Source organism: Catharus ustulatus, chromosome 15 (genome assembly GCF_009819885.2).
Source record: "Catharus ustulatus isolate bCatUst1 chromosome 15, bCatUst1.pri.v2, whole genome shotgun sequence".
Classification (NCBI taxonomy): domain Eukaryota; kingdom Metazoa; phylum Chordata; class Aves; order Passeriformes; family Turdidae; genus Catharus; species Catharus ustulatus.
In genome coordinates, this window is record NC_046235.1 from 9,331,175 (window position 1) to 9,474,938 (window position 143,764).

General features: G+C 44.5%; 4 protein-coding genes across 9 annotated transcripts in view; 2 read left to right on the forward strand and 2 right to left on the reverse strand.

Moving 5' to 3' along the window:
- Positions 1-1,320: 1,320 nt before the first annotated feature.
- On the forward strand, positions 1,321-74,659 carry TCF7 (transcription factor 7). 5 transcript variants are annotated; one of them, XM_033073111.2, is made up of 12 exons: positions 1,321-1,662; positions 1,768-1,834; positions 2,193-2,302; positions 50,446-50,578; positions 53,605-53,695; positions 58,228-58,314; positions 59,969-60,079; positions 60,298-60,460; positions 60,680-60,787; positions 63,363-63,411; positions 64,969-65,041; positions 68,528-74,659. In XM_033073111.2, the coding sequence occupies exons 1-12, from the start codon at positions 1,471-1,473 to the stop codon at positions 68,811-68,813; spliced, it is 1,470 nt and encodes a 489-aa protein (XP_032929002.1). In that variant the 5' UTR covers positions 1,321-1,470; the 3' UTR covers positions 68,814-74,659. The 5 variants fall into 5 exon arrangements, with proteins under 5 accessions (XP_032929002.1, XP_032929003.1, XP_032929006.1 ...); XM_033073112.2 differs by having other exon boundaries at positions 2,196-2,302; XM_033073115.1 differs by lacking the exon at positions 64,969-65,041 and having other exon boundaries at positions 1,322-1,662; positions 68,528-68,694.
- SKP1 (S-phase kinase associated protein 1) lies at positions 73,974-83,263 on the reverse strand. Of its 2 annotated transcripts, none has more exons than XM_033073121.1 (6): positions 83,159-83,263; positions 80,442-80,538; positions 78,120-78,193; positions 76,749-76,892; positions 75,962-76,102; positions 73,974-75,213 (listed from the first exon to the last, which is right to left on the reverse strand). In XM_033073121.1, the coding sequence occupies exons 2-6, from the start codon at positions 80,536-80,538 to the stop codon at positions 75,178-75,180; spliced, it is 492 nt and encodes a 163-aa protein (XP_032929012.1). In that variant the 5' UTR covers positions 83,159-83,263; the 3' UTR covers positions 73,974-75,177. The 2 variants fall into 2 exon arrangements, with proteins under 2 accessions (XP_032929012.1, XP_032929011.1); XM_033073120.2 differs by lacking the exon at positions 83,159-83,263 and adding an exon at positions 82,800-82,823.
- A 10,288-nt stretch (positions 83,264-93,551) lies between these two features.
- On the reverse strand, positions 93,552-108,661 carry PPP2CA (protein phosphatase 2 catalytic subunit alpha). The gene is made up of 7 exons (XM_033073117.2): positions 108,358-108,661; positions 97,300-97,509; positions 96,614-96,787; positions 96,349-96,438; positions 95,905-96,066; positions 95,048-95,166; positions 93,552-94,294 (listed from the first exon to the last, which is right to left on the reverse strand). The coding sequence occupies exons 1-7, from the start codon at positions 108,457-108,459 to the stop codon at positions 94,222-94,224; spliced, it is 930 nt and encodes a 309-aa protein (XP_032929008.1). The 5' UTR covers positions 108,460-108,661; the 3' UTR covers positions 93,552-94,221.
- Positions 108,662-140,452: 31,791 nt separating this feature from the next.
- The window catches only part of UBE2B (ubiquitin conjugating enzyme E2 B), an 8,406-nt gene continuing 5,094 nt past the window's right edge, over positions 140,453-143,764 (forward strand). The window contains exons 1-2 of the mRNA XM_033073371.2: positions 140,453-140,570; positions 143,567-143,647. Of these exons, the coding sequence (XP_032929262.1) occupies positions 140,527-140,570; positions 143,567-143,647 (125 nt within the window). The 5' untranslated portion in view covers positions 140,453-140,526. The remainder of the gene's footprint in view (positions 140,571-143,566; positions 143,648-143,764) is intronic.

Genomic DNA, 143,764 nt, shown 5'->3' on the forward strand with positions numbered 1-143,764 from the left:
AGTCATAGGTGAATGTGAGCATGCAGCTGTGTTTGTGTGCACAGATGTGTGTGTACAGATGTCTGTGTGCGCCAGATGTGTAGCTATGCATGCCGATGTGTGCAGTTACATGTTCTTTTGTGCTGATGTATCTGGGGCTCTGTGTGGATCCCACTGCTGTGTGCTGCTGTGAGTGCTCGTGTGTGCCAGATGTGCAGCTGTGCACGCTGTGTGTGCACAGAGGTGTGTGTGTGCTGTACAAATACATGCCTGTAGAGACATGTGTGGGACAGTGCAGACCCTGACACATGCTGATATGTGTGCATACACACGTACGTGTAGGTGTGAGATGTGCACCGACGTGCAGCTCAGCTCTGGGCATGCAGGAGTGGGTGCAGGCGAGCTTGGGCCATGGTGCGTGTGCAGATGTGTGTGCACGGACGTGTGTGCAGGAATCTGGATGGGCACAGATGTGGACGGGACGTGGGTGCTCAGATGTGTGTGCAAGCATGTCCATGTGCGCAGGCGTGTGTGCACACAGGTGGGCACAGGTGCGTGTGCAGATGTGCGAGCAGAGATGCGTGTGCACACCCGTGTGCATCTCAGATGCGCACACACAGCCGGGGCAGCAGCAAGCCCCCGGTGCTGCCCACCCTCGGGCCACCCTGCAGCGCTCCAGCCCGCAGCCCAGCCGGGAAGGGGTCACCCCGCCACAGCGCGGTCTGGGGGACGGCGTCGGGCTGGCTGTGCCTTGAATGCAGGGACTTGGCGTCGCAGCGTGTGTGCGGTGTGTGCGTGCATGTCAGTGTGCGTACCCATGTCCGTCTCGGCGTGCTCATACGCGTGTGCGTGCCTCTGTCTGGCTCTGTGTCCGTGTGTGTCCCCGCGTGTGCCCGCCCCCGGCCCCGCCCCGGCGCTGCCAATCACCCGGCGGCCGCTTTGATGTCGAAGCGCTCGCCCGCCGCGCCGCCGCGCTCGCAGTCGGACCGGGCGCTCCGTGCTCCGCCAGCCGCCGGCGCCCGCTGCTCCAGCCAAACTTCCTGGGGCTCGGAGGGCGGGGGGGCGGCGGCGGCACGGGGGGGGCCCGTGGAGCCTGGCATCCCGCGACGCCTGCCCGCCCGCAGCCTGCCGAGCCCCCCGCGAGCCGCCGGAGCGGGGAGGGAAGGAGGGGGGGGCGCGAAGAAAAGAGTGACGAGGGAAAAGCAATTCTAATTTTTTTTTCTTTTTTAAAGGAAGGATTTAAAGGGAATTTGGAAAGGGGGACCGCAATTAAAGGGGAAAAAAAGTTTAAAAGTTAAAAGGAAAGGAGGAAAAAAACTTTAAAAAGAAAAAATTCAAGAGGGAGCTTTTTTTAGTTTTTATTTTTTTTAAGAGGAGGGGAAAAAAAAATTGACGGAGGGAAAAAAATAATAATTGCGAAGGGCTTGATCCGGGAGAACAATACTCGCCGGGAAAGTTGCTGCGCGGCGGGGAGGGAGCGGCGGGAGGAAAATGCCGCAGCTGGGCAGCGGCGGCGGGGACGACCTGGGCGCCACGGACGAGATGCTGGCCTTCAAGGACGAGGGCGAGCAGGAGGAGAAGATCCCTGAGAACGCCTTCACCGAGCGCGACCTGGCCGACCTCAAGTCCTCGCTGGTGAACGAGTCCGAAGGCAGCGGCAGCCCGGCCGCCGCCGATCCCGAGGTGAGCCGGGCCGGGCCGGCCCCACACGGCGGCTCCGCGCCCCCCGCCCCGCCGCGGCCCCCGCCCCACGCCCCCGCGCTGCCCCTCTCTCTCCTCCCCGTGCAGGCCCTCCGGCGAGTGCAGGATTCGCAGAGGGTGTACCAGGAGAAGCTCCCGGACCACATGGATGATGGTTAGTCACAGCAACCTCCGCGTGTTTCTGTGTGTCCCCCTCTCCCCATTCCCGGTTCCCGCTAGTCTTCCCCCCCCCGGTTCCCCAGCCCATCACCCTGACACCCCTGGGAGTGAGGGATGCCAGCCTGGTCACCACAGCCCCCAGCGGGAAAGCTACTCCTGACAGCACCGAGGCTTCCCGGTGTCCCACTGTGGGAGTCCGCACCCATGGGGGACCCTGGCGCTCCCCAACACCTTCTCTGAGGAGTGTGGGACAAAAAGGTTTCCACAACATACTGTAACCTCTTTGGGGACCCCTTACGGGCGGAGGAGTCACCTGTCATAGGACGAATTTTGACAGGAAGCTTTGATTTCAGCAGGTATGAAACATCAGGACCCGGGAATGTATAAAGGATCTGCCTATTCTGGTTACCCTTTCCTGATGCTCTCAGATCCGTATCTGCCCAATGGATCTATGTCACCTCTGGTGAGTTCCTCCTCTCCTCATGGAGAAGTTTTGTGGCCTCTCTCACTGCTGAAGTATGTTGCAGGTGTTGTGCAGGCACCTACACATGCTTTTTTCCTGACAAATTGGAGCCCAGTTTCTGAAATACCTGGACACTGTCCTCTCCGAGCTGAAAGGAGAAGCACTGTGGGGAAGGGGGAAGAGATGCTCGGCCGGAAGCGCCTGCTTCAGTCTGAATTTGCTGGAGGAGCTGCTTTTCCAGTCTCCTTATCCTCTAGATTTGGCTTTACTCTTCCAGCAGTCAAATCCTAGTATCTCACGGAAGAATGTCCCTTCCTTTTTCTGGGACACAAAAGGAAGGAGCAGCTCCTGGTCTTTGTGTTTGTGTTCAGGGATATGTCCCGCAGCTGAGTTTGAGTCTGTAAAACAGCCAGGTTCTGGCATGCTATGTGTTAGGGCTCTGTTGTGGATGATGGCCCAGAAAATGGATCTTGTGCTTCTAAAATGGCAATAGAGGTTTTTAGGAAAAGGCTGTGTGCTGCTGGAGGACTGTTCCCTTCTTTTTCTTGTAAAGTTTTTCCCTTTCAGTTTAAATCAGCTTTAGTAATTCTGTATGTTCTTATGTTTCTAAGTTTTGCTATCTGAATGGTTAAAGTCTTCTGTACGTAAGCTGTCTTTTCCCATCACCGTCTTGATCAGAACTTCAGAAAATAATGTCCTGACATTGCAGCAGACAGTTGATGCTTGCAGCTGGGACTGCTGCATTTGTTTCACACATTGTTCTGCATTAGCCATCCGCAAGTGAGGACAGAAAGTAATTTGGTTTATTTCAGGTTCAGGTTTTAACTTCTAAAGGGATAGCGTTTAAAAGAATATGTAAACCTGTTCTTAATTCCAGTCATTTATTCACAAGAGGGATAGGATGTAAAACTATTGTTATGAAAAATTGATGGACTATGGAATATGAAACTCAGAATTATTTGTGGAAATCAGTGCGCTGCCCTCACACCTGACCCAGCTGGCCTGGGTAGCAGGAGAGAGGTCCCTGCAAGGAGCCTGCCTGTACCCTAAACAGCTTTTCCCAGGGGATTCAGTTTTCCTAGCTGCAGACTGCTAGAACTTTGCTGAAGTTTGCAGATATCAAGAATCTATCCCTAAGTTTTTAAGTCTTCCTTCAGTTTACAGCAAGAGAAGATGTGTTTGCAGGGCAGGGCCAACTTACGTTGTTGTAAGCAAAATAAGCATTTCTTCTGGTGCTTCCCACCTTATCCAGATACCAGGTATCCCCCTCATTGCCCAAAATATTAAGCTCTTCCCTTCCTTATCAACTTTAAATGATTTAAAATTTGTCTTAGGTAAACACACTTAATTTGCTGCATGAAATAGAGTCTGGGTAAGTCCAGAGTTACCTTAGTCCAGCATCTTTTTGCTATGGTGGAGTATTTCTTTTAATCTTAAACTCTTCCTAGATGAGCAATAGACTATTTATTATCAGCTACGCTATAAACTAGGTTGTGTTTTAGGAATCACCTTTTTCCCTTGATAACAAAATAAAATCCAAGCAGTTGCTGTCAGAGCAGCAGACAAGAGCAAGTAGACTGTGCAGAACTCGAAGGGGAAAAGACACAAGTAGCAGAGAAGGAAAAATCCCATCCCCTTGAGAACCACCAAAATCATCCAGTGCCTCAAATACCTTCCTTTAGGCTTGTTTGGATCCTACCATGGTTTATGAAGAGCTGATTTGATGTTTTCAGTTAAAAATCTGTTACCTAGCAGACAGGGGAAGATTTCTTCCTCACATGAAGGCTGGTCTTGCAGTTTTGCAACTTATTGCAATGACTATTTCAATATATTATTCTGGGTAATTTTGTCATATTTCTATTGGCTGTGCAAAGATTATCATGGTAAATTATGGATTGCTCTCATATAGATTTATTGCTGCTGTGTACATTATATAAATTGTGGGCTCTAATCCGGTGGCTGCTTCCAATAATTGAGGCGGTCAGATCTGTGACTGAAGATTGCAGATACTTAACCATCCATAAAAGTGTGTTTAATTAACACTTTAGCACAAGTAGAGTCGGGGAAGAGGGTTGTGTGAGTGAATAGGATTACGTATCACAGTCATGCATGCACTTGATAGTGGAGATTGTATTTTGGTTAATGAGGCTTCCTGGAAACAGTTGTTTGCAAGTAGGATTAATTTCAGAATCTTAAAATCAATTAAAAAATAAACCGGGAGTAAGTGCTTTGGCAAACTGTCAGGGCTTTACATTGAAAACAATAATCTACCTGATTGAAAATAGAGTATAACTCCCTGAAAGATACAGAGCAGCCGACACCAAGGCTAGGGCTAAACCCCTGCCCTGCAATGCTCTGTAAAACCGCATTGTTTTCAGTGGGCTCCCCATGAACCCTGTGAGAGAGCTGCAAGTAGCTCTGGACTGGCTCCAGCACCTGCCTGGCTGGGTGTGTTGCTACCAGCAGTACTGGGGTGCTGCTTTCCTATTTTCTTTCTGATTTTGTCAGCAGCACTACTTTTGCTTTGTTTCCCTCAAGGGTTTGTAGCCACTAACTGTTATGCTGCTCACCCGAGCATCCTGCTCAGGTCCCCACATCTCCCAGCCAAAATTTCCTCTTTTTATCAAAACACACCCTCGTGTTATTTGTGTGTTCTGCTGCTGCTCCAGAGTGATGCTCTGAAGATGTCTGGGTACCTGACCTCAGCAGCCAGGCCAAGCCCCTGGAGGGCCAGCAGCAGAGGGGTGGGGCAGGAGCTTCCCGCAGCAGGGTGGCCCTCCTTGGCTGAAGGTGGGATAATTCAGCTGGAGTGCTGCTGGCTTGGGCAGGCACAGGTTTCCTGGACTGGCAGTAGAGCTGCTGCTGGGCGCATGGGCAGAATGAAGGTGCTTCTGGAGCTGAGGACGAGGCAGAGGGCTGAGCCCAGATGTCCCTTGTTCTTGGAGCTGTGAATCCCATCAGCTGCCAGGCCAGGGAGGGCACACTCAATCAAGGTTGTTTAGGAGCATCTTGGCATAGCCTGTGTGTGCATCTGAAATCCTGACACTCTGCAAGGCCCCAGGAGAGCCATCTCTCACCTGGCTCTCACGTGTTGTGTGTGTGGTTGTTCAAGGCTCCACTTTATCACATCTTATGCAAAGTCCAGCTTTTCCTAGAGTGAAACATATAGGACTTACTGGTTAAAAATCTGCAAGAAACTTCCAAAGAATATGAACAAGTTGAGGAACTGTTTTTCTAAATTAAATATAAAATCATAAAACTATATCCTTTTTTAAATAGTACAAATGACTTTAAATCAAATTAAGGTACATCCTTAGTAAGAACAACAGCCTTTTAGGTGGTTACAAACATTAGAGGTCAGACATGGTCAAACATGTTAACACTTTGATCAGATTAAAATATTTTTCTTGCTACAGTTGTATAATTGAGTTTAGACCTGAGGGGGTTTTCTGAACATTGTTATATCTTGTACTATGTGGTAGTTAAATGGTAAAAGGAGCTCTTATAAGTTCCTTTAAGTTCTTTTTGTAAATAGGTTTATAAAACAGAATGAGCCATTCTGCCCTGTATATAGGGCACGAGGTCTCCCTGCTCCCGTTGATGGGAGAGGTGATGGGAGCTCCTCACACCTTCTGTGCGCTCCAGATGTGTTTGGTGAGTATGTGAGGAGTGTAAAAGCAAAATTTAAATGTTCTGTATGTAAAGCTGAGGCACTGGACTTTCTGTCTGGGTGAGAAACAGAAGCGCATGAGCCTATTTTTCTTTGGAAAACAGACACTACCTCATTTTCTTAATTATTAAGTTGTCAAACCAGAGTTTACATGGGCGCAGAAGAGTGGGGGTATCTCCCCAAGCCCTGCACAGCTGAAGTTCCCAAATAAGACAGCAGGACTCGCAATAATGTTGCTTTTCAGAGCCTGGTCCCCATGGTCCGCTGGGCTCCTTGAGCTTGTTCCGAGGGTATGAAGTGTCCCCTTGAGCAGGGCAAGATGAAAGTGCAGTTACTGCTGCCCTGGAGCCACAGGGCTCAAATGTCTAACAAGGTCAAAAAACATGGAGCTACAGTCTAGGGCTGCTCTTCACTGGACAGAAGTTGAAGCAGCAGCAGCTGAGCCCCGGCAAATGGCTGCTTCTGCTGTATCCTCTTCCCCAAGGCTGCTCCATCCCTTTGCAGGAGGAGACTGTGGCCCCACAGCAGCTGGCGGAAGGAAATCTGCAGCTCAGCTGCTTCTCTGCCTTTCTGTCCTGACTTGCACTGTCAGGGTAATAGTTCAGTATTGCTTTTTCCTGTGTTGAGTTCTGATCTTGTTGAAACCAGTGGGAAAACTCCCCAGAGTCACTGTGTGATGGGGATTTGTCGCTGTGAGAGGACTGCTGCATCCCGTCCCTCTCCAGATGTGTGTGAAGGGAGGAAGGAGGGCAGCTGAAAGCCAACAGTAGCTCTCTGTGTTCCAAGCAGTGGCTGCTGCTGTGGGAGAGCAGCATCCCAGCCATGTTCCCTGGCAGCAGGGCTTACATTGTGGGACCTTACCAGGATGGTTCCCTGTCCCCATGAATTGTTACATTCCCGGCAGAAAGTGTTAGGAGTGTGGTGGCTATTGATGGACCTCCTGGCAGACAGACACATGAATAATTTGTTCCCTCTTGATGAAAGTAAATCCGCTTCTTTTAGCTCTTCTACCTAGCTTGAAATAAGATAATGGTGAAAATAAGATTTTATGTTAAAGCACAGTTTTGGATACTTGGATGTACCAAGGCATAGGGCTTACGAGGTCATTTATTGCATGTCTGATTCAGTCTTGGTTTCCCCCAAGGAAAATTCTTGTGTTAATTTCTGAGTTCATATCACACCCTCAATTTTGAAGCAGAACTTCCCTTTGAAATAAATTAGAGTTCTACTTGAGAAGCAGTGACATGATACAGCACTGGATGTGTGTGGTCTAATATAACCTTAATTTTAAAATTGTTTGGAATGAAAAAAAGAGAAAGCAAAATGTCACTGGGAAACAAAAGCAAGTTTTATGTAAATCTGTGCTTGTGAATAAGTGTGCACATGATTCAGACAGTTCAACAATATCTGGTCTCCCACTGGGATTCCTTCACAGGCTACCCTGGAACTGGCTTCCCAGGCATGGGATGCTTTGTTGGCTAGGAGTTGCTATGAGATATGTATCATAAAGGCACTGTTCTGCAAATTTCCAACCATTGCTGTTTATGAAATTTTATGGGCTTGACTGGTTGAGAATCTGGAGAGAAAAGCAGAAACTTAACATAAACTCAAGTTCCCGAAACTCATCCATGTTAATGATTAGTGGTTTTGAAATTTTAGCTGTGAAGAGCTAAGTGGTTTGGGTTTGAGTGGCACATGGCATGTCCAAGATGAAAGGTGCAGAGCTGGTCTGATATCCAAAGCTGTAACTGAGAGAAGTGGGGAGCAGGAAGGGCTCTGCAATGTGCTCACTCATGTGTTGCCTCACAGCTTGTGGTCCCTCTCATGCCATGACTGTGTTGGTACCATTAAATTCCTGCATTGGGGTGAAAACCCTGGCTGATCCATGCAGTGAGGTGTGCTGGCATTTGTTCTACCGGGGTACCCGGTCAGGTAACACCGCGTATGTTCCTGTGACTAAACAGACATTGCTGGCTCCAGAGGGATGACTCTCTTGCCTGCTGTCAGAGATCTTCTGCATAGGACCAGATCCTAATCACAGGCTGAACCCTCTCTATCTGTAGCGTGATCTGCAAGGGAAGCAGGATTTTGGGATATGGGTTGGTGAGAGCTGCACACCTAAGATGGCAATCTGGTGTGGACTGTGTGTGTCTGTGTGTACATGGCATGGTGGTTATGGGCAGAGCAGAGACTAATGCTGAGAAACATCAACAGTTTTGAGGAAGCATCTACAGCTTGCCATTAATTTCACATCTGCAGTTCTTTGTCTGCCTTTTGACCATGATTCATCAAGACCAAATTTAGTCTTTGTTTCCTATGGGTTGGCCTTTGAGTCCCCTTTGCAATTCACCACAGAGAAGGTGAGGAGCATCTCAGGGAGAGGCTGTGCTAGACAGAGTGGGTTTGGGTGAACAATAGTCAGGCACGTGCTGCTCTTCACTTACTGAAATATCCTGCACCATGTGTGAGTCACAATTTCCTCAACAAATCTTTAAGGATTATCTTCCCTGTCTGTTCCATTGATTTGAAGAGGGACTAGGTAGCAGAACTGTCTTCTTAAAGACACGGCTACTGTGGGAGCTCCTCTTTATCCCACTCCTCTGAGGCTTTGGCCACAGCTGCTGCAACTCCCTCTCCTGTTTGCTGCTCATTTTATCTAAACACTGAATGGTTTGAGTTGAAAGGGACCTTAAAGATCATCACATTCCAACCCCTTGCAAGGGACAGGGATACCAGCCACTAGACCAGGTTGCTCAGGGCCCTTGGTTTCCCATGCCTTTGCTATTCCACCTCACTGCTCGGGGAGATGGCTTATGTCAGCATCTCTGCCAACTTGATGTACACATGCTCTTACCTCATTGTTTACCAATGGTGGGTGGAGGGCACAGCAATAGGAGAGTAGGTACAAGTTGCTTCCTGAACTCTTTGCAGAGCCACTGCAGCAGGGACAACTCAACCTAAACAAATCCCAGGCTGCTTCCAAGCAGGGACATGTGTCCCCTGTCTAGGCTCTTTCTTGTGCTGTTCTTTGAATCCCTCTTTAAAAAAATAGGCTATAACAGGATACTTGCTCATTAGTCTCTCTGTCTGAAGGATGAAACAAAGATTTGGTAGGTGAACAGGTGACTCAGAGGGTTGGATGCAGGATACACAGCTGTTCGCTTCCTAGTCTCTAGTCTTAATCCAGCTGAATCAGTAAAGACCAGGTGCCTGTTCTGTCTGCTGCCTTGACCAGTGGTCTGCCCGAGAGGGCACAGCTCCCTCCGTGCCCCAGAGCGGGTGTTTCATGGGGTGAATGTCCAAACAGCCTGGAAAGTCTGGACCGAACCCTCTGTGAGCATCAACCAAGGTCTCATTCTCACCATGAGACTGCCAGTTCAGCACATGCTGATGGCTCACAAACCCACTGACTTTGTTTCATGAAGGAAGGGTTTGCAGCACCATGTGCCTCTAAGGCTTGACTACAACAGGGTCTTTTTCTTGGTCTCAGTTATCTTGGACAAAGAGCTCTTACCTTCACTTCCTTACAGAGCAACTTAGCACTGCTCTGTCACTGGGTTTTGCCTTTGAGTCTTTATAATTTAGGATCATAAAGTCATTTGTGCTGGAATGGCCATCTAAGATCATTGAGTCTAATCTTTAACCCAGCACTGACAAGGCTACCACTAACACACGTCCCCAAGTCCCACATCTACGCATCTTCTAAATCTCTTCAGGAATAGTGACTCCATCACTTCCCTGAACAGCCTCTGCCAGGGCTTATCAGCTTCTTCAGTGAAGAAATTTTCCCTACCATCCAATCTGTATGTCCCCCTGGTGCGACTTGAGGCCATCACCTTGTCCTAGTGCTTCTTACTTGGGCGAAAAGACTGAAGCCCCGCCCCTAAATCTGGCTCTACCTTCCTTTCAGGTAGTTTTAGACAGTAAGGACGTCCCCCCTCAGCATCCCTTTCTCCAGGCTGAGCCCTCCCCATCTCCCTCCCATCAGACTTGTACTCCAGACCCTTCATCAGCTCCATTGCCCTTCTCTGGACATGCTATTTGTGACCATTGCCAATAAAGATGAGAATTCTTCATTGGCAGTGGTCTTCCACTACCACCCCCTCTGTGAAGTGGCTTCATGGAGAAAGTAGGACACTTGGTCAGTAAAAGGGTTAGTAAAAACATGATGAAATCATCTGTTCCCATCCAGAGCATCCTGCTGGCTGGAGGTCCTGGGCAAGAGGTCGCCAAAGTGTCTTTAAACCACTGCTCCTCTCCTGTTCTCCACCTCTGTGCTAAACAAAGCTCAGCTGCCGTGAAAAGAATCTGTTTCATTGTGTTTCACAGGGTCCCAAAATTAGTATTTTGTGAAAGAAAACAATAAACTCAACAATGCTGTGGTAAGTTTTTGAAACCAAAGTAAAACTGGATACTAGAATCTAGAGCACTTTTCCCCTCCGGTTATAACAACTTTGCATTTGATTAAATGATAGGCAAAAAAAAGGCTCAACAGTATCTCCTTTGTTCCATTGAAAAATCTGGAACTGTAATATACAAAGTACACATCTGCCTTGAAGAGCTACATAGTAATCACAGACTGACCAAAAAAATACTTACTTTTTGATTTTTTGTTTTTGTTTTTTTAAGTGATTCAGTTGTCTGCTCTATGTTGAATTTGTTTTCTGCTGTGGTTTGCTCTGAGGAGCAGCATACATGAGCACAAACTGAGGTTCTACTCTGATGGGGCCCACACAAAAGTAAAATGTAAAAGCTCAAGGTCATAAAGTGTGTTTGACTGGGCACAAGGGGGCTGTGATTATAAAGGCACTTGGGAAAAGACTTTAAGCTGATGGGAAGAGACTCTTTTCAGCAAAATGCTCAAAAAGAATCAGAAATGTGGAATTTTTATTGGGACACTGAGGATATGGCACTGCAGAGATTGCTTTCATGTTAAGGAAATAAGCCGTTGTAAGATCTACCACATGAAAATTTGTTGTTCTTAGCATGGAAAGGCTGATGAGGTGATTCTCGTTACCTGCTGCTGCCCTGGAATTACTGGTATGGGAGCTGGGATAGTGAGGAAGAGTTGTTGTCTTTGGATTCTAAGTGGGAGACACAGCACAACCCCTGACACCACCAAACCCCAGGTCAAAAACTTTGAACTTTGGCGTCCTGATATAACTTACACACCGTGGCATTGCCAGATTTTGAATCTCGCCATCCAAAAAATTATATGGTTTTAGAAATCCAAGTGATGTTTTGTAAGATTGCATCATGCTGTGCTGCATATTCCTTGGAGTGCTTAGATAAATTAAATAAATGGATAAAATAAATATGCATATTGACCCAAAATTGAAACCAGAATCAATAACATAAGAAACAAAATTTTAAAAAATTAAATAGACATCCAAACCTTTTTGTTTGACTTTCTCTGATACAAACCAATTTCTCCAGGACTGTACACCATATGAAACACATTATAAATGCTCTTGTAAAATCCACATCATTATACCACATGAAAGGTCAGGTCCTAAAAATAGCCATTCAGAGAGGATGCAGGCTAGTAGCAATTTCATGATCATGAAATAGTTGTGTTGACATCTCTATGCATGCACACCCACAGAAGATTTTGACTTTTGAATATTAGCACCATTGTGCTTTATGGAATTTTACATCTCATCACATGGATAGTGCTTTATCCAGGAACATTCATTTCTGATCTTATTCCCATTTTTCTTACCCTGATTTTATTGAGAAAATGGGTACACTATTTTTTTTTCTTTAGACTTTATGTGAAACTCTTTCCTTGCTATCAGTTTGACAGTAGTTGGCAATAGCAGTTGTATTTCCATGTCTCCCAGAAGGGAAATGTATGTTTTTTTCCTTCAATAGATACACACATCCCTGGTATTTTGGGGAACTAACTGTTAAAATGTAAACCTAGAGCATTAGATAACTACAAAAGAAGCTGCCACATCTATGCCGCCTTTGTATCTGGTGTAGCATTCAAAAGAAAGTAAATGAAATCTGCAGTAATTACACGGTAATGTATTCACAACAAAAAAATTCTTCCTTGTCCCAGCGATCAGAACTTGGCTTTTGTTTTGGAATATGAAAGGCTGCAGCCTCCTGCCTTCAGCGTGTTCGCAGCAAAGCCCTGGCTGGGATCAGCTGCCATAGCTCTGGGATAGACAACAGAGTCCTGCCAGCTGATATCGCTTGAGATCTTTTTGAAGAGCTCATCAGATTTGGTTTTATTGCTGTTGTGTTTCGGTTTTCGCTTGTTATTTGTTTGAAAGCATTACTATAGGGATAGTTTTCTGAAAAATGTTGGAATCTTCAGTGCTGATCTCTTGTTTGCATTTTTCTTTTATAAGTAATATGACAGCGCTGGAGATGCACACCTTCACTTAAGGGTGGCTGAAGTCTGTGATTTAAGCCTGTCCTGGATTTTAAGTGTGTGGCCCTTCTAAAACCACTTGGAAACGGTCTATATCCTCAAAATAAGTTTGCTTCTGGAACTGAAGCAAAATCTGTGGAGAGGGTGAGTGAAATAACAGGGTGTTGAAGAAAATGACATTGCTTCTGAAATAGTTGGCATGAAAATCGTGAAGTCTGAAGTTTCATTCAAATCAGATGTAGCTCTGCTTGTTGTGGGGCAGGACGCAAACTCATCCAGCAATGCAACTCCAAGAGATTTACAGGGAGACAGACATGCAGTTTTTCCAGGTTGTTTTAGCTGCAGGGCAGCACTTGTCCAGGGCAGGGGGCTCTCCAGTTTTTGCCTTGGTCAGTTGATTTCTTGCAGGCTGTTAACAATTGTGAAGAATCAAATGCTGTAAAATGACATCACAGAAATGGGTTTCCTGTTGCTAATTTAGCCCTCTAGAGCAGCTGGACTGTGGGACATAGGAACACCTTGACAAGACAATGGTTTTATAGTGTAAATGCATTAATTCCTACATGAAGTCATCAGTAATTGAAGGATCTCTCTAACTGAGGGCTGAGAAATTTTGGCTCCTTTGGCATCCTGCTCTTTATAATGCAACAGTGGCATTTAGGAAAAGCTGAAAGGTATTAATACTTCTGGCTTGAAGCTGGTGTCATGCTTAAACTCTTTTCTCTTTTCCATAATTAATTGGGTGGCTGAAAATGGGGTTGTATCTGGCAACGCCAGTTTTTTACTATTCTGGTGAGCTCAGGTTTTTCTGCTAGGAGCACAATTCAGGTAAAAACACCAAATGTTCCTGACTGAGACTTCTGACATTACTTGAATGCAAGAGAAAATTTAATTTCTTGACTCAAGAGTACAGAAAATTACTTGATATGTTAGTGCCAATTGTTTGGCTATTGACACGTACTGGAACTAGTATATAACTACATGCATGTATTCAAACTTCGCAAAATAGAATGTTTTCAAATTACAGTGCACTATTTGTAAAGATCTAGCACATGGATCTGCTTTTAAGTGCATAGTGATGGATGAGGGAGGCTGCAGTGACTCCCTGAAAGACCAACTCCCATATCCAGAAGCATCATTCTTCATCCAAATTTCCTACTGAAACCAGTGGTAAATGCCTGACTGCGGGGTGGGCGCGTTGCTGTTTCCATGGGTAGGAGCTGTCTGTCTCCTGCCTGTGCCCAGGAACTGGTTTGATATGGGAGCCAAGCGATCCTCTTACCAGAGAGCACCAGGTGCTGTGGCAGATGGTGTAAACAGCCAAATAAACAGACATGAGTAGCACCAGTTGTTTATGTGCTAGCACAGGATGTTCTCAAAATCAGGTAAGAAGTGAGGCATATTACCAAGTTTTATAGCAGAGGAACCGGATAGTCTTGCAACTGCCGTGCATGGCCACAGCAGAGGAAGCATGATTTTATCCCAGCTTCAGCTGCCAATCCCACAGGAGCTTGGGAGCTTGTTTTTCTGTGACTCAGTTTCCCTCAGGAGCATTGTGGAGCTTTATCGTTTCATGTGTAAGCGATGTTTGGAGAGCACGGCAATGTTGATACTGAAACAAAACATAAAAATCCCACAGAGGTTGCTCCAAAAGGGGGTGTTTCAGAAACAATCAGAGAAGGACTAGCCTAAAAGAGTGAGTTGTGCTGCCTATTAGACCACTTACTTCAAGATATTAAACAAATTGCAATTTCATAATCTTTTAGGAAGTTGCAGGTGACCCTAAGATCCCAACTCCTTCAAGGCAACGGGCATCTTGATTTAGAAACAAATCACCTTTTCAGCCTAAATGATAATTTCATGGAGTGGCATTAGCTGGATGGCAATGATGATGGCATGGTCCAGCACATTGTCTGAAATACACGATACACGAATCCTTGTTACTAAACCAGGAACAAATGTCAATTTATTTACCCACTTGTGATATGGTGATGAGAACAACCTGCAGGATCACACAGTGTAGCTTTTGGACATATGTACCAAACCTCTGGATGCATAATTCAAATTCTTTGTCATGAAGAATCAGTCTATTTATTTTGGAACCTTCTATACTTAAACAGTAATCTCTAGGAAATCATTTAACAGTAGTTTGCTGCCAGTTTGTCAGTTAATGGCTTGAGGCAAAGTCTGAAGTGGATGAAAACTTTTCCAGGGAGATGCTGCTGTCGCATGGGGTGCAGAAAGGTTTTAGCAGAATGCAAGAGAGGAGGCGATCAGATGAGTTCAGTCCAGCTTTTAAAATCATGAGGAAACTTGGCACAACAGGGCAAAGATGGCTCTTGCAAGTACATAATGTGTAGAATGTGAAAGCCATCAGTTGTACCCATGTCAACTTCTAAGCCTAAATTTTCCTTACTGGAGGCTCCAGGTGTGAGTGTGTGGAGACCAAAACCACATGTGTTTGTGGTGGCTGGGGCTCTGCCTCACTCCCTACTTCTTTGCATCCTGGGCATTTCTGCATCTCTGTATCCTGGGTATCTCTGTGTCTCTGCATACTGGGCATCTCTGAATATGTATCCTGGACATCTTTGCATTCTGGGCATCTCTGCATCTCACCATCCTGGGCATCTGCATCTCTGCATCCAGGCATATCCACATCCTTAGCTATCTGCCCATCCCGGGTGCAGAGGCAGCCAAGCAGGAAAGCTGGGGCATAGACCCCCAGCTCAGTTGGGGTGCTGCAGCGTGTGTGCCAGGGCAGCAGAGTCCTTCAGCTCTCAGATGTTACTGCTTTTCTCTAAAAGTCTAGCAGTGAGTTTCAGTTAGGTAATGAGTTATCTGATTTCCCTTTAATCTGGGCAGCATTGCTCCGGCACGATAACCTCGAATTGCTGTTTATCTCACGATCAGTGCTGCAGGAAGAAAATTGGCAAGAATGGGTGAAAATTCACTGGAAAAGGAGCTGAGAAAAGTTGCCCTGGTCTACACCAAATCCCTCCTTTTTGCAGCAGGTGCGGGTGAGAAATAATTGCCCCGGGTTGAAACTCTCCAAAGAGGCCGCAAAATCCAGCTGAAGTTAAGTGCCACTTCCCTGCAGCATTATCTCCCACTCGGTGCTGTCTGCCCACAAAGGATGGTAGGGTGTAGGAACTGGCAGGGGATTAATGGCAGCCTGGTTCATAAAAAACTCCACTGCCAGAAGGACGTGGGACCAGACAGAAGTAAAGAGGGGCTGGTTCTCTCTGCAGATGCCCCCAAGTGCTATTTGTCTGAGAGCAGATTTTCCCACAGATCTTTGGCCTTCATATTATTTGAAGAACCCCCTCTGCAGCTGCAATCCTTCCCTCCCCCGAGGGAAAAACAGGGTGGTAACTTTGTGAACTGAATGGTGTGGAGGTTTAGGAGTACTGCCATGGGAGGGGAAGATTTGGCTCATTAGCGTGGAACATTGTGTTGCCAGGAACAGAGTTTTGGGGCAGAACTAATAACATGGAAGCAGATGCAGTCAGCTTTTATTAAACTGGTTTGTAGATGACTTTAAATAGGCAACAGTTGTATCTGGGGCTTTCCTTGCAAGAGGCAGATGGGAGACCCCAGCAGAAGCAGAGCCTGGCTTAGAGGCTGGATAAAAAGTACAGAGGAGCTAACTAAATTTCTCCGTGTTAGGAAACGTTTGTCCCAAGTATATTTTTAAAAGAAGGAAAAATAAAAGCACAACTGAAGACTTTGTGATTGTGTTACAATCTTTAAACTTTTAGAATTCACATGTCTCACTTTGAGGAAGGAGCAGCTGTAGGGCCGCAGTGTTCATAGTGTGAAGGATCCAGTGTGGTCTCAGCTCTGCTGTATCCTGATCCACCATCTTCTCTAGCCATGGACTCAGTTACCGCCACATCTGAACATACATTAACTGCTTGACAGTGTGTTAGAGGCAGGCATGGATAAATTAATTTCCAAGCCAAGTTTTGAAGCACTTCTCTCTTGAACCACCCTTTCCGTAACACCAATTAACTCCGTAGTGCTAATCAGCATCAGCAATGGTCGGGTGCCATTTCCTGACACATGGCATTCCACAGCCACCAGTAACGATGGGTTGAACTCACCCTAATTGCCTTATCCAAGTACACAGGTTGGAATGACCATCAGCCAAATGCAAAGTGCCCATCCTAGCCAGCTCCCAGATCTCATTGAGACCGTTGATGCCTCTGAGGGGTCACCACAAAGGCCATCCATCCTCGGCCAGGTGCAGCAATGACTATTGCTGTGTGTCCTTACGGTGTCCTCCTGGTCCTTCACCACCTCTCTGCAGCTGGACTAACTGCCTTGCTTTCATGAGAGTGTTGGGAATGGTCGGTCTCCATCAGTGCAGCCAACCTTGCAGATCTCTGCAGAGGTGCCTGTTGGATTTCTGGCATCTCCATAGATGTCTGTCAGCTCCTTCTACGCCAACTCCAGCCACCATCTCATAGAGCACAGAGAGCCATCCAGAAATCCTTTTCCTGCTCCACGCATCCAAGAGCAGCCTGGCATACACATCACGTCTTCCTCGCTGTGCTCCGCACAGCCTCATTGTCCCAGTCTGGCTGGATAAGACAAGAAGAATCCATTTAGATGCTGTACTCCATCCTGCCTTGGTTGTGCAATACTTTTTTTCCCAGGCAGTTTCTAATCTAGAGATTTTCTGGGATCTGTACATGGCATTAAGGGAAGTCTCCTCATCACCTCAGGTTCTGTCTTTCGGTACCAAGTGTTTAAGACATAATTCCAGGCGTCCAGGGCTTGCTTTCCCTTTGTGTCTCCTTCGCTGTTGCTTTCATTTGCTAACATGTTGAACTTCAAAGTCTATTCTTTCTCATTCCTAATTTTTAAGGAAAAAATGGTCTGAACCCCATTTGCATTTCCTCCCTGAGGATACTGGCAATCCTTAATCCTATATATTAAAGAATCTCAGTTTTCCCAGCAGCCCTTTATTCTGGGACTACTCTTGCACTCTGTTTTCTCCTTGAAATGCTCTCCTGTGGTTCAAAATTGCTCTTCACGGTGCCCCTGACCACTGTCACTTGCTGTTACGAGCTATTTGCACGGATGTTTGATCACTTTTTAAGCCCTTTTCCCTTCCCATCCTGTCCCTTGCAGGTAATTTGTGAAGGTTTCATGCCCATGGCAGTAGATGCCTGTTTGCTCTCAGAGGTTGCAGCCTGGACCATGTGCTCTGCAACCGGCAATATCCAGGACCTGCTGGAATAACTATTTATGAAGCCAAGAGATAGCAGGATGAAAGTAAATAGGGTACTATTTTATTCAGGAAATTTTTTAATTTCACACTGATGGTCTCCATATTCTGGTTGAGTCCCAGTGACCACTGGCATTTACCTGTTCCAGAGGCAATTGCCATCTGTGCTTCTCCTACTGTGATGCAGGAGGGTACAGGGACCCTCTGTCTCTCAGTCCCTTGTCCCTCTTCCTGCTTTCGCTCAGGGACCACCTGTGTTCCTCAGCTCCTGGGAGCTGTGGGAAGTAGGTAGAACACTGACTGCACTGGCCATGCAGATCCAGGGATTTAGATCACGCAAAGTGTTCTCTCCTACAAGCCATTCTCAGCAATGTGCTCGGGTAATTAGCATGTTCATAAACACTTTGTAATCTTGTGATCATGGCTTGCAGATTAGCTCTTTTGCCAGCTTTGCGATTTCTTTGCCAGTTTTAGTTTTAATTGCAAATCCATTACTGCCAGCTCCCTTGCATATTGTAGCAATAGGCAAATTAAAACACTTGGACACAGTTGGGCGGGTTTCAGTTAAGAAATTAATTGTTACTGCCAACCAGTGCTTTTTAATGTGAGGGTGGCATTTGAGTTTGTTTTTGAGAGCTTAATCCCCAAGACTTTTTTCCCTTCTCATCCCCCCTCCCCAGACTACATTGCCCTGTCAAGCAGCTCCCCAGATGGCACGAAGCAAATGCTTGCCTCTTTGATCTCCTAGTCAAGAAATTTGGAAGTCGTTCTGAATTTATGAGAATCCTGTCTGAAATAAATCTGTCTGTGCACAGGGCCACAGTAAGGCAACCCGGAGCTGCAGGCACAGCTCACCTGAACCTCCCAGGGAAGCACAGGATTATATCCCACAGGAGCATCTTGTGATGCTACAGCGATAAAGAAAAACTTCATGCATATTGCTGAACATGAAAAAGTCTAGACAATCTACAATTTACTAGTTGGGGTAATTGGCTAAACGCTTAATCCGCCCTAATAATCCAGTAATGGTATTGTTGGCAGGACATTGATGTAAATATCACTCAGCAGTGCTGGCAGCTGCTGTCTCCTGTGATTGCTGCCATTCCCAATGCCTTTTCCACAGTTGTTAGAGCTGATGGGGAATTTTCAGAGTTCTGCGAACTTCTTGTCTTTTTCAAAAACTGTCTGGGCTCTGTGCTTGTTTTTCACTCTGTTTGTTGAATAAGCAGCATTTTTCACTAGGTTAGAATTTTCACTGACCCATTCCTCAAGAATATCTTTGTTTCTTCATGTACTTTTTTTGTCATGTATTCCTCCCATAGCTCTCTCCAACCTCTTGATGCTGCTGTCACAGTTTGCCATTGCCCTTCAATACAAACAACATCTGGTCCTGCAGCGGACCTGGGCCAGCACTGCAAGCCACCTACCACCTGTGTCCCCACCAAACCTCATGGCATTCACTGAGACTTTGGTGGCATCACTCTGCACAAGCCCTGACGTGCCACCAGCGTGGCTGGGGCTGCAAACACTGATGGGACACTGTGGAGGTCAATGGGCTGAGCAGGGTTCTAGAAATCCATCACCCTCCCTGTTTGCAGGGGTGTTTTTAATGCAGTTCTATATGCCCCGTGGGGACAATGAAGGGGATTGTAGCACTACAGATGCAGGGAAGAATGGACAGACTTAGTCCATCCTCCAAACATGAGTCTCCCACCACTGCAGTGCTTGTCCCCACATGGTACCTTCCATGGCCTGTTGATATGTTAGAGCATGGCTGGGCTTACATCTTTGTTTAATTGTGCATTAAGCTGGTGTCTGAAAACACCTGTCCCATTCTTGTTACTTTTTTCTCTTTAACTCATTCCCTCCATTTGCCTTGGTAAACGTGGTTGTTTTCAGCTGCCTTTATAGCTGAAGGATTCTACCCCTGTAAACCTGCGCAGCACAAATGGATCCTGCCTAACTGGAGTCACAGAATCACAGAATGGTTTGGGTCAGAAAGGACTTTAAAGACCTTCTCATTCCATCCTTCCTGCCATGGGGAGGGATGCCACTCAAGAGATTAAGTTGCTCGGGGCCCCATCCAACTGCTCTGTACAACTCCTCTGCCTTCAGAGAGATTGGGGTTGTGTAATGGACTGAAGCAAAACCAGCCTGGGAATTTCTTTTCTGCAGCAACATTGACTCCATGCTGCCAGCTGAAGTACTAAAAACCCTATATGTACTAATATATAAACTTATTTTGGTCACTGACCCAGCTGAGATGGCTGTGAATCCTTGACAACAATCTTAAAGCAGCCTGTAATGGTTTTTTGAACATTGCTTTTCTTTTTTCTGCTCGGAAAACAATAGAAGCAGCACGGTTCCGCTGCAAACAAAACCTGAACATGCTCTAACTTACATGTGAAATATCAAGGAGCGCTTATTCAGTACACATCACCGCCCTTCCGTTTCACAGCAAACACCTTGTCACAGCCCAGAGACCTTGGGAAAACTACATATAGTGTATTCAGGCAAATGTCACCCTGGTAATTATCCCATAGCTCTGGCTCCACAATGTTGTGGCTAACAAATCCAGCTTTAATTGTTCATGATCTCTATTGGAGCAGACATCAGGTTCGAGTTCAGTCAGTACAGAGTCAGGAGGAATAAACACAAACCTACAGTAAGATCAAAGTAGCAGAGAGGTGCACATGTGCTAATAATAATAGCTTATGAAAGCTCATATTTTCCTTCAACAACATCCTGCCATTTATGTATCAGCTTTGAAAAGGGTAAAAAAAAATTCAGTGTAATTTACTTCAGCAGAAAAATAGATAAGGCAGATATTTGATTGCAGCAGCTCATGTGTGGTTTGCTGCGAGGATTGTACATTCATTGCGTCTTCCAGTGCATGTGTGAAGGGAAGGTGCAGAGGCTGAGCTGGCTGTGACCAAAGTACCATCATTATCTGATTTTTACATACAGCTGGTGACAATGTGATGCAAAAGGGAGGATGAGGTAAACAGTCTCAAAGTCGGTAACCGCATCCACACCTGGTGCACCTCGACAAAATGTCTGTAAACAGTCTGGAGAGAGTGAGGTTACCGCGAGGCTGAGGACAGCTAACGGCTCCAGGAGGTGCAGGGAGAGGCACACCGAGGTTTGGGGATGATCTTTTGATTGGGGTGGAATTGCCCAGGGGATTCAAAAGAGGATTTTGCCCTTCCATGGCCATAGGCAGCTTTGCAGGTTGGCTTTCCCGGCAGTGTGTGGGACAAGCAGAGTGTGGCCGGGGTGACTGTACCCAGGAGACTCTCACTGAGCAGGGTCAGGCAGCCGTGATTTCACCTCCACGCAGTGTAACCTACTTAGGAAGGTCAGCCCTCAAAACTGGGCACAACGCTGACCATTTCCTCTGTCCTCTTAAATCAAATTTTTGCTATCAGCTTTTTTTAATCTAGCGCAGTGGCTTAAGCTTCCATTGGGGGTTTGTCCTGCCTGGCACTGAGATGCCTGGTGGCCTGTAGGGGACTGGGACACAAGGAACTGCAGGAGCAGAGCCTTGGTGGGTGATGTGCCTGTCAGGAAAGAGTTCCGGTGTATTGAGAGTCTGTCTTTCACGTTGCATGCTGTGGTTGTTGATGTTCGGTTATGCCTGTAGTTTTCTCTGCAAGCAGGAAAGGGTTTGGGGTTTTGGTGAAGGGAGGAAGGCTGACAATAAAAGGTGACAAAATGTCCCACTGAGTGCTGAAGACAGGCTGGCTGAGGAAGGAGAAGGTTGTTTAGAAAAAGAACCGAAGAGAACAAACAGGAGCAGGTATGGAACAGTCACACTTTCTGCTCTTTCTGCACAGGCTCCTTGGGCAGAGTGGGACGATGGCCGTGGGGTGACAGTAGCAGAGAGCAATCCTTGCACTGGGAAGGTGGTTTTCAGGCTGTGAAACTGAGCTGGAGTCTATTCAGAGTCTGCAGTGGCTGAGTCGCAGCAAACAGGGACTCGTTAAGAAACTGGAGCAAATAATAATGATCCATATGTTTAATGCAGCTGAAAGGCGTACTTCAAAGATACTGTGATCCTAAAAAAGCCCAAGTATAGAGGGGAATATACTTGATCACAGCTTCCAAGTTTTGATGGTAGCATTGTAAGTAGGTCAGCAAACGGTAATATTTAAATTAACTCCTCTTTCTGGCAACTAGATGGGAATGTAGGTCTAGAAGTGGGTAAATGTTGATTCCCTTCTCAGCTCTGCCACTTTGACAATTCACTTCATCTCCTGGTGCCTAAGGGAAATACACACCTTTGGGCTCTGCCCAGTAATCATCAACCAAATGCTTCCCCACCTATCTATAGGGTTTTAGAATATGTGATTGAAAAGAGCAAAGTGTTACTAACATTGAATTAATGTCTGCCATTACAATATATAATGGAGTATTTCTGCACACACCCCATTTCCTCCTGCTCAAATGTTTTGTCAGACAAGTCCAAGTGTTTACCAGCTTCATAGCTGGCCTAAAAAGAGCCAGTGAGAGCTGGAGCTGCTGGTTGCTAGTGGAGTTGCTGGGCTTGTTTGATGGCAGGATAGCTGGGGTGCAGAAACTGGCAGCAGAGCTGTCAGCACGCAGCCACAGACCCAGTTTGTGGCAACAAGGTTGGGGTGGCCGGGGTGCCCCCTCAACAGACAACCCAGAGGTGTAGATGTATCTCCTGTGATGCCTGCACACTGTGGCACTGTATCAGAAGGCCAGGTACCCTCTGCCACAGCGTGCATGGTGGGGTGCAAATCCATACCTCCTGCCAGGGATGGAGAGGGCCAGGCTGGTCTGAAAATAGGGAGTGTCCTACTGGAGCACCTCACTTCTCTTTTCTGGAAAGCCACAGTCCTCCCACCACCTGCACCTCATCAATTGATGGCAGCATTTGCACTTACTTGGGCAGCACTAATTGCTTTAATTTCTACCTCCTCTAAATATATTGATTTTCTCTGTGCTAGTAACAGCTGCTTATTTATTGACCCACAGCAGTATTTAAGGATTCCCACCCCTGGAAATGTTCAAAGTCAGTTTGGATGGGGCTTGGAGTAATCTTGTCTTGTGGAAGGTGTCCCTGCCCATGGCAGGAGAGTTTGAACAAGAGTTTTAAGGTTCCTTCCAATCCAAACCATACATTCTATAATTCTAGGATATCTAACCCAGCTCTTTCAGAGCAGCGTTGCTCCTTTTCGGTCGTGTTCTCATCCCATCAGGCAGACCTTCCCTGCCTGCCTTGGGTTTGCCCACCACCGTGCACAACCCTGCCTTCTTTCTCATTTTCATGCCCTGCACAAACATTTCCCTTCTTTTCTAAAATATCATAGCACATGGTGTGGGTTACTGTCTAGACTGCATCACTTGAACCAAATGTATTCACTAATATGATGTTAGAGCTCACTAAGAGTAACAAAGAAAGTACATTTCTTTGTTCACTCTTTAATTGTTTGTTCATTAGCTTGCTTGCTGATTCATAAAATATGAAAAGCTATAATAGGGTATCTAGTCAGTAGTGCAAACTAGCTAGTTTCTAATGTACATAAATAAATTATGCATTTACAGTGGGCCTTTACTATAAGGGCTGTGCAGAAATGCTTTATCTCTCCACACAAAATGACAAGTAAAGGCAGAAGCTGGGAGTGCTCTATCCTACACTTGCAGAACACGCTAGTAGCAAAAATTATCTCTTTGCTGGTGGGTAATTTGTTTTCTTTAGCTCTGAAGGTGGAGTATGACAATGTAGCTAGGGCTGCATGTTCAGCTGGTGAATTGGCAGGGCCATGCTCTGTGTACTGTCAGCGGCTGGGAAAGCCCTGAAGCTTTTGTTGTCCTGGGGCTCTGCGTTTTCCTCCAGTTTGTCTGATGCACTGTTGTGCTCTCTCTCCAGCAGCAGGTCTTCCTACTTTTTGGCTATTCTTGTTGCTTAGGAATTATTCCCAAAAAACAGCCATGTCCTCAGATTCCTAGGAAACTTCCAGATGTTGCATGCCCATGTGCAAAACTCCCAGAAGGGTGTAAGATCATTTTAGGGTGTTTTTTCTATGGATTTTTGTGGTAGAGAGTGTAATTCTCTAATAAAGATCAGAGATAGAATTCTTCACTCCTTTCTAGACCATGATCAGTGTGCTCATGACTAAATGAATCATTCTTTAAAAGTTGTGTAGGTTTCTAGATAAAATTCTTCAGGCAGCTGCTTAATATCTGCGTATTACATTGGTTTAATCCCTTCTCAGTTCTGTAATTCTCTTAAATAAGGAATCCAGGCTATCGGAGTCCAAAAGAGAGAGTACCAAAATCATAGAATCACAGAATGGTTTGAGCTGGAAGGGACCTTAAAGACCATCTCATTCCAAGTCCCTGCCATGGGCGGGGACACCTTCCACTAGACCAAGTTGTTCCAAGCCGAATCCAACTTCCTTGAATACTTCCAGGGAAGGGGCATCCACAGTTTCTCTGGGCAATTGCTGCCAGTGCCAAACAGCACAGCAAACTTATTCAAAACTTGAGTCTGATTTGTATGGGTATCAAAGATTTATGGCCATGAATGCCTTGTTTTGCTAAATTCATGGTTACTGCCTCTTCCATGGGCAGCGTTCCCAAAGTCTTTGCTGGGTGTTAGGCTTGGACCTGCAGATGCTCACGTAGGGAAATGATTTCACATATATGGATAGTCTTGTCAAAACCAGCCTAACAATTGGTGCATAAAATTATTTGTATATATTTGTACTTGCAAGTGTTGGATTTATACATGCAAGATCAAGGGCTTGTGAATTTTTATTTTTTTTTTGCTACATTAAAGCTTAGCTGACTGTGTACCCAGAGGTCCTGTTGAGTTTCTATAAAAACCACTTGTATGCCTTTCTTGAGAAGACCTAGGTATTTACAAAATTTTCAAATTTATTATGAAGGCTATTTCATCAGGTCAGCTCACTGTAGGGTGCCACATTTCCATTGATGTGTTACTAGCTATGAAGGCCCAAAAATGTCTGTTTTTGACAGAATGAAATACACTTTTTTTTTTCTCAACCTCTTTCAATAGCATTGATTAAACAGAGATTAGGGTGATGTGGGGTTTGTATCTTCAGTTATTTTACCTCAGTACTATACCATTGCTTTAACTGACTTTACCACAAAGCCTCTCAAACTTCCTTTTTTTTTGCTAAATTAGTTTGTGAATTCTCTGCTTCCTCACATGTTCAACACCTCCACCTCTGACAGATGTGGAAAAAGCCTTTTATCATTACCAGATTTTATCATGTCCAGAATGTTCCCAGGCAGTGACCTTGGTGCATCCCATTGCTGTGATGGGACATGGTTTTCCAGACATTGCAGACTGGCTCTTGGGAGGGGACCTCATCCACAGACAGAGTGGTGAAAGCTAAATCCCAGCCCCAAAGACATTTTAGGACCTTTGTGGTATCAAAAGGGAGCATTTTTCTTAAATGTTTTGAATTTGAGAATCCTAAGGCATGATTCATGTGGTCTGGGAGCTGGCAGGGCTTGTGGTACATTCTCCAGATGCACCAGGAGCCTTGTAGCTGCTGTGCTCTGAGTGTGGGCACTTAGATCGTCACACCAAGTAAAATCTTGTTTTAGAAAATTGGGGTCACCTTTGCCCCCCAGTTTGACTCCATCTGCATTTCACGTGAGGCTTTTCTTGCTTGATCACTCATGGATTTCTGTCATTCTGTCAGTATTGAGCTTCAACAATTAAAGTGAATTAGTTCTCCTTAATCAACCCACAAATCAATATTCTCTAGCCTATGAAGGAAAAATACAGAAGTGGTAAAATCTCATGTCCTGCTGTTGGAGCCAGCCAGGCTGCTGTGAAGGCCTGCAAGCAACTCTCGACAGCATCATTCAGAAAGTCTTGCATCTTCATCTCAATCTGCTTGAATTTCTTCATTTACTTCTTGGAATCATTGGCCGCACTTGGCTTCCTACCTTTTTGTTTTGCCACGTGTGTAATGCTACCCGTGTCTCTTTGCAGATGACCTGATTAGGTGAGAGAAAATGAGTTATGCTTATTTCTGTGCTTTAGGTGGGTTTTTTTTTTCATGAGCACTGCCCTAGCTAAACAAGCAACATGATTCTTTAATGTTTTCTTTAATCCTGACTTTAATACATTCTCCCTAGTTCACTTGAGTTCCATGTGCACGCAGCTTTCTTCAACATACATTTTTTTCTTCATTGTTGAAGAAAAAGTATCTTGCTAAAGAGGTAGACAGTTCTAGATCAGCATCCCTTTTATAGGTTGCCAACTCTCACCAGCCATGGTGATGGGGACCTCAGCCCCAGTGACCAGCTGCCATTAGGCCTAGAGTTAGGGTTGAGTGAGGGAAGTAGCCTACAACTCTTTGGACACTTGGCCTGGAAAACTCATACCAAGAGGATCATAGCAAAGCCACAGCACTGCTGGCCTCCACACCTTTCAGATTATGCATGAGGGTGAGCATCTCAGCTGCAGCCCTAAGCTTGCTGAAAGTTGGGAAAAAAAAGAAAATTCTGAAATGAAGCGAAAACAAATAAATGGAATAAAATGAAAAGAAGTGCAGTGAAATGAGCCAAAGCTTAATGAAGTTATTTTCATTGAAATCTTGAGATTTCATTTCTTTTCATTAAATGAAGAATTTTTATTTCATGAAAAGAAATGAAATGAGAAATTGAGGAATGAAGTGAAATGGAAAGTCGGGAAAGAAAATACAATTAAATGTATTTTCTGTCAGTTCAATTCTCTGCCTATTCCTTGGTGTTAGGGGCAATGGTGGGGCTGAGATTCTCTGAGATCTGTGAGATTCTCTGGCCAGTTCTGCCCATCAGAGTTTTACTCTGTAGGCCACCACACAATTCCTTGAAGAAGACAACTTCCATTCTCTGCCTGGTCCTGTCTGATTTCAGGACAACAACTGTAAGGCAAAATACTGTACTGCAGATACCAAGAGTTTTAAAGTCGTCAAACAAGCTTGCATTTAAAAGGAAGAATTGCTAAATTCAACACATATAATTGACCTATAATTTGAAGTAATAGCTTTGCAGGAGTGTCTGCATAGAATCTGACCTATATATTCCTTAGAATTGGTCACCATATAGAGGAAGGAGAGAGCTTGACCCAGCCTGACATTCAGATCCCAGAGAAAGGTTGCATGACTAACATTAAAAAATGAGCCATATAATTTCAGTCTCGGAATTGCATCATGAACTCACAGGCTGACAACCATGGAGCCCAATATGGGCATTTTTTGGAGTCACTTCCTGATGCTCATCCACCTTTAAGACAAAAGAATTAATTACTTTCTTTTGGAAAGCAGCTCTCCTCTTAAGACCTTTGCCATGTTAAGAACACCCCTTCTGCAGCTGAGGAGGATTTCAGAAGTACCTTTGACTCACACTTGCCAGGTGGTGGTGATCCGGCCTTTTTCAAAATGCCTCTACATAAAATTATCCCAATCCCACAAACCACTCAGTATTATTTCATTGATGTTCTGCTGGCAAAGAGGCCTCTAAGGCTTTAGAGACTTGAATTGGAGGCAGGTGCTTTTTTTATCCTCCAGCTTTCCAAGAAAATCTAGTGGTGCTGTGGGATTTCTCCAGTCCTCAAAGGAATTCCCTCCTTGGGGGAAGATAGAGGTTGGAGTGGCAGTGTGGGTATTTGAATCTTCCTGGGGCAGAGGGCTGCGTCTCCAGTGCATCCTTCTCCTGCATCCCTGTGCTACCTGGGTGCTGAGTCCTCACTCCCTGGGAACATCTCTGGGCCACCCTGTCATCTCCGTTTTCCCATTCCTGGCTCACTGACAGCAGACAGATTACACATGGAGGGAGGAGAGGCAGCACTAGAGTGAGTGCCTGTGAAAAAGGAAATTAACCCAACAACCCCAGTGTCCTAGGTACCAAACTCCCAAGGGAGCCCATGCCTCAGGACAGCAGCATCCTTGGGTACCATGCTGGGGCTCCATTATTGCCATAGCACCACCTGTTGCCCTGCCTTGTAGCTCAGCATATTCTTGATCAGCTTTAAAGAAAGGACTGTTCTATATCAACTGTGTAAATCTCTGTTTCACATGAGTGGAAATGTCCTGACTTACATATGCAGCACAAGTGGCTGTTGGGTTCATCACTTCAGCTGTACCATGTTAAGGTGCTATTTAGGGTGACTCACTGGGGTGCACTGCTCTGCCCCTTGGGGCATTTGGTTAAGACAACACATTCTGGGAGCACTGGATAGGGAGAGAACAGAAAAAGAGCAAAGTGTTGCTACTCTGATACGTTTTTTAAAACTCACTTTCTTAAATGATGAGCAGAGCATGCCAAGAGCTGCTATGTGTTGATCTCTGCTTTCCTACTCCCTTAGCAGGCTCACAGAGATTTGGATTTTCCTTTGTGACAAGGATGGGTGGAATGAACTGAAAAGGAGGGAGTCAGCTCTGCTGCCTGATGGAGAGAGCATGGGTGAAGTGTTGTCCTCTAGTGCTAGGGCCACCCACAGCAATGGAGATCCAAGCAGCTGCTGGGTCACCTAAAAACATGCCCAGAGAGAGGGAGTGGAGAAGCTTGAGCTGCTGTAATCACAGGTGGGAGTGGAAATGTCTGGAACTGATCCATCAAAGAGCAGTGGCCACTCCTTGGAAATGCTGGGAATGACTCCTGTCCCCTCGCAGCAGATGCGTGCTGATCTGGTCTTTGACAGTACTTTATTTTTCAGTCTGGCTGATATACTCAGTAACATGTTTAGAAAGAAATTTATATAAACATCTCTCTTCAAATGTTTCATTTCCAAGCCACCACACATGGATTTACTTGTGAATAATGGATGAGTCAGCAGGGTATAATGCTCATTACTCACAGTGACTGTGCAGGGAGGTACTTGGAGCAATGGTGAGGGCTGGGTGAATCCCAGATTCATCCTGTCCCTGGATGCTGGGCATTGTTGCCTGGAGCTGCCACACTGCTGATGCTGCAGAAGCTGGAATGAGGAATTCAGCTTGTTTTCTCCTAATTTTTTAGTTCATTTCTGTTGAGGTAAACTAAGCCTGTGACATGTAATGGAGTACAAGCCAACAATGAAGTCTAATTTCTGCATCTTCTGTCTTCCTCTGCTGTTTGTAGAAGGGAGGTAACAAGTGACGTTGGACAGCCATAAACTTTTAAATGAGGATTACATTACCTACAAAGAATGCAGGCAAGCAAGATTCAGTGGCGCAACTTTCCAAAGAAAAACCTGTCAGCCAGTGCTAATGAGAGTATCTGGTCATTCACAACTGGATTATTCTTCTTTTCTCTCAGTGAAATGTTTCTGTTTAAAGCACCTGCTAAAAAGGAAGCCATATAATGAAGTGTCTGGGTGGTAAAAAGTGTTCTTAAGAGACCTGGGTTTGCTTCCCATTCTTTAGGTAATGTATAAAGCAATGAAAAGGCTCCCATAACATGGGAAACCAGGAACAGGAATAAGGAATTAGGATCTGGAGCACCTGAGATACTCAGCCTGCGAAATCTCATGCTGCTGGTTGGATGGAAGAGAAGAGCAATAATTGAAGCAGAGAGACTGAATAGAATAAATTAATGTCATCCTGGATAGTGATTATCCCTGCTCCTGTGCCTGAGAACACCTGTATCACAGGGAGTCACAAGAGGAGGGTGGTGAAGGATTAGCTTCTCCTCCTGCTCAGAATACAGTTTAGACCAACCCTGGCCAGACCAGAAAGACAACATGGCATGGAAATCAAAACACAGGCTCCTATTTCTCTAATGGTGTATACAGGATACAGTGGGGCCAACATGAGGTTTTTTTTGTTTGTGGTCAAGAATTTAACTTTCTTTTTTCTAACATCAGACACTTTGGGGGTGAGGGTTTCAAGTGAAACAGGATTCAGCTCATACAGAAGTTGCATGTTTGCAAATACAGTGATGTGAGTTTAAATCCTGTGTGGTTTACCATGGAAAATACAGACACAGTGTTTTTCACCTGAACTTGGCTACACACAGACTGAAGACAGAGGAGACCGTGTAGCTTAAAGCAGTGAAGAATTTCAGATGTGAAACTAAAATTAACTTCCTCGTTGTGCACACAAATGCAGATAAACGCACACACCCACCCAGACTGCTGTAGAGTGATGTCCTCGTGCCATTTTGGCTTGCAGAGCTGTCAGGTTGTAGTAAGCAGCTATGTCTGTGTCAGCAGAAGCTGAGCAGAGCTCCAGCCTCCTGAGCCATGGCAGGAAGATTCTGTGCTGGGAAGGATGCTGTGCTGGGAGGGAGTCAACACTCACAGATGTGACCTCAGCAATATTCCATGCATACCTGGACACACATTTAACCTCTGTTTAGTCCTGTGGATGCAGGCACTGGCACAGGTGGTCCAGAGAAGCTGTGGATGCCCCATCCCTGGAAGTGTTCAAGGCCAGGTTGGACAGAGCTTGCAGTAACCTGGTCTAGGGGAAGTGTCCCTGCCCATGGCAGGGGTTGGAACTGGCTGAGCTTCAGGGTCTCTTCCAACCCAAACCTTTCTAGGATTCTACAAATCTTTGTAAACAAGTTGAAGTCTTTCTTTTATTTGTAAGAGCATGAAAATCTTCCTTGCTTTTGCTCATACAAACCCAGTATGTTTCAGCATCTCATATGGATAGCACATCTTTCCAGCTTGGAGGTGGCAGAGTATGGCCCTTCCACTGGAGCTGAGGGAGACGGGAAGAATTACTTGTGCACAGAACTCATTTAGGCTGCCCCTGCTCTGCTTCCAGGCAGGCTAAGGATTATGATGCAGGTAGCAACACCCAAAAATATAAAGAGGCTTGGGAGTCCTTTCATACCTTGTTTCTTTGCAGCACAGTTACATCTGCTGCCTGTTTTCCAGTGACTTGTGCCTGTGAATGGAAAGCTAGGATGTGAAACTTCATGGTTTTATTTGTTTGCTACTCAAAAAGTCAGGGGGAAAGTACACAACATTTATAATGCATCATCTGAAATGGATCATTTCCACCTTTGGACTGGGAAAAGAAAAGAGACCTCCCAGTACAGATCTATGCAAAGGACACTTGTATGTGTTTATCATCATGCATTAATGGGGTGGGTGAGGGAACTGCTTTCCACATCCATAATTCCTTTTACTTTTGATTTCCCCTGCAGTGTTGAAGGTTTACAGTCTGTAACACAAAACATGTGGGTTTCACAGATCAGTCAGCCTGTCCTGTAGGAAAGAGATTTTGGGTGTAGTTTCTCATTCTCATTTACTCCTCATATTCTTCATTAGTACTAAGGTCCAGAATGAGCTAGCTGTAGAACACCAGCTGGGAAGGGAAAGCCGAGATGTAATCATCTTTTACATGGCAACAATTTTGTGAGGATTTGGCTTGAATGTCCAGTTTAGCAAAAAATCATAATCTGTTTTTTGAGTTAGACATGTGTTAGGGTGAAGGTTTGGGCTGGTGGAGACCTAAAGCTGGAAGTGAGCTGGGGAATGAGGAGAGAGCAATGACCTGCATGGGGGTTAGGGCTGTTGGGAGACACTGGATAGGAGGGGAGAATTTTAGGACTAAGATTTGGCTGAGAAATGCTCTGAGACAGTGTAACTGCTTGTGGACTCATGATTTGGACATGACACACTGTTCAATTGACACCTACCAACGAGCTTTACCTATTGCCTTGAGCCTTGGCCATCAGTGCCTTGCTAGCTGTGGTTGGAAGCATGGTCCAGGGGCACTCAGCAGTTCTCAGATTGTTTTAGTGATGCCTGTACAATCTCAGTGGGTTCTCCTGGTTCAAACCCTAATCCTACATTCAATGCCAGCCCAGCCATAGAAACCTTCCCAGTTCTGAGACTAAATGAAATGGCTGCAGATGTGGCAGCAGAGTCCACCATATAATCTGCTGGATTCAAACTCTAACCCTCAACCTCAGCCTCTTAATATGTGACTCCTGGTGACCCCAGATTTCAAAGGAGTCACTTACCATGAGCGTTCCGTTTTGGCGCTGTCTCCCCCAAATCCCTTTATTATCCTAGCCCATCAGTGTCTTTTGAACCTTACAAAGTCATGCAGCCTGCACCAGTTCCAGAAGCTTCATGTCTTCTCCCCATACTTTGATCGTCTGCCTCCACTGAATCTTCTCATGACCCAAATTTGTCTGTTCTTCCTGACCTGACCTATGATCCTAACACATACTTCAGCCTCAGTGCCATTGTTTTCCCCTTGCCTAATCCTAACCCTCACTCAAGTCATAAAGATGGAAGCTATATACAACCTGCTTTAAATCCAGAATGCTTTTTTTGGATAGAAAATACAATGAGATCCAGCGTCCCATGAGTTGGGGCTCAGCTTGGGATGGAGGTTAACATTGTTCCCCAAACAAACTTCAGGATTTAGTTTAGGCTCATGATTACAGGAGCCGTGAGCTAGGAAAAAATGGGAAAGTGATGACACTGTGGCATGTCTCCAGTCACTAGTGCCAGTTTCACAAGTGAGTAGGTCAGGAGTGTGATGTCCCAGATTTCCCTGCTGGCTCTCACATGGATAAAGCAAACATTGGTACCATAGGTACATGGTCTGACAAAAGTCTTCCTTGGAAAAAATAGACTTCAAGGAAGAGTATCTGATGTCATCACAGAGAGATGACTGGGCTGGAACAGTTTCCTTAATTAACCTGTAAATAAAATGTTTGATGGACTGCAGCTCCACAGTGCTGCAAGAATCTATTTCTGAGGAAATTATTCTGAATTCCAGAAGAGATCAAGATACTTTGACTGAGAAGGGACTGTATCCAATAATAACTCTCAAGTTCACACATAAGTCTTTGATCTCTTCTGTTTCATGACTCCACATTGCTTTTGAAAGACAGCTGAAACTTCAACCCCCACAGTAAATTTCAGCTTTTTTTTTTGTTTCATCCTGTTTACAACAAACACGGGTAGGTGGCAGGTCCTAGTGGTTTGATGAGTGTGAGGGAATGACCTTCCCTTCATTGCAGTGAGAGAGAGGAATAGAATAGAAAAGAATAGAATAGAATAGAATAGAATAGAATAGAATAGAATAGAATAGAATAGAATAGAATAGAATAGAATAGAATAGAATAGAATAGAAATTTCAGTTGAAAGGAGTGTGACAGATACTCCTGCTTTACATATAACAACAGGACTTGGAATTTGTGTGATCAACAGTTCAAAAGCTATCAGAAGAAAAGCTCCAGGCTGTTTGCATGCTTGCTGACAACTGAATGTAGAGCAACATGAGGCCAAAGTCCATCCCAAAAGTCCATCCCATCCTCCTGTGTTGCAGACCACCCCTGTCAAAGCTGTGAGAGGATGAACTGCTCCATTCCAGCCCCATGCTGAGTGACAGTCACCCGGTGGCACAGGGACAGCTGGCCATCTGTGCACCTCTCTGGGGAGGAGCACTCAGCTGTGAGCACATCCTTTCTCATTTGATGCATCACATGTGAAAGAGTGAGGCTGGAATTCCAAGCTGGCCCCACTGTGCAGGTGGCCACAGGGGAGCAAAGCCACATATCTGAAAGTTAGTTCAGTGAAGCAGGCACAGGTTTTTCCATTGATTTCCATTCAGACTTCCAAAGCTACTTTTTCTTTTCTCTACATTTTATAAAGCACTGCATACACCTACTTTCAGCTATAAATAAGACATAATCGTGTGCATTTAACACTTATTAAAATTCTTTTTAAATTTATATGCAAACGAGGAGCAGCCACAGGCTCCTGGCAGGTTGCCGATAAAGCCCTTTGTTCTGCAAAGATTCTACACTACTGATGAGGCAGATAAATTTGTCGTCAGTGCCATAGTCTTGTCTTTGCTCTGAATCTTTTTTATAACTATGGAAGGTGTAGGTTGAGAAATGCTGGTTTGATTAGCTGGGCTTGTGGTTGGTCCCTTTTCATGCCAAAATCATTTAAGTGTTCCAGACATGGCATACACCCATGGAATCTACAAATATATCTCTCCCCAGTGCGTCATAATTCCTGGGGTAGTAAGTGATGAATCATCAGGATCTAATGTGAAGATAAGCTAATTAGCATTAATCAGAGCTCCTGCCCGAGGTGGGAAAATGCTAGGTGAGCAGTCTGTTAGCTGCCTTCTGACTTATTTAATTATTTTATTTTCATTTCTTTCGATTTTACAAATCAGACTCTTCAAAGCTTCCAAGCTCATGGACTGGTACTCTTTGGTGACATGGAAAATGTAACAGCTTTTCATGTCCCTCAGTCTCCATCCTGTTCTGATCTCATCCATCATCTTACTCCTTGGATTGCTTGGAAGTCCACAGGCTGTGGCTGGGTTGTGCAGTGGCATGGGGTGGCTGCTGGGCTTAGAGGTTTCTCCCTGCAAGGAATGTCCCTGTAGCCTCCTCCTAACTAAAATTAAGTGACTAGCTCCAGAATTTAAATAGACTCTTACCTTGTTTCAATATGATAGAACAGAGATCCCATCAGTTGTAGTAAGTGGAGGTGAGAAGTATTTCCCTTACGTGGAGTAGTTGTGGTGTTAGGCTGTGTTCCCTTCTTTCTACTTGGGGCAAAAACTTTTTCTTTGAAATATTTAAAATTATTTTGCAGCATTTTTCTTCTAGTAATGTACCTTCTAAAAAAAATCCCAAGCAGCAGGGATGACTGTAAATACTTCCCAATGAGTCTTTACCCTGGTTGGTGCAGGGCTGCTGCAGAGTTCAAGTCTGTGATGCAGGAATATGAGGAATTCAGTCTCAGCAGAAAAATACCATCAAACACCACCACTCCATGAGTGCTAGTCCATTTGTTTATGGATTGTTTACAGCAAATTTTTTTATCTATTGGCACCTGCAGTATGCTTCTGCATTTTGAAATGTATTGGCTTTGGTGGTGTGTCTCCTCACACCTCGGGTTTGGTAGTGGGAATCCTGGTACAAAAAAAACCAAGATTCTGAATTATCCATTAGCATAAAGATAAATAGCTTTCAGTGAGACACATGAGGAATTAATTTAAAGATGCTTATTATTTTAAAGGGTACCCAATGTGCAGCATGGCACCTCAGGGAACATGGGACTATCCTGCAGCCCTGGTGGCCCACAGTCCACCATGGTCACAGAACACAAAATAGTTTGGGTAGGAAGGGACCTTAAAAATTATCTCATTCCAGCTCTCCTGCTATGGGCAAAAACGCCTTCCACTAGACCAGGTTGCTCCAAGCCCTGTCCACCTGGCACTGACATCCATCTGATGTGGCACAGTCTCTCCTCCGTGGAACAGTTTGTGGTCTCTATGGGAAGCAGCAGCCAGCACAGTGGCAGCCCTGCTGGGATGTGGGAAATGTGTGTCAGCCGACCCCCAGGGCAAGGAAAAGGGAAATACTTGCAGTTTGCAGGACTCAGAGTCCTGCAGTACTCCAGTCGTGTGGTCTTTTGCTGTAGTGGCCAATGCATTTATTCACCACCCAGACAGAACTGAAGTTATCTTTCCTTGAAACTGCTGGAGATCTGCCATGGGAAATGCCTTTCTTTGATCTGAATTTTGCCATGATCCCATAACTTATAATTACACTAGCTCTACCATTCCAGTGAAACCCGCCCTTTCCTTTTTTACCCGTGGCACATGAGATTATTAGAGAAACCACTGAGACTTGTCAGAGCAACATTGTGCTCCATGGTCTGCTGGGGTGGGTTTTACCTCTTGAGTTTGCTCAGATGTAGCAGAATTATTCCTTTTCACCTAAATACTGTTCCATAGCTCTGTACTGAGTTGGAGGAAAAAAATTCTATAACAAAACCAAAAGTGCAGGAAGTTACAGCTGCTTCTTTTATTATGGTGAATAAAGTCACCTAGGCCAGTTGAGAAGGTCTGTAGCCACCAGCAGATGTCATTGCAACCAGCACTGTGTGGTACATGTCAGGTGAGAACAGAGGCACTGCAGTTATTCAGATAATATCCAATGGGGAATGAAAATAAAAAAATAAATCATGTAATTGCTGATTGCCAGGTAGCTCATTCGTAGATCACTGGTAGCTCATTTGTAGTAGGTAGAGTAGACATAGGGATTAAATCCCACACTACAATTTGTTTTCTGCTGAATAATTAAGATTAGTCCCAAGCACAAATTATAGTAATTTAAAATGCTAATACTTTTTTTTAAATGGAACATGCAAGTGGATTTTGTTTAGTGGGGGTAGTTGGGTCCTGATAACCTAATGAGCCTGAGGATTAATGAGGAGAGCTGGTAAGGGGCAGATCTGCCCCATGCTCCAGTGCTGCCTGCCATGCTGGGCCCTTGGAGGAGACTGGAGCTCAGTAGCCCATGGGGCTGGGGGCTGTGCCAGGGGCCTGGGGGTTGATTACAGCAGTGACTTGGTGCTGTTGTCTTGGCTTCCCTCCTTTGTTTTCTCTGCCGTGTCTCCAGGACCTGGTAATCTGTGCACATCTCTGCTACAGAGCTCTAGTGGAAGGGGTCTCTACCCATAGCAGGGAGATTGAAACTGGGTGAGCTTTGAGGTCCCTTCCCACCCAAATCATCACAAGATCATATGATTCTGTGATTCCTTGGTGCAGGAGGAGAGCTTTAGCATGCATGTTTATGTGTGTGTTTGCCTGGACATTCATGTATGTGCAGAGTTTTATGGCTGATCTCCTCCAACACAACAGCCAAGTATTTATCTTGAGAGAAACTCTGACTCTTCCTACTTCTACAGTCACTGATGAGGCTGCATCTGAAATTCTGTTTTGTGTTGAGTTTTGGGCCTCTCACTCCAAGGCAGATAGGGACATGCTGAAGAGTTTGCAGAGAAGGGCAGTGGAGCTGGGGAAGGGTTTGGAGCACAAGTCTGATGAGGAGAGGGGCTAGGAGGGCTCATCCTGGACAAAAGGAGGCACATTCTTGCTCTCTGCAACTCCCTGGTAGGAGGGTGAAGCCAGGTAGGGATCCATCTCTTCTCCTAATAAACAAGTGATAGGACAAGAGGAAGCAGCCTCAAGTTGTGGCAGGGAAGGTTTAGATTTAATATTGGGAAAAAATATCTGCCAAAATGGTTGTCAAGTCCTGGAAGAGGCTGCCCAAGGCACTCGAGGTAGAGTCACCATCCCTGGAGGGATTTAACAAACATGTAAATGTAGCACTTGGGGACATGGTTTATTTGTGGCCTTGGCAGTGGTGGCTTGACATACGGACTCAATCATTTTAGAAGACTTTTCCAACCTAAATGATTCTGTGATTCAAGACCCAAATGAACACCTGCCAGCACTGGAGATAATGTCGTGTTTTTTGCCTTAGATTAGAGTAATCAGTGGGAAAACTTTGTTGACTTTGGCATGCATTGTATCTTATTTTCAATTCCATGAGTCTAAATTGTTAATCTTTTGCTAAAAGTGTTTGGAGATGCCCCAGACACTTCAGCTGGGGACATACAGAGTCACCTGTTCTGAGATGGTGTTTCCTTATGTATCCGATCATCTGGGCTCAACTCAGCTTGGGGATTTATTTCTTCAGAAAGTCCCAAGTTGCTTTATATCCTGAAATAGAGGAGAGAGCCAGCCAAAGGATAAAAGGGAAGATGTTATATTAAACATGTGTTTTGAAAGAAATTGCTTTGTCTGTGTAGCACCTCACTTAAACCCAAGAGGTACAAAAAAGTGTAATTCTCTGTAATCCATAGGATTTTTACTTTTTGCGTTCTAAGGAGTTTAGATGATGACCAGAAGATAGATGAGCTTATTTTTTAGTTGCAAACTTCACTGGGAAAAATGTAAATCCTTACCCAATAGTAATAATGTTTTGGTTTTTTTCAGCAATGTACCATCCATGGGTAATGAAGAGAACTTCTACTATAAAAAAGGCAATACTAATATAGGATTTAATCATGTGACAATATCCTGAGGCAAGAACTCTTTTGCCTGTGTATCACTGTGTTGGTGGCAAGATAAGCTTTTCGTTCCCACATTCTCTCGAAAGCAGATGTGGTACACAAGGACTTCCAGCTCAAACCCTAAATAATAGCTTTAAAATGTCACTATAGGCATGTGGAGGTTGTATGCATACAGGTGTGGTAGATGTTTTAGGTTTTTTAATATAATCAGTGTTTTCTGTAGCCTCAATTCCATCGTTCCACAAATACAGCTGTCAGTTACTGTAATAGATCAGAGACCATGACAAATAAGTTTTTAAAAAGTCTGTGTTACAAAATGACCTGCAGTTAAATAGCTGAACTCTGGCACTGGGTTGAGTTAATTATCTGGTTGGGAAAAAATCTGTGCCAGAAGCTTCATGTTATCATCCATTCTCCCTTCTTCTTGAAATCTTTTTCTTCTTCTTTTCATCTAAATGTGTGTAAATGCTGGGGCAGTTGTGGATCTATTTGCATTTCATAGAAGCAGCTGGCATTTTGGTGGCATCATGGTGGCATCACAGAGGACTCCTGGTGCAAGCAGACCTGTGCACCAGTGACATGCTGGGATGTGCTGGGATGCAGCGGCTGCCTGCACATCAGCCACCCTGGTCCCTGCCTCCTGTGAGACTGACTCCATACACACCCTTCTGTTTGCTCAGTTCTGCTTTGTTTAACTTTTCTGGAAAACCTTTCCATGGAGTGCCATGTCACAGCTGACTGCAGGGCACGGCGAGCTCCCAGGGCAAGCTGTGTTGGAAAACAAGTCTAACCTCAGCCCACAGAGTTGGTACTTTAATATTTTTGCTCTTCACCACCTTTGTGAAACGGTGATATCTCACACTGGGGTGCTGGGAGCAGACTCTTCCCTGGAGCTGCTTTCCCCAGTCAGGCCACCAGGACCCTCTCCATGGTCAGCCTGAGGGTACAAACCAGCAGTAGATTGCTCTTGCAAATGTCACCAGAGATGAGAATCAGAGCATGAAAATACAAAGAAAGGTTTGGGATGAACATGGCTTATATCTGGGTCTTCTGCCTCCTGGAAAGGTGAGTGCATCAACCAGGACTCTGTCTTCTCCCAGCAAAACTGTGGTGAAGTTTGGTGTTCCCCATGAAGAGTTGTGGATTTTCTGAGAAAAGTAAATAATGTGGCTTAAAATTCCTGGACCAGGTGATAAGCTCCCCAATAAGAACTGCATCATTAGGACCCTACTAAGCCCTCTCAGGTTTGCACCTGTCGCTGCCTGTGTTCCCATAAACCCCGAACTCAGGGCAAAACCAAGTAGAAAGCAAAAGGTTTCATCAATTATTTTTCTCATCAAAACCATTCGAAATTTTGACTTTCTTATTTTTTCAATGTGAAGCCTTTGATCAGTCCTGCCGTGTAAATGTGTGATTAGCTGGGGTTAAAATGAAATCCAAGGCTGGGAACGTTTTGTGTAGTCTCTGGTTTCGAAGTGACAATTTTTCACATCCAACCTAACCAAGTTATCCCTGGGCCATGGCTGACAGTCGCTTTCATAAACGCATAGCCAAAAACTGATGGGACTGCTTGATAAAAATATGCTGAGAAGCCAACCTAGCCATAGCAGGATTTATTTATTATTTTTATTTTGGCATTAAAAGTTTGCTGCATTTATTAATAGGCCGAGTCATAATCCCCCATTATGGCACCTCCTGGCACTGTATTTGGCTGTATTTGGTAAATGAGACTTTCATCCAGGCCTTGAAGTTTTGAAAGCAGCTCTTTCCAAGCTGCTTTCCATACTGAGACACAAAGATGAAAATAATCTCATGACCATCCACTTCTGTAGTAAAATCTTTTGCAATTAAATCTATGAATCTCAATACCTGAAAAACAGGATTTGATGACACATGACAAGAGCTGAGTTAAATATGTATGACTTAGTACTGGCATGGTGGGTAATCTTTATCTTCATGCGTGTGGAGAAGATGAAATCAAGGCATGGGGTGGGGATGCACCGTACCAGGGTTACCTCATATATTCCCACCTCTTACCTGAACTTCAATTCTGAAAATGAGCCCCAGAAGTATTTCTGAATAGACTATTTTAAAAAACATTGAAAAAGATATGTAAAGATGCTTTGTTTGGAGTGAGGATTTGCTGTGTTGCTTAGTGCATCATGTCTCTCTTGATTTGCTGGTCCTCATTACCTTGTTTGTTGTGAGAAATTAGGAGATTGAGGCAGCAAAGCTGCATGTTTCCCTTCAGTCTGAGTCCAGCTCACAGGATCAGACCTCTGCATCCTAAATTTCATCCAGGAGCCTCTGCCCCATGCTGCTGAGGCTGCCAGGATTAGCTGTCAAGCATTTAAACAGCTCCTTGTTTTACATCTCATAGGAGGTAACATTTAAGGAACTTCTAGAAGTCAAGTGGCAGGACAAGATTAATTAGGATTCTTTTCTAATCCTAATTACAATGATATTTGCTTCCCACGATAGGAGTTGTTCATTATCATATGTATAAGTTTGTTTCTTTAGTCTGTCTGCTTCCCTCCCCCCAACAAAAAGAGGTTAAATAATATTTAATACATTTTTGCAGTCATTAAAAAAACTCAACTCTTTTTAATCTGGTAAAAACATCAGATGGGCAGAGGAGAAACCCATTCAATTCCCTATTAATTTCCCTTGCTCTCTAATTATATGCAAATCCACCAAGCCTGGGTTTTAATTCAGCTGCTTGCATTAAGAGATCAGAGGAAGATTCAAAATGGGAAAGCAGTGTTTGACGTGTCATTGGGGGGTCGTACAAATTTGACTGGAAGATAAATTCCATATTTTAATTAAAATGTTTATTCCACTCTGCACAATAATGCTTGCTTGCTTTCAGAGGAAAAAAAGGGTATTAAGCATTAAAGGAACTAATTCCTCCTATCAAGAAAATTAGGATTTCTCTCAGGCAGACACAGGGTATCATCCAGGATTAGCAGCTGTAGCATTCTTTGTAAACATGTCACCCTTGAAAGTGAGCAACAAGGAAAGCTGCTATCGCCTTACTGCTGCAGGGTGTCCACAGAGCATCACTTTGGCTCCAGAGGGGATTATCTTCCTTCCATGGCCCCCACAGAGCCATTTATCATGGAAACTGGGAGCTAAATGTGAGTCAGATTAGGATAATGTGACAGCGGGCAGCTCGTGTCTCCCCGGATCACCAGGGGAATTCAGGGGTCCCTGTGGGGAGGGCTGCCCCTCACCACATCCCTCACCCATCAGGCTTCACTGGCTGGCAAAACCAGTGACATCTGTCCCCACACTGGGCTGGAATGATGCTGTAGAGGGGTCTGGGAGAGACCCGGAGGAGGGCTCAGAGCATCTGTGGTTAATTCATTCCTGGCCATCCATGTTGGCAATGTGCTTGACATTTGTATAAATTTGAAGGGATTTCACTACAGTGAGAAATGTGCACTCAATAATTATATATTACATATTATCCCTGGTTGTTTCCCTTGTCTGTTACTGGATTGTGGCATGGGCTTGGCCGTGGCCACCTTTGACGTGGTAAAACACCTTCCCTTGGTGTAATCTGACTTTGTGAGAGTGCATGGTCTTGGGCGCTGGATGCCATGAGGAAGCTGCCTCTGGACAAGTCAGCAGCATTACAGTACTATTTTTATTTTTATTATTCCTGTTACTACTATTATTTTTTCCCAGCATTGTCAGCAATTTGGGGATTTCAGATGAGCTGAGAAACTTGGGTTTGTTGTCTGTTTCTTCTAACCAGTGATGTTGTCAGATAATGAGATCTCCCCTGAAGCTGAGCTGTGAGACTAGCAGATTTAAAAAAGAGGAGAGGAGAGGAGAGGAGAGGAGAGGAGAGGAGAGGAGAGGAGAGGAGAGGAGAGGAGAGGAGAGGAGAGGAGAGGAGAGGAGAGGAGAGGAGAGGAGAGGAGAGGAGAGGAGAGGAGAGGAGAGGAGAGGAGAGGAGAGGAGAGGAGAGGAGAGGAGAGGAGAGGAGAGGAGAGGAGAGGAGAGGAGAGGAGAGGAGAAAGGTGGGGAGAAAAATAGGGACTACAGTGCTTGTCAGGAGGGGCTGATAACTGTCTTTTCCCAAGCCTGTAGACAAGGGGCAAACATCCTGTGATAAGTCTCCTGTCCAGGCCCCAGTGTGACAGGGGTTACCACAACAGGATGGTGACACCCACGGTGGCCTTGCACCCTGGCACTGCTGTGACGTGGAGGGGCAGGTTTCACCCCTCTGATGTTTGGTTAATCGAAACGTCTTAAATCACATCAGTGTTTTTGAGGGGTTGTGTTTTGTAAACTCCCCCACACTCTTTCAAGTACATGGGCTGGTTTTGTATTTGTTATAAATGGAAACAAAAACACAGCCAGCAGCCAGGACCTCTCTCCTCATGCCCAGGGATTCTATAAGCAAATATTTGCCTCCAGAAAATTGCACAGCACTGGCACCTGGAGGGTTCTTGTTGCTGGCAGATGGCCCCAGAAATCTTGCAGGTTTTTCCATCTGATGCTGCAAGCACATCCTTGGTGAGGAAAGATCTTACAATCACAGAATAAAAGGGACCTTAAAGACCATCTCGTCCCACCTCCACTGCCATGGGCAGGGACAGCATCCACTAGAGCATGTTGCTGCAAGCTCCATCCAACCTGGCCTGGAACATTTCTGGGGTATGGGGCAGCCACAATTTCTACAGGAAACTGGTGCCAGTGCCTCACCATGCTCAGAGGGAATAATTTCTTCCCTGTATCTAGGGATGTGACAACCAGATGCCAAAGACATTTCAGTTCAGATCCAGTTCGCAACTGGGACAGGGGTTTGCAAATGGTTTCTCAAAGGAGGTGAAAATCCTTGAAACTTGCAGCAACAGGGATCACAACATGGCTGTCACAGTGCAGACCCTCCGTGTTTCACCAAACCTTTGCACTCTGAGGTTTGGCTTGACCTGGTGCTGCCAGACACATGGAGGACAACACCCCTGGTCCTTCAGAAATGGTGTCTCAAGCCTGACCACAGGGCAAGCCTTGCCTCTGTGACACATTTTTGTTTTGCTTCCCTCCCTTGCCCTCTTGGACATTTTCCTAATTCTGGGTACTGGACAACCGCTGGCCTTTAAGAAGTGGAGTGAAATAAAGGAGGTCAGATACTATCAGCCTCTACAGGTCAAACGGGAGCCTTCGCATTCACAGCCTCGAGCATTACCGGTAACTCCAGGGTTTGCAGGTTTTGATTCAAATTCTCAGAACCACAGGACGTGATGGGGACAGAGATATTTTTTTTTTCTCTGTAGCCCAGAACATGAGAGAGCCAATAACCAGGGATGGATGTTGCAGAGCAAGGTGGGGGGTTGATGCAGCCCCAGAATTAAATTGCCCTGTTTTTTGGGAGAGACCAGCAGGGGTTTGGTGCTGCAGTGTAGCCGCTGGGTTTTATTGCCCCAGCATTTTGGTTCCATGAAGCCAAATGTCACCACTGCCTTTTGTGGCAGTGGCACCTTGGGAGTGGAGGGGGTTGCTCTCCCCTCATGAGCAGATGCTTTGAGCGTCACAGCAGGAGTGTTTCCCAAGCGAGACAAGCAGTGCATGAGGGCATTTTCTGCAGGTTTGAGGAGGCATCTGGAGTGAGGTGGCTCTTCTGCTGAATGGAGCTGTAAACATTGGGTCCAGTCTAAATTTAATTTTAAAATTTCATTTCTTGGGGGTTCCACCTCTCTGGTGTGGGATGTAACTGCCTCCGCACTTGCCCCCTGTTACCCTAAGAGAGCAGCCTCTGGGAGGGACTTTTCATCTTTATTTTTCCATGCCTTTTTTTTTTTTTTTTTTTTTTAGGAAGAACCACCTACATCTTTCTCTTATAAGATAAATACTTGAGAAGTGAAACAGCTCTTCCTGTGCCCGTAAATGGTGAAAAACTCAGCTTATTTCCCCTGCAGAGTTTTACTGAAAAATAATAACCATTATTGCTCAAAATCAGAAAGCAGCAGCAGCACAGAAGGTCACTGAGAAATTCTGGAAGGTTTTTAAGTTCTTTCCCTGTATTTCCCCCATTGCTTTAAGTGTTCAAGGCCAGGTTGGATGGGACCCTGAGCAACATGGTCTAATGGGGTGGTCTGTGGCAGGGAGTTGTAACTGTATTATCTCTAAGGTACCTTCTAACCCAAACTGTTCTGTGATTTCATAATTTGTCTGCATCGTGTCTGGAGCTTGGTCACCCCTCTAAGTGCTGGGACACAGATGGTGTAAAATGTCAGGAAACTTGTTTTCTGATGCACATCCCAGTCACAGGGGAATCCGGATCAGGGGAGCTGAGTTTGGCCACGAAGGCAAGCACATCCCCTGGAAGGTGCAAAGAAGATCAGGGCTACCCAGGTGCCTCATCAGCATTTTCAAAGCAGAGCTGGATTTTAAAGAAGCTGAAAGAAATCACGGGGAAAGGGAAGAGTTGAGGAAATTAATGTTCCATCAGAGCAGAAAATGTAGCATGCACAGATTAAAAAGAGTGGGGACAATGTTTAGATAAAAACCTGAGCAAAGACAATATTTGCTTGTATGTGTTATATGCCTCGTAAACCAATCAGCTCCTTGTTGCAATTCATATGCAGAATGAATGCAAGAATTAGTAACTGCAAATTGTTCCTTTCCTCTCCATCTGCATGCTGCTCATAAGCACATCAGGGCCAGGCAGAGGTGGGGTGCACAGGGCAGTGAGTCTCTTCTGGTCTTGGGGATGAGGTCTCTGGAGGAAACCTTGGTGGTGCTGAGGGTAAGAACCAGATCCAACTCTCTGTGCCACAGCCACGTTGGTTGACCTGGGCAGTGGCCAGGAAGATGCTGCTGCTGCTACTGCAGCCAAAATTTGGCTCTGCTGGAGGGGTGCACGGCTGGATGAGGGCAGTGCGTGAGCAGGGGTGACTTTAACTTTCCCTATTTCCTTTCCTCTGCGGCAGCGGGCTAGGGCGCTGGGACTGCAGCAAAAGTGAGAAAAGAGAAAAAAGTGTGCTGAGATGAGAAATGAGTCAACGCTGCCTTTGCCTGCAGGCTGCTGAAGGCTCCTGCTCCAGTGCATGCAGTCAGTGTCAAAAACAGTCTGCAGTGGGTACTTGGGGTGATCTTTTATCACAGCATCTCCTGGTGTAACACCACGGGGAAATGAGGGGCAAATGTGTCTGCTGACAAGGTCTGGGACCCTGAGCTGGGAAGTGTTACCAGAACTTAGAGTGTGCAGAGCTGGCTTTGAGTCATGGGCTCTGGGTCCCTGGTACCCCAAGTGACAGTATTCCCCTGGGAGTCCTGCTGAAAGCCCTCCTGGCATCTGATGCTGTGGGATGTGCCTAATAATGTCCTGAATCATATCATAGAATCAGAGATGGTTTGGGTTGCAAGGAACCTTAGAGACCATCCAGTTCTAACCCACCTGCCATGGGCAGAGACACCTTCCACTAGACCACGTTGCCCAGGGCCTCATCCAAGGTGGACTAATGTCCCTGATACATCCCTAATCATTTGCTAATTTGGATTGATTGTAGGAGAAAGTGCAAAAGGCACAGTGTCCCCAGTCACAGGTAGCTTCCCCAGCAGTACTGCATGCAGCCTGACCTTATATCTTTCTTTCTGTGGCACGATGACTAATTTTGCAGTGAAGAGGAATTAATTCCTCATTGAATCAGCAACAGCAAACCTTGGTATGTTTTGCTTTTCATAGCTGATGCGTCGACTCATCTCACTCTCTCTGAGAAGTGACGTCAAAGCAAACACATATGGGGCAACTCAGGGCTGGACTGCAGCCTGCAGCTCCTGTGCTGCACCAGGGCACCCACGCAGGGCAGGGAAGCACGGAGATCCACTTGCAGCTCAGCCCAGCATCTGAGCTGAGAACAGATTTGGGGTATGCTCCCAGCAGCCAGACACAGCACAGACAGCGACACAGGGCTCTGAGACTGCCAAAACCCCCTCTGTCATGGTGGTGATGGCCACCAGCATGGCACAGCTGCCAGCCCCAGCTCCCTTCCCTTGGCCAGACCCCTCCCTACACACAGGCCACTGCTGGGCTGGCCCACAGCTCTTCATTTCTCTGTCTTTGGGGCTGGCAGTGTGGGAAAATTTGAAAGTGATGTGAGTAATTTCACCTGACTGCGGCGAGGCTCCCCAGCGAGGCTGGAAACCACAGCGCTCGCCCTGGCCACCAGCTCCTGCACTCAGGCACTCTGTGCTGTGGGGCTTGGATCCTGCTCCCTCCAGGGTGCTCCTAGTCTTCCTTCTTCACAGCCAGGGTCATGGGGGCACGTGGCTCCAAGAGGGCTTATGGGACTTTCCTCTCCCTGCAGGCTCCTGTGCATCCATGGACAAGCAGTGGCTCTCACAGTGCAGGGCTTTCCAGCCGTTTCGGCTCTCAGGATGTTGGCTGATGTTCTGGGGGCTGTGGTTTGTGCAAGGCAGGCAGCACCTGGTTATCCTTCATGGGGAGCACAGCATCTGTTGAAGTCACATCCCCAAGAAAATTTAACAGCATGAAACGTAACATTTTTCACTATTGGAAGGGGCAGTAGAGTGAAACTGCTTTATTTTAGTTCTGAATTGTCTTCTACCAGAACATTAGTTAAAGTCATTCCCATCCATTAAAGCAGTGGTGGAGCCCAGCACTGGTGGGATGTTGGGATCCTCAGCAGCCCCCTAGGCTTCGTGGTGTAACCACTGGTGCTTTTAATAGCTGTGTTCAGTTGTAGCAAGGAATACTTTTAACAGGTCACAAAACATCCTCTTTTGTTTTTTCATTTTTTTCTTTTCCTAAACTGATCCAAGCAGAAAAAAAAAATCTTTTCTTTTTCTACAATATTTTCAGAGTTAAAAAAGAGTTTTACCAGCCATGGAAATTTTTTAGTTTGATCATTTCATTCAAATTTTGACATTTGACCTTCTGTGCTACATTTTTATAAGGTTGACTTTAAACTTTAACAGAAAAATCTTCCATCAAACCTGCAAAGTAAAACTACTCATTTTTAGCATGTCATGACTAAATAGATAAGTCTTTAAAAATGAATTAAAGTACTTGCTAAGACCAGGTGCTTTCCAGAAAATGTTTGATTATAATCTCGCACTATTCTCTAGTGAAAACCCCACATTTTGTTTAAAACTCCCTCATTTATAGTTCTGATCAACCAGCAGCTACCTATGGCCAGACGTTGTGTGATGGAGAATGGGAGCAAAGGCAAAGGATGTTGAGCCTGATCAGGCACCTTGGAGCCAAAATACACTGGAACTCCAATGGTGAGGGTGATCCTTATATGCAAGATCCACTGGATTTGCATGTGGTCAGACGAAAATGAGTTTTTTCTCTGGCTTTGAGATCCCATCACAATCACCCACAGGTGTGGGTGGGGAGATCTAATTTTCCCTTGCCAACAATTAATCTTTCTTAATAATTAATGCTACTGTATTTTCTCTTTGCTCTTCCAATTACCTGTAGTTATTAAAGTCACAACTTAACTTCAAGGAGGGATCTTCTTCCCTCAGTAGCGTTGAGTTTTTGGGTCATTTTCAGGGAGGTTGGTGTGATGGTTGGTACTGGAAGGGCAATGCACTGCAGCATCAATGACACAGCCCAGCACACAGGGGAGAAGGGGGCAGTGCTCACACAGGAGTTGGGCACTCAGCAGAGCTGCAATTTAGCAAATTTGAGATGGGGGATAAAGCCCTCCAGGCTTGCAAACCCCATCCTGCTGCTCCATCCCCTCTGGAAATACCATTCTGCAGTTGCTGTAAATGTGTCTCTTCATTTCTGTACGAGGTCGTGGCTGCACAGCTCATTCCCTGACCTGTCCTCAAAGGGCTGTGCTGGAAGAGTTGAGGCAAAGCTGTCCTTGGAGCCCCTTCACATCCCCCTATGGCTGCTGAAGGACAGGAGGTGACAAATTGGTGTTGGGGACATGATGCTTGGCACCAGCAGTGTTATTTTTGGTGGGTGGGTAGTGAGCAGCTCTGTTACTGCAGCTTTGGGCTGTGTTGAAACTCAGGAGACAAAATACAATGCTTTACCAAACCACAGCATACTCCTGTGATGTCCTGACCAGCAGCACCCGATGTCCTCCCAGGAGACCTTCTGAGAGAACACCAAACCACTGCCCCTGTGTCAATTCAATCCTCTTGGGAGAAAACACATCAGGTTAATTTTACAGCATAAAACACTGTTAGCTGCTAAGTCCTGGCCTTGAAAAGCCTCTTCAAGGTTCATGTGTTGCAGCTGATTTGCAGGAACATAATCTAGACTTTGCAAAAAAGGGGAATTGATCCTGTTTCTCTGGCATATGGATTTCTATAAGCCAGGTATGGTTTCACAGTACAGCTAGGGAAGACCAGGAGCTGCAGTCATGGCTATGGGCCACAACCATTGGCAGCAGCAATCTTTGAACCAGGATCAAGATGGAGTTTTCTCAATTTCTCCATATTTTTGTGCAGCATTTCCTTCTTCCCTTAATTTTGGGAAGTGGGTTCCTGTAACAAATTCTCTAATGGATGAAGTGGAAAGGGGGATAAATAGTCCCTTGCAGAATTTATCCTTGTCTCCTTGCTGGTCATCCTTCCCCACCAAATCTTTTGTGGCTTTAGAGAGTAGAGAAGGTTTTGAGTGAGGCAAGGGCAAATGTAGAAGGATCATGTGGAAGGCAATTCTTACTGGTGCATCTGGACTGATGGAAAAACTGAGTAATTGAGCTGCAAATCTTGTTGTACCACCAGGTTACCTCTGAACCATTGAATTTCAGAATGTTTGGAAGGGACCTTAAAAATCATCTCCTTCCAATCCCCTGCCGTGGGCAGGGACACCTTCCACTAGACCAGCTCTAAGCCCAGTCCAACCTGGCCTTGAACACTTCCATGTTCTGCTTTGGTGGGAAGGAGGACCACATGTACTCCCTGCTTTTCCCTGAGGAGTTTTCCTGCAGGTCAGCATCAGAACAATTCATCTGCCTTTGGAGTGGTCTGTGTCTTCTGTCATTGCTTTGAAAGCTGTTCACAGTCATCAGGCAGCAAAGCTGACTGGTAAATGAATCTGTGCTTTGGATCAGGCGTGAGGCAAATGGGAAAGAAAGATCTGCCCTACTTTGAACAGAAGAAATGCTTGAGTTGAGGTTTTCAAAACAGCTCAACATTGAGCTTATTCTGCTCCAGTGTCATTTTAGAATGCACACGTAGAAGTGCATATCCCTCATTTAGGCTTTGTGGCTCTTAAATAAGTTAAACCATAGCTAATTTTAGAAATATCACTGAAAAGCGCTTCTTCATCTTGTTTGATGGCTAAGAATAGAAAGAGCTCAGAGCTCCAAACATGTGTTTAGCTAAGCAGGAACCAGCCCAGTGCTGCTCTTGATGGGAAAACCACATAACCCATGGCCCTGCTGCAAGACAGCAACACCAGTACCACACCAGTTTGTGCTGGGAAGGGGGATTGCATTCCCAGTACCCCATTGTAAGGGGTACTGTTGTAGAAAAAATACCGACACCTGTTTAGTATCAGGAATTAAGAGTTTTCATTCATTCTCAAATGCAGACCTGCGTGCTTCTTGGGTTTTATATGCCTGAGCAAACCTCTGTGGGAAAAGCAGATGTAAAGCAGTGTCTCCATCTGTGTGTTTTCTTTTCCACTTCATGGGTTTCCTCCTCAGAGCAGGGATGCAAAACACAGGACTTGCCCAGGGCTCCCAGTTCACTTGGAGCAGCCGGGATAGGTCCAGGACAGGTTGATCAGAGTCGCCGTCTGTGTCTGTGCCTCCTTCACCAAAGCCAGCCAGAGCTTTGTGCTCATTCTGTGTGAGAAAAATCATTACCAAAGTGAAAGGCGCCAGTGAATTGAGTCCAGGAATCCTAAATGACTTGTCAGAAGTCACACATCAAATCATCTGTAGACATCCCAGTGAGACTGGTGAAAACTAGCTGGCATGCCCAGTTCCTAGACCCTGGAGAGCTTTCTGACCTGTTCTGTTCTCAGACTCACCCTGGTTCGGAGTGTTGTTAGTCCTGTTTCTTTTTGTGGATTTATCTGGGACAAATCCTAACATTCCAGCACCAAGATGAAGTCAGTTTGGATTTAAAGGCAGCCAAGGGCAAAACTGGACCTGTAGGAAACAGCACGAGACGCATAGATGGCAGAGTGTGTGTGTCTGTGTCTGTGTGTATGTTCCTTACAGCTGTGCCGCTCTTCCAAACAGGTTCCCCTCTCTCTGCTCCAACATGCAGGAGAACTTCCTGTTGTGTTCACCAAAAAGGGCCTTTTCCAAGGTGCTGGGCTCCAACAGCCATGCTGTGTGTAACCAGGAGTAGCTACATGGGAAGACAGATTTTTCTTTGCTTACTTTTCCTGGATTTTTTGCATCTCCAGCATTACCTCAGCTCCCTCTGGTCCTTCTCCAGCACTGGAGCTCAGTCCAACAAGGATTTCAGCCCAAGGGCTCACTGGTGACCATGTCCTGTTTTCACAGGCATAGCCCTCAGCATTTAATGGTAGCCTTGACAGTGTTGGGTTAATGGTTGGACTTGATGTTTTCCATAAACTCTTTTCCAGCCTAAATGATTCTGTGATCCTGTGCCTGTCCTTGCATGACAGCCCTGATTAATAAAGCCCAAACATGACTTTGACAGTGAATATGAAGGATTCACTGTGAAAGTCCAGATTTAGACCCTGTAGTCCAGGACAGAGAACAAGAATTTTGCATTGGGTAACACACTTGGAGCATTCGGCCTAGAATAAAAGATACTGGAAAGGAATGGAAAAAAATTTCTGATCTTTGAAAACTTTATGCTAGTTTGATCTGTTTTCCACTTATCCAAGAAGTCATCTCCAGCTATTTTCCCTGCTTGGTTTATGGATTTTTTTGCAGGACACTGCAGTGTTTATTCAGTAATTTGTTTATTGTTTGTGTAGTGTTTTTAGTTATTCCCAGCCTTGCTGGCAACAGCAGGACTGCAGAGGGCACTGGCCCTCCTTGCTGCTGGATCCTGATGACATCTGAGTCCTGTCCATCATTGTGTCTTGCAGTCCAACAAAGTTCCTGTTGTGCAGCCGTCGCACGGAGTGCACCCTCTCACCCCGCTCATGCCGTACAGCAACGACCATTTCAGCCATGGCTCCCACTCGCCCCACTTGCCTGCTGACATCAACCAGAAACAAGGTAATGGCAGGTGTGTGCTGGGAAGGGCAACAAGAGCTGGAGACCACTGAGGCTGGCACCTTCCTGGTACCAAATCAATAAGAAAAATCAGGACCTTTGGTCAGCTAGGACGTTGCTTAGGAGTCGGAAGTTGTTTACCTTATTAGCAATGCTTTGTGGTCTGGCCATGAGCAGTTTGATACCAAAAGTGCCAGGCCTTCTGATGAGTGTGCTCAGTTCTCTGTACAAGCTGTCCTGTACCTTGAGACCAGACCAGAGCCTGCAAGATAATGCACAAGAGTCAACCAGAAAATGGAAAGTAATCTTTCCTTTGACTCATACCTAAACTCTTGTCAGGTTGTCATTTTGAGAAAATAAATGCTTGAAACAGGAAATATTTTGACTAAACAGGATCAGTGTCTGATAGGTGACTGGATTGACATATGTGTTCCTGTAGCCACATGTTATGTGGTTGTCACCTGGTTTGGCTTCTTGTATTCCCGTGTGAGTCCAAGCTATGTCAATTGTTTCATGAGGCTGTGGAGGAAAGTACAGTATGTTGAGGTTAAACCTCCAAATTAAATTGTAAATACAGGTATGTGTTGAGGAATTCACCCCAGTCTATCATTCCATCATTCTTCGTGGGTTCCTGGCAAACTGAGTGTAAAATCAAACTTTTCTCAACCTTACATTAGTGCAGAACATCTGTTCAGATTACCCAGGCTTTTACACAAACCTGGGCTTGAGTTCATGAGAAAGCAAGCAAACTGCCAGTTTTTGCATTCATTAAGGAGGTCGGTGTCCATCAGAGCGCAGAAACCAGTGCCAGGACAGAGGCACAAAACCAACCACTGTGATTTGGGCAAAGGCCTCCACCCATGAGTGATCCAAACGGTCCTAGAGAGATCATTGATAAAACAATGGGTTATTGAGGATGCTCGTGGCTGGAGGACCCAACCAATAATAATCCCTGAATAAACCCTGGTCTGAACCTGGAGGCCACACTCTGCACTCATCAGGGATGCTGATGGGTAGGATTTAGCTCTGGTGTAAGAGATATCCGGGCACATTCTGGTTGTCTTACAGGCAGCACACTGCTTGTCAGCCATCAGAGCATGATAAACTCAGCAGAAAATTAGGAAGAGATAACAAAATAAACCTACTAAAAGCTTAGGTAATGGCTGAGTTTGAGTCTGAAAGAAAGTGTGCACGAAGGCAACCTGGCACACCTTCCCCCACGCTGCCTTTGCTGTACCTGGCAGAGCTCTGCCTCTCCAGAAGCTGCTTGCCATGAGCTGCTCCTGGGACTCGCTGTCAGCCTGGGGAACCTTAAGTGATTCAAGAGCAGCTCACACAAGGGCAGAGTTGGTTCTGTCACTCTATGGAGGCTACGACTGGCACTGAAACAGTCCGTGAGCATTCACCTCTGCAGTGGGTGAGTCATTCTAGGACACTGTCCTTGTGCTGCCCACCTGCGCCCTCAGTTCAGGCGCTGTCCAGTCTCCCCTTCCCGTGTAGCCTGTACTTCTACAGATACAAAGAGTGTCCCAGAAAGCCCCCCATGTGCTATTCAAGGAAAGGTTCAGCCCATCATCCTCAGCTGGGTCTTGCTTTTGTGGTGCAGCTGTGATCATACATGCCCCATCCCTACGATGCTGGGACAAGGGTTTTGTTCTGTGTGCATCCTGGATGTGCCCCATCTCTGTTTTCATCACTGAACTAGCTCCCATTATCACCCAGCGTAAGTGCTTGAGAGTCATTCTCATACTGATTCTCCCAGCATCCCTTAAAAGTTTCTCACAGTAGCCCAAGGACACACAGACGAGGAAATACAAGCAGGAATTCTGAGTCAGTGGCTGGTGCCCCAACCACTGGGCCAGCAGGAATAACTTGTGCTCTGATTTACACAACTCATATTGTTGGGGGTGCAAATCTGTGGATGTTCCATCAGCTGCCTTGTGCAGACCTGGTTTTGTTTGACCCTCCATGGGGCCACTGACTCCCACTTGAAGCAAATCTCATACTAGGTTATATATTCCTGTCAGGTCAGTTATATATTTATTTATTTTACCTGGCTCCTAATAAAATGCTTAGAATTGGTTGGTGTAATTCCTAATTAATAAGGTATCATCCATACATCTAGGAGAAGAATCCAGTTGTAACTGCTTGCAACTCATCACCAGTTTAGTCCATGTAGTTATCATCCAAGACAGGCACTTGACAATCCCTGTTCCCAGTTTTGTCTGGGGCTTGATAGCAGCCATCACTACCCCACGCTGTGCCAGAGCTCAGCCCCAACACTCCTTCAGTTTCCCAGTCCAGGGGTCAGCTGCTGGCTGTTTTTGTCAGCAGCACCATGGTTGTCTGAGTCCCACCCGCAGCCCCAGGCACCACAGGATGTTTTGCAGCCCAGATAGGAACGAAGCAATGCTGCAGCTGTGTCCCCCGGCCATGCTGCCCATGCCAGTGGCTTTGAAGATCACACAGGGATTCCCCATGCAAAGGGTGAATTCCCAGCTGGCACCATACCCACCTCCGCAGTTCCTTGGCACCCACAGAGCTGCAGAGTAATTGTTTTGAATCAAATTGCTTAAAATGAAGTTGGAAGTAATGCCTGCTGGAACATCCCTGCTGCCTGCTCACAGGGGGTCCTGCAGATGACTGATGGAGAGGGAGCATAGGAATAGCTTTAACCATCCACTGAGCACACTCCTGAGTGGGCTCTCTGGGAAAGGCAGAGGAATGCCTGGAGTTAGCCAAATCCTTAACAAAGCACAGCGCTGCTTGGGCTCAGGTTGGCATGGAGCAGCTAAGATGCATGTGCAGGAGCACATTCCCCTTATGTTTGTGGGTTTGCAGCAACATGGATGACCCCACATCCCCACAGAGAGAACCACAGGAAACACCATCCTGCCAATTGCAGATAGCTATTTAATGTAGCTGTCCACAAGTGACCATAGAGGAAGCAGCAAGGGGATTGGGAATGATCTGAATCAGCCAGGCAGTGCAGTGCCAGATTCAACTCGTCTCCTTCTCCCTTCCTCCAGGAGTGCACCGTCCTTCCCAGACCTCAGACATCCCTGGTTTCTACCCCCTGCCCCCCAGTGGAGTCGGCCAGATCACGCCGTCGATGGGATGGTGAGTGAGGAGGGCTCAGCCCCGCACAGCCCCAGCCCCGCTGGACGCGTGGGATGGGGATGGGTCACTGAGCCAACCACTGCTGCTGCTCTCCGTGGCTCCCACGGTGCCTTCCCCCAGCTTCACCCCTCCTGTGTGCTGTGTCAAGAGGGAGGAGAATTTAGCCCTGTCTTGGAGGTGGGAGCAGACCCGTGGAGAGACTGAAGGCTTCATTCTGGCTGACACATCCCTGGAGAGGGGTTACAGCCTGCTCAATTCAAAACTGCCTCCTGCTTTACATCTGTCTGTGTGGATTAGGAAACCCAGAGAGACCTTCCTACCCAGCCCTCATAGCATCATAGCAAATCATAGCCATCATAGCAAAAGTCTCTCTTATGAGTAGGAGGTAATTTTCTCCCTCACTGGACTTTTCGGCACAAACAGTGCTTTCCCTGAGCATGCCACCAGTAGGGAGTAATCCCGTGGGATGCTCCATCTGCCAGGCCATGGTGTTTCTTGGGATCTGACACACAAGGAAAAAGCAAATCATGGCAGAGACCTGCCAGGAAGCAACCCCGGTACCCACAGCCTGGCCACAGGTCAGCCAGTTGGTAAGCACTGCCCCAGCAGGCATGGGAAAGGAGAGACCATGAGCTGCAGCACTCCCAAAATGTACCCCCTGCATGGGCCAGCCCTGCAGAGCATCCTGCAAAGCACAGCCTGTTGGTAAACCTGCCCCAGGGACACAAGTTAAAAATACACCAGTGTGTTCTCTGTGGTCATTGCCACTGGCTTTTTCCCCCATGACTGTGAGTACACTGAGAGAGTAGGTCTGGCAGGTGCTGCCATGTGGGCATCATCACTCCTCAGATTAATATTTAATCCCTGGTGATGAGGTAGAGACGTTGCAGAGGCTGCCAGGGAGACTGATGGCTGCGGGTAACAATTCAGGGTTGCTGGGATGAGGAGAAATTGCAGGGCAGGTGATCACAGGCACAGTGGCCAGATTCCCCCAGTGCTGGTGGATAAAACCCTGGCAAAGCTGGGAGGAGAGTTTCAGGTATAAGAACCTATTGCAGAGTGGCAATGGAGAAGTTTCTTAAAGCACAAAGTAAAATGTTAGCTTTTGGTTTGTTTTGTTTATGAATTTCATTTTCCAGACATTAAACCACAAGAAAACAGAGGATGAGGTCTTTGATACAGAGTCTGGCTTCAAAGAGATTACATTTTGCCTTCTGTGCTAAATCTGCTACTCTTGGGTGATGATTTAACTCCTCACATGATGTAATTCATCCTCAGGAAAAACAAGGACTGGAGTGACTGTGGAAGAAATAGTTGGAGCAGGGAGAAAGGAGCCTGTTTGTCAAATGGAAGGCCCACTCCTGGGTTAGGATGATGTCGTTCAGACAGCCCTGGGCCCATGAAGGGAGAACAGTCTGGTTTTTTATGGAGATTTTGTGGGGCAGTTGGTGGTAGAGAGAGCTTTCATGGCTGAGAGCTGCTCCAGCATCCGTGGGGTTTGGCATCCTCCTGCAGCCTCATTAGATGCCTTCATTAATGACTAATAGAGCAGATATGGTAAAGCAACAAATGCTCTCTGACATGCAGAGAGCAGCACCTTGAGGCACATTTGTCTAGCAGACGTTTTGCTCATTCTTTTCCTTGGTCACAATGTATGGAAAGAGCCCCAGATCCACTTGTGGAGTGTCCAGTCCTCAGCTGAGGCTCAGCACACTGCTGTGGGTGGGTGCAGAAGCACTGAAGCCTGGCAGGTCCATGGCAGCATCCCCCCATGCCAGCAGCAAGCAGCAGGGGCTGTGTGCCAGGAATGGATGTGATGGGGATGGTCATGCCAGGGATGCATCCCAGAGACGCTGTGGCTGCCCCATCTTTGGAAGTGTTCAAGGCCAGGTTGGATGGGATCTCGAGCACCCTGGTCTAGGAGAAGGTCTTCCTGCCCACAGCAGGGGATTGGAACTGGATGATCTTTAACGTTCCTCCCTACCCAAACCATTACAGGATTCTATGGTTGTGCTGGTCCACCAAGTCAGCTGCCAGACCAGGGCAGTTACACACGGGAAGCAACTTTTCCTCCACAAGAGAATGGGATCCACTTTTCCTGCTCCTGGCAGGCAGGAGCTGGGCAGAAACTGGTTTTGTTCTCACCGAGCGCTTCAGGAGGAGGAGCTGCAATCACTGTCTCTGTAATTAAACTGGGATGACAGTCAGATAAAAGCTTCCAAGAGTCCAGTCAAGTGAGTTTTGCTTATGGGAGCCTGGCAGTTAACATTAGCCAGGAACCTGCAAAGCACAAAGGGCCAGGCGCAGTGGTGCAGTGGCAGCCTCTCCTCCACCATCCCACAGCTTTTTCCTGAGCCACCCTCCCATCACCAGGTGATCCTCTGGAAACAGGCTGAGAAAGAAGAAGTTTCCTAGGAGGCCTCAGAGCCCCTTCCTGCACCTAAAAGGATCTTATTAAAAAGAAGGAGAGGGACTTTTTATATGGGCAGATAGTGATAGGACAAAAGGGAGTAGTTTTGAACTAAAAGAGGAGAGTTAGGTCAGATGTTAAGAAGTTTTTTACACAGGGCGTGGTGAGGCCCTGGCACAGGTTGCCCAGAGATACTGCAGCTGTCCCATCCCTGACCATTCATGGTCAGGTTGGATAGGGCTTGGAGCAGCTGGATCTAGTGGAAGGTGTCCCTGCCCATGGCAGGAGCTTGGAATGAGATGAACTTTAAGGTCCCTTCCAACCCAAACCATTAATTCCATGATATGGGCTATAATCATGCACTCCCAACCATCAGGGACTGATTTTGCAGTTGCTTTAATTTGCATGTCAGAAGGACTTGGGATGAAGCTGCAAGTGCCCAACTCCATTCCTGTCCCAATATCCCAGCCTCTGGAGTAACACAGGTCACTTCTGGATTAGCTCCAAGTGTTTTCTCGGCCCTGGGGCAGCCGCCTCCAACTTCAAAGGTTGTTTCAGTTTCCTGGTGCACAGCAGTGTTTGGCTGTTGGTGTGTTTATACCTGCCAACATCAGAGGGGTCGGAGAGGGCTTCTGCCTGCCAGGGTGTAAACAGCCCTGGCTGCCTTTCCTGCAGACAGATCCCACCAATTTCAGTCAAGCCAATACACAGCAGCAGGAACAGGAGCCTCCTTCCTGCCCAGCGCAGCTCAGGGGTCTGACTGCTGCCACGCTGCATTATTTCTCTTCAGGGCAGAAGCTTGTCTTTAGCCCCGAAAAATCCCAGGCATCCTGGAGCTTGGGTCCTTCACAGTGCACCACACTTAATGATAATGGACTTTTAGTGGATTTTTTCATCATTAGAACTGAAAATAGCTGGTCCTGGGTTTAGGTACAGCTCTGTGCAGCCTAGCCAGAGGAATGTGAGTACCAGCAACTTGAAAGCACCCCATGGTGCCCCATCCCTGAAAGTGTTCAAGGCTGGGTTGGGATCGGGCTTGGAGCAACCTGGTCTAGTGGAAGATGTCCCTGCTCATGGCAGGGTGGGTTGGAATGAGATGAGCTTTAAGGTCCCTTCCAACCATTTTGTGATTTTAAGGTCTTTTCCAAGATAAAACATTCTGTAATTCTATGATCTCAGTTTCCAGATGCAGTTTTAGGCTGGAAGCATCTTTTGGCAGGTTTGCAGAACAAGCCAAGGTATTTTTGAGCTATTTCCATATGAAAATGTGGGGGTTCCCTTGCTGGGAACAACAAGGAACTTCCTGCATAGTTATTTTACTATCTCAAAAATAATTTCCAGCCCCAGGTCTGATACATGCCTGGTCCCCAGTATGAAAAAACTTTCAAAATAAATGCAAGACTGAGCTTTTGGCTTCTTTAAAACTGATGGGTGTGCTTAAAAGAATGTGCTGGAGAAATCAGAGCATCCTAAAGCACAAAAGCAGGGTAGGTACCTTCTCTCCAGACTCCAGGAGTCTCCTGTACTTGGGGCATCACAGCGTCACAGAGTAGATAAAGCTGGAAGTGACCAGTGGATCATCTCCCTGCTCAAGCAAAATTCTTCCAGAGCACACAACACAGGATTGTGTCCAGACAATCCTGGGATATCTCCAGTAAGGGAGGCTCCACACTCTCTGGGCAATTCCTATTCCAGTGCTTGGTCACTGCACAGTAATGAAGTTTTCCTCATATTTGTCCTCCTGGCTTATGCACCACACAGAAAATCTGAGCAGGCTTTATTTTTTTTTTGGTCACACTGTGCTCTTTTGAGCAACTTCGGTGCAATAGCAACATCTGATTTTTCATCATGCCTCTGCACTTTGCATTGTTACCAGGTAAACTCAAAGCTGCAGTGTTAGTACCAGGGGCAGAAGGGGATCAGAATTGGATCCAACTTTTGTAGGAAGGCACAGGTTCTCTCAAAATAGCATCCAAAGCCCACGCTGCCCCTCAAGCCTAAGGGACACTGAGTGTCCATCCAACCAGGGCCGTAAGTGCTCTGAGTCCCGTTAGCAAAGGGTATCTTTAGGAAATACCACGTAGCTGTGGATACTTTATAGACTCTTTCTTCCTGATCCCAGGCAGAGCCAGTCTGTCTATCCGCTCCCGTCATGTGGATTTAGACAGCCGTATTCGTCAGCGCTTTCTGCTGGGGCTTCTTTCTCCAGGTGAGTATGAGCTGTGTGAGACAGGGCAGCTCAGCTGGTCACGCAGCTTGCAGTTTGTGCAGCAGGAGCTTGCAGCAGACCACAGCCACCCAGGGACAGCCATGGGAAGAGAAGCAGTGTCTGGTCCAAAGGGTGCGCAGGGAAATATTGAGGATGAAGGATGCACAATGGTTGGGTTTTATTCAGCAGAACTCTAAAGTGAGTCAAAAACTCCAGCCTTCAGCTCAGCGTTGGGAAAATGGGGTGGAATCCACTGCTCAGGATTTTGCTCCTGTGTCACTAACCCTAATCCTGAATATGTCCCTTCTGTCACCACTGCTTCTACAGAGATGGATCTGGTTGACTTGGTCTCAGCTTTAAAAGCAGGACAGGAGAGGACAGTGATTTGCTGCCCTCCCATTGGCACAAGTCAGTTCTGTGAGATATAAATACAGTTTCTGCCGTCGAGTGAGCAAAATGCATCCCCTGTGGATGGGAATCACAGAGCCCAGCTCTTCCAGGCGTGATACGCTGCTGGGCAAAGCCCTCGTGGCTCTGTAGGGATTCCAGGGCCACACCAGCTTTTGCTTCTGCTTCATGTTGTCCTAAAAGGCTGTTAGTAGAGATTTCCCACAGGAAAACCATGCAAACCCTTGCTCATGCAAGCCTTTAGCCACACAGAAACCTGGATCCATGCAACCCTTGATCCATACAACACTTGATCCATGCATCCCTTGATCCATGGAGCCCCTTAGCCTTGCAGAAGAGGGAAGGGAGTGTTGCCAGCCCTCCTTTCTCACAAGGTATCACCCATGCACAGCCTCAAAAGTGAAGCAAAGAGGAGCTAACGGTTCCCTGTGAAGCCCCAGCAGCCTCCCTGAGCTCCTGCCTGCAGGATTTTGCAGAACTGCTGCAGCCGAGAAAGTACACCTGGTCAGATAAGGATCAGACTGTGCTGGTGGATTAAATTAAACAGCTTTTCTTTTCGTGCCAGCATATCTAATGAACAGTTCATCTCCCATGGGCAATTCTGCCATCTTAAGCTGCAGTCATAAAGTGGCAAGCTTGGCAAAGCTGACTTTGCTGGCTTTATCCTCCAAACTCTGGAGAGAGCTAATGAAGTCTGAGAGCTAATGAGACCTCTCATGATCTCAGCCCATGTTGTGGAGAGCATTGCTTAGGCGAGGCGTACCTCCTAGAGTTGCAGTAGGGTTCATGTTCAGACTTAGTCTATTTCTGTTAAAAGAAAGGTGTGGGGTGGTCCTAATCTCTCCCATCCAAACCCCAGGTTGAGTTTGTTGTTCTGTTCTGCAGTGCTAATGAGATACTGCAACAGCAGAGATTTGAGTAGCTAAAACTGCTGAGTGAAAGCACCCTTGATCTCAGCCAGGCTGGCTCCTGCTGCAGGTGGGTTCCCTCTCATGGCACTGGATCCTGTCCATCCTCATGCCTATGGCTTAACCAGCCATGCTACAAGGGTGACCTGGGAGTGGTGGGCACTGCCTGCCCCCCCACCAGCCTGGCAGCATCTGCCTGCTTTCCATGTCCTCGCTTTCCGTCTGCTTCCGCCACGTCAGAGTGCACTCCGAGGGATGCCACCCTGGCTGCCTGGCACCCGCAGTGTCCCCAGCCCAGCGCAGCCCTCCTGGCATGGCTCACCCACTCTCTGTTGCAGGTTCACTCACCCGCTGATGCTGGGCTCTGGCATGCACACCACGGGCATCCCGCACCCCGCCATCGTGCCCCACTCTGGCAAGCAGGAGATGGAGCACTACGACCGAAACATGTGAGTGAGAAGTGCTGGCTCAGCAGTATCAGCACCTCAGCACCCATTTCATTTGTCTCTCTCAGTGCTCAAGTGGGGGAAGGATGGATAAACACTGAGCTGTCCATCTGTGGAGCAAATCTCGGGCCCACCCCCACCTGCTCATGCTGTTGGGTTATTTTGGGGTCAAGTCTTCTGGTGGCTCTGATGCTGACAGCCCCTCCTTTTGTCCCACCAAGGAAACCTCAACCAGAACCAAAGAGAGAGAAGGAAGCCAAGAAGCCCACTATTAAGAAGCCCCTGAATGCTTTCATGTTGTATATGAAAGAAATGCGGGCGAAAGTCATCGCCGAGTGCACCCTGAAAGAGAGTGCTGCCATCAACCAGATCTTGGGAAGGAGGGTAAGAGCTCACAGGGCCCAGTGTCATCACCTAGTGGCACATCCCTGTCTCTTGCAGCTGCTCTTAAGTACATAACAAGCATCTGCTTCAAGTCTGGGTGCTCTTAACCCATGAACAGTGGGGGCCAGATGTGCCCTGGGGCGAGGTGGGCATGGTGGGGGAGTGGGACTGCTGGGAGGGGACTGCAGGGCCGCGCTTCACTGCTGTTTGTCCTTGCAGTGGCATGCGCTGTCCCGAGAGGAACAAGCCAAGTACTATGAACTGGCTCGCAAGGAACGGCAGCTCCACATGCAGCTCTACCCCGGCTGGTCTGCCAGAGACAACTATGTGAGTCCCCCCATGCTCGGAACCCCACCCTATGGCATGGCCCAGAGTGGCCTGAGGGGCTGGCTGGTGTTTACCAAACATCTGGTCCTGGCAATGCCATTCCATGGCAGCACAAGAGCCAGAGAAATTCACATTTCAGGAGTATTTTGAATGCCCTCTTGGCTTATTGCCTGTCTAAAAGATGAATGATATCCCAGCAACCACAAGCATTTATTTGCATATTGACCAAGCAAATGCAAATAGAAAGGAAGAGGATATTTTAGGTGCTGTGGATATATCTTTGGAAATACAATTTTATGGAAGCAAACTGCACTGTGCATCTTGGACAGCAGCTGAGGTATCTGTGTGGGTGGTAAGGCCCTGACACAGAGAAGCTGTGGATGCCCCATCCCCCATCCCTGGAGGTGTTCAAGGCCGAGTTGGACAGGGCTTGGAGCAGTCAGGTCTAGTGGAAAGTGTCCCTGCTCATGTCAGGGGGTTGGAACAGAATGTGTTTGAGGTTCCTTTCAGCCCCAATAATTCTATGATTCTGTGATTTTAAATAGTGGCTCTTTTTGTAGGAGGTCTTTTCTTGTGACTTTCACAACTCTTTTGATATTACATGCCTAACAAGCTCATTAGTGAACTGAAGCAAAGCACACATAAGTCTTCAGATGTCCAGCCACACATCTCCATCAGTTCCCTCACAGACACTTTCTTACCCTGGGAATTGTACAGTGAGTGCCCATCCTTCCCACACTGACTCCAGCCCTCAGAATGACAGAACTCCCAAGGGCAAGAAAACACCTGTAAACAGACCCAAACCACCCCAAACTGCCCCCCAAAACAGAGGGCAGAGACGATGCAGAAAAAGCAGAGGTGATGGGAAGCCTCTGGCCCACATTTTGATGGGCACACATCTGGAGGGCATCAGTATTGCTGAGAGCATGGCACCACCTTCCTCGAGACCAAGCACATCCCCCATGGAAATCCCAGTCCTGTATCATTTTCATCTGGTTCCTTGGGGAGCCAAGGGCTGGTTCCTTTCTCCAGAAGATAGATGGTGGGCTCCAAAAGTGCATATTGGGCCTCTCAGCACTGTACACCAGCTAGTTTGGGTGTTGTAGTTCTTGGAAGAAATGCTTTTCTCTCCAAATTTGAGCAGGGATGAGAAGGAGGAGGAGGAGGAGGAGGGGGAATGTAGGTCACTTGTGCAGCACATGATGCGGATATCAGGCAGGAAATACAGTTGCTCCCCCACTGTAGAAAAAGCTTACCACAGCTCTGAGCTTTCCACCTTCACTCAAACCACAAGAAGTCATATAAGAAGTCACAGGTCAAAGGCAGCCCTAGGAGCTGCCTGTGCCACACAGCCAGATTTGCTCCCATGCTGCTGTGCCCTCATTAATCAGCTCATTAGGGGAGGAGGGGAGGTGCTGCATCTTGTGAATCAGAAGGCAGTTTGGGGATAAAATAGGACTTTTCTGTTAGTGAAAGAAGAATGAGGGATGGGACCAGAATTGCAAAAGCACTGAAATAGATTAGTATTGTTTAAAAATAAGTTTCTGGGGATTTCCTGAAACTTTCTTTCCTATTTGGAATCAGGGAATATCAAGAACCAGTTTTCGTTTGGGTATAAGGCACCACATTAAAGCATCTTTTGGAAATAGGGAAGGTTCTAAAATGGACCAAGTGCTTTCTAGAAACATAAGGAGGAGGAATAAGAATATGACAGAAGCATTAGCTATTGATCATACTCTCTCCACTGCATGCAACAAATCTTGTTTAATTCTATTAATCTCATTAAACCTATTAATTAAATTATCAATTCATTAATTAAAGCAGTAATGAGTGGGATCCCCAGGTGAGATGCATCAGAGTGGACTGAGGAGTTCTGGCAAGAGCTGGCAGAGGTGCTGAGCAGTGCAGGCACAGGCACTGACTTTATTACAGCTGGTTTACATCCACTAACATTTTCCCTCACACTCTCTGCATACTTTCTGACACAGCCTGCAGCATAAATCCAGGTCTTAGCTGCATTTGCAGCATAGTCCTGAACTCATAAACCAGAGCATGGAGCAGTGTGTAAGGAAGAAGTTGGAATAGACGTGGGGGTAGGAGTGGGGCCATGGCTGCCATGGCCTCTTGAGTTTATTGCAGTTTCTAAATATGCACAGATCTCATGCAAAGTGCTGAGCCAAAATGCGTGTGATGCTTGATCTGGAGGTATTGGAAATGAGGGCTAATGCCCAAGATTCTGGGCATAAGCCCAGAGGGAATTTGTGCTGCACAGAAACCATAGCAAGTACGCAAAAACACATTTGGGTTTCACTTTGAGAGTTCCACCTGGGTTTCTTCTTAGGGATATTGGAATAGGATGAGGGGACAGGAAGGGGATACCCTCACAGATGAACCTGAGTAGTCCCTCTGCAGCCTTTTCCAGTTCATCTCCTCCTGGAATGCAGCACTGTGGCTCTTACTGCATCTTACCTGGGAGGCAGCAGCCATCCCCAGCACCAAGTCCAGCCCCAAAACCCCTGTACAGCCCCCTCAGTTTTCTGGAGCACAGGTAACAGCCTTTCCTTTGATTTCCTAGGGGAAGAAGAAGAGACGAACACGGGAAAAGCAGCAAGATTCCAACTCAGGTAAGTGAGTGCAGCCTGGCAGCCATTCCTGCTTTCCTACTCAGATGGGAGAATCCAAAGCAGTTGTTGGGTTTTACCGTGTTTTCTTTTATTCTCCTGATCTTGACTAGAGAAATACACATTCATTATTTTTTAAGGCCATGGTAAATTAACATTTCTATGACTTTTTAATATACATGTTTGATTCAGAATATGGGTAGTCTGTGAAAATTGAAAAGTTTGGATTTTGGCAGATCTATAATAACTTCATATAAACTATCACTAAACTTAACTGTTGAAAACACCCAAGGTGAATGTCGCCATCAGACCTACATATGTTATTAACTAAAGAAAACTCCTCTCAAATGCATCCATATTGTGTGTGGGATGAAATGTAGTGGCAGGACTGAAAATCATTCATGGTACTGTTCCAAGTTTGGTTGTCATTTCAAAGTAATGTATAGTTGAAGCAAAGTCATACTAAACCCCACCTCCATGTACCACCCTGCCGATTAGAAAAGGTCCTTTCAACAGATTTCAGCTGGTCACAGACACATTCCCATCATCCAAGGCTATTCATATGCTGATTTCAGAAGTATTTGTGCCATACCAGGAATAAATATTATCTCTACCAATAAATATTCATTAAAAAGGGAATCATTATCAAGAGATGTGTCCCAGTAATACCTTCAGTTTAATTAACACTGTTGATCTCATTCAGTGCTGAGTCTGATAAGAGGAATATAGGCTTTTAGGCCTTTACATAGAGTGCCTTGTATATTTTTATATCCATATATATGTCTTGTCTGTGTGATACAAAAATTATAATTTTGCCTGTTGCAGATTGAAAACCAACTACTGGGTGTACACAACGAGACATTGATGGTGGTTGAGAGGCTGAATCCAGCACACAAATGTGCTGTGTGCTGTTCCAATCTCATTTACAACACCAGAGAAAAACATGATGTGCCTGAAAGCAAACAGGACTTCACCCTAATGAGTCCCTTAATTATACAGTAAAAGAGCAATGTTTTAGGAAAGGCCATGGAGAACAGCTTTTCCATTAAAACTGGAAGGGGTGTGATGGGGGGCGGAGTGGAATACCTGGGCCTAGGTCTCCTTGGTGCTAACTCTGCTTTCAGCCTGCTTCTGCAACATTTCCTCCTCTTTTCTCCGTGCGCAGTCCAAGCTCCCTGGCAGCCTGCGTAGTTGCTGCTGGAAGGGCAGGGAGCTGGTAAGGATGCAGATACAGGAGTGAGGCATCCGTCCAGGATTTGGCAGTTTTTTCAGACTTAAGAAATTTGAAGAGCTGTGAATTTCCCTGTAATTTCCCACATTTTTCAAAACTGTTTCCCAAGCCACCTCCAGCTGCCAGCAGTGATCACTGATATTTGCCTAAGGATCACTTTTTTCCAGGTGGTGCCAGTGCCATTCTGTAGCAGAAAATAATGGGATTGTAGTCTGTTAGTGGTGTGTTAAAGTGGCTAAAATGATGTTGCCTCTTTTCTTCCTCGTGCTCCTCCTCCTCTTTGTGCCTCTGCCTTGCCCATTCTCCGCCGCGCATGCTTCTGTGTTCAGATCCTGCTTCTCCTAAGAAATGCAGAGCTCGCTTTGGCCTCAACCAACAAACGGACTGGTGCGGCCCGTGCAGGTGTGTATCGGCATTTCCTCGCTGCTGGGTGTTCCTGGGACAGTGGGTTCAGCTCCAGGTGTCTTTCTGCAGCCATCTGGCACCAGCAGGGGCTGCTCAGTCCAGGCAGGGATGGGGTGTGCTCTGGGCATTCTCAGGAGTATCCTGAGCTGCAAGGGACTGGCTGTACTCTGGGTTTTTTATCCCTTCTGGGGCAGTGTTGGTTTAGTGCTGTATGTATTCCTCAGCTGATAGACTTTCCTGGTCTTAAAAGCTTAGTTCCAGGCTGTAGACCTCTGTGACCCTGACATGAGGCTTTTTTTATTCCATTAGTGCTTTCCAATCACATTAGTGGCACCCTAGGGCCTGCAGTGAGGATTTGATGCGGCTTTTTTTTCCTGTTTATGCTGGGCTAACCATGTATTTCAGGATCCAGCTCTTCTGAGCCTTAAATTTTGCAGAACCCACTGTGAGTGGGGTGGGACAGCCTTGAGTAGCAAAACAGAGCAGTGCTGTGTTCCTTGGGCTCTCAGAGATGGATTTGGCCAGGCAATAGTAAAGTTCACATCAACCAAGTGCTGCTTGGCTCAGAGGGGCTGCAAAGGCAGGCAGGCAGAGAAAACTGAGAGCTTCTGGATCTGGGTGCTGGAGCACAGAGAGACTCCATCTTGGAAAGAGGTCTGCAATTCACAGTTTTACACCAGTGCATTGAGAAAAAGGGTGTTCACTTCAGCTTGAAGTGACTAAAACCATTTCGTCAACCCAAATCTGGTCCAGACCTTGCTGCACCCCAAGCTCCAGTCCCTGTGTCTGAGCCCCATGTGAACTCCCCTCCTGCACCTCAGTATGCCACAACAGTAGAGCTCCCTGTTTGCTTTTTACTCCCTGGGTAGTGTCATCAAGGACCATTTTTTAATTGATTAAGAATCCAGACAGAGCTCCCTTAGTATCTTGTTAATACTTGAATGTCCAGAGGGGGTTGCTGGAGCACCCCGTGTCCCCTGCAGCTGTGCCACCATGCTGAATGCCCTCTTCTCTTCCATGGACACTTCTTCCACCTTCCCTCTGCCTCCATTTCAGCTGTGAACTCAGCTTCTCCTCTGCACGGCTTCCCAATTAACACAGGCTGCTGAAGTGCCCAGACCTTGGCATGCTCTTCCTGTGTACCTTGTGTAGTCAAGCCCTGGTCAGCCAGAGCTGCTCTGCAATTCCCATACTAACATGCTGCTGCCACTCAGGGGCTCCTGGCCAATGTGCTCTGCTCACCCATGGAGAACAACTTCCCCAGGAGGATTTCCACTCCACAGGAGAGGTTAACTGGTTAAGACTGGGTGTTCCTGCTCTAGAGCTTTCACACTCCTCCCCCGTACCCTGGGTAAACACTCCCGCGTGCTGTAGTTTCCAAAGGAAGAAAGATAAGTTCCCTTAGAGAGAATAAACCCCTTTAGATGTGTGACAGCTGCCTCAGCATAACCCATGGACTGGGTCATTAGCAGCAGTCTGTGGTATCACATCTGCTTTTTTCCCCCTGTTACTTTAAATCAAAAAATCAATGGGCACATTCCTGTAATCTTAAACATGTCATTGAAACTCTATCCTGCAGCTACTCCCAAGATGTCTGTGGGAAACACAACTCCTCCTCAGGCTTGTCTCTAGGGAATTACTGCCCATGGAAAATACCCTTGAGTTAAATACTCAGTTCAGCTGAGCTGTTTCCTATCGCATGAATTGGGTCAGCAGGGCTGATGATGGTACTGGCAGTAGTAAGAGCACTGCTCTTGTTCACATTCAGTGCAAGTCATGTTTAATGCCGGACTAGTTAATACACATTCTCACACTGTCTGGTTTTTCATTAGGAAGATCAAAGAAAGGCATGTGCCCACATTAGCGAGTTCTCCATTTGATCCATTTTCCTGAAATGAGACAGCCAAGGCTGGGAGCCAGGTGGGAGATGTTCTTTTACCTGTTTTAGCTGTAAAGGCTCCAGCAGAGGAATTGTCCCTTCGATACTACTAAGGTGACATTTTGAGAGCTCTTTTGTTTGAGGATTTATACTGAGGTGCTCAAGGACCCAAGGCAGGTGACATGAGGGATCTGTCACATGGGGAGAAGGAAAATCAGCTCAACAAAAAGTGAACGCAGGACAGTATGATGGACTGACTCTGGACAACCAGGGGTAGTTAAAACAATCTGGATGTACAAGGTGACACTTGGAACTTGGGATAAATACTGAGCAGAATTGTAACAGGATGTGAAGGAATCATGGCCAAACCCAGCTACAGCAAGAATTATATGACCTGTATTTTTGATACCCCCAAATCATAACATCACACAAGTGGGGAACTTGTGTGTTTCTTCCAGGAGGGATGAAGAGAGGCTAGTCTCTTCTCCCTAAGGCAGGACCTTTCCAGTTCCAGCACATTTTTTCTAGAAGAGCAGGGCTGGGGGAGGAGAGCTGTCCCCCTTTGGGTCAGTAAAGCCATCCCCAGCTGATGAGCTCTATCACACTCCACAAAATAGAAACTTGGAACTGAGTCTGTCACCACTGCACAACCATTCATACCCTTCTGCCAAATCTTTCTCCCTAATGTCTGCCCACATTGCATTTTGCACCTATATTCCACTTCCCAAGGGAGAGCTCAAATCAAGGGGAGGTCACAGCAAACATTTCCTCTCCAGGAGCCCCGTGGGCTGGAGTGTGATTGGTAGCTCTGTCAGGTCTGATTTTCCCTTAGCTCAGTGAGCAGGTTAAAGGTGATCTGCTCTCTGAAGGCCTCAGGACTGTTCCAACTTTACAAAGCAGACACCCTCAAGATACTGTGCACAAGGCTTGGAAAGTGCTGGGAAATGGGCTCTTGGAACCTTCAGATTTTGGGATGAGAAAAGCTGAGACTGGTGTGAAGGGCAGTGTCTCAGCAGAGCAAAAACCTGGCACTGCTAAGCACAGTGGTGCTGATGTGCCCTGTGACACCAGTGCACACAAATGTCTGCAGGCCCTGCGTGGGTTCTGTGGCAGGTGGGGGCTCATGGGGGGAATGCTTTAGACCTGAACTCATGAGAGCCAGGCACCCACACAGAATTCGAGTATTTGGGGTGGTGGCTGGTGAGTAATGACCGCACAAGTTGGACTTTTATTATTATTTTTATTTTTTTTTTAATTGTTTGGGGTGTTTATTATTAGTTTTTTATTATTTTAAAATTTTACTGTTTCACTTTTTTATTATTATTTTCATTACATGGCTTTGATAATTATTATTTTGAGGTTGTTTTGTTTTTTTTTTCTGCCGTTTTCATTTTTATTACTGCATTTTGATTTGTATCCTGTTTGATGCCCTCATCCTCCTCCTCTGCCGGTGCTGCCGAGCCCCGGCCCGCGGGCGCCGCCTGGCGGTGTCCCCGCAGCGCTGCAGCGCCGCCAGCCCGGCCCCGCGGGAGGGAGGGCACGGCGGATCCGCGGCGTGCCGGGACTCTTCCCTTACTCACAGAGACCTCTCTCCCCTGTTCCAGGAGGAAAAAGAAGTGCATTCGGTACCTACAAGGAGAAGGACGCTGTGCCAGCCCAGTTTCTTCCGATGGAAGTGCTATAGACTCCCCTCTCTCCCCACCGGACGCGCTCCGATGCACCCCCTCCGCCTTCCCGTCAGAGCAGCTCGCAGCCCCCGCCGACCCCGAGCACCGCGACCAGCCCGACCCCTGCCCCGTGTCCGCACACCTCCCGCCCGCCTCCGGCCCCTCCCGCCCAGGCGCCCGGCGCTCCCCCCCCGCCTACAGCCGCGCCTCCTCGGGGACATAGTCCCTCGCCAGCCGGTGGCCACCCCGGGCACTCCGCTCGCCCACGTGGTTCCACTGCCTCTGCACGAGGACAAGAGGTCCAGCCAAATCCCCATATCACTATAAAACAGATGAAGTTTGGCCACAGGATGACTTGAGGATGACGGAAAACTCATTGGGTTGGGTTTTTTTTTTGGAGGGGTGGAGTCATTAAGATAGAAAAGCAATTTCAAAAAAAAAAAAAAGGTAAAAAAAATAAGTACTTGCCAAAATTTAAAGTGCTTATGAGTAAACAAGCCTTTTCTCCCTCCCCTGTGATGCTTTTTTTTTGTTTGTTTCTTTGGGATTTTGTTTTGGTTTCTTTTTTACTGCATTATCTCCAAGTGTGGCACTGAGCAGAGCCATGTCCCCTGCTTGTAGGTGGTAGGTGCTGTCAGTTTAACCCTGGCTTCCACTCCCTGCCCTCCGAGCTGTTTGAAAGCGTAGTCACTCACAGATCTCTCATAGCCGTTACACCACGGAGCTGAAAAAGCTGGAATAGGAGCATTTTTTAAAAGCCCGATATGTCTGAAAAGGAAACATAGTGATGCCAACGTTGTGATCTGACCAGGAAAAAGAGAAATACTTAAACTAATGAGGTGAATTTTTTGAACTTCTTGCTTGAGAACAGGAGGATGGTGTTTGCAGGTAACACGTCTCTGTGCAGACACGTCCCATTTCCTGGTTGTACAGCAACACCAAGGGAGCACCAGCCAGGCAAAGGAGCATGGACTGGCTGCTGGAAGGGCTGATGGTTGCTCAGGTCAAGTGCAGGGTCTGCCTGGCTGTTAGGAATTACCCTCTGCACATGTGGATGGTAAGAAATCGCACCAGATAGACCAGCCAAAGCCTCAGAAATCAGTCTGTTGGTTTTGTAGGCTCTGATGGAACTCTGCACCTCCACAACGGAGAGCAGGGCAGGGCCTGGGGGGAGGCAGCAGCCCCAGCAGGCTGGCCAGGGCCCAGGATCACACCAGCCCAGGGCTGAGGAGCACCCTGGCCTTTCCCTGAGCAGAGGGGGGAGGTGTGAGCTCTGCTGTCCTGGGGCAGTGTGGCTGCAGAGTAGCACTCACCGCCCTGCTCTGGGCTGCAGGCATCTATCTGTACATACCCTCGTTGAGATAAGAACCCTCTTTTTAATGATTCAGGGTAGAGCTTTTAAAAAAACCTTATTCTAGCTTTTTCTGAAAGATTCTCCCTCCACCCAATGACGATGCCAAATGTTAATGTGTTCTCTCCAGCTTTAAAATGTTTACCAGTTTCTGGCATTGTATTTATATTTCAAGTTTGATAAACAAAACACAGTGGATGGATTATGATCTTCATGAACTGATGTAAATCCCAAATAATTCCAAGTTCTGGATTTACTTCAGGTTTACAGTCTTCTCAGAGACCACAGTCTAGTCCAGTGCAGACTTTTTTTCCTGTTTGAAAGAAATCTATTCCAGACTGCTGAAGAGAAAATTGACACCACACAGAGGTAGAGGGAGCACTATTTTTTTCCTACTTGATACATGGGTTTTGGAGTACTGAATACAAATTATGTAGTAATATTATTGTAGAACTGCAAGAAATTTAAGATGACCTTTATAATGTACAAACTATTTTTATATTTTTTTCTTAATGCAAAAACACAAACCATAATTTTTTACATTGGATTAAATGTAACTTTTTAACCAAGTGTATGCCTCAAAGATTTAAAATTTTAAAAAAACCCAGATCTAACTAGTGTGTAGACCAGCTTTGGGTTTAGTCCCTTTATTTAGATAGTTTTGCTTATAGTAGTGTAGATTTTTTATTTCTGGTTTTAGTTTAGAAGAGCTAAACCTATTTCTTTATTCCTCTCCTGTGTACATGTAACTTCAGAAGCTCTTACAGAAAGCTATGTGCACAAACCTGACAAGTTTGCAAAGGGTCATTTTGAAGTTTAAATCATTTTAACCCTTGGAGAAGTAGCATTACCTGATCCAATGTCAACTGTACACTTGTGTACTAACTGCACTCAAAGGGTTAATTACATAGCACTAGATCAATATGCAATCTGCTCATTTTAAATTATTTTAGCAAGCTTAGCCAACAGCATGGTCCAGTGCTGAACAGAGGAACGCAGTAGATTTGCCAGACCTAACATTGTTTCTTTAATAATTTGATTTTCAAACAAACAAACAAAAAAAAACAGCTTTAAAAAATGGCTGTGTCTCAGGTCATGATTTATCACTCTCAGACCCTCTGCTGTCATGTGCTGTGAAAGTGTCACCTACTGGAAACACCGCAGATGACAGACCAGCCACCAAGCCTCTGTACCCCGTACTGGGTGTAAGGCTGGTGTAACTTAACACCTGATTGGTATTGGGTGACAGATGGAACTTAGCAGTAAAGCAAAGGCAGGTAGAAAAGAAAAAGGAGAGGTGTCTAAATTAACCACCAGAGGAAATTTCAGGGAAAGTCCTGATCAGTATTAAAACTGGCTGAGGCACCCCAAACCAGCCCTCATTCATTTCATGCCCTGGGACTTTCACCCACTTATTTCAAGGCTCCTCTGGCCCCTCCGCAGTGTTGTGAGTCCCTGGCTCGAGCAGCAAAAGGCTCATCTGCATTACAGTCTCCACTCAGCATTGTTACTCCAGCTGATTCCTGCAAAAGCTCCTTGGTGACACATAACACCCCCTCTTCCAGGAGCCTTTTCCTGTGCCCTAGTGGCACCAAAGGGTTTTCAGAGCCCCAGAGCTGGAGCAGTCACATCCACTGCCTCGTTCAGCCTGCATTCTGCTCTATACATACAGGTTTATGGTCAGACCTTACTGGGCTTCCATCTACTACAGGATAAACTCAGAATATAAACTTCTGATATACAACTCAGTTTATACTGGGGTAACTGAGAAAAATCTCATTCTTTTTATTCCAGAACACAGAAGAGACACCTTTAGGCTGCCCCTTTCCAAGACAAAACAGTAGGACTAACTTCTGTTCCATGGCCCAACGGCTGATAACTAATGCCAAAACAAAATTATTCTTTCTTGTTAATACCAAAAAAGTGTCTTTAGAATTGCCATATGACGTATTGCTATTTTGTGTTAATACTCTTTTTTTGTAATAGAAGTAAGACATTGCTCTGAAGTTTTTATCTCAACAAGTTGTTTTACATCAGTTTTAATTCTTCCTGAAATACATATTTGAATTGCTGGAATCAGTCTGAATGTAGAAGTCATGGAAGTACCACTTCATTAAAACAAGTAAAACTACTGTATGGATGTAGTAGGGATAAATGTTTTGCAGCTGTACCTTCATTTGTCCAATGACTATCCATCATTTGTTGTCATTTTTTTACTTCACTGAGTTTGTATTTTTTGGCTTTTATGTTCAAAGTATGTTTATAGCTTTATAAATAAAGTAATTGCCAGACTGGCTGTTCAAAAGAGGCCACTGGAAGTTATAATGCTATCAAATTCTTAAGTAACTTTTTCTTAACATTCAAGAGGATTCCTGCTTGCTTTCGTTTTTTCCCTTCAGCATGTGTATGTTTGAATAGTTTTTAGAATAACTGCCAGTAACCTTCAGTGGGTAAGACTGAAATAGTAAGTCAAGGGCACAAAGAAAATACTTTTTTCTACAATTCCTACTGACACCCAGCTTTCCCTCTCCCTACCCCCCACACTTAATCCCTTTATCCAAAGAGAAGCATGATACCTGATAACACATTGACTTCAAAAAAAAAAAAGTTAGGGAAGGACCATACAAGTTAAACAGCAACAGAGAGTTTAAACATTGGGAAATCAGTCTCTCCTGCTTTCCAGAATTTCAGAGTACACAGCCAGTGCCTGTTACAGCAGCAAGGAGCAGGTTCAGCTGAAGCATGGAATACAGACAGCCCAAACTCTCAGCACTGCCCCAATATCCTTCTCTGCAGTTGAGCACTAGTATTACTGGAGTGGGTAGGACAATTGAGAGATACAGGGAAAAAAAAAAAAAAACAAAAAAGAGTCTTTTCCTGCTGACATCCCTGCCAGGCAGTTACAGTACTTGAATCTGGATGAAATCTGAGTCGATACTACAGGGGAATTTCAATTAGAGAAAGTTATGCAATCCTAACTACCAAAACTAGTGAGAGTATTACAAATCTGCCAAAGCTACACAATGCCTTGAGCACACAGACCAGCCTTCCCCTATACCTCCACAAGTGGCTCGGTGCCAACAGCCAAGTGTCACAACCTGGGGCTTCAGCAGAGGCTCCACCACACCATATCTGACCAACACAGCTCAGGCTTTGGGCCAGCTGCTCTCACAATTACCAAGTTTTAGCCCAGGTGTGGTTATGTAGGCACAGCATAGTTGGAGCAGTGCAATGAGGAAGATAACTGTCTTTGTCTTTCCCCCACCCTAAAAAGCAGCATGAGGCATTGTGCAAGGTAGTGGCTGCTGACAAACTTTGACACCGTGCTCACAACAAGCACCTTTGGGTGCCAAAATTCCATTTTGGGAATTTACACAGGCTGCTGCCACCAAACACAATTACACCAGGCTTCTGTATTAGCCACAGCAGCCTGAGGAACAAGTGTACTCTGCAACACTGCACACAGATCTGGATTTATTTCTTGTAAGAATTCAGCATAAGCTGAACATTAACTATGAACATAGCCACAGAAATGACATCATATTTTCCTCTAGTAGCGCTTTTAAACTGAGGTGCATTGTTTGCAATACAGGCTGCTGGAAAGGCTTCAGCGTATCAAAGTGTAGCAGTAGAATATTTTATGCCCACTCAAAGTGTCTAATACACCCAATATAATGCACAGCAGCACAAAGGCAGGCCCCACAATCTCCTGAGCAACCAGATGTGAGGAGCAGTTGTATCCAAATCATGGAGGCTTTAGAGCAAATTCTGAATGCTTTCATAATGGTCACATTCAAAATTGAGATAATCTTGGTAAGCTATACAAAAAAAAAAAAAACACCTCTCTGGATATTTAGCTATCACCCAACTTCATCTCAAAGCTGCCCATTGTGTCTAGTACCCTGCATTAGTAATTTTAAAAAAGTTTACATCTGTTCAATTAACCACTGCCTCAGTGCTATTATTTCTACACTCAGTAATAAGCAACAGTAAAATTGTCTAGTTTCAAATAACTAGAATCATTTGCAAACACAAGTTTAGAAGCCCTTTATTAATTCAGAAGTGAAACACCAATATTTCAAGTGAGATAAGTATGTTTATTAAGGTTCCTTCTACTCTAAGGTTTATACAGAGAATGGAATGCAATACAAGCTAAGAGCACACCTCAAAGATCTACCACACAACCATCCCCTACTCCCTATAAGGGAACTGTAAAAAAAAAAAAAAAATAAAGATCAGAAAACCAGTTACTGTTTAACTAGTTGCAAGTGGCTTTGTCCAAAGAAAAGCTTGATATTGCATTAGCTTTGTATGCAATAATTAAGTCTCTACAAGCTGAAGTAGCACATACAGAGGCTAAGATTTCCTGTGGACACATGAAACCATATTTCCTAGAGCTACATCACAAGGGTCTTTAAAACTGCCTTAAAACCAGCCACTAATAGTATGCACAGGTCAATAATATTAACTTTGGTAATGTCAGTCATTTTTGGTCAAATCTGGATTCCACTTTAAACAGTAACATGTATAAAAACACACCCATCCTGTGCATAAAGCAACACACTTTATTTGCTATCACCTAGAGGCAGGTCTTCAAGACATGGCTGAAGTATTCAAATTTAACTGTCAGGAGCTTTAGTTCTAAATCGCATTTTCACTAGTCTATAAGGCAAGACTAAAAGGACAAGAAAGTGGTCAATTTTTTTTTTTAAATGCAAGATAAGAACCATCTTGAAAATTATATAGCTTTAAGTAACACTTAGCTTTTCTCCACAATGTTTTTGTAAGAAATCAAATAACTTCATTATCTAGTTCCCCAAGACACATTCTGGTTTGCTTTTCTTTCTGAAGTTATCAATACCCTGTAAATACATGTGTTTTGCTCTTCTTCAGGAAGAAGTCATAGATGTTTTTATTTACAACAATCCTTAGCACTGTAATGGACTTCAACAATTTAAAAGTGTAATGAAAATGATAACCTTAAGTGCTACTTCCCATACAGAATCCACACTTAGTTCTGTTTTATTCATTGCAAAGTAAAAAGACATCCAATTACACTAGTAAAAACTCAGATCTAGATCTGTACTCAAAAACACTACACATGCAAAGGGAACAACATCCTGCTAACACAACTTCATTTGCTGCTGCATTTGTCTAATATTAACAATTATGAACAGGGCAGTGCAACTAGTATTTGGAACAATCCTTACAGTGTTTGAGTGTCAGGCACAATACTTCATTTCTCTTCACACCACTGGTTCTCTTTGCGCACCTGGTAGAACAGTTTAACTGTTAGTATGTTGCAGTGAAATTCTAAGCCCTGGTTGTAAATACCCATAAGCATTCAGGATTATTTACTGCAATGAGACAAACCTGGAGCAGCTTTAATTTTTCACACAGATATTGCAATTATAAAGTCCATCTTCCAAACTGGCCTGGTTTTTAATCTAAGTCAGGTTTTTCATGCCTAGGTTTGATCAAATCTGAAATTTTCCAACCAACTAAAGCAAATGGAGTATCTTAAGTCTAAGCTGTTTGTTTCATGACATAGCATTGAAAAATACCCAAGGCTATAAACTGATTGCATTGTATTGAAACCAGGCATCTTGTTTTGCTTTTCCCCAACTCTGTCGTTTTTCAGTTGGTTTGTTAGTGAAGTTCTAAGATCAATGAGTTTGTCACTTAGAGACCCCAAACTCACCTTTCCAGTCACGTGCAGCAGTACATCTTCAGCATTCCTACTACAGCCCCAAACCAGCAAACTAAGACTGCCAGAAACAATCCTACATGCTTTCTTATTAGACATGTTGGAACTAGAAAAATCAATACACTTTTTTGGGCTGCAAGCATGGTAGAGACCAAAAAGTTTTCTTCTAGTAGCACCCAATTATGAGGGGTTGATGCTTTAGTTTACATTAACTGGAAGCAAGTCTGCTGCATCACAAATTGAGTTATGAAGCCCCACACTGTAATTCAGCACAAACAGCCAGCTAAATTATAATTAAACCTAGCTCAAGTACCTGTGCTTCTTCCTCTTCAGTGAAGTCATTCTTAATATTGAATGTCTTGCGAATTTCTTCTGGAGTTTTCCCCTTGATCATGTTTGCCACTGTCTTGCATGTGACATCCAGCAAACCTTTAATGTCCAAGTAATTTGCAGCCTGTAAAAGTTTTCAGATATAAAGCCTCCATATCAACACTGTCTCTGAAGATACACTACAGAAGTTTAATTTTACTGAAATTTTAGAATACTGTATGCAAACAGATTATCTTCACTTTGATAAGATTCTAGCCAGAACCTTCAAGGTACAGTACTTAAAACTTGCTTGTCAAACAGAAGGTAGTCATTTGTACCATGAAAAACACTGTTCCTGCTCTGCCTTCTACAAATGGCTTTCAGAAGTCTGCCAACATCCCAGATCTTCAGTGTTACAGTACTGTTAACTAGCCAAGGCAGACAATGTTCACTTACAGGTCCATACAAATTTAACAAAGTTAGATTTTCATTTTTATGCAGATCTCCAGAATTCTGTAACTAGTAATAAGCCCTCAACTTGGACTTGAGAGCCACAAAAATAAAAGACATTGCTATTCAGAAAAGTATATTGATTGGTGAGTAAGTATAGATTAATGGCAGCATTAGGCTAGCAAGCATTCCATCTCAGCAATTTCAGCACCACCTGCCCTCCCCACAATCCCCCCTTCCACTGAAGAAGTAACTCAAGAAGCATAAAGGCTTTATTTCTCAAGTGCATAGCAGAGCTTCACTTCAGAGGCACAGCCTTTGCACTTCTTGAGGACACTCACCAGGATAAGTTCAAAAAGTGTTCCTTGGTCTACTTTCAGAAACTCTTGATCCCACACAGGGATGTCATCTGTTCTCTTTTCTTTGTTCTCATCATCCTCAGGAGGAGGTGGATCATCCTTGTGATGGGTGCACCACTGAATCACCTAATAATGGTTTTGATATCACAGTTTTATCCAAGTGATTTTCCTATTAAACTCCAACTATAACCTAATTTGGGAAGAAATGTACCTTTTTCTCTAGACTGATATTAAATTCCTGTATGAACATGCTCAAATCCCCAATGTTTTCATTTTTAGAACAATTGATCCCCGATCCCAGAATACAACAGTTTTCAGAAATCCCAACTGATTTAGTACCTGTTACTTAATCTTAAAAGCCAGCTGCTGGTGCTATAAAGTTATTAGTCTCTGTGCTAACATACATGGGCTGTACAAAGAAAACCTAAACCTAAGTTTGCTCTATTTAATCTCTTTGCAGAAACATACTTTGTATTAAGCAGACCTCTACACAGGGGAAGAGGGCAGAGTGATAATAGCTACCAGCAGGTCACATTCACCCCAGTAGAAAGTTCAGCCAGCAAGATTGGTGTTGGTTTGGGGGTGTTTTTTTTGTTGTTGTTTGTTTATTTTTGTTTGGGTTTTTTTGGGGGGTGGTCAGTTTGGGAACATGCAATCTCATGACCCAAATAAAAGGAGCAGGGATCTACTGCAAGCAATGTCTGTTCCATTTCACCAACCCAAGAGACTTCACCAGTTTAAGTTATGGGTCTGTCCACTAGGAAATAATTCCTAACCCTATAGTTACCCCAAAACAAGCACAATAGTTTAGTGCTTATTTGGGCACTACTTTTTCTGTTTGAAAGCATAAAGAATCTTGGACACCACATGACCATACTTTTCTCCCTGGACCCCATGACCAGGTCTGTTAACAAATTCAATACCACCAAGTGCACACAATGTCTCTTAAGCACTGTCACTGCCACTCAGACACAGCAACTCCCACTGCACATCACTCTCACCACTGCTGGTGCATAATCCCTTCTCCAAACATCTGCATCTCATGATGAGCCACCTCAGCTCACAGAATCCAATTAAAATCAGTGCTTTAACACCACAAAATGCCAATGTGCACAGATGCCCACTGGAAGCCTGTCTGGCTTCTGGTTGCTGTTCCAGGTCACCCCTATACATACTACTGTGCCATTACCAGCCTGCCAGCCTCCACCCACATGCCCGTGTTCATGCACCCTGATTTGGTTAAGCTTGTAGCACATGAAAAATATTTTTAACTAATTGTTCACAATATCCAACTCCAAGATAAACTTCACATTTCTTTACTGTCATGCAGCACAACCACTTTCATCATCTTACCTTTTTTAAAATGGCTGCATTAACATTTGGAAGAGGGACTGGGTCATCATCACCTTCATCATCCATTCCCAAATCTAAAAATGGAAAGATGACTGAGCAATTGGCAGACAAAACTATTTACTCAACTGGGATGCTTCATCAATTTTTCACTATTTTGACAACACTGAGGCTGAATGATTGGTAACAAAGGACCTCTAAACTGTGATGTCAGGAGCTTCTGAAAGTCTTTGTGGAGCTATGGCCATATTATACATCCTAGGCTGTACCAAGTTGAGGTTAAGTGGATGATAAGGTTTGCCTTATCAAATGAGAGCATCTACAAACCAGCTAAGCAGTCATTTGCTAACTAAGTGTTCTGAATCTGCATATGAATTCAGGTGCTGAACATTCTGACAAACACTTATGTATTTTTACCACTTACAGTTTCTACCCACAAGTTTTCACTGAGGGCTCCCATTCCATTTATGATTAAATAAGAACTCAAATCTACTGTGGTAAATAGATACAGTGTCTTGTCCTCTGCATGAACAGGAAATACTGCAGCCACAGAAGTGCTCAGGCTCTAAATCACTTGTAACTGATCCTGTACCAGCTGAAGAAGTTCACATGGTAAGACAGCAGCACAAATCCTTCCATCCTTCCATTAAAAAAAAAAAAAATTTATAACACATGCTTCCAACACTCCTGTTTTAAAAACTTGTCAGCATGCTCCACAGAGATGTGGATTTGTCCCCTTGATATATGATCAAGGAATCAATGTAAAAATTAAGAGAAAAATATAAGTTTCAACTTGATACACAGAACAAATACCACATTAGCCATCTTTGATTAGAGAATGTGCTTTTTTGTTACCCAAATGCTAATAGCTGGATGACACCCTAGCTGCGAAAGGCATCTTGCAATTAGTTATGTAATTGAGTAACAATGCAGACCTCCACTCATTACATGCAGAAGAGCCAATTCAACATCACCAAGGAACCTAATTTAAGAACAAGACCATCACCAATCCTCAAATTTGTACACTATAAAAATCATGTACTTCTGTATTTAGACAAGTCCGCTACTGTTGCTATCAGTGGGGTGCTAATTAACACTACTATTTTGTTTTAAATTACTCCACAGATTCAGAACTGAAACACTGCCACTAAAATATACTGAAAGAAATCAAGCAATATCTGAAGTTTGGTCAACTCTGCTTGACTTGTCACCATCACCTCTGAGCCAGCAATTTCATCTGTTAGCAGAAAACTGATATTTCATTGGTGGCCCCGTGGTGCTCAGTACAACCCAAAGGTTCAGCTCCTCCCCTCTCAGCTGCAGCACCCAACACACAAAACACTCACTGATGCTCAGCCACCTGCACTGAAAATGCATTTCACCTGCATTAGCAGACTGGTTCTCTCCCAGGTGGGAAAGAGGCAAGTTTATGGTGCCCAGCTTACACACTTCACACGAGTAACTTCCCTTATCTCCAGCTGAGTGTCACTAAACACCAGCAGAGACACAGCTCCTGCAGGAGAAAACTGAGAATTGTGCGCCCTAATGCATTCCATTTCCTGTCTGTGCTGCCAGCCATGTTCAAACATTATTTTATTAACAAAAGTGTTCAATGTGTGACATAATTCAACCTTATTTTTACTGTTCTTATAAGGTGTCACAGCCAAAGTTTTACATGCAAGAGCATAATATTAACTACATGTACAGAAATACTTGTTGCTAAGTTAGTTCATTAATACATCCAAAAACTAGAAAAAACACCAGTAAACAATGAGGATTTGCACTAGAGGGATCAGTTTGCTCTGTATCCCAGCCATCTGGCAGATTTCCCCTCCCCCACCATGAGTTCTTTTGTTTCAAATTTATGTCAGCAGGAGATCACATCTAAGTATTTATCCCAAATAATTTAACAGCATTCACAAGCTCACAATACAGGTTTAACTTCAGCTCCTTATTGCACTGATTTATTATCTCCCACTCCATACAAGTGATATTTACATTCTAACACTGGTTTGTGTGATTAAATAAACTGAAGTTTTAAATATTATTAATGTTCTGTTTGCTTAACTCTTACAAAACTGAAGTAGAATGTAGGCAAGGCAGTGGGCTGTTTGTATTTTACTTATCTCCCTATAAGTGCTCTTAACCAGAGCTTTTTACAAGAGCACATCCATCCTAAACAGTTTCAGCTACAACAGCAGGAGTTCCAGGTGTCTGGGCAGGAGACAGCAAGCTGCTCCATAGACCTGGGAACCCTTTTTCAGCACAGTACCAGCTTGTCTCAAGTACTGTCCAAGAGTGTTCCTCAGGGTCTCGCACTCTTACCTTCCAGCATAGTCTTTATAGTCACAGACTGCTTTGCAATTTCCACATCAACTTCGAAGATTTCTCCATCTGAACTCTGCAGTTTAATTGAAGGCATCTACAAGAGAAGGCAGTTATTTCCACACAAATGTTACAAGTTCAGATGACTCAAAGGTGTGCATCACCTTTATTGCTGAAATTGTTTCTTCCCAAGAGCAGAGAGCCTCAGATAAGATCAAGATGTACTCATCATTCACCCCTTGGATCAGCAGCCCTAAATTCATTAATCCTCATGCTTAGGAAACAATGACTGACTGAAGCCTAACACTAATTTCTGAGCTTTTTTTTTCAATTTGAAAGCATAAAATTCACAGATTAGTCAATAGTACCTTTTTTCCAGTACAACACTACAGATATCTTTCTCTTGAAAAAATTTTCAACAGTTCCAAAACACCACTTGCCTTCAAATCCAAACTGCTACTCACTTCAGCTGCTCAATCAATGTCAGATCTCAAAAACAGTTTCCAAATTATAGCCTCTGGAACAGAATCATAACATTGAGGTTGGAAGGAATTCCCCTAGAAAGAGTCTAGTCCAGGCTCCCTTGCTACAAACAGAGTTAAACACACCAGGTTACTTGAGATCAAAGGCTTTCCTCCAGAAAAGTGTTTGGTTTTCTGAAGAGATTAAAAAACAAACTCCTACAAGGAAGACCTTCAACACTTACTACCACTCTTGCAAAGCAGGAAGCAAGATCAGTACTTTGTTAGCATCTGAGATGACCATGCATTTTAACAAAGTTCCTCTGACAAACTGTAGTAAGACCTACAAAAAAAAGGTAGTGAGCTTGAAAGATCTCATTAGCAGAAACACAAATTTTACAAGAAAGCATTATTCCAGATATGAAACAACTCAAACTCAGAAGTAAAGCATATGACACAGCAGTCAGGAGATCACAACTTCTATCTGAAGCTACACATGCAGACTAGGGGGCGAGGTTTATCACTGCACTTGAGCCAACTAAAGGACACTATAAACACAACTATTTAGCCACATGAATTTCATAAACTTGTTCTCAATCAGCTAGTAGGATGTGTTGTAAGTTCCTTTACCACTCAAAATATTTGTCAGCAGCAAGCCACTGCAAGTTTCCTTTTCTTTTGGGTCCTCAAGTTACCTGCTTCAAGACAACTGAAGCATGTGTTTGCACAACCTAAACTACTGTGAACAGCTCTGGAAACAAAACATTTCAATTAAATTTTGATTGTTGCTCCCCCAAACTTTACACACTAGCTCCTCACAGTAGTACTTGAGCTATCAATAGTTAATTAACTGGACCACTTGAAGCAAGCTTGCATTAGTTCTTTCTGAAAGTCCACCAGTGTAGTGTGGTAAGCCTGACAGCCCTATGCAAATCCAGGCCAAGGGAGGCTTGGCCAACACACGTTATTAAGCAGCTCACACCAGCCCCGAGTCCTCATTGCTTTAATTTCCATTTGGCACTGAGCAGCTAGTTAATGTTTACACAGCAATGTAACTCTATATGACAGTGCTACTTCTAATTAAGATGGGTGTTCTGGAGGAACACAGCCATGATTGTTCCAAAGGAACAAGCATATATATATATATATATATATATGTACACACACATGCACAAAACCAAGATTTGGATTAAAGCACAGTTCTGGGTTAGCACTTTGAATTATGTTCTAAGAAAAGTGCTGTAGGCACACATTTAAATTTAATGCATGTGTTCTTGCAGTGACTGCCTGGGAGCACTCCAGAACAAACCCAGCTCCATCGCCAGTTTCCCTGTGCCTGGGCTTACATAATGCTGCACAGAGCAGAGTCGGCCAGACAGGGATGCTGCCTCAGCCAGGGGAGCCCCAGCAAGGATATTTCCCTCCTATCGCCCATACCCACTTCCAACGAAACCCTCAGATACTGCTGAGGGTCTGAAACAGTTAGAATAAAGTTAAACTACTGCCTTATCATTAACAACACACCAGAATTTCATCCATATTTCATTATTTTTTATACCACAGAACTCGGTCTCCTAGAAAATAGGAAAAGAAAAAAAAAAAGTAATTTTTAGCAAGCTGCAGTACAGGTCTGGCAGGTGACAGTCCCTGGGCAGCAGCACCACCGGGTGACTAAGCAAACCAGTCCTAAAAGCTTTATCCGACAACAGCACGACAGGCGGGGAGCCGAGCTGAAGCCAAACCTGAATTACAGCGGTAATTTACATGTCTAAGCCTGAAACGCCAAGCTCAGCTACCTACAGCCGCGCCTCCCAGCACCATTCCGGATGCATGCCCGCTACTTCCCCCTCGCCTTCCGCGTCAGCGCCGGTAACCAGGAGCCAGGTAACGAACTCACCCTGGAGGCGCGGTCGCTCCAGGTCACAGGGGGGCAGGGCGAGCCGGGAGGGGGAGGCACAGCCGCCCGGGAGCCGCGGGGGGGAGGCTCGGGCTGCTCGGAGGCTTCACTCACCACCCCCGCGGGCAACACTCCCCTCACCGCCCCCACGGGACTTTTATTTCTACACGGCCTAGGAGGGCTCAGCCCCAACGAACCCTGGGAGCTCCGGCCCTGCATGGCCCAGGAGCGCTCATCTTTCCGCCCGCCCCGGCCCTCGCGATCACCCCACGGCCTCCCAACCCTCCGCCCGCGGCAGGCCGAGCCCGCCGCCCCCACACAGCTCCTACTACTGCCCCCGCGCCCCGCTCAGTCCTCACCGTGAGGCTGCGACGGCTTCGCGAACGGACCGTGAGGAGGCGGTGGCGGCGTTCAGGCCCGACTGCGGCGGCGACTTTATACCGAGCGGGGGCGGGGGGGAAGGACCCGCCCCTCGCCGCCTCGCAACGCCTGGGCTGCCCGCCGCGAACGCCTGAACAAAACACCCGACCTCGGCTACCAGATGATAAAAGCCGATACTCGCGCTGCCTTCCGCGAGGTGCGGACAGGGGAGCGGAGCCGAAACGAGTCTGAGGAGAGGAGCGACCGGGGGAGGGTTTTTCAGGCAGCGGCGGAGCCGCGCCAGAAGCCGCACAATAGACGGAGGCCAGGGCCCCTCCCCGCGGCCTGAGACGCCGCCGCGGGCCGGGCCCGAGCGCGGTGAGGGCGGAACGGGCCCGCGGGGTCCGGGCCGCCCCCTGAGGGCAACGCCGGGCTCCCGACAGGGCGGAGGGCGCTGGTGTCGGGGGGTTGGTTCGGTGCCCTCCAGCGGGCCCGGCTGTCAGGTCGTGTGGTGAAATCGGTTATTCAGGATAACCCGGGCTCGGCTCAGAACGCCCACGGTGCGGGTTTTGCTTCACGGGGAGAAAGGCCGAGGCCCCGGGGTAAACGAGGTGATGCTGCGAATATCTGTGGAGGCTTTCCGCAGGTAAACACTGAAACCCCTTCGTCAGGGGTTGCTCTAGTGGCGGAAGACGAAAAATAACACTGAACAACCGGCTAGTTTAAAATTGTTCCAATATCAGGCAGCCTTCTTCAAGTGGAAATACGTGCGGGACCTTTCTGGATTTACCTCTGAGTGGTGCTCAGAGAACATCTGCCCTAGATGCCGCCAGGAATTTCCGGCAGCCCTCAGCCTTTTAACCATCTCCAGACACCAGCTCTGCGAGGAGCCCCCGGGCCGAGGAGCAGAGCAGAGCACAGCTGGGCACCCAAACACAGCCCAAACACAAACCCTTTGGTTAGCCCCGCCCCACCCGAGCGCTGTACCCATCACGGATCACGGCTGACAGCGCACCAGTGTGTGCTAGAAAAGGGACAGGTACTGGGTTTTCAGGGGAGAAAAAGAGTATGTGAAGGGTTTTGCATCGTGAGGAAGGGCAGGCTGTGACCCGTCACGTTGCTGTGAAGTGTCTAGGACACTGTTGTGCTGTAATAGCACACACTCTGCTGCTGAACCCACTTTGTGTCAGCTCTCCATGGCAAAATGGTTTTCAAGTAGGCAAAATATTTGCACAGTGACAATGCAGGATTCTGACAATTTGCTTTACTTTCAATCTGAAACAAAAACGTTTTAAGAACCAAAAACCATGTTTTTACATCACTCCAATGCAGACACTGCCAGGGTACCTGTAAGCACACTGATACTTGCAACAGCACCACACTGCAGAGTACAGCATCATTTATAGCCTCAGGCAGCACCAGGGGAGATTCAGGTTGGACATGTGCAAGGATTTCTTCCCTGAAAGGGTTGTCAGGCATTGGCATGGTGCTGGAGTCACCATCCCTGCAGGTGTTCAAGAAACAACGTTGCACTGAGTGCTCTCATCTGGTTGACAAGGTGCTGATCAATTGAGGATTGGAATTGATAGTCTTGGAGATGTTTTCCAACCTTAATGATTCTGTGATAAGTCACAGGTTTCCCTTCCCTTGGGGTCCTAGAGAGTCTCAGGCTGTGCACCCCACACGTTAAGGAACAAATGACAACCAGACCCACTGGAAAATTTCTAACATGAAGAATTTTCCCAGGATTCAGAATTTCTTGGTTGAGAATCTTGTTTTCCTCAGTTCAGTAGCTAAGCCAATGAAGTGTCAAGAATTCCTTACTCCCGTCTCTCCTTTGCTCCCTTGCCTTCCATCTGAGAGTAGACATAAAATCATAGAAGAGTTGCAAGAGACCTTAAGGCTCATCTGGTCCCACCTGCCCTGCCATGGGAGGAACACTTCCCACTAGATCAGGTTGCTCAGGGCCCCATCCAGCCTGGCCTTGGACACTTCCAGGAGCAGGACAGTTTCTTTGGGCAACCTTTGCCAGGATCTATCTCACATAACAAGTGAGACTACTATTAGAGAAGTATTTAATATTAAAGACCTTGTTGTTTGGGGCTGATTCTCTGGAGAGATGGAAGATGAGAATAGATTCTCAGCCAGGAAGGACGTCCTAGAGCTCAGCTGACAGCCAAGCTGTTCTACATCAGAGCATATCACTTAGAACAGGCTTCTCTATAAAATTCCAAAGAACTGTGGGAGGTGACTGCCTGACTTGGGAAGCTTGTTCCATGGGCTTTAGGATGCTGAGCAGCTTGTTAGAGCAGAGTTGAATACAACTCTGAGCAACCTGATCTAACTTTGCAGGTGGATCCATGTCACCTTCCCGCCTGCGTGCTTCTGTAACATGTGCTCCCCTGCAACTCTTTCTAACAGCTGAGTGAGCAGCCAGGGGGCCAGCTGATGCTTGGCAGCAGACTTGGACACTAATAGAAGTTCCTCAGAGATCCTGGTATAACCATATCAGCTCTTTGTTCACAATTGAATGGGACCTAATCTTCATTTTTAGTTTATACTTATCTCATATAGTGTGCAGCCTCCAGACTACATCTAACATGACTTTTTGATTTATCAGCATTGCATTTACCTTTCTTCCTCAATCACACCATCTCATACTCCAGTGATGAGAAGCACATTCAGTGCACTAAACACCACTGCCTTTATTTTCCTTAAATTATTATTTTTTATTTATATTAAAACTCCTTGGTTTAGAGAATCAGACAACAACAAAGGGTGGCCAGCAGAAAACATATCTACAAATTCTAAATCCCCTTTCCCAGTGGTGCCAAAGACCAAGGTTTCTGATCTGGCTCGTGACCAGCAAGCACAAGCTCACAGACTGCAAATCAGGCTGAGCAAAGGGGGAATGGGGTTTGCTCTCAACACAAGACAAATCTAATAGAATCTAGAAACAGGCAGAAAGCTGAATTCCATGCTTAATTATAATGGTGGATAAATTTAATTAAAAATTGCACTGTGGATGAGCTTTATACTACTACAGCTTTTCAAAGGAGAAAATTCCATCCTCAGTGGACTTTGAATTCTACTGTTGAATTAGAAGTCTGGGAAAGTTAAAACAGCAAAAGCACCCCACACCCCAAAAAGAGGCAGATGGCTACACAGATATGCTATAATCACACAACAGCACCTCCCACTGTGCCCTACATATCGTACAATGAACCTCCCCAGCCACTCCAGATGCTTCCCATTATCTGTTGTGAAAAAGCAGCTGCTGCAGCAACGATAGCCCAAGTGCTGTGAGTCAGTCAGTATTAATGGCACAAAACCCCCATCTCTGGCTAAAGCTGCGAGGCAAAGAACAAGATTGCTTAAAAAGGGGGTGGCCCAATTTCAATTGTTCTGCAATAGGTAATGATTGCACTGCAAATAATCCTAAAGCTGAGCATTGCTCCCCTGAGTGCAAAGAATCCACCATGTGTTAGCCACGGGTAAATTACAATTAAGGGCCTTAGACCACTGAGAATTTGGAGGAGGAAGGGATCAGCTTAACACCAAAGCAAATACCTGAAAAGATTGGAGTAACTGAGCTTGATATAACGCTTAATCAGATCCAGAAGAGCTGTGACCTACATACTCACAGCATCCCTGGGCTGCAGGCACAGCCAGCTGAGCAGCCACGTGGCCGCAGGGGAAGAGGGTTTAACGTGTTGAACGTGAGGGAGCAGCTGCCTGGACACAGCCCTGTATCTGCTCCAGATTCCCTTTTTGGATGTTTCTCTCAGGCAAAAATTAATGTGTCCCCACTCTTCAGAGCACCTCACATTCCACTTTGATAAAGCAATGGGATTTTTGTTTTAGCTTTTGGTGGTGATTTAGAGACTATGGAGATAACACACTGATCATTTTTGAATATAAATGTCATGTGGGATTGTCAAAGTCTAATGACAGGCTTGAAAGAGCTCAGCTTTGCTCCATTGACAAATTGGAAAAATCCACAGCACTCATCCTGGTTTCACTGAACTAGGGAGATCAAGCCAGGGAGAGAGCCAGGTATGACTATGGAATCTGAAAAAGAACCTAATCTACACATAGGGGAGAATGAGACTTGTTGCAAAAATCATCCTTTTTTCAGGAATACGAAAGATGAGGAAACAAGCAGCCACATCAAAACTGAACAATGAAAATAATTGAACTGACTGGTTCAGTGTAAGACCAGAAAACATCAGAATTATTAATGTGAGAGAGATGGTAGAAAGACACTGCCAAGCTCAAAGGCCTGAGCCACTGTTTCATAAAGCAGTCTTGGAACAATGCAGCAGCAGCAGAGGAAAATTCTTGTTCTTATAAACCTGTATAAAGCTATAAAAAGCTAATTATTGCATTTCCACTTCATCAAAATTTGTGTTAAAGCAGCATCCTTGAGAAGGTGTCACTTTCCATACAAGTTGTTTCCCAGCAATGTGAAATGGTGGGTGGCAGAGTCCAGCACTTGGGTCAGAGTCCAGGTCAGAGAATCAGAGAATCCCAGAATACTTTGGGTTGACAGGGACCTTAAAGCTCATCCAGTTCCAACCCTTTGCTGTGGACTAGACCAGATTGCTCAAGGTCCCATCCAACCTGGCCTTGAACACTTCCAGGGTTGGGACAGCCACAGCTTCTCTGGGCAACCTGTACCAGGGCCTCACCACACTCACAGGCAAGAATTTCTTCCCAACATCCAATCTAGTCCTGCTCTGTCTCAGTTTAAAGCCATTCCCCCTTGTCCTGTCACTCCAGGACCCTGTCCCAACACCCTCTCCAGTTCTTTTGTGACCCCTTTAGGCACCAAAGGGGCTCTCAGGTCTCCCCAGAACGTTTCCTTCTCCAGGTGAACACCTCCAGCTCTTGCAGCCCGGCTCCAGAGCAGAGGGGCTCCAGCCCCTGAAGCATCTCCATGGCTTCCTCTGGTCTTGTTCCAGCAGATCCACGATATCCTTGTGATATTGGGGATCCCAGAAGTGGACACAGCATGGCAGGTGGGGAACTCTCAGAGCAGAGTAGACACCAATGGACTGACAAAACCCCATAACCAAATCCTGTCAAGCAGACACCAAGTGAGATTTTTTAACACTTCTGTCTTCCTCCAACAGCACTCCCATTCCCCTTACATAACAGCGGGGATTTGAGATACTTCAAAACACTGAAGACGAAGAGAAGGAAGACTGAAAATAGAAATACCTACCTCAAACCTATCTATTTCCTAATCTCACATTCACTCCACCTCCCCATATTTAAAGAGTGATTTTTGTACCAGTTCTGCCGTGATATCCTCTAAAATCATCTGGAGCACTCTGGAGGAGCCAAGCCCTGATGCTGTGCCTGCTGAGGGTGAGGGTCACCCACCTCCAGCCACATTAGAGCCAGTGCGTGCCAGCCTTGCCCACAGCAGAGCAGGTGCCGGCCCTGCCGGGTCAGGACGCGCCGGTCCCGACAGGCGGGGCAGTGTCACGCGGTGGCGCCGTGAGTTCAGCCCCGGAGAGATGCGTTCCCCGGCATTCCAAGAAAGTGGAAAGTGCAGACTTTCTGTAAATGGTATCGAGAACGAACTTCAGTGGTACCGTATAAAACTGTAAATATTTTTGATATAAGCAGGAGGGGAAGGGAACTGGGTTAAGCTTTACAAGGGTGCCTGGCACTGGTCTCCAACGCTGGAGCCGTCCAAAGTCCAAAAAGCAGATTTTGGGTTCTGACGCCACATATAATAATGAGCAGTTGCTTTGAGGTTTCAAAGTCCATGAGAATAAATGTGCGTTTTAGAAGTCAGCATTTAAAAATGCATTCAAAGCATTTTAAAAAGATATTCCAGGGGGAAAGGGACGTCCAATAACATTTTGAGATGACTGAGCTAAGCTGGATAAACTCATTACCAGACAAACAGAACCTGGCACTAGCTTTTCTCTCTCCCAGGAAGCTGTGGCACCCCGTCCCCTGGGCATTGTCCCTGCTCCAGCAGCAGCCAGCTGTGCTCCTCTTCCCCGAGGACAAACAGCAGTGGAAAAGGAGCAGAGCTGCCGGAAAAGTGGGTCAAGCATGGAATGAAACACCCACCATAGGATACTCCCAGGCAGGGCTTCTCGACCCCCCGCCCCCCGCATTTTCCTTATAAGAGAAGCAAAATAGAGCAGCCATCACTGCCGACTGCTGCACTGATGGCCACGATAAAGGCTTTTCACAGCAAGGTTAGGGTTAGGCTGGATGGGCGGTGTTGTCTCAAACTCCTGAAAAATAAAGGCAGTTGCGAGCCAGGCTAAAGCCTTTCAGCCCAATCGATCATGCAATTATCAATGTAAACAGGACAGTCCTCTTTTATAGTTCAGCACTTTCGGGTTTAGAGGCATAATCTGGAAAACAGCTTATAGATTTATTGAAATTAACAAACAAACAAACTGAAGCAACAAAAACAAACCAAAAGAACCTAATCCCCCAAAACTCAGATATGTTTGAGGAAAATCTAGTGAGGAATATGTACACAGAAGTCAAGACAATCAAAAGCAAAGATTTAGTTTAATTTATACAACCTTGTGGAATGATATGAGTAGCAGCAAAATTGAGTGTTCTCCTCAGAATCACTTTGCTGCACGTTCTCATGCAGGATGCTCACCTTGCTCACACCGCTCCTCTTCCATCTGCAGTCCCAGGTACTATTAGCAACTAATCTTTTAAACATTATTTATACCAGCAGCAATCATTTTACTCTCCATCCCAAAGTTCTGTTTACCAGAGAGTAATTAAGAGATCAGTAGTTCAACTCATTTTAAAGAATAACGCTTTTAAGCTCCAGCACAGGTTTTAAAAGGCTAAAACAGGCTTAATTTAAAACCAAAAGTGTTGTTTCAACCTTTTTTCCCTGTTCATATGCCAAAGCTTGCTCAAGAAGGCAGCCTGCCTTTATTCTCATCCAAAAGGAGTACAGCTAAATGAATTAGAGCACCAAAATAACTTTTTGTAAAACTACAGAAGGTTGACTCGTGAAGTGCTGACTTTGCAGGGTTTTGTTGGTGTGTTCATGGGCACTGTAAGATTTCTACACAGTCCAGCATGATTTTTACTTAACACTTTACCTGTTTCCAACCTTCTCCCAGAAGAACTTGCAGAACAATACTCTGTTATGATTGCTGTAGCACACATAAGGCATTCAATGCCTTCTACAAGGCTTCAAAAATCACTGCTTGTAGCTATTTTGCTCCATAAATCCAAGCTCATGCAAACCATGAGTATGGTTGCAAAAAACATGGAACACATAAAAAGCCATTTCTCTGGCAACATTTGCTCTAACCTACACAGTAAAACACATTAATAGTTTCCATGAGTGCTCTGCATCCAGAGGAAAAAAGCAGCAATTAGAGCAATAAATGAGCGTGGAACAGGTGCTAAGGAGATGATGAGAGTGGAGCCACACCTTCAACTCACTGAATTTGGAGCATCATTTAATTTGAATTTCAAAATTGTGATCACACTTGCATCTTCTTACAACTATTTTTCCTGAATGAACAACAGTACTTAGTCTTCAGCCCCCTTCCCAAGGTCACACCTCCTGGAAGAGCAGGAACTGTACTCTAGTATCACTAAGGAAACAAAGAGGTGAGAGGGGGAAAAAGAATGTTTATTGAACTATGAAAAAAGTCCCAAAATAAACCCAGCACTAGCCTCGCAGGTTTGCTTTTGTCTTGTACAGGAGGAAATAATTTAAGAGTCAGGATAAATTTTTAAATTGTCAGAGCAAAGACTTTGTCCGAAGGCCCTTGAAACACAATTGCTTCCTTCAGTGCTTCAGTTTACTACTGTAAAATCAAAATAAATCCCACAGAACGTGGATTGGTAGGTATTGGCACCTCTCAGCAGTTTTTTCTGTTACTAGAGGAGCTTGTGACAGGAACTAGACCATTTCACAGGCAGGTGAAATGTCACAATTTCCACTGGCAGGATGTCTCCGCATCACCTTTTTTACAGGACAGAATGTGTTGTTACCATCCAGACACATGGGTAAGGAGTTAACGCTCTATCTGCACTCGCCCATGCATCCAGTTATCTTGCCAGGGTATTATCAGAAGACCTAAACAAGGTAACACTGCCCAAACACTTGAAGCAGGAATACTGAGCGTGTACAGAAGCATCAGCAGCTAGAAACAATCCAAAATGAGCACCAGGTGACAGTCACACACATTGGTTACCTTGGACAAACATCCATCTACAGCAGCAGCTTGGTCAGCAGCAGTAGAGCAGGGACTTAGGGCAGCAGCCAGCCCCAAGCTCCAGGGATCTGTGAAGAGGGGGCCATAAGCAGAGGAACAAAGCAGAGGGTGGAAATAGGCAGAAGAAAGGTGTAGAGAGGGTAAAGGGATAAAAAATCTGGCAAATCCATACACCTCTGTATGTATGCAATACATATTTTGTCTCCTGGTTTTGAGTTAATGGGCCTTTAGTACACCAGTTTAGGGTGCTCACTTTGATACAGTATGGCCAGTAACTTACACAGAATTAAATATGGGATGCTCAAAACCCTCCTCCCTTTGTCTATCACTATTCTCCTGGCTCTATTTAAGTTCTGAGAAAAAAGAAAAAAAAAAAGAGAAAGAACAGCTCATGGAAAGTACAATTTCATTCCCAACTGCCTTCTGATAACCTAAACCCCACTGTCAGCCCTCCCCACTAAGAACTGAGTGTGACACTTCCACTTAAACAATATGGCATTTCCAGCTATGCCTCTATTTTGTATTTCATGGAATGGAGGAGGTGATGTAGAGACTGAGATATTGCCAGTGATCTCCAAAGCCCACTTATTTCTCTGTGGACACCATGCTTACAGGCTGAAGTAAAGGAACTTCTGTGCAGGTGAACTTAGCTATATCTTTGTTTCTTCTCTCACATCGTTCAAACATGGGGTCAGCTGGTTAGTGCTTCATCACAGCAACTGATTTTAATTTCTTCACAATGTGGTTTTCTCACTGGAATCTTCACACAGACAATGACAACTTAATTATAGAGGAAAGCACAAAAACTGGAGTAACTCCAACATTGTCCATGGACTTTACTAACAACCACTTGGATTTGTGTACAGAAACTGAAGCAAGGAAAGGACTTCTCCCCACAAGAGCAGATGAATCATGCCAATTAAAGCAACAAGGAAAGCAGAAAATAGGGCAAAGTCATTCTTCTTGAAGGAATGGTGTCAATGAAAGCACAAAGTCCCATCTACACAAACACAAGAGAAAGACAAGCGACAGGAATGGAACGTGAACTACTCTCAGCAAAGGATTTTTTTAATAGTAATCAAAGCAAAAGCTCCCAATATACTTAAAATGCCACTTCAGATGCACTTATTTTTAGCACACGCTTCTTGTAAGAGATGAAACTACAGCACTGAGTTCTCCAGAAGCAATTTGGAAACCAACCTACAGGACAAGGCTTAAATTTTGCTGAAGGAAAAGCAAACACTTGAGCCCTTCTGAAAGGGGAGGAAGTAATGTTTGATGAAATGCAGCATCTTCTTTGCAAGTTAAAGAATTAAAGTGGTCCTCCAGCTTTTCAGAAAAGCAAGAAAGTACCAAAATGCATGTCTAGGACTAAAGCTCCAGGTAATTTGGAAAATTTCTGTGTGTTCCCTTAGAAACAGTGTAAAAAACAAACCTCCACATTATTACAGAATCCACACTGTGCTCAAGAAACTTCAAGTCTCAAACAATATGAATATTAAGAGTCCTTCTATTAGGTCAACAGCCAGGTACATCATCTAGATGAACCCAAAGAAGTTCCATGCACAAGCCTTAAGGCGGAATAATATTTGAATTTTTGCTTTGAACCAAATCATCAAATTTGGGTTCAAATTTTGAAGAAGTTAAGAGAAAGGAAATACTTAAAACAGGAGTTTATATAAAACACATACCACTGTTTTTTCAGAATGGAAGCCTGGGCAAATACACGTAGTACTAAACATCAAGTTGTTTCCTTTAATATTTACAAAACTGGTTTTATTCTTAGTTTTTCAGAAAAATTATTTTAAGTATTAGCACCTACATTGTAAATGACTCAGATTTACACTTGAAATAAAGCCACACACAATCAGTTAAATGAACCTATATTCTCCCATTTCTGAGTATTTCAGTAGAGCACCAAGAGGGAAAGAACAACATGTGAGTAACCAGCAAGCTCTTCTCAGCAGTGAGACACAGGCCCAGGCACCTTTTCCTGGGACAGGATTCTAAAGGTCAGTTTTCCAGCACACTCCAAATCACCTCAGTTTTAGTTATTTATACGGTGGAAATTTCTATGCAAGTTTATAAAACCCATCCAGCTACATGTTAGTTTATTAAACCACAGTTGACCTGAGATGCAATTAGAATTTTGACATTTTTCCATACTTAGTTCACAAGTTTATTATGAAAAACACTGCAGCTCTGTCCTGCAGTAACATTGTTTTACAGAAAAAAAACAGTTCTGTTCAAAGTAATTCACTATCCTTGGACAATTACAAGGGACAATATGGTAGGGCAGAGTGGAAAAGGAACTGAGTGCAGACAAAAAAAAAAAAAAAATCAATACAATTAAATTAAACAGTATTCCCTGAAAATAAAACAAACAGTTTCAGAACAAATATGAGGCCTTGGTACTTATTTTTAAAATGTTCTTTAAGCTTCAATGATTGTTTGCTGCTACCCTTATCTACAGTCATGCTGAATAAAGCTATAGCTAAATGGAAAGTTAAATGTACTCACGAGGTGTTAATGTCTACATATTATTTGCAGTCTCTCCGAGAAAGCAAAAGTAACTACAAATAGCGCTATGCCAGAAACTGGGTTCTTGACCAACAATGTTGCTTCAGCATGCAATGAACTGGTTCATTCTAAAGTGGTCACAGTTGTTGATGACAAGAGGCTTTGTATGGCACATCTTTTGGTCCATGTGAAAACAAAGTTTGAATGTTAAATATTTTCTGACACTTTGGAGTTACTGTTGCTCTTCCCATTTTCTTTAGGTCAACATATGGTTCATGGCAATACTGTACAGGTCTAAAATCTCTTTACAGGAAGTAGTCTGGGGTGCGACGAGTAACATGCGGTTCACCTCTACGTGGTGCCGGGTCAAACTGCAAACTGAAGAGCACAGACATCAATGAAAACACAAGAGCTCAGCTTACATTCAGGTATGTTCTAGTCATGAATTACAGGAGCAGTAGTTTAGGTCAGTCTTTGCAAGTTTTATCAAACCAAGTTATGTTCTATTCTAGAACAAGTGTTCCACCTCTTCCACTCCTATTAGTATGTACTTTAAACCATCCCATTTTAAATTCCTCTTACCATAGAGATCTGTAGATAAATTAATTTTAGTTTTAAGATTCAAACTAGTCAAAGATTAATATCTATTAGAAAAGGTTAAAGTCTCCAGTTATTTTCAGAAGGCAGTTTGCAGAGTGCTTTTGCCTCATTTACTAGTAAAGTTTCTGCTACAACAGTTAATTAGAAATCTCATTCAAAAAGCTGACATCCCAGCACCTGAAGAATTCAAGGAGTCCAAAAGTTGTCCTACCCAAGACTGACAGAAAAGCAGTACCTTAGATGACATACTACTGCTGCTCTCAAATCACATTCCTATACAGTAAGTCATTAAAATCCAGGTAGTTACACCAAAAAAAATGAGGAGTCTCATTTCAATCTGACAGAAATCTCAACAGCAACTGTTGACTCCAGAGGCTTGACTCCAAGACTTTAAATGTGACTAACCCAACAATTCCACACTTACTCCACCTCCCAAAAGCCTAGAGAAGGGGAAAAAGCCCATAGTTTAACACAATCAAGTGGTATCTTAAAATCCTGGGCAACGTAATTCTCATTTTTAAACATACTTACAAGGAGTATTTTAGAGTATCATCAAGTTCCATAATTGCAGCCTGGTTGCCACAACGGTAACAATAATTTGGAGCACTGAAAATTGTTACTACATTCCGATCATGGCACCAGTTGTACCCCTGAAGAGGAAAGAACAAATAATTATGGCAACCAAGTTAATGTACCCCTGTAAATGCCTGACTACAAACCAACCTTTTAATGCACACAGCCCAAGTGGCATTTGCAGGGTTACTTTAAATAAGCTTAAGGCTGTACCTTTTTTCTCTTCTGCAGAGAAAAAGGGTAAGAAAGAATTATTGCCTTCAAAGGTTGCTTCCTACTAGCAAATATGAGCTAGATATTAAAAAAAGAAAACAAAAAACAAACCACCTAAGCAAGATTTCTCCATTGCATTAGCATTAAATAGTTAAAACAGCAATTCTGAAGTACACAATCTGCTCTGAACCTTCAACTGTGATTACAAAAACCAGAGTCCAGACATACACTTAATCTGACCTGCTAGGAATAACTAGAGACAAAAGCACACATCCAAGCTAAAAAGAAAAACTACACCTTTTTTCCAAGAGACACATTTAAAACCCTTTTTATCTACAAAGAAATGTAATACCACATCTAGTACCAACAGCCAGTTTGGGATATTACTGTAATTTTTCAGGAAAACAAGGCCAAAATAAAGGTTACTCCACTATCAAACTCCTTAATAGTGCATGAATACTGTCAAGGTTGAGTTCCTGGAAGACTCTCAGCCAGATCATCACCTGTCACAGCAGCACATGCACATCTCTGACACACAGAGCATGGAATAAATGGACCAAGAATACAATCTAAAGTTTGAACACACAGGCTGTTCTGCTCACCTCCATTACCAACTGATGAGCTCTTGAAACCAATGTAAGGCCATTAGCATGGTTAAAGGTTTCTGAAATATCCTGTCCAAATGTGTAACCTGCACCTCGAGGAGAAATTCCCCAGCCACCACGATCATCTGGATCTGACCATAGCAAGTCACACATTGGACCCTGTAAGACATGGATATGTTTCAAAGGTGAAGTACAAAGAACCAAAACCAAAGAAAGCCAAAAAAAACTTGCACTCGCACAATCCCTGCGCAACTCTGACAATGTGTTACTTTCCTTAAGCAAGGACGTGTCCCTCATTTTTCCTTAAAAAAAATCCAGAATAGGAAGACAGGGACTTTAATATTGCTAAATTGATTTGAATTTCATTTTCAACCTGTGACCTTTACCCCCCAATACATGCTGAATCAATCTCATTGGCTTACAAAATTATTTTTTCAGTACCTCATGGGGAACTTCCTGCAAGCGATCAAGTGCTCTGATGTGATCCAGTGTATCTATAGATGGAGAGAGGCCACCATGTAGACAAAAAATCTGCAGAAGTTAAGAAATATGAAGTTTATTTGTGTTAATCAGTGCAGTTGGAGCTGTTTAGAACGATTGTGAAAAATCTGCATAAGATTCCTTTAAAGATGAGAGCTGACAGAATACAGTATTAAGACCTCCCGTTACAATCCAAAGCATTCACCTTTGTCAAATGTCAACATACCTGGCCATCCACCAAGGCAGTTAGAGGCAGGTAATCAAAAAGGTCTGTAAAGTATTTCCAAACATTTGCATTTCCATATTTCCTTAAACATTCATCATAGAAACCATAAACTTGTGTGATTTGCCTGCTTTCATGGTTCCCTCGAAGAATTGTGATACGTTCACGGTAACGGACCTAAACAGAACAGTTTATTTTAGCACATCAATGAGCAGCTCTTCTCCAGAACAGCATCTGCACTCTGCAATCCCTGCCACAGATCAATAAAGCAATTAAAACCAAACCATTCTGAAGATTTAATTAAAACCTTCAAGGTAAAAAAAAAAAAAAAGAATGATTATTTCAAATCTTCAACTGCCAAATACTTTTGAGATTAATTACAAGCTGTAATCATTATTACTAGTGGACTTCACTACACTTGTGCATTAAGCTGATCTCTCCAAGCAAATTCTTAAAGATTGCTACTTAGGCAAGTAAAAAATGAACACTCATTTTATATAAAGCTCAGGCTTGCACCTGAACATTTTTATAGTATTTTTTTTAAGAAGTGACTTAGAAAACTAAGACAGCCAAGAAGTCAGTTTCAGTACCTCTGATACCAATGCAGTGAAAATGATAATAGATATTGAATGTAGTCAGGATAGCATTGTTGTATTTTATACAAAACTAAAGCTGAGAAGAAAAGTTACCTTAAGAGCTACAAGCAGCGTGACTGTTTCAACTGAATAATATCCTCTGTCAACATAGTCCCCCATAAACAAATAGTTTGTGTCTGGTGATTTGCCTCCAATTCTGAAAAGTTCCATGAGGTCGTGAAATTGTCCATGGACATCTCCACAGACTGTGACTGGACATCGTACTTCTTGTACGTTGGATTCTTTTGTCAGAATTTCTTTAGCCTATAAAGCAAAAAAGCACATAAATTGTGAGTTTGTCTATGAAGAGCTGTTTTACTCAAAGCACGCTCCACCACTTCCAACTCTGCTAACCTGCTGTCCTTAGGAGCTCTTACCCCTTCCTTCTCTGAAGCACTGGAGGTAAAAGTTTCTCTTTATTTAAATGCTGTTTATCTTAAAACAGCATTGCACTTTATGAAACACCATACTAGTAATAAGTTATATGGCTTTTTGTCCTCCTCGAGGACAGTATCTTAAGTAAAACTTCAGATTTTCTACAAAAATGGTTCTGTAAAGCATAGCACAATGATCATCACTTCTGGAACTTAAACAGTTTTTAAATATTTTGAAAAATTAAATCTAAAAATCCTGACAACATCTTACCTCCAAAAGCCCAAACTCGGACACTGTCAAACACTACCAACACCTTGGTACACCTGTACAAACATCTTCAACCCACCTGCAAAGGCAGGGAGTCCTGCATGAAGCAGAATGAGAACAAACATCCACAGGTACCAGCAATTATAGAGCAGGTCATTACCTGCACAAGTTTTCTCAACAAGTTTTGTGATTAAACAGACTAACAACATCAAGTTGTGTCTTCATAAACCAAAGCTGGGTAAGATCGTTGTCATCACCTTTTTTTTTTTTTTCAAAAAATTTGTGCATATAAAAGATGAAGACAAAGGAAACTTGTATGAAGAACCATAGCCTAAATATAGCAACAGAAAGGTAATTTTGAAATAATGCTAGACAGTTGTTACAGTTTGTTCTCAGAACAGTCACCAGATACATGCCATAATGATTTGTGAAATCAAGAAGGTATTAGAAATATAAATAGTAACAAGTTTACTAGTTACCATCTACTAAGACTTCTCTGTTTTTCAAGAGAGAATGCTCCTATTCAAAAAGGATCCTTTTTTTACCTCATTACCTAAATTACAAGAGAATATATAAAAACTATATTCTGTTCTATAACCCAAGTTGTCTACAAGACAGTGGCTGACGCTCCCACCACCCAAAAGTGGTGTCACTGTCCCACACATCATCCTGGTTGACCACCACAATCACCACCTCAAACAGAAGCAACATCTAAGTTTAATGATGGAAATTAACGAAATTCAATGTTTCACTGCAAAGAAATGCAAAAAATACAGCATGGGTAAGCACTGTGCACAACACAAAGCTTTAGATGTCACTCTGCAGACAGATTTACATCAGAAGTCAGTCTCATATAACAGTTTCCACTTGTGCTGTGCTCAGTACTAAAGATAGGTCATTCCTGGCTTGTGGTCAATGCTAAAAGTGCAGATTTATTTTAAGATAGCCTGACTTGAGTTAATTTTAATGCAGTGACACTCACCGGATGTTTTGAAGGTGTTTTAACAGCCTTAGCCTCTTCTAATACTGTCTTACACTCAGAAGCATTAGCCAGCTTAATTCTCCTTTTGACAAAGAACATCACAGATGCTTATGGCACTTTGATACTAAAAAAATCTGCTTTAACGAGAATGTTTCTACCACCAGATTTTCTTAGCACACTTGAAGCACTGCACAAATAATGCAGCATTCATTTTTCATCAAAGGTATGCAGCATTTGTGCTGAGAATGGCAGAGTTTTCAGCACTTGTTGTTGCTTCCTCAGTTTCTGAAATATTAAATCACTCAGATATACACATGACCAAACACAGAAGTCAGACAGCTACTCTGATGGAAAAAGACTGTTCCAGGTCAACTTGCACAAACAGCAACCTCTGTTTAAATTGTGCAGTGGAAGAATGCTGGTGCATTTCCATGTTCTAAAACCAGTTTCATGCAACACTGTTATGAACTGTTTAGTTAGTTTACAGTCTTATGTCCCACAGTATTAGAAACAGCACATACTCAAGTGCTTAAACACTCTATTTGGCTCTGTAAAAGAGCTTCAGCAGAGCTGAAGGTAGAAAAAAGTAACATCCTGAAAACAAGCTACCAACAAGTGGTCTACTACATCCCAAATTTCACAATAAATTTCTATAAAAAGGTAAAGTAAAAAATAAGGACTTTTAATATACTGTAACACAATACAAACACAAGCTCGTAAGACAACAGCACATTTAATATTGCAATTTCACAATGATAAGTGATCACTAATACCACTCCTGCAGTATCTGTGCCCCTGACCTTGTACTGGATCACACACAGCAACTCCACCTGGTTCCACTCCCTCTTTATTGATTCTTGATGGTGCTACTTACTCACCAAGTCACACAACTCCATCCCCCCACCCATCCTTCCCTCCAATAAAGCAGCTCTCCTACACTTCCTCATGGAGAGGAAGCAGTAGAGTATTCTTCAACATCCTTCAGCAGAAGGCAGAAAACTCCTTGATCCAACCATCTGACAAAGGAGAACTAGGGAAGACACACACACCATCCCCTGAACTTCAAACACCCTGGGACCTATTGCCACAAAGGATAATAGTGCAACAATGCAGTATTTTGATACCAACATTTTGAAACATCCAGGCTTCACTGCCTATCATGAGGACAAACGATGATAAAAATCCAGAAACAAACTGATTTTCTTGAGCACCTAATAATTCTTTTGCATCTCTGCCTTTTTTCAGTTCTTAACAATTCCTACTATTAAGACAGCCCTGAACTTCTTTACACCTCCAACACTCAATTTTTTTCACATGGTAGAATACCACCACAAGTCAAACCTCTGTGGTACTTAAGCAAAAACTTGTTATCAACAACCTACTATATTACAGTTGCAAAACCCTGCCTCTGAGTCAGTTTATTTTTTCAGCACTACACTCTCAGATTTCAAAATACAGTGTGAACACATACAAAGTAAGACTGCAAAGAACACATTACTTCAAGTTCATAAATGCTAATTTTACAGCCAATTACCAATGAAGTCAAAGACAGAAAAAACACAGCTTTGAGACAGTTACGCAAGAAGAATATAAGAAAAACCAAGTGCAATGCTGTCAAACACTACTGCTGAGGTGGAAAGTCACATCTTTTTCTCAGGACCATATCCAAGTTCAAAAAAGCACATATCAAACACATTTCAGCTTAGTCATAGTGATTGAAATTCATTCTGAGTTGATACTGACTTAGTCACTGTAAAAAGAATTCTTATAAAATCCCAAAACTCAACAAGAATAAAACTAATATTGGTTTAAACACACAAGAAAACAACCAGTTCTCACTTTACTATAAAAAGAGTAGCACTGCATAAAAACACAACCTAGCACTTAAGAATTAAACCGTCCCTGGCCTGCTGCACATCATTCAAAGGCCCAGCTGAACAGTACCAAGCTGCTTTGGTGGCTCTGTTTACAAAGCACATCTCTGCAAAACACTGTTCTCAAAACACAAAGATCAGCTTTGTTTTAAGACAGTACAAGATCAAAGTGTATGAACTGCCATGGATAAGAATTTTGAAAAGATGACTATTAAAATCACTACCATATGATTCTCAGATCCTCAGTTTATTTAGTGAGATGCATGGGTTGCACGCATGCAGATGTCTCTCTTATTTCCCCTGCTCCCTGCAAATATTTTTATCCTATATGCCACAAATTCAGGCTCAGAGTCGAGTGCCATAAAAGCCATAATCCATCCATTTTACTCCCTCAACTTACTCTGTGCTGAGGATAAGCAAGTTTCACTCATGAGCAGTGTACATCATCAACCAAAGAAATAATTTCCAGTGGTCCATTTCTGCAAAATCCTCTGAATTTATCTGTACCCAAATTCCTCAGTGTTTCTAGAATACACCAGATATATTACTCCAACCTCCTCTTAGGTCCCTACATTCTAGCATGAGCTCTGACAACTCAGCACAATTATAAACCCTGAAAAACTCTGGGGCACATAAAAGAAAATAGCAAGACCCAATCAAACAGTAAACATCACTGTGTCTGTGCAGAATTGTAAATCAATGCTTGAAGCAGCACTATGAAGCACTCATCAAAAGATTACCACTACTGACTCAGTTAAAAAAAAATACAATCATTATTTTAATTAGACAACACAGCCCCAAAGTCATGGTTGCAGATGGCAACGTGTCATTCTTGGCAGACAGAATTCACACCTGCAGCCCACCATGCTGTCTAGTAAAGTGTGTAATGAGAAACATCCCCTGTAACCAAGAAATAGTTGTTTGTAGTTACTATAAAGATATTTTGATGAGATTGAAGACTTCAACTACACCCATAATTTCCTGCCACCAAGGTGCACAGGATGTGACTAAAGGCACAGTGATCAGCTAATTGGGATAAATACTGGTTTTAGTTGTTCAAACATCGTGACCTGGAAAAGATTCCAGTTGCAAGCAAAGTCATCTATTACAGTCAGCTAGTCTTCTACAGTCTCCCCCACTCCTTACATGGGGAGGAAAGAGAGGGTCAGACAAAAGATGGGCCTTTTTTTTAAGCAAAAGGTGTTTTCATTCACTGACATTTTAAACAAAACTAGATAAATGAAGCCTTCAATAACCCTTTTGTGAAGCATGCATGGCAGTCAGATTACACACGACACAAACGGGAAACTGATTTATGCTGAACTCTGCAATCCACTAAGGAGTTCAGTGTGAATGTAAGTAGGAACAAAATTAAAATTCAAAGCTCCCCATTGGCATGTAATTATTTAGTATTCCAAAGTAAAACCAGGATTTCCATCCACACAGAAATACTGAGCAGCAAAATACTCTTTTGCCAGGACATCAGATGATGCATCTGCTTTCTCTCTGGATTTGTGAACCTTTATTTCTAATCTTTGCTGTTCGGTGAGAAGAGAGACCAGTTTAAATACAAGGTATTAGCCAACCAAAAGAACAACCCCAATGCCAGGACTGCTACAAGATTAAAATAAGACAATCACTTTCCCTTATCACCTGTAAATTCTAGGTCTACAAGAAAGCATGCAAGCAGCAAACTTCTGCCAAATAATGCTCTCTTTTTATTTCAAAAATAAGAACTGACACCATTCAAAACCTTGATAGTCACTTCAACATTTCCACTTGAAAAGATCAGTAGTGTATTACACATTCAGAGTAACTGATAAGTGCTCTTGCCCTCAGAGGCAAATCTGGGAGAAGGGGAAAGGCTATTGATCAATCAGTAGCTGACAAGAACAGTGGGAATAGAAAGAGGGTCTTCTGTAAGAACTGTGTCATTATTTTACTTCATACAAAAGATCTTAGTATCTTTAACTTTAAATGGAAAAAAAATAATCAAGGAAAAGCTTTTTTTAAAAACAGAAGCCGAATATTTCAGGAACCCTTATGCCTTCCTTGCCTCATGGAAGTTCCAAGAAACAGCAGTGACAGCAATGCAGGAAGCTAACCACTTACAGGGATGTTTTTCAGTCCTCTCTGTAGAAAAAGCTTTATTCATTTTGAATCATTCAAGATGTTAATAGGCTAAACCTACTTCCAAACTAGTTGTGCCTGATACAAACATGTCCAGCTTCATGCAATGAACTCAAAAAGTTCTCAACCCTTTTGTTGCAGTAACTCCAACACAGCTTGTCACAGTCACACTACAGGTCAGGACACCAGTTGGAGGATGACATGTCAAAACTCAAGAAAGAGTTTATAACCAACCAGCAGGCAAGAAACGCCTGTATTGGAAGCCATGTTCAAAATATTCAGCAGAAATATTGGAGACCTGGCTACTGAGTAACTGAGCTCCAGTGTTCATTCTTTAGTCAGGAATAAACTTTTCCCAGCTTAATATATACTACCTGAAGAAAAAAAACTTAATGGCATTACTGAATACAGGTGTAGTGTTCAAGGGTCCCTAAGCAAGAGTGAAAATTCAATCCCTGATCCTGCGATTCCCCTCACACAGATCTGTTGTACGAGGCCTTGTGAACTTGTGAACTCCTGCCAGACAAGTTTGGGTTTTGTGCTGGGCAAGGTAACCCAGGTGAGTAACTGAAAATGGCTCAGAAGCGATCACAGAGCAGCAATATCATGACATCTGAAGAGGCAACAGCCTCAGCACAGGTAGATTTGGAAAGGACATCAGTTTTGCAGCCTCATCCACATCTTTAGTCTCAACTGGCAGAACTCAAAGAGGAACTGCTCTGACTTAAGAGTGCTTCCTGCTCTTAGCTTAAGCTATGCCCAAAACAACACAAGGATCTTTCACTCCTACTTGAACACAACTAATGTTGCAACTAAAAAGCAAGAAACCAAAATCAAACATCTCACTGCTAGCACAACTCAGGTTTTACAGAACTTACTAGAATGGAAAAAAAAAAAAATCAAAAACCAGAAAGTTGACGATGCTACACTCACTGGCACATTCAAGACTAAATTTTTATACGCACATCAAGATGTTATATGTAAATCTTGACTAGGTGAGAAGGCTAGCAAGGCTGACACTTCAAATGCCTTCTGCAGAAAGAGATAATTTCCATTTTTCATTATCAAACATAACCAAAAAAAAAAAAAACCAAACCACCACCAAAAAAAAACTCCACAAGAAATCAGAACACTGGCATGAAACAGTTTTTTTAAGTGTTCCAGAATAATCTAAAACACAGTCATTTAAATGTTAGAAAAGGCTTTGTACACTACACTTGTAACTCTTCAGAGAGAAGTGGTAACTACACGGCCCCGTCAATGACTCGATCCCTGAGTACGTTCAACAAAGCAGCAAAGGAGCCCTAAACCACCCTCTGGTCTCCAACAGGCCCTTGAACAGCGACTCAGGGGCCCTCCCACCATTGCCAACAGTTCTCTTGCTACAGAATCCAGAAGCCAATGCAGTGGCAAGGCAGAACTGCAATGCTGCACCTTCCTCCTCTGCCAGGGCCAGGGGTGGAGGGACACAAAACCTGCCCAATGCACAGCCCACCACACAGGACACACCATACTGTTACTGCTTGGGAATTCTGGTGGGACAGGTTTCTTGGCTGATTTATAGCACGTTTGGACAGCAACATTAATTTCCACAATCATCTTAGTCTGAAGAATAGTTAAGTTATACATTATGGATATGGGAATGCAAAAGCTAGCTAATGGAAAAGTCCTTGCAAATGCAGCTGGAAACAATTTAAAAATCCACTTCTGGCCAAAAATAAGCAGCTAAGAAAGACAACTCCTGAACAGCACAGGAAGCAGAAGGCAACATGTGCCTCTGGCTGAAAAAGAAATTGGGCAGACAACTCAGCTTAAAACAGAGGAACAAGATCAACAGAACATGTAAGTCCTATGCATTAGAGGAACTGAACTTTGCACAAGGGCTTTTTGATCCAAAAGAAAGCTCCATCAGAAACATACTTGACCACTCAGAATTAAGTTTTTTTAACACAAACTGAGTTTGTGCAACCCACACAGCTGCAGTGGGTATAAGCATCTGACTTGGAAGATCAGGTGTTAAAGTGAAAATTCTACAACAGGAAAAAAAGATTAGAAAAATACACCATGAACAAGGTCCATACCACAGAACAGTATGGCCCAGAAACAAAATTAGCAATGGTGACTCAAAGAACAAATGTCACCAACATCATTGTTACAGATCAAAAACTGCAGGAGTCAAAACCTGAAGCAAGTTTTCTTGAATGCCTTTACCAGTACGAGCCCTTCACTTAGCTTAAAATATTTTTATTAACTGCACTATCTATTCAAAGGTCTTTTACTAATAATTCTAGAACCCTGTACACTCCATATGTATATGTATATATGACCAAACAGTCTTCTCTCTCTCCAAAACCTGGAGATGCCACACTCAAACTCACTAAATTATGGAGTAGTGTTTTGGAGGAAGCAGCTCTTGACACCACTGCCTCCACCTGCACTAAATACTTCTGCAATAACCAAAGAAAACTCTATCCAAAAATTCACCTCATTCCTTTGTGCAATTTTAGACTGCCATCCCACCTTCCTGAGCAATGTACCACACCCCCAGCTCCTGTCATAAAGAGCATTCATACACAGAGGAGGTAAGACCATTTCCCTCCACCCTCCAAATGTATGGGAAAGAAACTCTAACCAGCACCCTTTATTCAAAATGGCCAGTGGAAAAACTCTCACCTGTCAATAAAAGCCTTCCTTTCACCTCTGCCAATAAGCAATTCAGCACTAACGGGACAAACACTGCTGAAATGTAACAGTAACTGGACTGGGTATATTTTGACTACTTTTTAAAAACTTGCACTTCTCAAATACTAAAGCAAAGCACACAATCGGTCACTCAACTGATGTAAAACTATACACACAGCACGTACTAAGCCTAGAATAATTTAACTGTCAGTAGCCTAGAATAATTTAACTGTCAGTAGCCTAGCATAATTTAACTGTCAGTCAGAGGTCATTTCAAATCATTTGTGAAAGTATAACCTATTATTCATAGTTACAAATGACTTCTAGACTTCAAGAGGTTTCTGCCCAGTTCCCACCACCATCACCCAGGTAACCAGGCTCAATGACAGACACACCAAGAAAAACTGGGATGCACAATTATCACATTTGTAAAAAGCTGTTATGTTCTTCAGATATCAATACTGAAATTTTTACAAGAGAGACCTTAGACTTATTCTTATTAGACAAGCACCAGTTCTACACACACAAAACCCCAGTAGATCAAGAAATATCACCAAAGAAATCATCCAATCAAACAATGTCAGCAGGAAAAAGCCCTCAATTTTTTAAATTGTTTAGTTTAACATACAAGTCAATGTGGTGAAGAACAACAGTTTATACCTAGTACGGTCTTTATCTGTCCTTTGCAACAAGAGCTGTATTTGACACTGTTCTTAAACTATTAACGGAAAAAAAGCCTTTTGATGTGATTACATCCACACAACTACTTACACAGTCCAAACAAAGCACAAGCCAATGAGATTCCTGAGAGTCAGTGCTGGGAACATGGAAACACGTTAAAGCAAGTGCTGTCCCTCAGCAGGAAGGTGCAGAACTGAGTTCTCACCCCACTTCCATGAACACAGCAGAAACAAGATGGGTAACTCAGACCTATTCCAAGCCTGAGGGCCTACTTTCAACTCCTTGCATCAGCAACCATGAAGAAACTTAACTACTCTTAGAAAGTCCAAGTAAATCCACCTGCAGTTATCAGCAACAAAGCCACTTTCCCTAGCATCACCAGCCCTGTGGCTGGACTCTGCACAGTGCTGACCACACACACGGCATGCAAAACCCAGCCAACATGATGAAGGCTGCTGCTAAATAACACTGCGATTGACAGATTTCTCTGCCACCTTCTCATGGTCTCTCATCTCAACACACAGTAGTCAGATACAAAATTTTCTTTTCTCCTTTACCATTATCTTGGTGATGAGCATTACACATTTATCCATAAATACAGCTAATTTCTATTCTTCACTGAGAAAAAACAAAAACGTCATTTTGTGCAACACTGATGACTGGGACTAGTGTATCTTCTGTAAGGAATTTCTAATGGTATGCCTACTTCTCACTGAACCAAAACCCCCAGTACACTGAAAGCTTTTTGTACATTATACATTCCTCATGGTCCTGCAAGTTACCATATAACCCCACAAAATAGGGCCATATGCACTCACTACTCTGGGTGCACCCTGGGATTCAGGGCTCAGTACCCATCAGTTTATAAACGATGGCAAGGGAAATACCTGCCTCTCACATAAAGCAATACAAAGAAGCAGCCGGACCGCTGTCATGGGAAACACTCATGGAAATAGCCAGGCAGTGACATTGCCACTCACTAGCAACACCCTTTAAAATACACAGCCCAGATCAAATGTTGAGTTGCTGGAATACAAGCGAACTAAAATCTGCACTGGAGCAAGAGCTGGTCTGGCCAAAAGCACCGCAGGTTCTTTATTAAGTTCATAGACAGTTCTCTTGAAACAATTTTCTTCCAAAACAACCTGATGAGGTATTTGAAAGCATGATTCCAGTTGTAAAATATTCTAGGTACTTCCTGTGCCAGTACATCCATAACTTCACGCATTACTTAATATCCAGTTCCTAAAAAATTCACAAGTATTCCATCTTTCAGTCTAGAAATACAGGAGTATCAGTAATTAAAAAAAAAAAAACCAAATAAAAACCCCCACCAACAAATAACAATTAAAAAAAAGCAAAAACAAAACAACAACAACCCTCAGCTATTAAGTTATATCCAGAACCAGAATTCAACTGGAAAATGCCTCTGGATGCTACCAAAATAAAATTTTCCTGAATTTCCAAAACACAGTCTGTCCTGGGTTGTGGAAAGTTTACAACCTTTCTAAGCTATGAACGTCTCAATCAACACATTGCTCTGTAACATCCACGTCTCAACCTTTTCAAAGCATCACCATAAAAACATGGAGTTATATGGGATCGCGAATGCTAATTCTGTGAATTTCATAAAATCCAGAAACTCTGGGAAACGAAAACCCCAAAGCTAATTTACCCTTCAATTAGCTATTAAGATGTCTGCTTATTCATAGCCTGAAAAATAAAAAAAAAAAAATCAAAGCAGTAGCGCTTTACCGCGTGTAATTTCCAAGCGCTTACCATAAGCTTTCATATTCATTGTAATAACACACGCTTTTGGGAGTTGATTGAGGATTTTAACCGGGGGGGGAGGGGTCTCTCGGGGGTCTCTCCCAAGGATCCATCGCGGCCGCGGCGCCATTTTAGGAGGCGCTGAGCGGGCGGGAGGCGGAGCCGAGGCTCCAGCACAGCCGAGGGGCCGCGGCTCGCCCGGCCCCGGCTCCCGGCCAGCTCCCCCCGCCCGGCCGCGCCGAGCCCCCGGCCCGCCCGAGGGCCCCGCGCCCGCCCGGCTGGGCGGCACCGCCCCCGCCGCCAGTTCCTGCCCGGCCCGCGCCGCCTCCCCACAGCCCCTCTGCTTCTCACCTTCTCGCAGAGGCTCTTCACCTGCCCTTCGGACAGCTGCTTGCACTCGTTGAGCTGCTCCACCCACTGGTCGAGCTCCTTGGTGAAGACCTTCTCCTCCATCCCGTTCTCCCCCTCCTCCTCCTCCTCACCGGCTGCTGCTGCTGCCGCACCGCCCCGCGGGCCCCTACGATCCGCGCTCCCCACAGCGGCGGCGGCCGCAACGCGTCAGGGCAGGCGGGCGGGCGCGGGGAGAGGGCAGCCCGGGGCGCTCCGGCTGCGGCAGAGCTGCCGCTCCTCGCTCCGCACCGTGTAATGGCCGCCGCTGCTGACGTCACCGCCCCTCCGCGGAGAGGGGGCGCCGCGGGAGCCCACAACGCATGCGCGGCGGCCGGGCGGGGCCGCGAGTGCGCTCTGAGGGAAGGGGGTGGGTGAGGGCAGTGACCGTGGGCGCGCCCGCCTGCCCGGAGCGCGGTGAGTGGCTGTGCTTCGGTCCTCGTTCCTGGCGCTGCTCCTGGGCTCCCGGGGGCTGGCGCTCACTCCATGGCGGGGTCCATTTGAGGGGCACAGCGCAGCCTCGCCTGGTCACAGCCCTGAGGCGGGAGCCGGGCACTGCTGTGAGGGCTCGTCGGCTGTGTCGGCTCTTTCTGAGCCCGGGTGCTGAGCGCCGGCTCCTCGCGGGGCACAGGTTGGGCAGAGATTCCGCCTGCCAAGCTCCTGCTGTGGGGTGGCGAGGCGATGTTTCCCAGGGCTTTGTGCGGCTCCGCAATGTTTATGATTTTCCCTGAAATTAATGCCTGGAGGTGTCTGAGGCGGGTTCAAGAGACTTGTGCCAGGGTCCGTGCAGTGACAGGAGGAGCAGCACTCGCTGTAAACTAAAACACAAAACGTTCCACCTGTGCGCGAGAAGGAACTTCACATTGTGGGCAGCAGAGCACTGGAAGGGGCTGTCCAGGGAGGGCGTGGAGTCTTCCTCTCTGCAGACTTTCAGAACCCCCCTGGACACGTTCCTGTGTCATCTGCTCCAGGTGACACGGCCCTGGCCCATGGGTCGGGCTGGGTGATCTCCAGAGTTCATCCCGAGCAATTCTGTGATGCTGAGGTCCTGAGCCCAGTTACTGTGTCCGTCAGAATAGAGAGAAATGGAGGGTGTTTGCTGGTGTTGGGTACTTTGAAATAAAGCTTTCCAGTTCTAAATCATGAGCATTCAATACCATCTAAGTTGTACCATCTGGTAGTGCTTAGGTTAAAAAGGCCGTGATGCATTTCTTTAAAACAATTTATACTGAAAGAGTTCTTGGAAGTCCAGAGTTTGTTATGACATTTTTAAACAGAAGTAATGGATGAAGTGCAGTGTAAGTGCTCAGTAAAAGAAATTAGTGATGGACCTTTCAGGAAACTTTCAGGAAGGCAGTATTTTTTTCAGGAAACTAGTGGTGACCTCAGCTACCTTACTGTACCTTATTGTATTGTTAGAGGCTACCTAAAGAAAAATAGGTCAGTAAGAAACAGATAAGTTGCAATTTTAAAAGTGAAGGAAATATTCAGAACCAATTTCTAATGAATTATGTATTTTATTGCAATCTGCATCTTAAATTATAGAGGAAGATTTCCCTTAAATAACTTACAAAAGGCATTAAACGATCAGTTTTAAAAATAAGATTTTTTCACTTAAATGGGTCAAAATATTGATAAAATATTAACTTGTTAATTTCAAGAGGGCACAATGACTTTTCCTGGTTAATTTGTGTTGTCTTGGTTGTCACTTGCCTAATATGGAGTCTGACATTAAATTCTTTGTCTACTATTAAAGGATATTAAAAATTCCATCATGAGCAAGGGATAAGGAATGTTTGCTTTCATGGGTCGGTCTTGGTTTCTTCTTGTCATACTCTCCTGCTAGACATCAGTTGGGTTGAATTGGCTGACTTAGGTTTTGTTTGTCTTCCAAAATAATTTTGCTGTTCTTACACAGGTTCCCACCTTCAGATGACCTTAGTTTTGTGCTTAAAGTTGTAGAAGGAAAATACCATTCACTGAGAAGTGACAGGATTCAAGAATTCACTCCGTAGCACATCTTCCCAAAATAGTTTGAGCAAATATATGCAAAAATTATGAAGCAATAATATCAACTCTTGTGTAATTCGCCAAGCTAAAGTTCATTTTCTTTAACAAGTGTTGACTTTCTGGCATAGTTACATGTTTGGGGATCACACTGCAAACCATCTACACAAGCTGTATACCTCACACCTTCCAGATTTCCTCACACCTTCCAAATAAAACATGGCAGGATTTCAGTTGCAGTTTTGTAGGCAAACAAACCAGGTAAATAGTTTCTTTGTGCTAGTATGGATCAGACTGGACACTTCACAGATTAACAATCACTGCTGTCTTCAGAGCAATTGTGATGGTTCCCAGGAACATAGTGGCAAAGAAAGAAAAGCTTGAAAGGACTCAGTCATAGCTGTTTTTCAGACAAACTCCGCTTGGGAAGGGGTAAGTGATTCAGCACTCCCTGCTTGCTGCTGAAAGCTGAAGCCATGCCACTCACTATAGGAGATTTCAGGGCTCTGCAAAGGAAATTCAGGATTCATTTATCTGGACACTCACAGAGAAGGGGAAAGCTTTGGTTTCCATCTCCATTCCAAGCATTAACTCCGTATTTTATCCTCATAGTCTTCTGAATTGTCATGTGGATCAGAAATCAGATCTCCTTCCTCCCTCTGACTTGAGAATGGCAATTAATAGTTTAGAGAGTCACAGTTTCTTTTGTCTTCTTAGATATTTATCTGAGCCTTCAAAGGAGAATGTAATAATGAAAGGATATATGTTGTGTTGCATAAGTTGGGTGTTTGTCATAACTTCAGATGCACAGTAAGGTTAAACTGTAACCTGTGAGATGGTAGTAATAAATTATATTTAGTATGTGAATATGTGCCAGATATGTGTATGGTTTGTACCTACGGTCTGGGTGTGGCTGTCCCTGTGAGTCAGGGGTATGGAGGCCACACCGCTGTGCTGACACCTGAGTCAGGACCCATGTGTCAAATGTCTGGCATTCTGGAGAGAGGTGAACTGGTCAGGCTGACTGCACTTATGTTAATACACCTCCAACTGTAGGTTATTCAGCTGTTAGCCTATAGTGCCAGCTAATTCTGTACTAGTCTGAAATTAATCTCAAACTCATGGATGAGGGTATTAGCAACTGCAACAATCTTACCAGTAATGCAAACATTTCCATTGTACTATGAGACATCAGTGTTTAACTTAAGATTTATACAGATTTATATCACACCATCCAACTATACAATGTAATGTCAACGTAGCATTGTAGAGTAAGGAACATGTAAATTACAGTAATTTCACGATTATAAGCCGCACCATTTTGACTAAAATTTTGGTCCGAACCCAAAGTGCGGCTTATAATCAGGTGTGGCTTATATATGGACAAAGAAGGAAAAGTTGCTGTTTTAGTTTGGAGGACAGGTGTCTGCTGAGAAAGGCAGGAACTTCTCTTTGAAATGGAGAATGTAAACCCCTTCCCTCCAAACTATTATAATTAACTCCTCTTACCCTTTTGCTTCACACAGATCTCTCCTCCCTGTGGAGACTGAGAAACATCACCCCAGCAGGGCAGGGGAAGCATGAAATCACTCCCACATCTCTCTTCTCTTTCTTTCACAGGACCGACAAGACACTGTGAAGCTTGAAAATGAATGTCAACCACACAAAAATCCCTGGCTTAAAATTTTGCAGGCATTTAAATTTTGCAGTATTAAAATTTTGCAGGGAGTATTATCTGATGAAGGTTGGCAATAGAGGAGGGGACCAAACTGGGGCCAGGTACCATCAGAATCTTCCTGGTGGCTAAAAGTTTTGGCCCTGCCTGTCATTTCGGGTGCTATTTCCCTTTCTCCTTGCTTTATGCTGTCCATCAGCATTGTCTGACAGCATGATGTGGTTCATTAAAAAAGGGAGGGATCAGGTGCAAGATGAATTTTCCAAAAGATCTTCCAAACGACCATGTGTAGAGGCACAGAACAGCTTTCTGAAACAGAGTTAATAATTCCAGTTGTTAATAATGCTCCACTCACAGCTGATGCTGTTCCCAGCACCCACAGCCAAGCTGTGCAGATCCCACTTGTTTGCAGGCAGGTTGGGAAGGAGAGAGAAGTTATTCTGAATTATATTTCATGTGACATTTGGCATTTAAGAATATTATGGCATTATTTTAAAACACTTCATGGATTTCTAAGCAATCCTGCCAGAGATTGCATGTATGAAAATGTGCTTATTTGTTTCTATAGGTTGACTTTGCACATGTGATCTTCTCAGCTTTTCAGAGCACTTTTTTTGAGCATTGGTACACACCACAGACTTCCCCAAATTAATTGTGCAAAGTGCACAATGTTTTGAAAACCAGTTCCTAAATAGATACTCGGTATTGAGCAAGAAAGGTAAGTGATTGGGAAAGCACAGGAGTTGCTATTTACAGCAGCTGGGTTTCAAAAAGTTTTAGCAAGTTACAAGCCCTCTTGAAAACAAGCAGGAAATATTCCACAATATTCCTTCAATTCAATTGTCATTGTTAAGTTGGGGTTTTTTAATGACACGGCTTTTAGCAGCTCAGACCACCTGAAGTGGACCTCCTGCTCACTACCCTGGCCAGCAGGGCTGCAGAAACATGGCATGAAGGATGATCAGGGCTCAGGGAGCTTCAGGGATGTGCTTCAAAGGGCTTTTTTATTACTCTGCTCATCATCTTCAGAGCTCTGGGCACTGTGTCAGGCTCTCAGCAAGTGTGGAGCAGTGGGGAAAAAAAAAAAAACAAGGACAAGGAAGAGGGAAGATTGTGTCTGTAATTGCTCACCTGTAATTATCTGCCATTGTGCATTCTGTTCCTGCTTCTCATTAGCATAGAACCAGGAGAGTATTTAATTGCAACGTGGCTCTGTCCATGGCATTATCTGCAAGCAGAGCAGATCAGCTCAGACTTCTGGGGCTGAGAGAGAGATGAATTGCTCTGATGGAGATCAGGAGGGGCAGCAGGGCACAACTGTTGGATCAAGAGGCAGAATACAAATCACAGGGCACCAGTCTGGGACTAAACAAGTGCTGTTCTCTCTTTTTTCCACTGATCACTTGGTGGTGGCAGAGTCCCACATCCCAGCTAGCATCCCAACATGTTCTGCACTGTGAGGCTGATTTTCCAAAGCATCCACAGCTGGCTGGGGGGACAGGGAGCTACAGGAACCTGGATTTGGGATTGGATTTCCTGGCTGTGCCTCGCTATCCTGTCCTGTGCATGGGCATTGCACAGTGGCACTGCAATTCAGTCCTGGGGTTGCACAATGGCAGCAGCTGCGTGGAGAGGAGAGGAACAGAGCTGTGCTCTTGGGAGTTGTGTGAGAAGGAGTGAGGCTGAAGAATGCACTGAAATCAAGTCATGACTTGCAGCAAAAGAGGCTCTGTAGCAGTGAGATGTACCTGGCCACAACTCTGTGGATGCACATGATGGGGGATGATGTGAATTTGAGCTGCTCAAATTCAGAAGCGGAGGGAAAATTATCCAGACTTGACCTGCAGTGTGACCTGAGCACAGGGAGAGATGCTGAAGCTGTCCCCTCCTCAGTCCCTGCTCCTGTCCCCTGGCTGGAGCCCAGCTCAGGCCATTCCCAGGTGCAGGCTGCCCCTGGCACAGGCTGTGGGTGAGTGCAGTGTGAGCCTGCAGATCTGGCTCTGTGCTGTGGGCACTCACCTGGGTACCAAGGAATTTCAGAGATCTCTGGCAGCACTTTTGTGCCACAAAGTGAGGAGTGGGGTTTCAAACCAATGCTCTCTGCTCTCAGCTGTCCTCTTCAGGAGTTTTTATACAGCCTGGCTGGATCTGTGCTCACGAGCTGATCTGACCAGTGAGGAGGATAAAATCAACACTCTTTGGTGTGTTAGCCAGAGCATCCAAGTCACCACACAGCTCTGCAGCCACCTCATCTCCTGCTCCCACTCCCACAGCCTCTGTGCTGGTGCCCTGAAACACTGCCACCAGCATTAGACATAACTGCTGGCTTAATGAGAGCGTGGCAGCCTGCCAGCATCCAAGAGGCAGAGCTGAGCTGGCTGCACTGCTTTCAAAGGGGTATTAAAAACCCAAAAACAATACACTGGGAAACAGCAGGGCAAGCTTTGTCGCCCTGATGTTGCTGTGGGTCAAGCACCTGTTTTGCCTCAGGTTCATCCCCTGGGAAGAAGAGTTGAGCAGGGGCTCTGTGGTCCCTGACCCCACTCCCAGGATGCTCCCAGGGGTGCACAGTGTGGTGTTGACTCACATCTCCACCCTGCCCTGCTGGAGAGGGAGGTGGAAAAGTGGGATTCCCCCCCCACCATCCCTGCAGGCTGGGGTGGAGCTCAGGAATTTATTCCCTTCTGTGACAAAATGAGATGACACAATGTATTTCCATGGTTATCACAGCAGCCCATCAAGGCTCCTGGGGCAATGGATTGCCGGACAGCCTGGGGGTTTCAGTGATTTCTTTTTTTTAGTGATACTGGTTTAACTCAGAGAGTGTGAGCCTCCCAATGAATCACATCACAGTCAATTAGAAGTTTCCTGTCAGTCGTGACTTCTTGGATATTACAGTAATTTCACGAATACAAGCCGCACCAATTTGACCAAAATTTTGGTGGAAACCCGGAAGTGCGGCTAATATTCCGGGGCGGCTAATCTATTAACAAAATTCTAAAAGCTGCCAACACGGAAGTGAGAGCCCGCGGCAGCCCCAAGCCAAGCTGGAGCCCGGCCGGCCCCGGCAGAGGTGGGAAAGCCTGGCAGAGGCGGGGCCAGCAGTGTGGGGGCGGGCGGCAGAGCCTGGGCCAGCAGGGCGGGGGAGCCCGGGAGAACTGGGGCTAGCAGTGCAGGGGAGCATGGCAGAAGCAGGAAGGCCGGCGGGTGGGGCTGCCTGGCAGCGGGGGAAGCCCAGCATAATCGGGGCCAGCAGCGTGGGGGAGCCCGGCGGTGCGGGGGCCTGCAGTGCCGACCAGGGCGAGGAAACGCGGCGGCGGTGCAGACGGGAGGGGGCGACCGGCGAGCGTGGTGGCGGCGGCGGCAGCCCTGCCGGCGGGGCGAGCGAAAGCGGCGCTCGCGAAAGCGCCGCCGCGAGCCGCGAACCACGAGCCGCGAAAGCGCCGCCGCTCGCCGCGAACCGCGAGCCGCGAAAGCGCCGCCGCTCGCCGCGAACCGCGAGCGCGCCGCCGCGAACCGCGAGCCGCGAGCCGCGAACCGCGAGCCGCGAAAGCGCCGCCGCGAGCCGCGAACCGCGAGCCGCGAGCCGCGAACCGCGAGCCGCGAACCGCGAGCCGCGAAAGCGCCGCCGCGAGCCGCGAGCCGCGAACGCGCCGCCGCGAGCCGCGAAAGCGCCGCGGGGCGGGCGCGGCGCTCGCGAGGCGCGGCGCGGGGCGAGCGAAAGCGGCAGCGGAGCGGACGGCGAGCCCGGCGGCGGCAGCCCTGCCAGCCGGGCGAGCGAACGCGGCAGCGGGGCGGTGCTGACGGGAGAGGGGGGCCAGCGAGCCCGGCGGCGGCGGCAGCACCACCCGGCCAGCCCCGCCGAGCCGTGGCGCTGAGCTGGGCCACCCGGCCCCGTCGGCAACCATGAGCGGGCCGAGCCTCTCTGGCCCCGCCCCGAGCCAGTAAAGCCCGCTATGCCGCGATCCTCTTACTAATTGGCCAATTTGTGAAAGCTGCGCACGGATTCTCGCGACGAACGAAAGTGCGGCTAATATTCGGGGTGCGGCTTATCTATTGACAAAGACAGCAACATTGTCGAGGCACCGGGGGTGCGGCTTATAATCCGTGCGGCTTGTATTCGTGAAACTACTGTATTCCCAGCAGTGTAAATGCCATGCTTGGAGCCAAAATTGGGCTCAGCCAGGGAGAAACCCTCACTTGTGTAAATGAAGAGAGCCCCCCCCCAGACCCCTCCGACCCCCTCAGGACCCCACCCGGAAGTGCGGCTTATAATCGTGAAATTACTTAACTCTCTGAGAATATTTTGGTATTTCTAAATTATCCATCAATGCATGCCCAAAATGTCTGTTGCTATGGTGTTTTAATATTAATTGCAGAATTAAAGGACTATGCAGTACAATATAAAGGCTATACTGTACAATTTATAGGCTATACAATAGTGTAACAATGAGGTGCCACCTTTAGAAGTAGGGCTGCCAACTTTGATTAATGCATTTATTTCTGCAAGCAAAGAATATAGACACTGATACATCAGTGTGGAAGTCAACTGCCTATATGAGGAAAAGGACTTCTGATTGAATAAATTCGGAAGTACACATCATGTCATCTCTTGCATATTCAGATATGGGTCACTACTGGGTAAAATACATGTTTTGTGTCTTAGTAGTCCCATTAAATCAGATAAGCCTGTCAGCTTAAGTAGAACCATTGCAAAAGACCAAAAGAAAAACAGAAGTTACATCACCACAAATACTATTTCTGTGTATTTGACTAATGTCAGAGTCCAAATAGTACATGACAAAATCAGTGACATCAGTAATACCACTATCAACAGAGGCCCACTCACTTCAACTGAATGGCTTCTGTAAAAGATGGAATCTCATTATTAATCACCTTTTTTTACCACAAAACATATTACTGAAATCTGCTAGTTCATCATCCAACCTCGTGTTGTAGATAAAGCAGGAAATGCAGTCTTACTGAAAAAAGAAATTACAGAGTAACCATGAAAATCACATTTTCAAATCACTATGGTTACAGATATTTCATAGTCGAGTCTTTTAAAAGCTAGGAATAGAGTGGTGATTCTCCAATGTTAGAAGCTTAATATTTTGCAAATATTTTATGTTCTGCTCTCTCCCTGTGAGCGTAGCACTGAACTCTCTGTGTCCAACCTGGCTGGGTAGGAGTACTGGGTACATCTTTGTGCACCTGAGCAAGCAGCCACGTTCCTCCTACCTATCATCTACCAGTTTTAATCCCTAGAATACTTGACAAACACCCCCTCTGCCAGGACAAATACTATCTCTTTATATGGACAAATACATGATTTCAGCCCGATAAGGAAACAGATACTGAAATTAACTCACTTTCCAAACATGACAAAAGCATTAAGAGTCAAGAGTAGAGACACCAGGTAAATAGATACTTTGGCCCATCCTTAAATTCCTTCCTTTTTAACAGATAACATAAGCATCTGTGAAATGTCCCGCTCAACTCATGCTGGGAGGCTTTAGGCTTGCTGATTGCTGGTGTAACACTCTGATCAGCACAGCTTGTGTTACAAGTGCTTTCTTTGGAAATACTCCTATTCAGTCATTTCCATAAGCTATGTTTAAGTACACAACAAATTATTAATATGTACAAGCAGTTGTCATGGAGATAATGTGATTCCCAAGTGCGTTTTTGTAAGTGGCACAAACCTGGCACATCCCACATTCCTTCTATGGACAATTCCTACATAATGTTTCCTGTGTTAGATATGGGATAGATATATATCTTTGCTTCTTATATATCTTCACTCGATGGGGAAACCACTGCTTCTGGCTTTCAGATGGCTGGCTTTAGGAATATGAAAAATATAGGACTTGTAAGACATGGGGTTTTTTAAGCTGCAGCATCTTAGCAAGGAGCTGAACTACTCACTTCTATGAAATCTCAAACACAATGCAATATCCAAATTATGGCTAAAACCTCACAGGATGTATTTTCTCTCCCCATCTTGGTCCACAGAATTATGCCAAAGTGTAGTAATTAATCCAAAAGAAGGCAGCTGGCTAATGTAGCTGGGGAGCTTCAGGGCCATAATGAGGATCGTTTTCCTTAGAATGAGACTGCTATCCTATTAAATGTCTATAAATTCAGGTTTTGTTTAGGATTATCATAACATTTCTACCCTTTAACTATGTCCTTGCAAAATAGTTCGCTGTGCGCTTCAACCATTCTTACCTTTATTCTGCACCTCTTGTCAGGTACTGTTACACTTCAACCGGGCAACATCTGAATGTTGGAACCATTCTGTAGCTGTTTACTTGGGTGAATGATGGAGATTCTCTGCATATTTTAAGTGTTGCTAATTTTTTTTTTTCCTTTCTTACTTTTTTTTTTATTTTTTTTTTCTTTTTTTTTTTGTTTCTTCTTTTTTTTTTTCTCTATTGATATTTACTCATCAGTTAATACTACATGACAGTTACTGTCATAATGACTTTGGGCTAGGCCAACCAGTTGAGCTACAGAAAGGCTGCAAAAAAGAATTGCAGCAAGAAAATTTGAGTATTTGCTCCCTTACTTTCCTGCCCAGTGAATGTATGTTTCTTTCATAGCACTGCCACTGCCTTGCAGTGAAGGAAGCATAAACTCAGCTGGGGAGTACCTGTGGCTTCTAGCGCAAGTTAATATGATATCCATTTGGTTTGGAGATGTTGCAGGTGTCTTGTGTGACAAAACAAACAACCTGCTAAGGATGGCTTGGCCAAACTGCTGCCTTGCCCTCCAGCTCAGCCTCAGCTCCCAAGCCCAGTTCCAGGGCTGGCTGCTGCTTAAATGCTTCCTTTGAAGAGAGAGCCTGGGGAGGGAAATTTTCTTCTGAAATCTCTTTGTGTATGTGCTAAAGGACTAGGGAAAAGTTCACTGCGCAGGCACACTTAGATCCTGCTTTCACTTCACTGTGGTTAACAAGTGTATTATCAGTAATAGATAGTTACAAATAAGAATTTGCTCTTATTTTTAACCTAATACTGAATGAGATCTAATTGTAATTAGGTGGGTTCACTCTGTGCTTTGCTCTTTGAATATTCTCATTCAGAATTTCAGCACCTTCCATCTTTGGTATTAAAAATAGGTGGCAAGTTGGATAATTCCTATTGTTCCAAATCTCATTTGCAGCCTTACATAACAGCATTCTCACCAAAACGTTTCTTTTAAGTGCAGAGTGGAAGAACATGCTGTAGCAACCTGAAATTATTTGCAATACTGGATAGCTGGGTTATACAGAATCTAGATAGAACTGTCTCTTCTTTTCTTAATGAGCCATTTTAATATTAATCAAAACAAAGATATTAATTAATATCAACATGTGTAGACTTCCTGAGCTTTGGAATTACAAAGTCCTGTTTTGCCAGTCACAAGCATCCTTAAATAAATTGCCTAAGCAGAAGCTTCTGGTCATTGCAACACAATGACAGTGTAATATTTGTGAGTGTAATAATAGTAAATATATAAACACGCAAAATGTTTAATAACAATGGTAAATTACTTAGACAAAGAATAACTCCAGGTGGACAGAACTGCACTTGATAAACCTGAGCTTTCTCATTAGTAACATTAGTAACACAAAGGACTATATCTATTTTTAGTAGCTAAGACCATTTATCCCTCCAGCCATGAGTTGTGTCACCTTTTCTCACCTTTCTTCATCATATCCATCAAACACATGTGACTTGGGAAGGATGAAAAATGTTGGGAAGAGGTAGTGATCAGTCCTGAGAACGTTAGATACCTCCCTTCAGCTGCAACAAGCTCATCTGCTCTCCATGTGATGATAATAACCACAAAACCTGCTTTATTCTATTTGAATAATAAATTTTATTTTCTCATCTTCTATTTCCTTGCATGTTGTGACCTCCTTCCTTGATCAACATCCTTTTCACATCAAAGCTAGCATTTACTCTTCCTGATTACTGTTCTTCTCCTCTATCCCTTTTCCTGTCCATTACTTCCTTTCTTCCCCCTTTTCAGCCAAATGATCCGCAATACCTCATGAGCTCTGAAAATGTAATTTTAAACTGTTTTTTCTCCCTGGAGTTCTGCATGAGATAAATATCACAAAAATAAAAAATACACTGTTATAAATTTGACTAATAAAAATCTCAGATTTGGCAAAAGAATGAGAAATGGCCATGAAGAATGACACATTAATCTCAGTGGTAGATGGCAATGCCAAAATTCTTGGCATTTCAGCTGGAACTGGGAACTTACTGAAGGAGCACCTGACATTCTTACTGATGTATTATAGCATCAGTGGTAACTGCTGAACTCTTTCACTGGCAAAGTAACATTCCCTGTTAGCCCCATCACTACTGTATTGAAGTGCAGGTTTGTCATGCAGGTGCTTCTCACATCTGGTTGTTGGATGCCCAAACCAACAAATCCTAAAAGTTTGCAGGTTAAAGCTGGGTTTGCGCTGGGCTGCCCAAGTGCACACTCAGCTTGAGCTGAGTAACCATCAGAGTCCCTCCCTGGCACTAAGGGCATCCAGAGCTCAGTCCTGCTGTGCTCAAAGGCAGGAACCAGTACTAACCCTGCTGCTGGGGCACACGGAGATTTACTCTCAGGTGTACATATCTAGCACATGCATAATGTTAATTTGTACACTTAACCAGTGTGATTTTTCTCCTCGGATTACAAACTGAAAAGATCAATGAAGTTATGACCGTGGTTTTCACTGGATGAATAATTACAGTAATTTCACGAATACAAGCCGCACCAATTTGACTAAGATTTTGCTCCTAAACCGGAAATGCGGCTAATAATCAGGAGCGGCTAATACAACCTCAGAAGTGCCTGCCAGAGTGCTGAGCCGAGCAGCTGCAAAGTCGGCATTTTGCGATTGTTACAAATCGCTACTTTGTTGCACTGCGGGTGGAGCCTGGCTCCCTGTAGGCAGCACGGGGGGCGGGGAGAGAGGCGGGAGAGCTCTCTTTCCTCCTCTGCCACAGCCCCGGGGAGAGACGGGGGGGGGCCCGGCGCCGCCATTGCCGTGGCCTGGGGAGGAGAGGGGGGACCCGGGCCGCCCCTACCGCGGCCCGGGGAGGGGGGGGGAAGCCCGCGCCGCCATTGCTGCGGCCCGGGGAGGGGGGGGAAGCGGGCGCCGCCATTGCTGCGGCTCGGGGAGCCGACAGGAGCCCCGCGCAAGCCATTGCTGTGGCCCGGGGAGCCGACGGGGTGCTTTGTCCCCGCCTGCCGCCGCTGCCGTAGGAGCGGGGGAAGCTCCGTCCCTGCCTGCCACCGCGGGGCAGCGCCGACCCGGGGTGACCGAGCCCAGGGGCAGCGGCGGCCGGCCCCGAGCTGCAGCACTGGGCTGGGCCACCTGGCCCCGTCAGCGGCCCCTAGCGGGCCGAGCCTGCACAGCCTTAGCTCAGCCAGTAAACCCCGCCCTCCCGCGGTTCTGTTACTAATTGCACGCGGGTCCTCGCTGTGAACGACAAAGCGGCTTATATTCGGGTGCGGCTTATCTATGGACAAAAACCAAAATGTTTGCCAACACCCAGTGATGCAGCTTATATTCAGTGCGGCTTGTATTCGTGAATTTACTGTACTCCATATTTAAATAATGTTATCAGGTGCATTATCAGAGAGAAGAACTGGTTTCAAGAAACTGACATTAACTTGAGCAATTATAATTTTTCAGTTCAACAGTGAATGCATCTGTATCAGGACTGAATGAATGAGAGGCACTCAGGGCCTGTCACAGCAGTGACTGATCTCAGCCGTGCAGAATGAGAGGGAGTGTCCACATTCCCTAGGGAGGCTCCCCAGCACCGAATCACTAGGCTCATGCTGTGGGGCACTGCCCAGCAAGTTTAATTTTGATTCCAATTTTACTATCAAAAATAATCTTTAAAAACGTCATCTGAACCACCTCAGAGGAACATTTATTCCAGGAACATCATCACCTTCCAAACCTCAGATACATTACAAGTCATTCTCAACAGTATGACACTTAAATTGACCATTCTTGTGATGGAGCAGTTTCTATATGAAGTCCCTCAATGTAACTTTTCATAAATGGCCCTCTCTGTCCTGATTATAGTTACATTTCCTTTAACATTTCTTATCTATTACAGCAGAAAATCATTCATATATTTTCTTCTAGTAGGCAGAAAAACTTCACTGGCATAGTTCCTACAGCTCTGGTTTTTTGACAGCGTCCAGCTGAAGACACTGGAAATGTACCAAAATCAACCAGGAATTAATCATGTGTAATTAATATATCAGGTGAAAGAATTTTTCACAATAAAGGTGTGTAGTTTACAGTAGCCTTGAGATAGGGCTGACTTCTTCCAAAACAAGTTGTTCTGGTTTTATGGGACTATTTAATGCACTTCTGTGCTAAAGAAAATAACTCTTGTTCTCCCTCTATACTACAAAACCAGTTAGCAGGAGGCACCATGGGCTGGTGAACAAATCAGGAGACAGGAGAGGATGTCTCTTGTATCTCTTTAAAGATCTTCAAGGCCATTTCAATTCCCACTTCCTCTTCTGTGAAGTGTTACATCTACTATTAATTTTGCTAGCTATATGAGCAGATTTTCTAAAGTATAAGGTATCTTAAAGAGTAAAGTCATATTAGGAAAACAAATTCATTATTATGTCTGTGAAAAAGCTTCTGGGCAGTGCTACTGAATGCAAATACTTGCATTTTGTTAATCTATTTTAATGTTAATGCTTTCTATATATAATCCAGAATGAATATATATACATATATACACATTCTTTGTAGAGAGGGTAGCCTATCAAAAAAAATACTGACAGAGGGTATGTGTAACATAGCTTTTCACTTGTCTCAGGAGATTCTGCAGTGTTCAATATCTTGCAAACACAAAGGTAATTTCACTTAGTCTGAAAAGCAGCTCTGTGTAAGATGGCAGAATCACAGCACTGGACAGGAAGATTTCTAGGTGAGGGAGTGACTGAATGTATCCACACGAAACTACTAATACATATTTTTAAAGTAGGGGTGCTACCAGCAAAGTACAGCTTATTGTGAGGTGAGACCATGTATGTAGCAGATGCTGGTAGTCCCTATGCATCCAAATCTTTTCTACTTCCTTTTTTTTATCATGGGATTGTGAATAGTGCTTTTTTGGTTTTGTAATTAAAGGGTAGAACAGATGGAAAGAACTTGAAGAGCTGCATCCATTAATGTAAGGTAGAGAATGTCTCTGTTATAATGGGATTTTATAAGTTGTAATGGGATTTTACTTGAGTGAAATAAAACTCTACAGTGTAGTGCTTGGGAATGTTTACTATATAAGCAGCTTCACTGTTGAAAAGATTTCACTGAGTCATGCTATGACTCGCTGCCAAATACCAATCATATGACCAAGAAAAGGGTGTTTCTTCATGCCAGTACATTTCACATGCCACCCTACACTGAACCTTTTTTTTGGCTGTTCACCTGTGGATTTTATGTGGTAGCAAAGGGGGACAATATAATCTGTCTGCATGTGTTTAAAAACAGGAGCACAAGCCAGCTGGTCTAGTATTAAGAACAGTGTAACAGGAGGGGTTGGGTTTGACATGATTTCATAAGTAAATTTAAGGCAGACAATCCAAACCAAACATTGATTCTGGTAAAAAGCAGTGACTATCTTGCCAGTTCCAGGAATCAAGATACTACCCAGGAGATAACAAACAATTTCAAAAGTTCAGAGAATAAACTTCCTTATTTCAGTTGAGACAAAGGCTTTAATTTCTACAGTTAAGACAGAAAAAGAAAATCCAAAAGTAGATGAATGAGTTTTATATGCACCAGTGGACACTGCTAGATTTCCCTCGTAAATCTCATAAAATATTTATACTTAACTGTAAATATTTGAGTAAAACTTGTGTTAGCTACACTTTGGGAAATTTCTGTTTTATTCCTGAAATGTTTTTTATCTATGGAAAGCTAGAGCAAATGTCTTGTGCCAGTGATTCCTTACTCAGCAAGCTCCAGCTGTCTAATACATAATACCCTCTCCCACACAGCTCCCCATAGCTAGCAATCAATACATTGTCTCCTGCTACAAAGGCTACTCCTCTGATAATCAGTCACTAGGATAGGGATGAAATCATCAGGCAAAATAGTGCTAGAAAGAACACAAAGGCTCACAATGGGCTCAAGTGTCTCTGCTGCAACCCTTAACTCCAACTAAAATATCCTACAGATTAACCTGCCTTGGTGACTACTGAGTAAGGAAGTTTATGGGATGAGCACACATAGCACAGAAAGTTTAAATTATATTTCCCATCAGTGTGATCTGTGAAATCACTGTTAGGCTGCATGGGAATAATTGAGAGGTCACAAGGGATTATATGAGCATTTATGTTTCATTCTCTTACGTGTGTTCAGCTCCACTGATATCAACCAAATTGTTTCCGTCTTCAGTACTGCTGCATTTGCCTGTAGGCTTTGAAAGAATAATATGTTTATTAGCTGTACATATTTATCTGTCACCAAGATCTCAGGTTTTCAAATTTTCAGTATTCAACTACTGGATATACTGAAGCTTCTCTACCTGGTGTAAGGAAATGAAAAACAGGATGGTTAATGGTTTCAGAACAGAACACACCTCACATCCCTCAGAAAAAAGCAGAGCATTGTTTTAAATGTCAGCAGGCTTTGCCAGGAAACCTGGTATGTGGTGCCCAAATCTTCCCCTACCACTGGATGAGATGTGTCACTTCCTCTCCCCAGCTTTCCTTTGTCTTCCCTATACTTCTTCTGTAGCTCTCAGCTGAGGAATGGCTCCTGGTCGGTCTCTTTCTCACTTCCCCACTTTAGCTATAACCTCATCCTTCTTCCCCTTGAAAAGGACCTTTGGTTTGTAGAAATATTCACACCATTTAAGCAAACCTATGGTTTTGGTTAGCAGTCTCTCCTTAGGCATCACTTTGTTGCTCTTCAAACCACAGCAGAACACATTCCATGAGACAATTAGAGGCTGTGTTCAAGAGACTCCAGGGGAGATGCAAGTTCTGAATTTTAACAGAATATTTGTATATCTGATGTAATTTTGTCTCATCACAGCCTGTGTAAGCTCCCTGTGCAACAGAACAAAGGACAGAATTAAACAATGAGTCCAAAAGCCTTACATGAGGAAAATAACTATTTTCTTTCCAAGAACTGGTGCAACATTTTCCCTGTTGGATCTGTCTGTAACACCCCAAGGCAACTAGAAAGGAAATGTTAGAAACCCTCTGAAACAATGCTTGGTGCAGGTAAGGTAGGGTGCTCTTTGCCTGACACATTAGCTGAAAATTAGGTTTTTCACTTGAAAAATACACTTCTGCAATTAAGCAACTGTGATGTTTTTCTTAAACATTTACCTCTATATGCAATAAAATACTTAGTACAGTAAATTCACGAATACAAGCCGCACTGAGTATAAGCCGCATCTCTGGGTGTTGGCAAACATTTTGGTTTTTGTCCATAGATAAGCCGCACCCGAATATAAGCCGCTTTGTCGTTCGCAGCGAGGACCCGCGTGCAATTAGTAACAGAACCGCGGGAGGGCGGGGTTTACTGGCTGAGCTAAGGCTGTGCAGGCTCGGCCCGCTAGGGGCTGCTGACGGGGCCAGGTGGGCCAGCACGGTGCTGCAGCTCGGGGCCGGCCGCCGCTGCCCCTGGGCTCGGTCACCCCGGGTCGGCGCTGCCCCGCGGTGGCAGGCAGGGACGGAGCTTCCCCTGCTCCTACGGCAGCGGCGGCGGGCGGGGACGGAGCTTTCCCGCGCCCGTGGCGCCGGCGGCGGGCAGGGACGGAGTTTCCCCGCTCCTGCCGCGGCGGCGGTGGGCGGGGACAAAGCACCCCGTCGGCTCCCCGAGCCGCGGCAGTGGCGGCGCGGGCTTCCCCCCCCCCTCCCCGGGCCGCAGCAATGGTGGCGCGGGCTTCCCCCCCCCTCCCCGGGCCGCAGCAATGGTGGCGCGCGCTTCCACCCCCCTCCCCGGGCCGCGGTAGGGGCGGCCCGGGTCCCCCCTCTCCTCCCCGGGCCGCGGCAATGGCGGCGCCGGGCCCCCCCCGTCTCTCCCCTGGGCTGTGGCAGAGGAGGAAAGAGAGCTCTCCCGCCTCTCTCCCCGCCCCCCGTGCTGCCTGCAGGGAGCCAGGCTCCACCCGCGGTGCAACAGAGTAGCGATTTGTAACAATCGCAAAATGCCGACTTTGCAGCAGCTCGGCTCAGCACTCTGGCAGGCACTTCTGAGGTTGTATTAGCCGCTCCTGATTATTAGCCGCATTTCCGGTTTAGGAGCAAAATCTTAGTCAAATTGGTGCGGCTTGTATTCGTGAAATTACTGTAATTTTAGTACCAGCTCCTCTGCAGAAAATCTAAATAGAAACTTATGGCAAAGAGCAGAACTCCCAGAGTTGCATGGTGGGTGTGACTGTGCTAAAGCCTCTTGCACGGCCCGTGAGTGACTCTGTGATCTGTGGTCTGGATGTGCCCTTCATAGAGTCACTGAGTGCAATAGATATTTCTGTATTAGGTAGTTATTTCCACCTTAGTCACAAAAGAACCTTTTCCCCCCGGTTTTCCCGGTTTTTATTCCAGCAAAGAGGTTCCTGCTTGTGTTAGGATTTCCTCTTTCCATAGTGTCCTATTTGCTAACTCTGCAGAGAGGTGGGAGGCATACAGCATACAGAGAAGGATTCCTGATTTTCCAGGGCCAGCAGAGATAAGCTGATTATCTGGTCTTCTCTAACCACTCTTCTAAAACCTGATAATTGCTTAGATCTGAACACAATGAGCACATTTCTAAAATTATTCAGATATTGGTATTTTGTATGAAAAGCATCATATTTTTTTACCAACTCTAGAATAGCATTTTCCATCAGTAGTTCTCAGTGGGCTTTGTAAAGTCAATACCACTTCACAGGTGAGGAATCGGTGTTCAGCAATGAGATTATTTACCCCAAACCATCTCAGCCAGCAGCACATAAGGAAGGAAGATGATACAGACAGTTAGGCTGGCATCAGGTCCAGCTGATCATTTAAAATGGAAAAGATGTTATTATTTATTTTTGGAGGATTTGCTAGCTCAGCCTCCCTTTCACATTTGTTTTTTTTCAGCCTCGTAGATACTGCTTTTCTTTCTGGGATCTTTAAGGAATGTTATTCCTTCTTCTGAGTGAGATCCAGTGAATGAAATCTGTTTTTCTGAGCCTTAAGTCTTACCCCAGCCTATGGAAGCTTTTTCTGGATTGGGTGACATTAAGCCCCCAGTTCCCTACTTACCTCAGGCTCTCAAAATAAAATTTTAGATAGGATTATACAGGAAAATGCACTAGGAGAGGAAGAGCATTTAAAAATAGCCTAGTATCTAAATCTGGATGTAATCTCCTCTAATTCTCCCAGTATCTGAGCACAGGGCATGGCGCTGTACTAGCCTGGTGTTGGTAAATTCAGGCCATGTGCAGGATATACACTTCACAAATAGTAATAGCTGGAAGCAAATCACAAGCCAGGGAGCAAAAAGGAACACTATCCTACTGCTTAAGTTTAATCAACAATGCAAGAATAAAGAGGAAGCAATTAAGATGCACCAAAATTGTCCTAATTTTGATGGTGTGACTTCTAGTTGCCAGGAAACATGCAAAATTGTTAATATTTCAAAATTTTATATTGTAATGGCTGAATTCAAGTAGTTAATTGTGTTTTAAAGCCACAAAATAAAATAAATATTCATTTTAAACTTAAACATAACAGGGTTCTTTATTTTTTAACTGTTAATTTTTTTTGACATTCCAGACTTTTCATAGCTTTTTACTATGTCCTGCTATCCAACTTAGGTTGCTTGTACTTTTTTTTCCTAGCAATATCAGCCACCACCTGGAAAATGTAACAGGAGAAAGCTAATGAAAAATTTTAAATATGTGACAATAAATAGGAAAATTGATTGCAAAAGGAACTGGAATTTGCATCCTAATTCTTGTAATAAACAGACTTCTAGACTGCACAACTCATTAACTCTTCCAGTTTCCTTTTTGCATGAGTTTTTCTGCTCAGCAAGATTCTTTAAATACTTTACAGATAATGTCATTGTTAAGCAGCAATTGCTTTCTCTCAAAAATACAGGATGGACAAGAGAGCCCCTACAACACATACAGTCTCAATAACGCATTTTCAGTACAACCAAACTCCTTCCAGTTTCAGTTGAACATGTGGAACAGCAGTTTAACTGATCTCCACTAAGTATTTTCCTAGTTCCAGTTTCTTTTACTGCCTCTACAGGTAACTTAGGCTCAGTTGCAATCTTAGATCATGCTGTGGTGACTCAGCTGTTAATGTCTAACTGCTCCTCTTGCTGCAAATCCACCATCACTCAGGGCTGGTAACAGAAAACAAGAAGACAACTATAAAATACCTACTAATTTTCTGTTAGATTTTTGGATTGTTTGCAATTTGTGTTATCCAAGTAGTTTCCTCCCAGAAATGCATGTTTGCATGCTTTCCCTACTCTTATGTTATTGTGCCAATTTCTCATGTGTTTTCTGTGTGTACTAATCCCTGTAGCATGCCATTGATTCATGGTACACTAAGTTATTTTAGGCATGGATATTGGAGAAACAGAATTAAAACAAGACTGCAGTATCATAACTATGCAATTACTTTTTGGTTTATATTTTTTCTTTAGATACTGAATGGGTCAAAGTCATTGTCAGGGTTTCAGTGTGAAAAGCCAAGGCTGTGGTTCCATGTCCTGGGTGAAGCTGCCCCTCTTTACACTTTCTCCCTATCCAGGCCACAGCATCTCCATGCAGGAAAAACATCCAAGCTCAAAATACCCATGTTTGCTCAGGTTATTTTAATCCAGATCAGGTTCTTGACTGGGTTCACTGTGCAATCCCATGTGCAATTACACCAGCACAGCTTAGGGAAAGATGTGGGACTGGAAAGAAACAACATGACTTTGGGCTGCAGCTGGCAGAGCTGCTGCCAAGAAAGACATTGATCAAGCTGTACCAAATATTTGTTTTGAAATAATTTTAAAAAATAGTTTCAGAATACTTGCAAATGAAATTAGTTCAGTTGTTGGGATAAAAGATTTAGCCAAAGCTAAATCTGCCCCTTAACTATACAGAATAAACAGATACAAAATTAGACTACAGACTCTAAATAGCTAATTTCACTGTTCATATTTAAATATCAGCTCTTTAACAACAAAAATATATTTAATAAATTTTTTGATTACTCATGTCTGTCACCCTGCTCACCAAACTACAGCTCACAATCAGTGTTTAGGAATGAAGAAGCTTCCTGGGCAATGCTGGACCCGTAACTCAAGCATGTCCTCACCTCACTAGAAAACCACAGCCAGCTTTTGGCTAAAATGTCCTGTCTCACTTTTTCACATCAGCTTTATTTTTGTTAATGATGCTGGGACTGGAAAACTTCAAAAACAAAGGTAGTTGAGAAACCATTCCCTGCAAAAATTTGTTGTTTAAAGATTAGCATGTGAGAAAGTACCTTTCGTTCAAACTATATGGAATGTTTTTCATCTGGCAACTGTTTTCCCTTTAAACTTGAACTAAAAATAATCCTGTTGACTGTTCCAGTTCAGGAAATTTCTTTGAGCCAAGTTTTCTTGTTTTTTTCAGTGGCTGTTGTTCCAAGTTAAGTCAGCTCAGCAACTGCTGACTCTGCAATCACAACTGCTTTCATACAACTTTCATTTACTTTCTTTTATTTTTGGAAACTATGACAAAACATCAGCTGGAACACTCAGTCCAGCATTTTCTTAATATATCTAGAATAATACAGCAGAGGATCATCTGCAAGAAAAATATTCTGTACCAATGCACAGCCCCCTAGAGGGTGTCTCATATCCCTACCTGGAAGATCCTTTAACAAGTGAAGATGTTTCTTATGCTGGTGTTTAAAATCACCAGTGGGTTGTAATTAAAAGAACAATTTTATGCAGCAATAAGTATTTTAAGAAGAGCAGTTCTCACCTTCCTAAACATTGCACCATTCTGACAGGCATTAAAATCAGCATTTCTCGTCTTTCAGTAGCTCTACATCTCTGCTGTTACTCTGTGCTTTGAAGGAGAATTTGGTTTTGTTTCTTGTGAAAAGTTGGCTCTCAGGTCTGGTAAGAATCTGATAACAAATGGTGATGTTTTAAGCTATATTAAATAAAATTTTGTCTTAAACCATATGCCAGCATCTAAAGTAAATCTGCTATTAAACAGCTCAGAGAGCCAAATCCCTCACGAGTACTTATAAGGACAATGGTAACTGAATGGCGTTGGAAATGGAGCTTATTAGCAAAGGAACAACCAATAGTTTTCCTTTGCAGCAAAAATCTCGACACAATGTCCGTGTAAAAGACGCAGACAAACACACTCGTGTTTACAGCTCCCCGGGGGAAACTCGCAGCTTATTGGAGTATCCTCGATAGAAGGGAATACAGCGATGTCATCGCTCTGCAGCCTCCGAACTGATGGAAGAAATCCGTGGATTTCGAAAGGCTCCACAGCCACACCTGCTGGCTTGGCGGGCTCGGCACAACACGGGTGAAACCGAGGACTTTTTAAAGAAATCACTCCGTAACAATGCTAAATGCTGTGTCACACCATGGTGTCCTCAGGGTGTCAGAAAAATGGTCAACACTTTAAAGTAGTGTTACACCAAGTGCCGTATAGAGGTTCTTGTAAAAACTTCTTTGCGGCCAAGCATTAAACAAGCTAAAAAATAAAAATTACATTTCCTAAGCTCCCATAACCTGTTGGTGCTTCTTTATACATTAAAAGGTGATTGCATGGTATCTGCTATTCGACTGAAGAGTTTGCTCACCCTTTACTCACCCTCTGTCTGGGTGGCAACAAAATGGGTTTTTTTCACTGTTCACTGTGTGATTTCTTCACTCTGCAAAGGGCCAAATTGGTGCTTTTCCATGATACGCTCATGCCTTTTGAGGAGCAGGCTCAGGAAAGTGAATTCTTGGCCACTGTCTCTGGTCTAGTCTTGTGTAGGAGAACAAATAATCAATGTTTTGTGAAAGACCTTACAGAACTTTAGGGAAATACAGGCTTTGGGGGATCTTTTGGGATATTCTTGGCCTCCTCTGACTATCTCTCCTTTACTGCACACACACATGCAGAGCCCAAGAACAGTTTGCTCTACAGAAACAGTTTACCAATGTGTACATAGTTATGGACTGATATCTGTTCATATCATTAGATAATCCATAAATTAATATCATCAGGTGATTAAGAGTCTTCTCATCTAGTGCTATTCAGTGTCTGTTTCCTACTTAAAGTATCTCTTTTTTTTTTTTTTTTTGTCATTGCACCTACTTTAGTAACATCTGGGATGTCTGGGCCTTATTCTGTTGCTGTGTAACCTAGTTCACAGTTTTTGGCTCATCATTTTGAATAGGTACAGTGGGTGGGTGGAAGGGGAGTTATTATTTTAGCTCCTAGTTCTAGGGTAGGTAAGGACCCCAGAGTTTTATCTAAATTATACTGGAGAAATTATTCCCTCCAGGAGGACTCTGCTGGCTGAGGGCTGTCTCAAAATACTCTTCTAATTTGCTAGATAGAGGTTATGAATGGACTGTCAGGATAGCTGAGGCTGTTTCACCTCCCTTTAGCTCCCTTGTATCTTTATTTCCAAACTGCATTTACATGTGCTGCCCTATCCTTTATGTTTCTGTGGATGTGATTCACACTCATGAACAGAGCCTGAAGTTCTTAGAGTCATGCAGTTTTTGAGCATGGAGTAGGAAATTAGACAAATAAGATCATCAAGTTAAAACTTTTGGGCAGCCAGGCAAATGCAGCATCTCTGACTACAAATTCTTCCTCCAACATGCAAGATCTTCTCTGAGTGTGTCAGAAGACACAATGGGTTTTCAGCTCAGCTCAGGCAGCTTTGGTCTCCTTGCCAGCAGTGTTTCCAAAGCTGATTTTACCATATCCACATCTGTACGTTCCTCTTCTGCTTACCTGAAGGACATTGCCCAACTTTAAGAGTCAGTCTAGAGCTTCTTAAACTAAAGAGCCCACATGAGAAAGGTAGGATCCCTATCTTCTGTAAACAGTTTGGAATATCTGATTAAATAGTTTAATTATTGCCTAATTTGAGTCATATGAAACATTTTCTGAGAATCTCTGCTTCTCTTCCTTGGCTGTTCAGATGAAAAACAGATGCTTCCAACATAAACAAATAAATCTGATATCTGAAATGGATGGACTAATAGCCCTGTAAAGCCAGAGGAAGAGACCAACTTCCTGCATCATGTCTTCATTCTGAAAGACTATCCTCCATCTCTCCATTTCTGTTTGGCTTCCAGCTACCACAGCTGGGTGGTGGTGGCCACTTCTTAACAGGAGCACTTTATAATGTCCCTTTATGTTGTCTCTATGGGATTCATCTTATGCGGAAAAGAAACCCAAATAAGCATACTAAGAGAAAATAAAATTAATCTTCCTGAAAGCTCTCAAAATGTTTGTGAAGGATTTTGAAAGGTTACAAAGACTTCTGAGGAATCTAAGTAGCCTAATGGATAAATTGCTTTCCCTTCCTTCTCTCCAAAGCTCCATTTCATTTTGTTTAACTTAGTTGTTAAAACTCAACACCTTCTGAAAATGTATCTCTAACACTAAGTCAATCCATCATCAACAAAATCAATGACTCTGGAGATTTTAACACTACAACTATCAGAGATTTGGAAGGACAGAAAGAGAGAGAGAAGGAGTTACCCCTTCTGTAAGTGAGCCATGGGGAAAACTTGGCCTCTGGTCTTTCCTTTTCCCTGTCCCTGAGAAATGAATGAGATCCTTCATTCCTCTGCAGCAACTGCATTTTCTATTGCAATAGAAAGGATGAGTCAGAAGAGCCTGCTGCTGGTGAAAGCTCCACTGGGCTGTCCTCAACAGAGAGCTTCATCTTTTTTGTTTGAGTTTTCATGGTATTAATCAGTTATTAAAAATGTCTGGTATCATCATGAGCACTCTGGATTTGTAAAAAAAGCTTTTTGCTTGTCATTTATTTTAAGACTTAATGAACAAGCTCTCTTTGTGTAAGAAGACATTTTAGGTATGCTCTTAAAAATGAAATAGAACGAGCTAGTAAAAAAGAAAATGCATCTCAATTAGATTATTCTTCCTCCATCTGTTCTCTCAGATCTTTTTATGGCAGGAAATTGCCTATTGGATTTTTGATTTTGCTTAATGGAAATGGCAAAATTTAAATCCATTCCCATTCCCACTGACATCAAGGGAAACAGAATTCAGTGTCTGAACAGAACACTTTTTCTTTTTAACCATTAGTGTCTGCAACTGCATCTCAGTGAATATAGTAATTATAAGATCAGTGAATTTAAATTAACTGAAATACTTAGAAAACTGTGGACTCACACTTATACTTCTGAGTCTCCTTGGGATTTCTGAAAATCCCGACTTCTCTAATTAGCAATTTCTGATACGCCATTCTTCCTGTGTGGACAACCCAATTAAACCCTGTGAGTTCCCCATATGACTTTGGGGCAACAGACCATAACTGGGTGGGATTTCTAATAGGAAGTGGGGTTTCTAATAGGAAATGGCATTTCCAGTAAGGCAGTGAGCTGGGGAAACATTTTCCTTGCATTTTTTGGGATGTGTTTTTGGAAGCATCCAGCTGCTTGACAAACAAGACATTATGAACAGACAATAAATCAGCTGGTTAAAGAGACATAAAGATTGTATACCATATTCTTCCTTTGTATCTGTGTGGGGATTGGTACAATACATTCCAAATCTCTCATCAAAAAGACTACTGTCTTCAAAACTGAAATGAATCCAAAATATCCAACACTGCTGTGTTCCTCCCTGTGCTTCCTCTCAGAGAAGAAGGATACGTGAAAGTAGATCCTTCCCGCTGACTCATCCTACTCTATAAACTGTATCTGAGGTTTGAGACTAATGGAATTATCCTGGCTTGTTATTTACTTCCATGTTTATACTTCAGCACTGCCAGAATAGCTACTGCAGGGTACTGTTGTTATAATTACTACTACTACCAATAACCAATATCTAAAACATGAGTGAGAGCATGACTTATAACAGGAGCTCTCTCTCCTCTCCACAATTCCAAACCCTTACAGAATTTCATAATAGTAGGTGGACAATAACAGAATTTTACAAAATGCAGAATAAACTCTTCAGTGGAAATTAGTACACATTTGGAAAAACTTCCAAGTTACCACGTTGTTAACCATGTGTGCTATGTCTCCAAATTTCCTCGTTGTTTCTTCCTCACTTTTCCAACATTTTCTCTTGCATTGCTCCATAGAGAGCCCTTGTCACTGATCACCCAGGGGCTCAGTGCCAGCACTGATGGATGTTTTTGATATGGAAAATAGGGAAAACCATCTGCAGGGCAAACAGGCACAGGTTACTTGGGAATAACATAGATTGCCATCTTCTACGGGTTTAGAAAACAACTCTGCTGTTTGGTTTATATAATAACAGTGCTATTTTTAAAGATAAACTTTGCCCTGCTTTGTCTGAATCTGGAACCAGAACTTAATGGTAACTCTGACCTTAAATGTAGCATATTACATGTCACCATTTTAATTTAGCTTTTATATGATTATTTTCCTTTCTGCTAATATGGCACTGTATCCAAAAGTTCATGTGCAGGGAAAATGTTTTTTCTATACCAGTTGAATCAGAGGTGCCATCCCCCTCCAAAAACCCCCACACATATTTTTTATGCATAGGGTCTTTTGAAATCAGTTAAGGAGCCCTGTTTCACCGTGTAAGTATATAATCTATAAACATCACCAGGGGTAGCTTATGTTTAAGTAAAAGCTAAATCAGAAAGTTTAGTAATTCCACTTAGTCTTAACAAAATATTCTCAGATGAAATCATGGTGTATAACAAAGGAAGGGGAAAAAATAAAAAGGGAAACAAAACCAAACAATACAGTTAGATAAGAAGCAGATTCTGTTTGTTTTAGAAGTACTTAAGGCATGAAAGCATGGACTGAAAAAACCCTCCTGGTAGATCAGAACTGACTCTGAGGCACAGAGTGCCCTCATTTCCCAAAGTCACCAATGTTCTGATTGTACTGCAATTAGCAACTGCTAATGTAGGTGATGAGCAAAAGAGAGCAGGATTTTGGCACAGTACAATATGGATTTTGGCACAGTACTCAACCCATCAGCAGCAGGACAAACCAGAAGTGATTAAAAGACAGGAGACAGAGTGAAGGAGAAGGACAAGGTGGGAATGCAAAGTACTGAATACTTCTAGCTCTTCCAAATTTCAGAGAAGGGTCCAAATTCTCTAGAGTATCACTGCTGCTACCCAAGTCCTCCTTCAGTCATCCAGTCCAATGTTCCGTTTCTGCAGATAACTTCATACTAGTTGTAAGCCTTAAACTACAAAACTACCCCTTGTTCTTAATAAAGAATTAACACATTTGATATCTGTATGACAAATCACAACAATATAGAAAAGGTGTGCTCTAGAAGCAATAACATTTTATTTATGATTAATCTTTCCATGACTTCTTTCATGATTGTTGTGAAGGTACTCAATTGCTTGTTCTAACTGGAAAGGGTATTTTTAAGACCTTTGTTATCCAATCCATGAAAAACAACTCTGGAGCTCATCTAGAATTGCAGGAGTGGTAAATTCCAACACTAAGTGAAGTCTTTTCTTTCTGCTTAAATACATGAGTCAGGTTAACTATATTCTTGTGATTAAATCGTTGTTGGTAAAAGAAGAAAAACACTTTCTACCATGGCTTTTAATTTCAATTCATAGAGACTTCCTCTAAAAGGCTGATAACAAAAAACTGTAATTTGCTTAACTGATGACTGTCATTAACTTGAAAATACGCTAAAAGTCTTTGTTTCTGCTCCCTCAGCCTTTCCCCAATGTTCAAACATATTTACCACATTATTTTCATAGCACATCTTCAGGCTCTGAACCAATACTGCTGCATCAGGAATACAGCAAAGAAATGAACAGTTCCTTTCATCAGCTTAAAAATATCCTCTTGAATGTGTTTTATTTATGCAAATAAATCATAGATAAGAACTCCCATATTAAAAGAGTCACAGTAAAAATGTACTTTTTCACACTGAAATCCATTTACAATTTAATTTTTACATTACTAGCTGCTGATAATTTGAAGCATTTTTAGGTTAACTATAAAGCTGGTTTTAACTCGATATAAAAGTATCTGTTATTCTAATTACGCCCCTCCCTTTTTTATTAAATTGAGGGCTACATTATCACTGGTGCCAGGTCTCATTAGTGCCACCAAGAGCCAGGACATCAGTCTGCATTTAGAGGGAACTTCGAGGGAAGCTGAGGAACCCGTATGGCAATATGTGCCATTATCCCTAATTAAAAATTTATAATAACTAAATTTTTAAAACATTCAGTTACTGCAAGGAGTGATAATGGGATGGATATAAAGTATAGAAGTAAGAATCCAAATAAGTAAGAATCTAAATTTATAACCTTGTATTCTGACTACAAGTTATTGTTTCTGTACTTTGCAGAAGTTCAGTTAAATCACAGTGAGCTGGTGTGTGGCAAGGAGAAAAACAGCCTGACCAATGTCCAGACTGAAATTCTTGTGGACTTTTCACAAGCAGACATCTGATCTCAAACTGAGCTTTTAGGGGAAACCTCCCACTGCACCCCCACAACGCTGAAATGTCTTTGCGAGGAAATACTTGTGGATAATCCCCATCGTGTTTGGGGCTGGCACAGAACTGGTGCAATAAATGCACTGCCCCTTCCATGGCCAGTGTGCACTGGGATCTCGGGGAGGGAACCAAAGCCAGGGGGTGCAATCCACAGCTGGCAGAAAGGCCACCTGGGGAAGCTGGGGCAGGGCAGTGTGAGCTCCACTTACCTATTACCTTGGAAATGCAGAAGTGGGAGAAGCCTCTCAGCCAGCTCTGCTTTCCCTCTCCCATGGCCTGAGGGAGCTGAGGATGGGCAAGAACTCTGGGATGAAAGCACCCACAGCAATGCCCATGCAGGACACCAGGTATTCACCCAGCTCATGCACATCATCTTGTGTATCTTACTTTAGAAATAGTTTGGTTTTGTGAAATGCTGCACAGGAATCTAGTATTTACTCAAGATTAATACAGAATGTACTGTAAAAGATTACCTTCAACTTAATGTAATATCCTACCAAATACCATTTAAAAAAAATAGAAATTAAAATTGAACTTGAAACAGATTTCTGATCAGGAAGTTGCTATATCCATCCCAGTAATTCAAGAAGGAACACATTACTTTCTGTTCTAGACCAAAGACTGTATAAGGATTTTTTCCAAGTGTTCAAAGCACTGTTACAGTGGATATGTTTAATGGTTGCACAGAAAAAACCTCTGCAGGCACCAAATGACAAAGTTAGTGTTGAAATTGTTGTTCCCACTTATCTTTGGAAGTCAGTAGGTTACAAGTACATGATAAATTGAAAACATTTGAACTAAAATGCCCACAGTGACATTATAATGGCAGTGATGCATTTGAGTTCATTAACAAGGAAGTACTGGAAATAATTATCAGCAGATACAAATCTAAAGTAGATATTTAGTGCAGATTTCATTTTGAGACATTAAACCACCTTTGCAAGGTCAGAGCCTCTCTTTTTTGTTAGTTGGGACTGATTTTTTTGCAAGTAGCTTGGGATATATTAATTAAAAAATATATATGTGTCATGCAATCAACAGAACAGAAATTTCATTATTATTATTATTATTATTATTATTATTATTATTATTATTATTATTATTATTATTATTATTATTATTATTACTATCAACTACATATGTTACTGCCAGGTAGGATTAAAATATTCCATTAGATAACCTCAATATGCTATTCCCCAGTGGTGTCAGAGGAGAAGAAATATTGTCCCTGATGAGATAGAGCTGAAAAAGTTCCCAAGCCAGGAGGAAACAACAAAGGATTTCAGATTCAACTCCAGCTTGGTGCTGGTGTCAGGTTTTTGTTTATTTACCTGCACAGGCTGAGAGTGACTTGGGCTTCAAAGTGCAGAGAGCTGCCCTGGGGACAGGGATGCCCTGCCTGGGCTCCAAAGCAGCACCTGTTAATACCGAATTAATTCATGTAGTTAAGTACAAAAAATAAAGTTCACATTTTAGAATTTTAAAAGTTTAATAAGAGATAAAATTAGGGACAGAAAAATATCTAGTGCTGGGGTACTTTCGGCAATTAGCCAAAGAACACAGCCTCAATGTAAAACATTGGGGTTTATACATGGTTATAATGCTGGGGTACATGGATATTTATGAGTTTATATATAATTTAAATATTTCTTTGAGTCTTCCATGTTCTGGGAACTCTTTTGTTTGGTTTTATCTTCTGACTTGTCTCCAGGACATTCTGTAGATTAGGTCAATATATTTTATTTCTTCCTGTGTTTCTATCTTGTTTCATACTCTTTAATAGTGAGGAGTGGATAAATCTTTCCTGGATGTTTATGTTCTGCTTTCTGTTAGTGTTATCACTTGAAGAGGCCAGTCTGCAGATGAAAGAAACTAATTGCTTTACACTATTCTCTAAGTTGGTTACATAGAGTATTTTAGTCTCTACTTTAACATTTTGTTAAAGCCTATGATATATTTATCACACTACTATTTATATAAACTATACAATGTATACATAAAATGATAGATTATACTATACAAAAGCAGTTAAAATTAAATATAAATTGTACTATATTGAAATACGTGTAAGAAGTTTATCTCTGAATGCAAAAGCCAGTATTATATTGCCATCTATAACATCCAGCAACCTTCATTTTGTGTACAGGTCCAAGCTTGCATTGGTTTTTACAGAATACTTTCTCCCTTCTGAGTTAACAGGAGCTATATATAAGCTGGATAAAGGTAGAGGAGTAGCAGTGGAATGAAAAGTAGAAACATGTGATGGGAGGAGGTGGAGAAAAGTTCAGAGGAGGGGATTGCTGCCGGGAACAATTCCTCACTAGTGTGGGTAATCATGCTTTAGTGGCTGGGGTATCATAGTTTCCTATTAGCAAGCCTTTTGGAAAAGATGCTCCCCTGCATTACCAAGCTTTGTGTGAATTCCTTACTTTTGGCATCTGACTGTTTTCACTAAGGTGAGACACTGGACTCATGGTTCTGTGTAAGTCTTTGCTGAGTTAAATCCCACCCTGTGTGAAATACCAATTCCTCTTCCAAATAACCCAGTCAGCTGAGCTGCAGCAGGGCCAGGCACTAACTTGGTGAAAAAGCAGTACTGAGCTTTGTGCTTTTAAACCCTGGGCTGCTGCTGTTCCACCACCTGGATGGCTGGACGCAAATCGAATGGGCAGGGGACACAGACAGTGTTTATTTCTGTCATTTCACTATGAGTCCCATGATGTTTTGACCTCCTTAAAATCATCTGAAAGAAAAGCAGGGAGGCACACGTAACCACACCAATCCAGCTTCAGAGACAGCTCCAAGACTGCATGTAAGAACTGGGTCACAACTTCAAAGAGACCTGCTCTGTCTGTTGAAATAATGGGATTTTTAAAAAGGGCCACCTAGAGCCAGGACATGTCTGTATTTAGAGGGAATTACAAGAGATGCTGAGGGACCCATATGGCAGAATGAACCATTATCCCTAATTAAAATTTCATAAGAACTGAGTTTTTTAAACATCCAGTTATTGCAAAGAGTGGGAGTCGGGTGAATACACAGCACAGAAATAAGAATCTAAATGTATAACCTTGTAATCTGACCACGAGTAATTGTTTCTGTACTTCGCAGAAATTCAGTTAAATCACAGTGAGCTGGTATGTCTGCCAAAGAGAAAATCCCACCTGAGTGGGATCCTCACCTGCCTGAGGCAGAGCTGCTGTTTGCCCGGCCGGGCCGGGGTGCGGCGGGCCGGGGTCTGTCCTGGACCGTCTGCAGCTCGGCCGGGGTCTGTCCCGGCCCCTTTCCAGCCCGGCCGGGGTCTGTCCCGGCCCCTTTCCAGCCCGGCCGGGGTCTCTCCCGGCCCCTTTCCAGCCCGGCCGGGCCCGGGGGTCTCTCCCGGCCCCTTTCCATGCCCTGCCGGGGGTCTCTCCCGGCCCCTTTCCTGCCCGGCCGGGGGTCTCTCCCGGACCCTTTCCTGCCCGGCCGGGGGTCTCTCCCGGCCCCTTTCCAGCCCGGCCGGGGTCTCTCCCGGCCCCTTTCCTGCCCGGCCGGGGGTCTCTCCCGGACCCTTTCCTGCCGCCTCCTCCCAGACTCCGCCGAGCGCGGAGCCGCCCACCCCCGCGCTGCGCGATGGTGCAGTCCGGCTCCCCCCCCGCGGTGGCGCAGTGGTGCGCGCGGCTGCAGCCCCGCCCCGCGCACGTCGCCGCCATTGCGGGTTGTTTGTGCGGGCGCGCAGCGAGCGCGGGCGGGAGGCGGTGCTGCGGCTCTGCCATGTCCACTCCGGCGCGCCGCCGCCTGATGCGCGACTTCAAGAGGTGAGCGGGGTCCGGACCCATCGCTGCCCCGCGCCTTTGTGCCCGGCCCGGGGCTGGCACCGAGCCCCCCGGGGTCAGGGGCGCGCCCCGCGGGGAGCGGTGGTGCCGAGGGGATCGGGGGCACCGCCGGGGGAACGCGGGGTTCCGCCGGGCAGCGCCGGCTTTGTTCGAGCCGCCTCGCCCGGGCGCCGACGGCTGAGGGCGTCTGAGGATAGGAGTTGGATGGGTGGCTGAGGGCGGCCCGGGGGCGCCGGGCTGTCGGGGGGATGGATGCGGGCACTGCCGGGGGCCCGTGCGGCCCGGCCCGCTCCCCCCGCCCCCGGCACCGCCAGCACTCGCAGGGTTCGGCTTTGCAATTGCTCAGGCGGAATTCAGAAGTGTTCCAGGCTCGTTGGGTCCGAGGGTGTCTCCGAAAATAAGTTTTTTGTGATAGACGCCTGAAAACGAAGTGCAGAGAACTAGCGGACGCTTCGTTTGTGTGTAATAAGAACCAGAATGCCCTTTTGATGTTTTTATGCACGTGATACTGTGTTTAAAGTTTGCAGTCGTGAGGAATCTTGTGTAATATACGCGAACTGCTAAAGGAGAAGTTATTAGTTGCAGTCTTCTGAGTGTTAATGACTGAAGCACTGACTGGAAATTATCTCCAGTCCGACACCTAAACACAGAGTGTGGAAAAAGGTTTCCCTTGTAAAAGGGTTTCCCTTCTAAGAGTCGCTGTAAGTTCTCCAGACTGGGTCGCTCAGGAGTAACTGGAGGTGAGTCAGCTTTGATAGTGTCTTTTTTTTTAGCATAGATAGCTATGTTATTCCAGCCCCTGAAAACACAGCAGTAAACACTTGACGTGTATTGTAGCTGCTTTACGTGGCTGCACGTAAAGGAACAGCGACAAATGCCTGATTCCTGAATCTGGAAGCAGTAGGAGGTTTTTGGAAAGTGGAACCCTCCCTCCCCTGCTGTTGTGCGAGCGTTGGTATTTGTTAAGTGGGTGTTGCTTGATTCCCGTTCAAATTAAAACAGGATATTCCGACTTTTTATTGTATTTGATTTTACCGATGAGTCGGTGATTTTTTTCAGGCTGACTAATTTTTCAAGATTGCGGTCAGATGTGTGTTTTATGCCTTTATATTCCTACAAGGACTGGTTTAATAATTTTGAAGTTAAGGCTGGAGAGAAGACTCTAAAGCTGTGGAAAAATATAACCAAGTAGACAAAGTAAATCAAATTTATTTGTCATGTATATGCAACTTTGATATACCAAAAGTGATGTAACTTTTTCATGTCAGTTCTTGTTTTACTCTTTTGTGCTGCAAGTTATATGTTTGTTTCCTATGTTGCTTGTACTTCATACTGAAATAACAGTGTGCTGTGAACTCTGATTCACTTAATTAAATATAAACTGCTTTTGCACACTGTGATTGTCAGGAGCAGTGAAGAGAGGAGTTCAGCAGATTTCTTACCTCCTCTAATTTGAATAAACAAAAAGAAAGAAAGAAAAGGTTATTTATTTTGGTGATAATAATACCACATTTTATCTGCTATTTAGGACTTTCAGGATTAGTCCTATTTGCAGTCCTTGCCAGATCCTTTCTGTAGTTAGACCCTGTGACAAGTAGGGTGCACGTGTGCTTTGAAGCTGATCTAAAAACCAGTCATCTCCCAGATGCATTTGTTAGGCTAATGCTCAGGCACTGCTGCTGGCCTGCAGCCTGGCTGTTGTGTAGGAAAATGTCCTGTTCCTGATTTCCCTGACCAAAATAGTAGGTGGTTTATGTTGTTGATATTCAGCTGTCTGCACTGGGTGTGCTTGAAGAGCAGGGATGTAAACAGAGTTCGGAGGGGCTCTGAGGAGCTTCTGGGCTGCTCTGTAGGGCAGCCCCACTGCTCTGCATCTTTGGACAACACCCGGTGTTACCCCAGGCTGAGGTAGTGCAAGTGCAGGGAGGATTGCCTGGCTGTGCTGCTGACAGCTTCAGTAAATCTGTATTTGCACATGGCGTTTTGTTTGAATTTGCCCCTTGGTCTGCAGAGCTTTTTGTAGCGACTTGTTTATAAATGTGCTATCAAACCTTATGGTAACACTCAAGAGTTGTTTAGACAAGGGCAGTCACTGTGTTTTCTTTATTCTTGCATAACTCTGAAGGCAAAACTGGTGAGGGGAGTAGGAGCAGTCACTGAGAGAATTTGTTCAGGTAGATTGATTTGGGCCTGCTGGTGAACATTCTTCAGGGTCTAGTGATCCTTAACATGCATGCAGCAATAGGCAGAGGAGGGCATTTGGATCCTGCCCTTTGGCTGCAGTACATATTTCTGGTTCAAGTTTGTGATGCTTTCAGTAGGTAATGTGGTCTTCTCTGGTCCAAGGATTAAGGAACTAAAAATTTAAAGTGTTCCTGTAATTGCTTTAGAGATAAACATTTGTGAAACTGGTAAGAGGGAGTAGCAGCACACAGGTTTCCCCTTTGCTCCATTTTGAAGCAATCAGGTTGTCAGTCAAATAGGCTTATACCAAATTTAGCCACTTCTCATGCAGGGATCTGGGTATGCAGAAAAAGCTCCACGACTTGCTTGAGTCCCAGCAAGAGTGCTCTGTGTGTGTGTCACTGCCTGGATTTCAGCTCTTGGTTGTGGCTGCAGCTTGTTCTTTTCTTCATTGTGGCAGCCAGCAGCAATTGCTCTTTTAGTTCACAGTGTAGCACCATAAATCCCAGCTGTCCATGGTGCTATAAGTTATTCTTACAGTTAATCCTTTGCTCCCTGAACACTTATCAGACTTGTTCTGCCCTTGGGTCTCGGTGTAAAACATGAGAAAATCTTGATGTGCATTGCCTTGTAGGTCTGTCTTTCAGAGTGCTGATAATCTGTGTGTAATGCTTTGTGTATTATCTGATCTGGAATGAGAAAATATTTACAAGGTGTGGATATTACTGGTAAATTATATCTGCAGGTGGAAGTATTTCATATATGACTTGTGATTCTATGTTTGTAATTCTTAGATTGCAAGAGGACCCTCCTGTGGGTGTCAGTGGTGCACCATCTGAGAATAATATAATGCAGTGGAATGCAGTTATATTTGGGTAAGAGTTTTGGTCACTATGAAATTTGGTATCAGAGGGCTAAATATAACAACCTGAAGTCTGTTTTTACAGTTATTCTCTTGTTTCATGTATGTAAAGTTAGCAAACTTAAAAAAA

Bases quoted from the DNA above. Each gene is read 5' to 3' on its own strand.
- TCF7 (XM_033073111.2), top strand. From the start codon at position 1,471: ATGCCGCAGCTGGGCAGCGGCGGCGGGGACGACCTGGGCGCCACGGAC. The intron at 60,788-63,362 runs GTGAGTCCCCCC...TTGATTTCCTAG, and splicing joins GGTCTGCCAGAGACAACTAT to GGGAAGAAGAAGAGACGAAC. The intron at 65,042-68,527 runs GTGTGTATCGGC...CCCCTGTTCCAG, and splicing joins GACTGGTGCGGCCCGTGCAG to GAGGAAAAAGAAGTGCATTC.
- SKP1 (XM_033073121.1), bottom strand. From the start codon at position 80,538: ATGCCTTCAATTAAACTGCAGAGTTCAGATGGAGAAATCTTCGAAGTT. The intron at 78,194-80,441 runs GTAAGAGTGCGA...TTCCATTTTTAG, and splicing joins TATAAAGACTATGCTGGAAG to ATTTGGGAATGGATGATGAA. The intron at 75,214-75,961 runs GTACTTGAGCTA...CTGTTCTACCAG, and splicing joins CTGAAGAGGAAGAAGCACAG to GTGCGCAAAGAGAACCAGTG.
- PPP2CA (XM_033073117.2), bottom strand. From the start codon at position 108,459: ATGGAGGAGAAGGTCTTCACCAAGGAGCTCGACCAGTGGGTGGAGCAG. The intron at 96,067-96,348 runs GTACTGAAAAAA...CATGTCTTACAG, and splicing joins TGCAGGAAGTTCCCCATGAG to GGTCCAATGTGTGACTTGCT. The intron at 95,167-95,904 runs GTGAGCAGAACA...TTTCCTCTTCAG, and splicing joins CTCATCAGTTGGTAATGGAG to GGGTACAACTGGTGCCATGA.